This window comes from Sphaerodactylus townsendi, linkage group LG06, assembly GCF_021028975.2.
Source record: "Sphaerodactylus townsendi isolate TG3544 linkage group LG06, MPM_Stown_v2.3, whole genome shotgun sequence".
NCBI classification, from domain to species: domain Eukaryota; kingdom Metazoa; phylum Chordata; class Lepidosauria; order Squamata; family Sphaerodactylidae; genus Sphaerodactylus; species Sphaerodactylus townsendi.
The window spans coordinates 94,944,788-95,053,902 of record NC_059430.1 but is presented as its reverse complement, the minus strand read 5'-3'; the positions used below and the strand labels follow the sequence as shown (position 1 = coordinate 95,053,902).

The 109,115-nt window shown below is 43.3% G+C and overlaps 1 protein-coding gene and 1 pseudogene across 1 annotated transcript; both read left to right on the top strand.

Annotated features, from left to right (window-relative positions):
* The first annotated feature begins 11,328 nt into the window (after positions 1-11,328).
* On the top strand, positions 11,329-73,862 carry CLIC4 (chloride intracellular channel 4). Its single transcript, XM_048500283.1, has 6 exons — positions 11,329-11,597; positions 47,864-47,973; positions 59,315-59,440; positions 60,635-60,741; positions 67,694-67,875; positions 68,540-73,862. The coding sequence occupies exons 1-6, from the start codon at positions 11,523-11,525 to the stop codon at positions 68,702-68,704; spliced, it is 765 nt and encodes a 254-aa protein (XP_048356240.1). The 5' UTR covers positions 11,329-11,522; the 3' UTR covers positions 68,705-73,862.
* Positions 65,916-67,682, top strand: LOC125434703 (annotated as a pseudogene).
* Positions 73,863-109,115: the final 35,253 nt, after the last annotated feature.

Sequence of the window (109,115 nt, the reverse complement as noted above, 5' to 3'; positions counted from 1 at the left end):
CATCCAGAGATGGGTGTTTTTAGTAGGACAACTCCTCTATAGAATATGTCTTCCCTACCTTTCCTTTAGATACCAGGCCAAACCATTTTTTTGCCCAGGGTTTTAACCCAGGGGTCCCTCTTTTTTAGCTGTGTTTATGTTCTATTTCTAGGCTCTTACAGATATGATTTTTAGTTGCTGAATGTTGTTTAATGCTGTCTTTTTACCCCCATGGCTTGCTTTATTATTGACAGTTCTGATGTGCTTCTGCTATGTTGGGTGCCCAGGTTTCCAGGAGATGACATAAATAATTGATCTGGCCACAGGGCAAAAGTATCCTTAGGCAGGTTGTTGGGAGGAAAGGGGAGTGAATTTCAACCACACTGTCCTTTTGAAAGTCAAGAGCTTTTCTGTACAGGCCTTAATTGGAACCATTGGACATCACTGTGACTCAAAATTACTTGGATGGAAATTACACTACACTGACCCGTGGGGTTTTCCTTTGCCACCCAAAATATCCCAGGCTAGTGTTCAGGGATCTTCTTTTCACTCTGCTGCCACCATTAAAAGAGAAGGAACTAGGAATCCCAAAAACTGCTTCTGGCTGCCAAATATGATAAAGGATCCCACCTCACATTCACTCTTGGTCTGAGGGGAATGTCCTTCAGAGTCCCATATACAAAAATAGAGGGAAATAATATATATAGATATGGGTATATGGATGTATATGTATATGTGTGTGTGTGTGTATATATAAATAAATATATATAAAAGAACTCAGACTTTTATCCTCACAATAATCCTATGAGGTAGGTTCGGTTGAGAGGTATTATCAGTAACCCATAACCACCCAGTAAGCTTCAGGCCTGAGCAGGGATCAGGACCATAGTGTTCCCTAACCATTATACAGCTGCATATAAAATACGCTTGCAGAAGTATAGCTGGAGTAATTAACATGTAAGGGGAAGGGTATATTTTAGGGCTGGAAGAAAATGCCACTGGACTCCTATCTTGTTGTACTGTTGTGGACTGACATGGATACCCAACTGAAGTTATCTATCAGAAAACAGGGACTCAAGAGTGTAACTGCAATTACACTGATTTCTTGACACATAATGGAAATAGTAAAAATGAGTGAATGATAATGCCCAACTATGTAGAATATACAATTTGATTTTGATTTGAATTTGCATACCACCCTTCCCTGAAGGGCTCAGGGCGTTGAACAGCATCAAAATATAATACATCATAACATAACACAGTACATGACACTATAATGCAATAACAAAGCTAATTGTCCCAACAACAGTAAACAATTTCAGTAGACCCATTAACAGCATCAATAAAATTAGAAAAATCAAATTAACAGTACATAACATTCCCATCAAGTTAATTCAACATAACACCATTTGCATAGGAAAACACGATAACAGTTACATAATAACAGTATCAAAGGGAGCAGTATCACAGGGCAAAAATATCAACACCACAACATCTATAATGATAACAGCAGCGTAACATGTTAATCTAAGAGCAATCAAAATATAACAAAAACATAGTAACAATGATTCAACAGCTTAGCATAATTTCAAATGAATAACACAATAAACATAGATGGCAACTTAATGAACTGCCCCCATAACCTAGGATTAGCAATTTCCATTACAATTTCCATTAGCAATTTCTAATACATTATTATACTAAAGCTAGTAACTAATCAATCCCTTCCTGCCCTTACCTAACACTAATCACTAGCAATAAACAAATTTCCTGACTAACACTGACTAAATACCAACATTACCTAAAAACATCCAAAGCTATCTGCACTAACCAAGAAACAATGTCCATGACCTCTGGAGATGACTCTCTTCAAAAATTCCCTCGGGATCCGCTGCCATGTTCTCGCTGGGCACACCCAGCCTCAGCTGTTGAGGGAAAATCCCTTGGGCACTCCACTGTATGGGAATCCCTGCCACATGTCCCCATCATTATCCGGGAGTTTCTGGCTTCAGAGGAGGGACACCCCACATCAGCACTCTCACTGCCGACGACGAGGCCCCATCCATAAGCCTGCCTTTCTACTTGGGAAACAGAACCCGTCACTCGGATCCGCCCAGCTGGTCGTCATCCAAGAGTTTCGAAAGTCAGTTCAGCCAGGCATTGGTGTTGTGGGGGGGGGGGTCTCTGCCACTGACCTCCTATGCCCGAGCCCTCCATAACTCTCAATGCATTATATGAATCCTGTAGTGCAAGGGTGTCCAATTCTTGCCATGCTGGCAGGGGCTGATGGGAATTGTAGTCCACAAACATCTGGGGCGCCCAAGTTGGACACCCCTGCTGAAGTATAAAGATGAACCTGGAAATTATTAGGTGCGAGAAACACTCTGATCCACATACCAGAGATGCATCAAAATCTAGGGGAGCAGAAAACTTTATTGTCTTTCAGAGGAAGTAGCCAGGAATAAAAATTAGCTAAAATCAAGATGTGTCACAAAATCTGTCAAGAAGCCGAACCCTCTACATTTCACTATGATCCCAGCAACAGCTGATAATTGATTCAGTTCTGGCAATGTTTTGTTTTCATAGCACAGCAATGGTGCCCTTATTTCCTGCAGGGTGTCAGTAAGACTTCAGAACTAAAGAAAGAACTGGAAGGAATTGGAGTGGAAGAAAAATAAATTATCTGCAAAAGAAGAAAAGGGTGGGGGAAGGAGGAAACAAGTACAAAAGCCACCAGAGGAAAGGATTTTTGCTAGAATGGCATCAGAGGCTTTTTAGAGAGAGGGAATACTTAACGAACTTGGTCTGATTCTGAGGTGGGGCCGTGGTTCTGCTTGAGCCCTTCTAACTTTTTTTAAAGCAGAAGGTCATAAGTTGACCATACCTTGACAGCAGTTTCCACCACCAAGACTACAGTAAACTCTTATCTTCTCTCTGCTTGCTTCTGCAGCTGGGGAAACCGATTTAAGGAGCCGGTTAAGCCAGCAAAAACACCCACATGGGATTAGGGAGAATATATTGACTCAAGGCCATTGTTTTAATTGGAAGTGTTCTCTGCAGACAAATGTTGCTGGAAAATAGAAGCAGGGAAAATCATGTTTCCAGAATCTGGTTGCAAACAAGCAAGCCAACCCTGTGGATATGTTAATGTGTCAATGCGTGTCCGCATCTGTTGCTGTTAAAGGGACTATTGCAAAATGGAACAAATATTAAAGTCGACAGCTTTCTGTTTAGGTTTACAAGAGAGACAGTAGTTTGAGATGCTTAAGTTTCTCCTAGAATGACACATTTACATGTAGCTGCCACATTTGCATTTCGCACACAGGAAATGCAAATGTTGGGATCCAAAAGAATCAGGAATATTTGTGCAAAAGTGCACATTCATGGGTTTCCCCAGCAGGCCAAAATGCATGCTCAAACTGTTTCAAGATAGAAAAAATGGCCCTAGAGGAGACTAAATCCCCTTCTCTGTGTCACAGTAATGAGCTGAACTGGGCACCATGCATATGTGAACTGAAGAGAATCTTCAGACTCACATCTGAGTGTTACTCAGGTATAGACCATGAACACAATTATTTAACTCCATAAATGCATCACAAATAATTCCTTTCATCCTTTAGGGTTGCCAGTCTCCTGGTGGGGGGGTGGGAGATCCCTCACCCTCTCCAGCTCTGAGCATGGCAGGAGAAAATTTAAGTAAAAAAATACCACCAGGTATATGATGTGATATCACTTCTGGAAGGCTTTTTTTGATGTGATATTATGCCATCACTGCCAGTAGCCCCCCATTTTCCTACACCCCTTCCCAGTCTGCAGTCTTTCTTGCTTACACTAACTGTTTTGAGCTTCCACCCTTGTAAGTGGTTATGACTCATCTTCTCAATTCTTGGAACAACCAATCACTGACCAGGCTGAACCAAAGCCTAGAGGGAAAATCGCTTACAAAGAAGGATGACTTAGGAAGATTGGAAGTTGCCTTATATGGAGCCAAATGGTACACCTGGTTCACTATTACTGAAGCTCTTCAAGCTTTCAGGCTGAGGCATCTTTCCCTACACCTTCTGCCTGGGATACTTTTGATGCCAAGGATTGCACCTGGGCCTTTCTGCTTGCAGCGCAGATGCTCTACCTCTGAGGCAGAGCCCCTTCCCACATTAGACCACGCTAAGTGGTTTTTCTCTTAAACAGTTCTGTGTTTTAAAATGGTGGAACACAGCCAACTGTAGGGGCTGGTGATTTGGAAGTATTTGGAATTCCACAAATAATGCCATCTTAAAAATATTTCTAATGTTTCCAAATGTAAAAAATTAGAAATTTCCAGTTTTTAAAACATGCAGTTCTGGACCTTCAGAACAGGTCTGAATGTTCAAAATCATATTGACTCAATGTCCTACTCATCTCCATTGACAGCCTAGGCCTAGGGTGAGCTGACTGGGAATTGACAGTGAAACAAGTTCCTTACAGGGAGGGGAGCACAGAGCTGAGAGTTTTGCCGGGGCTTTTGTAGTACTGGTTTCAAGGCTCTGTATGTCCTGAGGGAGGGAGGAAATTGGTGGAAATCAGTGCAGCCTTATGTATTGAGTACTGGCATACTTTTAAACAAACAAAAAGAAGAAGCACAGGGTGTTCATATGATTTGAGGGTGGGAGTACAGTGGGACCAAAGCCTTTGATTTTTATTTAAATGTTTCTATCCTGCTGTTCTCTGTACTGAGGACTCAAAGTGGCTTGTGCAAAACATAAGAAACATAAAAATATAATTTAGACAAATAAGGGAGAGAAAGTATGCAGCCCAAGTCTGACTCTCGAGCTGGTGTTGCTCAGATAGCATCCTTGTGTCTGATACCAGACACCAAGGCTACTTTAAGACCCGAAACGGATGGTTTAAAAAAGCTGTGAGGGTCTGATGCTTTGTGCATCTAGCTTGTAGTTAAAGGTGAGTAATTATGACTATTTCTCATTTTTCTTTTTTATCAATTGTAAAATGCCCTGCTCTACTTAATTTATTAAGTAATATCTGTATATTGCTTTCCCAGGTTTTTTTGTTTGTTTCTGCTTTGCAAGTGAAGAACTGGCAAGTCTTTCCTTTTGCCCCAGTTTCTCTGCAAATTTGCTATAGCAGCAGCCAAGCCTGGACCAGCTGGTGGCCTTTGATGCAGGGGCTTGACCTAGACAAGCCTGCAAACAATGCTTTCTTTGTTTCTCCATCTTTCTGTGATCCTGCACAATTGGTTGCCTGGCCTTAAAGGTACAAGTTTCCTCCTGCCAGACTCTCCAAGGAAAGCAATGACTATATCAGAGCCTGTACAGAAACTAGAAAGCAGTGTGGCTTCAGAGGAACAGCATGAATTGTTTGGTGGCACCTCAACTACATTTACATTTTGCTTCTTCCTTAGTGCCTTGCCCTTGAAGTGCAGGAGCTTGAATGAATGTGCTTGGTGTTTGCCTTAGCATTCCTTTCAGATGTATGGTGCAGTGATGCTCTGAAGTAAGTTTGCTGATGCTGACTTTTTTCCTCCCATCTCTACATCTGAACTGCACATATTAACAGTGGAGCAGGCTTGTCTCTATTTCATTAAAATATTTGCCTGCTTTCTGCAGGCCAAAGCAGATGTCAAAAGTACAGAATGTTTTGTTCAAGATCAGTTGGCAACCCCTCCCCACCGTACCTGAAAATATGGAAATGTATCAGTTGAAGTGAATTTTGGATCATGTTTCCTGAAGAGAGATTCAGGGATGCCCCACTGTAGTAGCTAATGCGGTTGCCATCTTTATTTGTGACAGGAACATTGTAGAGAGTTCAGATTCAAACAGTAAAAGGAAATAGTGTTTGCAATGTTAAGTCCCTCTTTCATTTTGTTGCAAGGCCCCCAAGGTAAATTGAGACAAGTGCCACAAATATGCTTTTTACTGGAAGGGAGACCTTCCATGTGATTTTCATCTGGTCTAGCAATCCCCGACCATATTGAGTCTGTGAGTACTTTTAATATTTTGAGAGCATTGAGTGGGTGCCAGTGAGGTGCAAAAAAGCCAGGTTTGGCTTTTACTTTGGAAAAAAAAATAGGCTGAACTAGATTCTGGGACACCCATGTTAGAATTCCCACTCTGCCATGGATGCTCACTGTGTGATCTTGAGCCAGTCACCCACACTCAGCCTAACCTACAGGGTTGTTGTGGAGGATAAAATGGAGGAGTGGGGAATGATGTTAGCTGCTTTGGGCATTCATGGTGGGGAAGGTAGGGTATACATACCAAAATAGGTTGCAAGAAAACACATCTGTGGGTGCTATATTGCCCATGGGTATCATGTCTAGTCTGTGTTCAGCGGTCCTGAAATCTTGCTTAAGAATGTAACAAATGCATCTGCAGCGCAAACCTAAGGGCCATCTGGTTCAAAGTCCTTTGCAACAATTTCAGCAACCAGATAGAGGCAAGGTGACCAGCCAGAAATTTGCCAGTGGTTGTCTGTAGTCTGCCTTCTGGCCCAGATTTCATTTGAGAATCTCCCGAGGTTCCAGATCTTGCAAGTTTCACGTAGGCGGGTTTTTTTTTGGCTGCCATCTTCCTCTACTCAAGACTCTGCTATCAAGCGCGAGAGTTTCAGAAATAATCTTTTGAAACCAAAGAAAAGGTCAGCCCAACAACAAGTAAAAGAGCTTAACGGGTGTTGGAGGAAAGCAGAGGAGGCTTATGCAGGTACCCAGAAAGATCCTGGCGGGTAGCCACTCTACATGCAAACACAACACAGAGCTGGTTTTTTTTTTTTCCAAAAGAAGGAGAAAAGTTCAGTGGCACTCAATGAAAGTCCACTGGGGCCAGGCCTGCGATAAGAGATTGAGTTGTAAGGCACAAGAGGAGGAGAAATCCCATTCCCTTCTGCTACTTCCTAGCTGCCTCTGTCTTGTTGACCCTTTCTACTTATCCTGCTTTTCTTACCCCTTCCAGTCTTCCTGGGAGTGAGGAACTGGCCAAAAGCCACTTAGTGAGCGCTCCCATGGCAGAGCAGGAATTTGAACCCAGGTCTCCCAGATCTTAATTCGGAATTCCAACTAGAGCAGCCAATTGGTTTGGATAAAGCTGGTATGTCCCTTTAACAGAGACTCATTGTATAGGAAAGGGCTGGGCAACTGCAGCTTTTGGAGACATGGAGGACAATCACATCACCTGGTAAATAAAAATGCATTCAGCCTCTGCTAAAAAAACAGGACAGTTTTTTCCAGGCGTATTAGCAACATTCTGTCAGAAGCTCATGGGGAGTCCTGTCCCTTCCTGCCTTGGGACAGAGACCTATCTATTTTGTACATGCTGTCCTCGCATTGATGGTGCTATGTATATACTATACACAATAACTGGAAATGCTTGAGGCAAGCACTCAACAATGATCTTAAAAGCACCATCTTACAGACACCAGCCACACACAAGAAAATCAGCAAAGGCAGGTGATCTGCCGCGCTTCTGAAAACACATTGACTAAAATGCAAACACCAGCCAGAGCAAACTGTAAACTGATTTAATGAAGGTTGAGTTCATTAATCAGTTAAAAGGCAAGTGATTGATTTCATTAGATTTTATTAGCAAAGGATTAGGGACTTGTTGAAGTTACTAATTACAAAACAACCTGTGCTGCAAGCTGATGCATTTTTAATGAGGGAGCAATATCTGCCGGAGAGCCAGTGTGGTGTAGTGGTTAAGAGCAACAGATTCTAATCTGGAGAACTGGGTTCCCTGCTCCTCCACATGAAGCCTGCTGGGTGATCTTGGGCCAGTTGCCGTTCCCCTGAACTCTTTCAGTCCACACAAAGGAAGGTAATGGCAGACCACCTCTGAATGTCTCTTGCCTTGGAAACCCTAGGGGTCACCATAATTCAGCTGTAACTTGATCGCATTTTCCATCAATACAATGAGGCTTAACAATGAAGAAGAGTTTGGATTTATACCCCGCTTTTTTCAACAATAAGGAATCTCAAAACAGCTACTTCTTCCCTTCCTCTCCCCACAACAGACACTTTGTGAGGTAGGTGGGGCTTAGAGAGTTCTGAGAGAACTGTGACTAGCCTAAAGTCACCCAGCAGGCTTCATGTGTAGGAGTGGAGAAACAAATCCAGCTCATCAGATAAGAGTCCACATGCTCTTAACCACTACACCATACTGGCAGTGGCTCAGAAACTAAGGATGTGAGTAAGACCCACTGAATACATTGAGTCTTACTTTGAAGTGTACCTATTAGAATGGGTCCCTAATTCCCCTGTCTTGGCATGTTTACTTAGAAGAGCCAGTGTGGTGTAGTGGTTAGAGTTTCAAGCTAGGATCCGGGAGACCCAGGTTCAAATTTCCACCCTGTCTTGGAAGCTTGCTGGGTGACTATGAGTGAATCATACACTCAGCATAAACTACTTCACAGGATTGTTTTGAAGATAAAATGGAGGAAAGGATTATGATGAAAGCTACTTTGAGGTCCAGATTGAAAAAAAGTGGGGTATAATCAAGTAACTATATAAATATTGTATTCAATAAGGTTTACATCAAAACAACAGCATACAGGATTTCAAAATAACAGAGCAATTCTAAGTAATGACACTCTTCTAAGTCCACTAAAGTTAATGGTCTTAGAAAGATATAGGATTGCAGTGTTAATCTAATAAACACAAACTGTCCCTTTCTAAGAAGCAAAGTCTATCTTTAAATATATTCTTTGTAATTCTGTACTAGAAAAACAACAAAATCCCAGCAAAAATCATTTCAAATGTCAGTGACTGATCAGCCTCACAAACTGATAGAATGAAGCTTATATAGATCACAGCTACTATTCTGCTCCATTAAAGACAACTTCTTAGGACTTTTGCATTCTGTTTTTATGACTTTGTAGTTCTGGCTTGCATTTGCATTTTTATTTTCGGACTGCTAGCTGTCTGGGATGGTTTATATAAATCATTTGGTTGGGAACGATCCCCATGCAAAAACAAATGAAACTGGTCTTTTTTTTACTATTGAAAGTAGATTAGTTTGTGTTGAGAAAAGCTAGTTTGGCTTGTAGGTAGCGGAAGCCACTCTGGGAAACATATGTGACATCGAATGCTGCTGCGTGGAGGAAAAGCAGGGGGAAATTGCCAGGTTTGGCCTTATGCGTGGGACTGATCGGAGACATTAAGTCAATGGGCCTGGCTCTGCGGGCCCATTCGTGTCTCTTCCCCACACCAGAAAACTGGAAATTTTCCATGCAGAAAAACAGAACTCTACACAATCCCAAATTAGTACAGGGTGTGGTCTAAGTTTCACGTTTGTTTCTTGGAAGTTTAGTACCGAATTAATGATTGATGCAGTGGCAGAAGCAGAGGACTAAACACCAAAGATGGCAAAAGGACCCCGTGGTGGGTGGCAGCATGTTTTGTGTTGCTGGAATGTAATCCGATCCTTCTGGAGTCCCCTCAAAATGACATTTTTTGAGAAGGCATAAGTTACAGCTGTGCAAATGGATGCAATCAGAATTCCACCCGGCAGTCTAGCAGTATTTCAGAATGAAAGATGCAATATTTATTGAAGGCCTTTTTGTATCAAGTAACATTTGCAAAAGTTAACCTTTCTGTATCAAGAAAAGCTTTTGAAACAGGCAAAAATTCATATGTGGTAAAAGCTGTCATTCAGGGAGAGAAATGGGCCAGTTCAAGAGGCAATCAATCCCTGGACTGTCCAGGTCAGTGGTGGGCAAATGGAATCTCATAGCATTCAATACTGCTGTGGAAACAGTTTTGTTCAAATTTCAGTCAAACTGTTCTAAATAAATTTGCTTACTTTTTGAGTGAAAAAAGTTTTGTCGTCCCTCCCTCCCCCACCATAGGCTACCTGTATGAATGGGAGAGCTTTTTTCAGTGTTAACTCCTCTTGGTTGGGGTTTTGTACATGAGTCTTGTAGAAAGTGTTGCCAATCAGCCTGGAGAAAACCATCCTAATCCATTATTAAAGGCTTGATGTTGGAAAAGGACAATCTGAAGAGTTTCATGGCATGGAAATAATTAACATCCTATGAGATAAATATTTCATAAAGGTTGGATTAAATGACCATGACAGTTTTCTCTAGGCCTGATGGCAACCCTGCTTATATAGATAGCTCCAAGAGTGTTTTTTGTGTGTGTAGTGGTTAAGAGCGGTGGACTCTAAACTCGAGAACTGGATTTGTTTCCCTGTTCCTATACATGAAGCCTGCTGGGTGACCGTGACCTACTCACAGTTCTGTCAGGACTCTCTCATCCACCTACCTCACAAGGTGTCTGTTGTGGGGAGAGGAAGGAAAAGGAGTTTGTAAGCCGCCTTGAGCCTCCTTACAGGAGAGAAAGGCAGGGTATAAATCCAAACTCATCTTCTTTTTTTTTTTGGGGGGGGGGGATAATTTTACGAGGTTTAATTAGACCAAGCTCAAACTGGATTGCAGTGTGATGTAGGGGTTAAGAGTACCGGGACTCTAATACGGAGAACCAGGTTTGGTTCCCCACTCCTCCATATGAAGCCTGCTGGGTGCCCTGGTGCCAGTCACTGTTCTCTCAGAACTTTCTCAGCCACAGCAGAGGCAGGTACCTCAGAACATCTCTTGCCTTGAAAACCATACAAGGTCACCCTAAGTCAGCTGTGACTTGACAGCAGACACAAACACAAAAAAGGCATTTTAGCAATTTTTCTTCTGTCCCCTGCTGTGTCATGAAACTCACCTCCTGGCCTTATGCCAGTCACTCGCTCAACCCAACCTACTTTGCAGGGCTGGTGTGCAGATAAAAACAGGAAAGTGTTCCTTGCTGCACGAAGTTCCTTAGAGGGAGCAGTAAAAGTATCAGAATACCTACAACTGCACAGAGTTGTGGGGGCGATTGATAAACTGTGATCTGGGCTCATAGAGCAATGATGCTTGGGTACGTACGGCTTGCCAAATCACGACTGGTGAATCAAAACTGCAACCAGGAAGAGCCAGCCATCTAGTTTGCAGGAGCACCCTTGTTCCTTTACCCCAGGCCTCCTTCTCTTCCTTCACGCCCTCTCTCCTTCCCGTCCAGCTCCACTTTCCCAGATGGAGCCTTTTCTTGCATCAGCCTCCCCGTCATCCCACCCAGGCGTGCCAGGCGCTGCAGCTGCCAAGAGAAAAACTCCTCTTGGCACCGCGGTTCGCCCAGCTCAAGACAAGCCACGCCCCCGTGTTCCAAACCACGCCTTCTTTTCCAAACCACCCCTCTCTATAATATGAATAGCCGGTGCTTTTTTTCTTTCTTTCATGGAGGGACGTATGCCAATGTGCCGCGCCGCCTACACGGGACTAACCCCGCCCCTTCGTATAAATAGCCGGCGTCCCTGGCTTTTGCCGCTCAGTCGCCGCTCCGCCTCTTTTGCCGGCGCTGAAGGAGGCGAGGGCAGGCGCGTGCACGAGGGGGCCGTGAAGGCGGGACGGGGGGGAGAAGGCGCGGGTGCGCGCGGCAGCCGGGCGGCCAAACGACTCTGTTGTCGGGGCGGCGGCTTTTCCCTTCAGCACCACCACCCAGCCGAGGAAAGGCGGCGGAGCCGAGCATGGCGCTCTCGATGCCGGTGAACGGTGTGAAAGAGGAGGGCGACAAGGAGCCACTCATCGAGCTCTTCGTCAAGGTAACAATCAAATGAACATAATAAAGTTTCCTCGGGCAAATCTTCTCTATAGGCGCCTCTGCGACCTGCCCGCCTGCCATTCCCATTCACGGAGTCCATCTCTTTCATCCTCAATGAGGGAGTCGACTTTGGACGTCCCCTCTGGCTGATACCCGGGAAATCCTTTTTCCCCGCCGGCGGCCCTCCCACTCTCCTAGTTAAGGAGTGTTCCCCTCCTCCTCTATTTCCTTTCTCCCACTACCATTCCTGCTTAGGTTCCCTAAATTACCATTTAGTTTGTTCTGCTTTGCAAATCAGGTTGCGGAGGAGGCGAGTTAGGAATGGTGCAAATGTTTTAAAAACATTTCTTTTCTCTCCCATCCCTTTTAGAAATTGCGCGTCTCCCTTCCCACGCGGCTGCAATAAAGTTAAAAAGTTAAACGCTCTTCCCTCCTACTCAGATGCTCCAAGAAAATTACGTTTCTGTCTTTGGGACCGTGTCTCTTCCCCCTTCCCCTCACAATCTATAAACTAATAAGTTAACCCCTTTTTTCAAAGAATTGCATTTCTATGCTTGAGGATCTCTCCTCCCAAGACACCTAAAACGGATGGCTCCCAATCCCTCATTTGCAGATTCTGTTTTGTGTTCTGTGAGGTTCTTTCTTTCTTGTGTTCTTTCTTTCCCCTAAATAAATAGGCTTTGGGCCAGACTGAAGCATTTTGTCTCACCTTTTGTAAAGGGGCTTTAAAAAGTTTTTGTTTTGTCATTGTACTTTATAAAGTAATACACGTAATGCAATAGCAACACAGTCGTAAAGCAGCTTCATCTAGAATGTCATGTATATTGTAATATCTGATTGCTTTTTGATGATGGAAGAAAGATGTACGTCATACAGTTTACCCTTTGGGTAAGAAAAAGAAATTACAGGGATCCTAGGGAGCATGTTTCATGACTAACATATTGAGGCTAGTCACAGTTCCTCAGAATTCTCCCAGCCCCACCTACCTCCCAAAGTGTCTCTTGGGGGAGGAAGGGAAGGAGTTTGTGTGCTGCTTTGAGACTCCTTACAGGAGAGAAAGGTGGGGTATAAACTCCTCTTCCTCTTGTTCAAGCCCTAATCTCTAACCAGTCCCCCAACTCGTTCTTTAACCAAATTTGGTTCCTTTTCTCCCATTCTTAATTGATCTTTAAATTTCCGAGTGTGGTCATCTTAGGGAGCATTGCCCTTGCCTAAGGGTATAACTGTACTGGCTCAGGCAGTTGCACATCTCCTGGAAATGTGTTGTTCTAAACTCAAAACAAGCACATTGTTATGTTTTCTCTGATACCTTCACTTTATGTTCCAGTTCACTATCTTTTATTACCAAAGGATGCTCCCTTAGAACTTGTCTGGTGAAACCTCTTAGCCCCTGGTAATGTATGGAACCTACTTCAGGTTCCGTTAGTACGTAGCCTTTTTCTTGAGAGGTAATTTACCATATTGAGAAGTTCTTGGGCCTGGTTTTAGGGGGATATCAGACTCTGGTATTTTATGATTACTTTGCCCTGTGATTGTGTTCTTTTTATGTTCTCTTCGTCACTTTGTACACTTTTTGTGGAATAGTGAAAACCGTTTGAATGAGGTCCTAGTATTCTTTTGCCTTTCCTTGCCCCATATCCCACCTCTGGATTCTGGGAGAAATCAGATAGGAAGCATTTAACCAGATGCTGCTAATGAGTACATGGTAAATCATGATTGGGTTGAAGACATGCAGGGTTTTTTTTGGAAATGTTGACAATGCAATTCTAGCCCACTTTGTTTGAACCTGCAGCATTGCTGGAGTTACTCCTTTGCATTCATTTGAACCCCAAGATGAGTTTGCTTCCAGCTTCTGGAATAATACAGGCTTCCTTTGGATAATGTCTCTCAGGCAGCTGCGGGTTTCCTTCTTCAATTGCTACACTTTTAATCCTTCTCTGTTTCTCTAGGCTTGGCAGAGATTAACTTCTCTTTCAGTGATGTTTGGGGAAGAATGGTGGATCTTCCTTCTTCCCATTCTTTTTATTGTCTCTGTAGCTCTTGCGGTTACATACATGGAGTTTGTTGGTAATGTTGGATGTGATTTTGGAAGGGTTTGGAAGATGGCTCTGCAAAAGTTTATTTTTCCTGAAAATAGCTACATACTTCACTTCTTGCAGAATGAAACAGAACATCATATGCCTCACAAAATGCCCTTTTTAGGAGTCATTTCTCACTGTGTTGCCTCTAGCACAGGCATTTTGTTGTATGTCTTAGGTCCTACCAAATGCTTTGGTGTTAACACCCATTCATGACCATCTTGCTTTGAAAAACAACTTCCCAAAAGAAAGTCTGATCCTAGTTCTCTAACATTAATGAAGTTAATATTTCTGTTGCATTCTTCTCTGGCTGTGTAACACCATCACATAACCCATTCCTCTGGCATTTCAGGGCGCAGTTGAGAGCAGAGACTTTGAGCTGGAACTAAGGGGTGGGGCTTTGAGGAGTCTCGATGAAGTAATGTTCTCTTGCTGTCATTACTTCATACAGACTATGAATAATCCATTACTCACATACTCTTGGAGATAGTGAGAAGAACACTGAATGGCGTTATTCCTTCCTCTTCTGTGGTTGATTTTACGGACTATAAGGACTCATTTGGGCATTCAAATGTCCAACATATCTTTGAAGTGTTCTCATATGATCTGTCTCATCTCTTGTACCCTTGCCCAGTGTGCCAGGATCTTTGCAGTATAGACATGATATACCAACGTAAGATATAATTCCTAGCCTCTGCCACTGTGGAGAAGTGGCAAGAATTTGGCCTTTTGTTTTGCTGTTGACGTTGTGTATGTATTTTGGAGTGACTTTTGAGTGACTGAACAGATTTTTTTAAAAATTGGGAGAAATTGATTCAGAGACAGCTTTGGATGGATAACTTTTGAGTAGAATATACAGTGTTTGTGATCTCAGCTTGTTCTTCCAACAAGCTGGCGATTGTCAGAATCTTGTGCCGTATGAGATGTGGAGTGGTGCTTTTGGAGAGTTTTCATGTTGAGTAATGGAAAGGAGATAGATACCTAAAAGTGCCCCACAGTGGCTAAGTCCGGGTTGAAAAACCTCCTTTAGTGAAGGCAACAACATTTCAGTTGTTTTTGCACTACTCAGTAAAGTTGTATTTTTGTTTATGGATGGAAAGGGGAGCTAGGATTGCAGTTCATGTGAAAAAATCAGTTCTGTGTAAGCTGAAAATCTGCCCTGAGCAATTACCTATCCATGCAATCTCTGCCAACACCTGTGGCTAACAGGCGGTAGTTATGTGGTTTGCAAACACAGGAGGCATTGGGAGCTAAGATGGGTGGACCCATTTGGGAATTAATGTGTTAAGAAGCCCTTAAAAAGCTGGTTTTAAAAAATATTTTGTTTGCCATGGGTGACAACTCTGGGGAAGAAAAACAGCTGGATGTTTCTAGTTTCTCATGCAGAGGGATGAAGCGTACTCATGTGAGGGAGGGGAGAGTGTTGAGAAAATATTTACACATGGGGTTGCTATAATTCATGGCCTTTTCCTCCTCTAAAGCATATTTGCCAAGCAAGCCCTAGATGTATAGATGAAATACAGCAACTCTTTGTAGCACTTATGCTGGTGGTCTGTGGTAATGAATAACTTGAGTCTTTGTGCCTTGACTCTGGTGGTCTGCCTGCAGTCCATGTTAACATACAATGCAAATATTTGCTGCCTCTATGCTGATAAAGCAGAATTGGCTCAATAGAGCTCATTCCCTAAGAGCTTCCTAGTAGGTTCACATGTATAATTAATAAAGGAGGATGGATTCCAGTCTGCAGCTGCAATATTTAAAACATCCAAGCGGAATGTAATGAATGTATGGCATTTGTAGCCTGGTTTGAGTAGATTTTGAAGCAAGGAAAGCCAAAAGACATATTGTCCTTAACGCGTACAGCTATTCTCCTGACCCACAACCCTATGAGATAGGTCACTGTTTTAGGAAGGCAACAGCAGGTCTTATTCATGTCTAGGGGCAACAGTGATCCTACATTGGCAATGCTCTGGTTATGTATGTGTAAACTGTGAATGCATTAAACAAATTCAGTTTTGCACATCTGCTTAGCATCTTGATAACTTAGGCTTTAAATTAATGTATGGATGGTGTTTAGATAAAGATACAGGTGTTAAAGGTAAAGGAGGGAGCAACAGCTGAGCCAAGCCACAATGCATAGGGCATTTGAATTGTAGATTTTTCCGGTTCTTCTCTTGGTGCAAGTAGCTGTCTTCTGAATTTGTTTGTTTGTTTGTTTGTTAGGTAGGTAGGTAGATAGATAGGTAGACCGCTCTACCCCCGAAGGGCTCAGGGCAGTGTAAAAATGAGACAAACAATACGATGTAAATAAGAAGAAACAAACTGAATAATCCAAATTAAAACAATAAATACAATAAAAACAGTAGCAGCAATAATATCTCTTGCATTAGGGAAGGATCCTTGCACAAGGGAACACTACCACCCATTAGGAATGAAGATTCACCCTACTGTTTTTCATTACCTTTATCTAAAATTGTAGGACCAGCTTAGAATGCCTTTTAATTTCTGAGCTGTCCCCAGAGGTAGTGAATATACTTATGACTGTTTCTCTGCTTCCATGAAATCTAGAAATGTGTTAAGAAACTTTTCTTATTCCCAGGAAGCTAGATTGCTAGAGGCTTCCTGATATATATCCTGTCTGTAATAGCTTCAGTTCAGTTGCTCCTTTTGCCTGAGTCTTTACAGAAGGAAATAGAATTGAGGATGCCGACTACTATATCCCACTATATCCATTAACATGGGTTTGTAATGTTGGCTGCTTTTGGCAACCGATTGCTTTCTGGTTTGAAAGCTTTTATGAACTGGAAGAGTCAGTTCCTTGCCACTGCCCCTAAAATTCTTGATACGAAGTGGATAACTTTTGTACACTGACTTTAAAGTCTCTGTTAACTGAAGGGTTAAAGGTGATACCCCCTGTATTCCTGATTGCACAACTGTCAGCAGCCATCTCCCTGGACTAGTAACAATCCCCCCTCCTCAGAGCTGGCACTGACAAATATGAGGCATTTATCTCTCTGGGTGGTAGAAATAGCCCTGAATCAAGTAGAAACTCCAGGCCTGAGGAGTGCAGTGAAACTGTAAGTCTGGAATGCGAAAACTGAAATCTGTTCACAGACGGCTTCCCACATTCTGGAAACTGGCTTGGTACCAAGCCAATGTTTGTGGCACTTAGAAACACTGTGGTAGTGAAGTTTGACTCATCTCTGCAAACAGTACAATGTATGTATGTGTTTAGAGATACTTTGAGAAAAACTAGCTTTTAACGCAGGCCATGATAAATAACTCCAGGAGCCAGCCCTAAAATTTAAAAGCCAGACTCAATGTTCAAGGGTCAGTTTTTTTAAAGATTGTATTGTCACTATTGAGTGGTATAAGGTTGACATGTAAACAAAGAACTTAATGTATATACATGTCATACAACAAAACATATTCTAATGTGAAATGATAAATAATGTACGTCTGCTGAGGATCATTGAGACATAGTATAATAAAATCATTTCTGAAAATGTTATAGTCTATCTCAGAAAAAGATGTTGGTAGGGTTGTATATTCCTCCACTGTGTCGGACCTTCTTTGTTGTAGAATGCTTCACCCTAGTGCCTACTTAGCTCTGCTTTCCCCCATCCATTTGAAAGTAAAAATATGTTTTGGCATTCAGTCTAATTATACAAAGTACCATGTTCAATAATGCACAAAATAATGGTTTTGACAAAGGCAACATGTAAAAATGAATGATAATTCTCATATTCATTTGGAATTATATTCCAATTCGGGATTATATTCCAATGCATACAGTTTTCTCATCAGCTACACCATAACTGACCATACTAACATCTTTTTCTGAGTATAGGTGCCACAACCTGAAGCTGACTAGGTTCATATGGGAGTAGGTATTAAGGTATTCTGGGTCTAAGTTAAGTTGGGTTTTAAAGATCAGCATCAAGAATTGAACCTGGAAGGAAACTGGGTGCCAGTTCAGATGGGGCAAGATGAGTCTTATGATTCCTCCCCCCCCCCAACCCCCTCCATTCTGGTTTCAGTCTGGCTTCTGGCTGCAGCAGTTTGTACCAAGTGTGGCCTCTAGAGTATCTTCAAGGGCAGTTCCATGTGGGGTGTTCTGCAATATCATCAGGATGTTTCTAGGGAATGCACCACTGTGTCCAGGAAAAACCACATCTGGTGGAAGATGCTCCCCAGGCGCTGCTGCCATCGGCTTTTTCCAGCAGGAGGTCCTGGAAATGTCTACATGCTCTGGTGCTTGGGATTTGTGAAGGCCTGCTTTAAAAGTGGTACAAGATCACAAGAAACCCCCAGGCAGAAGAACCGTGCAGCTCTCCCTGATAACATCCTCCATGTACTCAGCTGAGTGCTTGCTATTCACTCATGTTGGATTGTATTCACTCATGTTGGATTGCATGAGGAAAGCGGCTCTATTCCAGAGACGGTGTTGGAGGCTTTCTAGTCAAATGTCTCCTGCAAGTGGGCCAATCTGGATCAGTGGGCAGTCTTAATCGGGGTGGGGGGGGATATTCTTAGTCCCAGTTACCTCAATCAACTTCTGTTGATTTTCACTTTTCATACCTAACGTTGACTATTTTAACAGCAAGCCGAATTTAGACTTGAGTTTCCTAAATTCAGAATGTGTAGGAACTGGTACAACGCAATAGAACCTATTTTGAATTATAGCCTCCTCTCGAACTGTGACATAATAACAAAACATTTAGCAAGGAATGTTAACCGAGTATACAGGCATGCCTCAGAGCCATGAAATAAAAACAAAAACAGGGCAGGAAAAAAAGCCGTGCCTGTTTGTTTCTAGTGCTGCTGTCAGGAGGTAATCTTGTTGGAGGTTTGGCTTGCCTTCAAAATAATCCCATTAGGCATCGTCCTTGTGTGAGGTGCTGCTGTCTCACTAAAGGATAATCCAGTGACAGCATCTTCGCCTGAATCTGAAATACAGCTGGACTGTTGCATTTTCAGAAGGTTTTTTTTTCCAGATCCTGGGGCATAAGCAATGATATTTAAATGTAGCCCTGGCGGGTGAGTTTTAGCCCAGCCTTAAAGTGTGGAAACTAAGGCCTGAAGTGCTTATTGCATAAATTGTTGTTTTGTTGACTCAGACTAAGTGCTTAGAGGTATTCCAGGTCTGGGCAATCCCAACATTTTATATTTTCTGCCAGTCTCAAGAATGCCCGCCCTTACTTAGTGATTTTTATTTAACAAAATGCCAGCAGGCTAAATGCTAAAAGAGATGACTGTATGAGCCTGGACTTCTTGCGCAGCTCCAACAAGCTGCATTGCCACTTGTTGCAAATAGAGGTCCTTTGGAAGAGAACTGTTGTGTGCAACCTCTCCCTAAAATGAAAAGTGAGGATGCCTTTTGAACTTCCTCTGGCAAACTGTTCCATAACAGTAGTCCAGTTCTCCAGAGTGCCTTGGAACAGGCAGAGGAGGAGTTTTTCGAGATGGGTGCAGGGCAAGAGAAATGACATGGGGAGTGAGTATAAGCTGCAAGTTGCTGGGTTCATGACTGAGTGGTACTCTTCTGCCAGCCAAGTAGGTATATTGGATGGTGTGATTCACTCACAGAAGCAAGTAGTACTTAGGAGAGGAAGTAAGTGTCATCAATTAAGCTGCATGAGTTCATGCCAGGAGAGATGGTCCTTCAGATGTGTGGGTCCTGCGTTATGAAAGGTTAAGAACTAACAGCTTAAATTGAAGTAACTGGGTATTCATATTTTCAAAATAGCTAGTTTCAAATGAAAGATGGGCAGTTGCCTTTTGTTCTAGTTGATACTCCAATCAGAGTGCACAAAATTGGGTTAAATTAAATCAGATGTTTAAATTTAAATAGGATTTTTAAAATTTAAATCAGATTTTTTATTTAAATTGGGTTTTTTTATGAAATACTTTTTTGAGGAAAATCTATTTGAAGATAGTTTTCTATTTAAGATGCATTGTAGTCCAAAAATTATTCATCATGAAATAACAATTAGTTTTTAATTATGTAGCATGAGAATATATATTCATGCAATATTTAAGTCTTTGGTAAATGAATCCATCCACAATGTCATGGTCTTCCAGAGGTTTCTGTAAATTTGTTTTGAGCAGTTTTTCTGTCTGTGTCTACATACATTTGTAACCCGCTCAGGGCCTTCCAGAAGATACAGTCACAGATGCTTGGTTTTGCAGTTCTCAAAAAACTGCATTTGTGACTGCAGAGACAGCATGCTTCACATCAAAAATGCTATAAAATAAACATACAGAGTTGAGAAAAAAGACCTTAGCCCAACTATTTCTTTGCAAATCCATGTACACAGAATTAACCCCTTACCTCTTAAATGTTCAGTTTATAATGCACAAGGAGCTCAGTAGGTGGAGGGAGGGACACACAGTACAAATGAAAGTAAAACCTTTTGAGCAGAATACTCCACAAGTCTGGAATCTTTTATAGCCTGAGGTTTATCATATTATTCTCACAGAGGAAAAACCTATAATGGCAGCAGGACATAAAGGAGACCCAGTTTGGGAATATTTTAATGAAGTTCCTCTAGCTGTGAGTGAGGCAGGCATGCAGGCGAAATGCAAATACTGCCAAAAAGAAATGTGTGGCCTTGTGGCCTAAACGAAACAACATCATGAGAAGCACTTTGATGAAGATAGCAAGAGGAAGACATTTGAAGAGGCATCATCTTCAGGTTGGTAAAAGTTTTGATTTCATCGTATTTCTTAAAGACTGCCTTGAGGAAGTGTCATATTTGAGCAAAATATATATTTGTTATTATTACTGCATGTTACTGTCATTTTGATACAGAGATAAGGAGCTGAAACAAGCAAGTATTCCTTTGTGGGGCTGTACTGAGTGGCAGTGAATGCAATGAATAATACTAAATAAGCAGAAATGGTATCAGAAATAAAATTATAGCACTGCCTTTTTTGTTTAGGGAAATCCATCATTAACCTAAAGGATTCTGGAAACTATCCACCTTCAAGATCACCATCCTATTGTTCTACAGTTTCAGAGTTATCTGTCCAGGATAGTGTTTCAGACACATCAAATATATCACATATCCACTGTATATCACCTAAAATAAAGAAAAAAATCCAACTATCCAGGAACCATTAGTTAGGATAAAATCCAGCAGGTTAGAAAAAGAGGTAATTGATGAAAAAATTGCCCAGTTTGTATATGCGACAAGCTGTTCTTTACTGTCTGATTGAAAACCCATACTTCATTAATACAGTTCAGTCACTGAGATCAGGATAGCCTACTCAGCAGAGCAGATGTTGCAGGGATAGTGCTGAATAAAGTATATGACAGAGAAATGAAGCCTTATGTAACAGGTCTAGAGGGTACCTAAGTCTTGGTGAGTGGAGTAATATCCACAATGATCCTGTTGTATGTGCTTGTGTAACAGAAGAAAAGAATGCCTTTCTTTCAAAAACAATTGATACATCAGGAAATGCACATACAGCAGAATACTTACAAGAAGTAGCAACGGAAGCTATAATAAAATATGAACAAAAATTTGAATGTCTAGTATGCAGTTTAATCAAACAATGCTGCAAATGTATCCAAGATGAGAAGAAATTTAGAAGAGCATGAAAAGAATACATATGGTTGCAAGCTCATTTGCTACACCTCCTAACCAAAGACTTCAGAGACTGAGAAATAAAGACGAATGTTGTTGAAATTTCTAAATACTTCTATAACAATCATTTTGCATCAGTTGCATTGAAAGGAATGGGTGGAACCAAGCTAATGGTCCCACAAAACCATAGATGGAACTGGCCTATTCTGATGACTGTTTGTGAGCAAAATTGAGAGAAAATAGTTGGCACTGTTATGGCCAAAATCTTCAACATTGGGCTCAACGTTTCTTGTGAATTCAGGGGAAACTCTCCCAGGTGGTTCAGTTCTTTGCAGAATTTTCAGTCTTCTGCACAGCACAGGGGAACACTTAGAGCAGTGGTGGCGAACCTTTGGCACTCCAGATATTATGGACTACAATTCCCATTAGCCCTTGCCAGCATGGCCACCATGGGGCTAGATGGACCACTAGTCTGATCCAACCGGGCTGCAGTCATGTTCTTATGGTATTTTGTGATATTTGGTAGTCCATAACATCTGGAGTGCCAAAGGTTCGCCACCACGGACTTAGAGTGACCATTGATTGGACTTAAGAGAAATGTTGAAGCTATGCAAGTCCTGAAACCCGTTTCTGAAGCTTTAAACAAAACACAGAAAAATACTTGTTTTATTGCTGATCCTGTTGAAATTTGGAAGGAGCTGAGTGAACATTTCAAAACAGACTTGCACAATGGACAAGTCTCCAGCATATTTTCTTGCAAATATTGTCAATATCTGGTGCCAGGGTCAAATCATAAGTGCTGAAGAAGAGGAGTTAGATATACTGTATCTTGGAATCATTCATCCATGATGCCAACTATACTAAACTTCAGAGTTAAAGGGGAACCATTCAAGAAATATGTTTGCTGATGATGTCTTTAAAAAAGTCACATCAGAGAACTGGTGAAGGCCACTTATTAACCATTTGGATTTAGAGGCTGTTGAAGTAACGATTTCACTTTTATCAGCAGTAGCTTCTGTTGGCGTGGAAGGAATATTTTCTTCCTCTGGACTCATCCATTCCAAATTGAGAAATCAATTGGGAACCAGTAAAGCAGGAAAACTTGTTTTTCTTTTCCAGATTACGAACAAACAAGAAGATGAAGATGAGTGAGATACAAAAGACATCATCGAGTATACCTTTTGCCAAGTTACACCACAGATTTCATTGATTGGTGTCCATATTACCGGTATCTACCAAGATTTGCAATGGCTTTCTAAGGTCTCAGGAAAGGTCTTTCACATCACTTGAACCTTTCAACATGATGCCAAGGACTTTCTGCATGCAGAACAGATGTTCCGCTGCTGATCTGTGACCCCTAATCTTAATCTTTAGAATAAGAAAACAAAAACGGCAGTCACGCTCATGCTTAAGAGGTAGAGAAGCTAGCCATCACCACGGGTTCTTTAAATAACAGTAGAAAAGTTTGGCTCACAATTTAAATCCAGCAATTGTCAATGCAAAGCACTTCAGAAAGAACTTCTCCAAACATCTTAACAATATTGATTTGAATCCCCTGGAATTGTTCTGCTTGTGGAAAAGATTTCTGTCCATGATATGCAGCTTCCCCCCTTTTTGTAGTTCAGAATGTCCCCCAAAATATTCCTGGGGAAAGGTGGACCCTTCTGCCCCTGCTTCTGGAGCAGCATGCGGGATCTACAGTCAGAGGTAGAAACTAGTGAAAACTATTAGTTTTATCCCGCATGGCCTCCAAGGATGTCAGGGTGCCTTACATTGTCCACGTGTGTGAGAATATGTGTCACCACACATGTGTCACCAAGTGAATTTGTGGCTGATTGGGAGTTTGAATCTGGGTCGTTCTGGCACTAGAATGTCTGTATAACCACTATACTTCATTGTGTAAGTTCTGCAAAAACAGTAAAAAGTGTGTGGAAGGTATTAAAAAGGCATGATACTAGAAGGACTTTAACATTGTCTGATTACACAACCTTCAACTGCGGGATCCTTAGCAATTCCACAAATTTTACAAAAAGGTGAAGCCACTCAATAGTTTGGGTTTTACTAATTAGTTTTGATAGGTCAGGGTTAGGTAAGCTTTCTCAGTGGATATGAGAGAGGTAGCACAAGACCTGGTTGGAAATCTGTTCAGCAGTTTTTATGTGAGTGGCGAAAGTGGAGCACTTATGCATATTCATTGGCTCCGCTTCAAAGGTGAATAAAAAGTCCTTGGCTCCAGGTAATCTTTCAGTGGGGAAGTCAAGGGGACAATGTTAGTATGTTAAAATCAGAGCTGAGAAGTGGCTCAAGATCAGTGGACTTAGTAATTTCTGGAGGACAGCCAGGCTTTTAAGGCTACCCTTGGAAGTTTCTTCACCTTTGACATCCATCCCTGAGGTGGTTAGAGAGGAAAAGCTCATTGAACTTTCTTTCCTGCCAACATCTTTGTTGGTCATAGTTAGGCCTAATCATTGTCTGAAACCTTTTGTTCAACCAATAACAATGAGATTTGCAAGTCTCATGTTTCACTTATATTTACTATTAAGTCACTGTTTCATGGCTTACTTGTAGACTCCTTCCAGTTAGCCTTCGTGTCCTCTGTTCTGTTTCTGACATGACCCCATGGCTTAGCAAAGCACTTAACTAGAAAAATTCAAATACTGGATTTGGTGTAAACTGTGCCAATTCAAGTTTTAGAAAGAATGTTCCTTTGCAAAAATGTACGGCTGTTCTACACTTTGATTCTCAAGGGGGAAAAAAGAACCTTGACTTTTTCCCTTGTCCCCACAGTATAAACATACCAAGACTCTTCCACGCTTGGCTGTTGGGAGGCTGCTTCATGTATTGCATAATAGTACCATTAAGTAGGGAAAAAACGTGTGCCAAATTTGTATTTTGTTGTTGCTGTAGTTGTCATCTTGCTTCAGCTTCTGCATGCTTGACCTAATGACTGAGCCAGGGAGGGCTAGGATCCAGACTTAATTTTCTGTTAACAGAAGAGAAAGTAAAATTTCCACCAATTTCCCCCTTATTCTGATTTGTCCCTCATGCTGTTCTTGAGAGTCCTCCATCCTTCAGGAGCAGTATTTTGGAGTGTTTGGTGACTGTGGTGGAAGGTAAAGAGGCAGGAAAATTTTGTTTCCTTCCATTAGGAGACTTGGTGTGGATCCACCCTGGTACTTTATCATTCATTAAATTACAGGGAGTATTTCCCTGAAAACCAAATGACATACAAATTCATCAGTAGACGTGGCCTTGGTGAGCTTTTACTACAATAGACTAGGCCACAGTTGCATTTCTGCAGAAACCGTTGGGCGTGCTAGAACATCAAAACTTGTGTTGCTCTGTCATTGGCAGGTTGCTTGTTTCAGTTGTTTGGTATGGCTTCTGTAGTAGCCTAGAGCCATATTTGCATGCTTTTTTTTTTATTAAGCTAATTTTTTTTGCAATAAATGTCTAGGGTTCCCTTTAGAAGTCACAGTTTTCAGGTCTGGATCTGTTTAATTTGAACTTGTAGTAGCATTTCAGGGTGTTTCAAACAGCTTGGAAAGCTGAGAGGGAGCACTTTGCTCTCTGTAGATCCTGCTTTAGTGTTCCTATTTATAGTGGTGCAGCTTTGTTAGTACACCTGATGACTCTGTCACATGCAATTTGTTTGTGCCATGCTTTGAAAATGGAGAGAACATCATAGAAAGAGATTGTGTTTACCTCTATTCATAATGGTCTTGTGCAGATATACCAATATAACTGTTCACGAACATGACTTAAAATAAGGGTAACGTGCATTTGAAGGAGCATATATGTGTTGCTTGCACAATGTCCCAAGTTCTACCTCTCTCATGTGTCGTTAAAGACATTCTCTGGCTAGAAGCTTGGATAGCTGCTGCCAGTCAGAGTCGGTAATGCTGAGTTTGATAGACTGAGTTTGATAATGCTGAGTTTAGTTTGGGTAATAAGGCAGCTGCAGCAACAACCAGTTCAGTGCTGAGGGCACATGTTGGAAATTTGTATTGAGCCATAGGACTCCAGTGAACTTTGCATAATAAAGGTGTTTATTTTTGGCTTTTACAGTGGTGGTGTGTCTCTGTTCATATTCCACTTTCCTGCCAAAACATGTGACCTCCTGAAGCAGATCAGTGGTAAAACATATGCCAAAACTATTGGAGAACCAAACAGAATCAAGCTAAAATAGATTAAATGACAACTTAGGGCTAAAATGCCAGTAGGGTAGTATCTGTTTAATTCATTAAGAGGAAGAAAGAACAAACTTTTGAATACCAGTGCAATACCAGGGGAAGACCTTTGGCCTGGTCTGATACAGCAAGGCTCTCTTCTTACAGAGGAAGGTTGAAACGACCCTCCTTCAGTTGAGGGTGGGTAGTGGTTAGGTGGTCCTCCCCAAACAAGGGATTCCATGGGGAGACTGCAGTTCTGAAGAAGACCATTAACTTGGCAGTCCTATGCTTTGGTGCCACAGTCTTTTCATCCAACACATGGATGAAACAGTGTTTGTCCATGATATGCAGCTTCCCCCCTTTTTGTAGTTCAGAATGTCCCCCAAAATATTCCTGGGGAAAGGTGGACCCTTCTGCCCCTGCTTCTGGAGCAGCATGCGGGATCTACAGTCAGAGGTAGAAACTAGTGAAAACTATTAGTTTTATCCTGCATGGCCTCCAAGGATGTCAGGGTGCCTTACATTGTCCAACAGTATTTGTCTAATGCTCTTGAAATGTAGCCCCATATAGTGGCTTATATCTGACTCTATAGTTAAGAAACATATGTGTCTTTAAGTTTTCTGAGCAAGCATGCTGACTAGGGCTCATTCCGCACATGCAGAATAATGCACTTTCAAACTGCTTTCAGCGCTCTTTGAAGCTGTGCGGAATAGCAAAATCCACTTGCAAACAGTTGTGAAAGTGGTTTGAAAACACATTATTTTGCGTGTGCGGAAGGGGCCTTTGTTTCTGTGAATGTAGTGGTATCCGTGGCCTGCGAGGAACAGTACAGTGGGGGTCTTCAGTGGAATTGCAAATCACTGCTGATTAAGAAAATGTAAATACCATTAAGCCTTCAGAGCACAGTTGCTGTGGTAGAGGAGGCTAATGAGATGCATTACTGTGTAGCCAGATGCTTTGTTCAACAGAGGTTGCAAGTAGTCTATTGTGCATCACAGGAAAAAGGTGATCCTGTTAGATACAATGCAGACTAATCATGATGGAGTCTAAAGGTGAACTTTGGTTTCCGATTTCAACATCTGAATGGAGTTTAAATATTCTTCACTTTGGATCATGCTTTTACTCTGTTAATGTTGTATCATCACTTCCTGAGAAACAGCATCAATTTAGATAAATTTGAATATGAGTTATAAAACAGTATATATGGCTCCACTTTAGCTGCTTCTCGGTCTTCAGCATGGCTGTCTTCATGTTCTCAAATTTCTTTAATGAATAGAGCTCTGAGGACATCAGCTTTGGTAATGTTCCAGTGGTATGTGATCGGAGTGCAGCTACCTCCCTGTGAACCTACTGACATATGAAGAACTCTCCTTTTCTCTGTGCTACTTCAAGTAGAAATGAGTTGACTGGCTTTATGGGTTGGGGCACTTTTCAGCTGTGGTACAAGGGCAGCAGATTCATTCTCTAAAGAAAACTGGCAATTCTCTTTTCTGTGAACTTTTTCCTGGATTTTACTATAAAACTGTTTTTTAGGATAGCAGATCTGCCTGTTGTTTCTGTGCCAACGTCTTAGCTAGGAGGATCTCCAGGGAACTCACCAGGAGTTACTAAAATAGTAACACTATTAATTAAAAGATTAAAATAGCAGTACAGAAACTTAGGATAGTAATAGTTAGGGTCAAGATGGTATAAAAAAACCCCAGCAACAAAATAGTGACTTACATGCAAAAATCTCCTCTCATGGGAGCAGGTCTCACAGTGAGACTTTCCTACTTGCTGCTGCTTGCCGAGTGTCCTTTGGATTTTTTTCTTGCAGTGGAGATAAGTAAATTCTCAGGATCAGCAAAAGGGACCAAGTGGACATCTGAACTGGAGGGTGGAATTTGGTGGAAATTTCTTCCTTGTGAAGTTGAAAGTGCCCTTAAGTCTTTGGAGCTGTGTCACTGGATGCAGGCCAGTGAATTTAAAGAATCAGATAGTAGATGAATACAGCAAGCTAAAAATATTATATTGCCTAATATACAGCTGTGGCAATCTAAATCAGTAAATGCCACTGCAACTCAGATGTTAAAAGGGGTGTTCAACAAGCCCTTAATAGCTGCTGTTTGATCCTTCTAACTTGCTGAATTTGGTGGGTGCTTTCAATTTGCTTTGTGTTTTCATGAATGCTTGGCTATGTTTTTTGTTGGTTTTTAATAACTTGTTTTAAGGATCTCTTAGCTTCTGTAGGGACCTCCTATAAGGCAAAAAAGTGGGATACACATTTTAAATAAAATAGTGCACAATGTTATGTTACAAATCTAATTGCCTGTTAACTGGAAAACCTATCCCTTTTTTAAATATTGAAAATTATTTCTATTGGTTTCTCACAAGTATGATGATGAGAGCCAGTTTTGTAAGTCAGTGACTTTATATTTACTTAAGTGTCCCATGTTAAATCTGTTTGCATTCAGGATTTCTGTCTCTGCCCAGACTCTGACCTAGAAATTAAATTTCCTTAACTACTTCCAAGGAGCCTGTAATGCTTCTGATTCCTGACCACTAATTCAGAGGAGTTGAATTAATATACAATTCTTAAAATATTTTGAACAGCTTCCAATTTCAGCACGTTCAAAGTTACTTATTTGGGCTAAAGATAAAACTCCCTGTTAATTGCACGTTTGTGCAGTCATTTTCTCTAAAGGCATCATTTAATCCTTGCATTGTTGGCTAAACAAAGGGCCAGGAGGTTTCTTTGCACAGAGAAAGGAAGTAACTGCTTGATCTGGACTTGACATCCATATTAGGCGTAAACTAAATATAGCACTGTAAGCGACCCAGGAGTGAAGTAACATCTGTGGATTTTCATGAGGGCATTGAGATCAGTCATTGCTACTGGATGGCCTTCAAGTTCTTCCCTCCTATACTTTTTTTTCTTGCCAACTTTATTAAGAGTTCTGTACTTTCTGATTTTTTTTAAGCAAGGTAGTTTTATAGGAAATGAATTTTGCCCAAAATACAAGTTTCAGGCAGAGCAATTAATACATTCTAGACCTATAAAATATCCACAGTTCTTACCCTCCAGGTTGCTGCCCGAGGAGGGGAGAATGAGCTTCAGGGTGCCAAAAGTCAACACAGACAACCACCTTGTGTAGAATAAAATTTGGCCACAGCCTTGGTATGCTGGCTGAAGGAAGCAGAGGAAACACAGGGAACGGATCCAGCACTGGGCAGCACGTCTGCTGTCCCCCAGTAATAGCTTTCCCCCAGCCCAGTGCATGGGGGGAAAACCAACACCCGAAACAGCAAGATAGTGGGAGCCGTCTGGGTGCTGGCCTCTGGATGAACTCTCCTTGCTGCCAGGGGCACGAGTCACCTGCAGCCCCCGCCTGGGCATGTAGTACACATGCTCCCTACCACCCCCCAGGCCTCTTATAGAGGCTTCCGCAAAAAGGGGAGGCCTGGCACACAGGTTCTTCTTCCCCTGAATGAATCAGTCCCCATGCGCAACCTTCCAGGCTGTGTTGGATGAATGTAAATAACAACAAAGTCCAACGAACAGTAGAGCAACACTACAAGGTCGAAAAACAAGGGTGGGTGGATGGGAGAAGCCTTTGTAGCTCAAGAAGCAGAGAGGCCCAGGAAGGCCTAGGTTGCCCTTATAAGTCCTGCCTCCGCCCCCTCCACCTACAACCTGTGCTCACGCTGGCAGCAGAATGGCCTCACCTGCTGGGCTGGACACTCAATAAAATGTGTGAGGTTGATAGGCTGACTTTAAGGCCACCTGGTGAGCTTCATGGCTGTTTACAGGGTTACAGTAAATCTGGGTTGAGTACTTTTAAAAAGACAGATTTATTTTTTTAACTTTATACTGCCCTTTCCCTCTGGGGACCCTAAGTGGCCTTTGTCCTTCCTCTCTCCTCCACTTTATCCTCACGACTCTCTGAAGTAAGTTAGACCGTGAGTGTCGACTGGCTAAGATCAGCCAGCAAGCCTCCATGGCAGATTGGGGATTTGAGCTTGGTGTATACTAGAATCTAGAACCCAGCAACTGTAGAGCTGGGATTCATCCAGCACTGTTAATCTAGTGACTTTACAAATGGAATGGGGTTGGGCTGAGGGATGAGCTTTGCTGAAAGGAGAACTTGCTCACTCAGTTTTCCTGACGGTTGCTGCTTACCAGTCCCTTGTAAAGTAAAATCAGTGCAGTAGATTGGACCAGATAGCAAGCAGCATCTGTGCCACGGCTCCTGAGCAAAACTTTCCTTTTCCCATTTCATACTGTTTTGCAAGTGCTCCCAGACTTTTATTTTCTCAACTTCTAAACTATTACAAGAGTTCTAGCTAGTGTGCATATACATCTGTTGCATAAGTCTGGTCACACATCCATGAGCTTTCTTTAGCTCTGGATATACTGTGAAGTATAAGAATCTTCAGAATTGATTTGACTTGCCACCAGTTCAGGACAGACAAAATGAGCATGTATTTTGCTGGGAAACTTCAAGCTTCTTGGAAAAAACTGAACCACATATTCCAAATTCCAAGGAACAGTCCACTACATCATGTTGTGTGTGTAAAGTGATTTGACTTCTTTGTTGTTCTTTGAACAACTATAGGCTAGTAATTACAATCTGGGTTAGCTAATATATATACATGACGCATATAACATGTGAGAATCTGTAGGCTGTGTTGAGATTCATACCTTATACCTTACTTGGAAGGCTGCTTTGAAGTAGTTCTCATTTTTTTCTTGGTTTCTTTAATTAAAAACTTAGAATAACATGACTAAGTCAGTCTGTATGTAATTGCTTTTCCTAAGAACTGTAAATTGACCCAATACTTTTCATGTGAAACCTGGTATATATGTTTCCATTAGAAAATTATCTTTGGAAGAACTGTGGTGCCATACGAATAAAGCCAAGTGCCAGGAGTATAGTTTGCTTAGCATTTCAATGTTTGAAGAAAACAGGAAGGAATATTTCCTGTTGTTTTAATATGGATTTAAAAGTTTGTCTTGTTTTTTTGCAGTGAGGCCAGGTGAAAGCTGTTTGTGTGTGTGTGTGGGGGGGTAGGGTATCTTGTTCTGCTGCCAAAGCACATACTGTACTGTGGTTACCAACACAGAAGAGCAAAGTACTTGTACAATAGTTCTTCAGCTCTGCTCCCCACTCCGTATGCAGCATTGAATCTGAAGCATGCTTTCAAAGTATAGAACAAACACGGCCACTGGCAACCATTTTCGTAATCGTCCCTCTTCAAATACCACAACAGTTTATTTATTTATTTATTTATTTATGTTTCAAATTTCTATCCCGCCCCGTCCCCGAAGGGCTCTGGGCGGCGCACAACATATAATGGATACAATCATAAAATATCATAAATAAACTAAAACTTATAAAAGCAGCGAAACTAACTACACATTAACATTTAAAATGTGAAATGAGTAAAAGCACAAGTATAGGTATAGGTGGTGCCCGATACCTAATATCAAATACTTCCCCCTAGAGATAAAAGGCGTCCGACCCCAATTTAAAACCTACCCGCATGGGGGGGGGATGGCAGGACCCCTCAATATGAGGGGACCCTGATGTAACTGCCCTAGGGGCAGGGCAGTAGGGGGGCACCATGTCAGCAGCTGGACACTCCAAAGGCCCGGTGGAACAACACAGTCTTACAGGCCCTGCGGAACTCACCCAAGGTCCTGCAGGGCCCGGACAGCTGGAGGAAGGGTGTTCCCACCAGGCCGAGGCCAGTGCCGTAAAAGGTCCCTGGCCAGAAGTGGAGGCTTAGCCGCATGTAGAGGGAGCCAGGGCCCACCAGTAGGATGGCCTCTGCAGAGCTTGAAGGCAGGGATTGGGACATATGGGGTGATGCGGTCCCGAGAAGATACGAGGGTCCCAGGCAGCATAAGCCTTAAAGGTCAAAACCCACACCTTGAAGATGATTCGGAGGTCAGCCGGGAGCCAATGCAGCTGTAGCAGCACAGGCTGGATGTGTTCTCCTGAAACACGCCTCCTGTGAGCAGGCGTGCTGCCGCATGTTGGACCAGTTTTAACTTCCGAGATCAAGCGCAAGGGGAGAGCCAGCGATACAGCGAGTTACAATAGTCCAGCCTGGAGGTGACGGCGTTGCATGGATCACCCGGTAGCCAGATCCGCCTGGGAGAGGAAGGGAGCCAACCGCCGGGCCTGGCCAAGATGGAAAAATGCAGTCCCGGTTGTATGGGCCACCTCGGTCCCCATTCAGAGAGACGAATCCAGGTCGACCCCCAGACAATGAACAGAGGGAGTCAGTGCCAATGAGACCCCCTCCCACACCAGCTGACTGGAAATCCCCTAACCTCACCCCTGCGGTGGTCTAGCCAGCAGAGGATATCAGTCTTCGCTAGATTCAGTTGCAGCCTGCTCTGCTCCAACCAACCAGCTACCGCCTCAAACCAATGCTGGAGACCCACAGGGGGGGCAACCGCTCCCCACTCCATCAGCAGAATGAGCTGAGTGCCATCGCCATATTGATGACAGATCGGCCCAAAGCTCCGCACCCACTCAGCAAGTGGTCGCATATACCTGTTAAACCATACCGGGGATAGCAGCGCTCCCTGCAGTGCACTCCGCCACTGCGGCGGGCACCTCCGGGGGGCTTCAGCCCCGCACCACACTGCCTGACTCCGGTCCCGGAGAAGCGAGGCAATCCACTGTGAAGGACAGATTACCCGGTACCCCGGAAGCTGACCAGGCGGTGGGTCAAGGGGTGGTAGTCGACCATTATCAAACGCATGCGGTAAAAGATCTAACAAAGGTAGCTGGCGCCGATCCATCCAGGTGGGTTTACATCACAGAGCTTAGCGACACACAGAGAGAGGTTGTCCGGCAGCAATTGTGCTGGAGTACCAGAAGCTATCTGTTGATAGCAAAATAAATACCGCCTCCTTAAGCGTTACAGCCCCAGATTGATTTTGAAGGGACTGTGGCATTTCTGGCATGGCTTATTTAGGTGGTGATATGTTTATACTTACTACCACCTTGAGATACAACCAAAGTCACCTGGGGAGCTTTAAGCCTGCGTGAAACTGAGTCAGATCTCCCAGATTAGAGACTATGAGTGGTGTTATGTCAGAAAATACAGCCTGGGTGTGTCCTGAGTGGGATGTGCCATCTCACCTGATTTGCAGGAAGACACCTGGTGGTTCATAGGTTTGACTGTGTGTTTGTTTGTTGCTGAGGATGTTATCCCCCTGTCTACCAAATAAATTTTTATATACTTACATTTAGTTCTTCAAATGTGTATCAAGTTAGAGTTAGCAGGCATGGTCTGTAGAGTTTAGATGACAACAGTGCCCAAAGGGTCAAATTTTAATTTCTACTTTATTGTACAGTGCTTTGTTTTGAAAGCACTTTAGAAATATGACAGTAATCCAGCCTTCCCCCTGAGGGGCTGGATACTGAAGGTATTACAGAGCCGTTTAATTTTGTTTTCTGGTACAGTTTTAATTATTAATAGATATTGTCATATTGAGATCTTCCCTTGGTTTCATGCCTTTCATTTGCAGGGAAATGAAGAAGAAGAAGAGTTGGATTTATACCCCCCTTTCTCTCCTGTAGGAGACTCAAAGGGGCTTACAAACTCCTTTCCCTTCCCCCCTCACAACAAACACCCTGTGAGGTAGGTGGGGCTGAGAGAGCTCCGAGAAGCTGTGACTAGGCCAAGGTCACCCTGCTGGCATGTGTGGGAGTGCACAGGCTAATCTGAATTCCCCAGGTAAGCCTCCACAGCTCAAGCGGCAGAGCAGGGAATCAAATGCAGTGCCTCCACCTGCTTTTAACCACCACGCCACTGCTGCTACTTTAAATGACTACTTTAAAATCCCCCTTTGCTTTGTTAAAAAAGGAAACAAATATTTTCATAATATTTTCCTTCTGGCTGATTGCATTCACAGGTTATGACAAATTGTGACTTGGTGGGTGGGAGTATGCTTCCCTGAAGACTTCCTGGGCTTATTTCTATATGTGAATACATCTACTGAACCAGTGTTTTGACAGAAAAATGCACTCTCTTCCCCCTGCCCCCCAGCCTTTCTAATACTATCAAGGATTGCTGTTCATGTTAGATAAATGAACATGGGTTGGTGCTGTGGCCTCACAACCCCCCTCCCCCGGCTTTGTTTTGTATCTTTTTTTAAAAGTCCTTTTTTTAATTAAAAAAGTCCTTTTAAAAAAATTTGAGAATTGTTACAGAGCTTCCTTGTGGTGTTGCTGAACTGTAGGAATCCTTTTGGAAGTGACTTGATGGCACTTTACACATACAGACGAAATAGCCAGCATTAAGAAGGCCCCCCCCCCCCCCCCCCGCGCTCTGGTGCTTCACAGATGTCCTCACTGCTGGGTTTTAAAAACATGATAACCAACCACTACAGGCACAAACTCTACAAAATAATACCATTCTTCAAAATCTCAGTGTGCATACATCTGACTACTTTTCTGGTTGCTTCCCCCTCCAAGCTTTTGAGCACAGGGCATGGATGATAAAAAATGAGCACGTGAAGCAATGCTTAAGGTGTGAAAGAAATCAGTCCTGGTTGTGCACCAGTGGTTGCACATTCTGGCATAGAAGCAGCTATTCATAGGAAGCATCTGTGATCAAGGATAAATGGTAGTGAATTCTGTATGCATTTGTATAGATTTAGACTTTTTTGTTTGTTTTGCTTTGCACAAAGTCCCTTTGTTCTTCATAACTGTGTGCTGTGGCAGTTTCTGTTACCTTGTCCAGCAAAATGTCGTCATTCTTGTATTGTCGAGGCTCATTTTGAGGTTGTATTTTTGTGCTAAATCTACCCTTAGCTTACAGATCGTGAAAGCAAGTCTTTGTTTAGTGTAGTTTGCCAGATATCAGGGAAATTAGGAGAGGGAGGACCAGAGGAGGTGTAGGCTGAAGTTTTTGAATAGAGCTGTATACAATCCCTACACGTATTGATGGAACTGGTTCCATATTTCTAATTAGCAATACATGCTTCTTTGTTCTGATTTAGAATAGAATAGAATAGAATAGAATCTTTATTGGCCAAGTGTGATTGGACACACAAGGAATTTGTCTCCGGTGCATATGCTCTCAGTGTACATAAAAGAAAAATACATTTGTCAAGAATCATAAGGTACAGCACTTAATGATTGTCATATAGGTCTAGTAAACATTCAGGAAACAATCCAGTAGTAAGCTGAGCATAAAATGTAAAAATCCTTAAAATAAAATAAAATAAAATGTCAGCTGAGGCTATAGTCATACAGTCATAAGTGGGAGGAGATGGGGTGGCCAGAACATTTTCTGAAAAAAGTAGTGCAGTAATTATATAATAAATTATATAATAAATGGTTTAACATTATCGAGGGAATTCCTTTTATTTAACAACAGGTGATGGCATTCGGGGAAAAAACTATTTCTTATGTCTAGTTGTCTTGGTGTGCAGTGCTCTGTAGCGAAGAAGCGTTTAGAGGGGTAGAGAGTTGAAACAGTTTATGTCCAGGATCACGAGGGGTCAGTAAATATTTTCACATGCCCTTTTTTTGACCAGGTGCGGTATACACGGGAGTCCTCAATGGAAGGCAGGTTAGCAACAATTATTTTTTCTGCAGTTCTGATTATTCTCTGAAGTCTGTGTCGATCTTGTTGGGTTGCAGAACCAAACCACACAGGATTATAGAGGTGCAGATGACAGACTCAATGATTCCTCTGTAGAACTGTATCAAGCAGCTCCTTGGGCAGTTTGAGCTTCCTGAGTTGGCGCCAGAAAAGACATTCTTTGTTGTGCTTTTTTGATGACATTTTTGATATTAGGTGACCATTTTAGGTCATGAGATATGATGGAGCCCTAGAAATTTAAAGATTTCTACTATTGATACTGTGTTGTCTAGTATTGTGAGAGGAGGTAGGATGGGAGGGTTTCTCCTGAAATCTACCACCATTTCTCTGGTTTTAAGTGTGTTCCAGTTCCTAGATTGTTCCGAGTAGCACCACGAGGGCTAGTTGTTCAACCTCCCGTCTGTATGCGGTTTTTTTCATACGTTGTCTCGAATGAGACCAATCACTATTATTATCATCTACCAAATTTCAATTATTTTAACAGATGGATCGTTTGAGATGCAGTCATTGGTATACAGAGAGAAGAGAAGTGGTGAAAGTACACAGCCTTGGGGGGCCCCTGTGCTCATTTTACAGGTGTCTGATGTAATTTTTCCTAGCTTCACCTGCTGTTTCCTATCTGTTAGGAAGCTTGTGATCCACTTACAAATATGCTCAGGTACTGCTAGCTGATTTAGTTTGGTTAGAAGAATGTCCGGTCTGATAGTATTGAATGCTGAACTAAAGAGTCAATAAAGAGGACGCTTGCATGGGTCTTTGGCGAAGCAAGATGCTGGAGGTTATCGTGCAAAGCCATGTGCTGTAGCATGCGTCTGTCGATCCTGTTTGCTTTCAGGTACAGAAATTGATTTTATCCTTTCATTAGGATGGCTATGTTTTGCAAAACACTGTGTTACTGGTTGCTTTGTTTTTAAAAAATAAAACATGTATATTGATTCTCACAGAAATGCATGTTATCTTCTGCTCTTAATTGGGCAAATGTGCAGACAAACTTTTTCAAACTTGTGGGCACTTTTGAAATCCTGACACAGAGTGGTGGGCGCTACCAGAGAATGGCTGTGGCAGGAGCTGAAGCAAACCAGGGAATGAGTTTATGTGTAGCTAATTTTAACTCTTCAACATTTCCAGAAGAATATCTGTTTGACAGGATGTCTTTTAAATATACACATGACATAGGAACATAGGAAGAGCCCTGCTAGATCAGACTAGTGGTCCATCTAGTAGTCCAGCATCCTGTCTCACTCAGTGGCCAATCAGTTCCTCTGGAAGTCCAACAGCAGGGCCTTTTGTCTGATGTCGCCTCCTTGCACTGGAATTCAGAGGTTGACTGCCTCTGAACATGGAGGTTCCCTTTAGTTACCATGGCTGGTAGCCCCTTGTAGCGCTATCCTCCTTGCATCTATCTGAACTTGTTTTGAACCTGTCTATATCTTTGGGATCCAGATTTTGTAGTCCATCATAAGAGCCAGGATTCCCAGTGGGTTGTCACTGGGTAACTTTACAGTCATTATGTACATGACTTGAGTTTAACGTATAACTTAATCTGAGTAAGATTCTCCCTAGTCTGTTTATCATTTAATCCTTTTATGAAAAGTTCCCTCAGTAAATGTTATGTCCTTCTGTTATTAACCTTTCTTTAAAAGTACCCAGGAATGCAGTTAAAAAATTAAACTCTGTACAATGCACTGAAAAGCAGTTTCTCAGAAGTTTTCAGAGACTGGCAAGTGCTGAAGTTGCTAGTACCTAATACTACCCAGATCTTTATAGCCAAGAGTCATAAAATTGAAAGCTTGTTGTTTTTCACTGAGCTTAGACTGTCTAGCAAACACTAGGCACCATGATAAAGAACATATTCTATACACTGTTGTAATTACACTTTTAAGAGGTTTCTTTGTACCTTCTTGTAACTGTAATCTGAGTATCAAGATGATGAAAGTCATGATTGCTGGGGAATTATACAAGTTGACAATGAAGAGACTGAAATTGTTGAAGTTTTTCTATTCTTTGGCTCCGTCAACCAAAAGGGAGACTGCAGTTAAGAATCAGAAAGAGACTGGGGAGGGCAGCCATGATGGAGCTAGAAAAGATTCTTATGGGAAAGAATGTGTTGCTGGTGACCAAGATCAAGGTAATTCGTACCATGAATTTCCCATTACTATGTATGGGGTTGAAAGTTGGACAATGAAGAAAACTGAGAGGAATAAGGTGGGTTAATTTGAAATATGGCTACAAATCAACTCTAAACTCTCTCTAGAAGCAAAATTGATTACGCTGAGACTATCATACTTTGGTCACATTACAAGAAGACAAGAGTCACTGGAAAAGCCAATAATGCTAGGAAAAGTTGAAAGCAGGAGGAAAAGAGGAAGACCCAACATGAGATGGATGGACAATCAAGGAAGTCACAGTCCTTGGTTTGCAAGACCCGAGCAAGGCTGTTAATGATTGGACGTTTTGGAAGTAATTATTTCATAGAGTCTGCATAAGTCAGAAACAAATTGCTGGTACTTAACTCACACATAATGAAGGAAAGGTAATGAAATAACAGGATTTAACTTCTGCATTTAATGTCAAGAGTATCTAAGGCCAGCTAGACTTAAATGGAAATGTGTAATATCACTGTGGTCTCCTTTAGGAAAATGTATTTCTTAAGGGGGCATTTGGGATTTGAGGAAAGGAAAGGGATCTGGGGTCTTTTTCCTGACGAGTTATTCATTTGATCCAAACTGACAGAGATCCAAAAAGTCACAGGGAAGGGGAGATATTTTCTGGGGAAAAGAAGTATGAGAGAAAAGGGTCCCTTTGCCATCTCTTGGATCTTGTTCATCCCTCTAGGAGTGGCTTTTCTTTCTGAAAACATTGATACACAAATCTGCATTCTTAAAGTCTAATTTGATCCTGATAGTGTTTGGCCTGAAAACAACCCATCATTCATTTGACATAAGCTTTAGAATGTGACTGAATTAACTGCCGCTTCTGGTACTGGGAGTTCTTATTTCAAATTTGGAACCTGATGAAGACAAGGAATAACTCAGGAGAAAGATGGATTTGCAAAGGCTGAAACTTGGCAGGCGATTTCTCTGGCATTCCAGTTAATTGTGTTGCTGTTCTGCAAGGGCTAGGCCCTGTGACCTTCAGTTTCCATCTTGTGTGTTTCTGCAGAGAAGAAGGGGCTTTTGAAAAGGCTTTTAGCAGGAGTGACCTCATCTTTCATGAACTTTTCACTCTTGCCCTTTTAAACATTTGCTGGACCAGTGCTTCAGCTGCTTGCACACCCGAACAAGTGAGATGGAAGCAGTTCATCTCTCTTGGAAGCTTGGCATAGAACATTGGCTGTAAAGCTGAAAACAGGAATATGGCGCTAGTCCCTCTTTAAGCGTCCCTCTTGTTAGTGTCAGTTGAGCCAAAAAGTATGCAGGGTATGTTAAACTGGACCAGTGCTCAGTTCTGAACAGAAAATGTTTAGGGGTAAAATTATGCAGCAGGGGTTTCTGGTCATGCTGATTTCCTACTTTGTTAGAACATAAGAACAATCCTGCTATATCAGATCAGTGGTCCATCAAGTCCTGTATCCTGTCTTACACCGTTGCTAACCAGTGACTCTGGAGGGCAAGCAAGGCATGGAGGCCAAGGCTTTCCTTTGATGCTGACTCTTGGCACTGGATATTCAGAGGCTGACTGATTTGTATTGGAGTAGAGGATGCGGCGGCAATTAGATTGATAAGCTGTTTCCTTTTCCGCATGACTCTTCCACCACTGCAACAGCAGCAGCATCCTACAGAAACAATCATTTTGTTTGCAAATGAAGGCAAATGACTTCAGTTGACATGAGACAAAAGATGCTTGCAGCGTAACTTTGGACATGCATGGAGCTGCCTTATGCTGAATCAGACCATTGTCCTATCAGGGTCAGTATTGTCTACTCAAGACTGGCAGTGACTGTCAAGGATCTCAGGTTGAGGTCTTTCATATCATCCTACTAAGCCAGAGGTGTTGGGAACTGAAACTAGAACCTTCTGTATGCCAAGCAGGTGCTCTGCCACTGAGCCATTACCCTTCCCTGTCAGGTGTGACAAATGCACTTATCCTGCATTCAGATTACAGGGTGGAACCGCCCCTGAAAGAGTTAAGCCCTGGCCAGCCCTGATTGGCCAGAGAAAAATTGGATGAGACTATATATACTGTCAGCGAGAGTGCTGAGGTGTGCTTCTTTTTGGAGTCTTTGGACTTTTTGGCTCTGTGTGAGCTTGTGTGCCCTCGGGTACTTTTTGGTGACAGAGTGAGGAGAATCCGACCAGATCTCTCACTGCTGTGGTAGCATTAGCTGAAGAAGCTATTAGGTCAACTAAAACCCTGAGTTTGGAGGAGAGTGTCCGCCCTCAGGTGTTTTGTTTTGTTTTTGAGGGAAACCTCTATCAGTCTAAAAGTCTGTCCCACAGTGAACATCAGTCTTGGGAGGCCCAGTCCCTTTGGCAGAGAGGCCAAATTTTGGGGAGTGTGGGAGAGGGAGGCTGTTATGCCTGAATCCCACTGGGCGTAGACTGGGTGTTTTATTTTTGTGGTGAGGTACAGCGGACTGATTTGTATTCTATGAGGGAGTGTAAAACCTCCACAGTAACATCTTGTATGAAACAGCTTTTTATGAAGTAAAATCCTAAGCAAAGTGACACTTGCGAGTGTTCATTGTGTAACTGAAGTAAAGTGCCTGAAACCGTTAAGCTTAAAAACAAATTTACTCTGTAACCGTTACGCTTAAGCAAACTCTCTCTGAAACCAATATGCTTATTTCCTCTCCAGTTTACCTGAGAAGCCTCTGTGTTAAAGCTAGCAATAAAAAGTTTGAGTTTTGTTCAACTTTAAACTCGTTCCAGTTATTTTTGTTTTCTGTCTGTGTCTGTGTGTTCCCCAGTCAGGGTGGTGACTGTGGGAAAAAAAATCAGTTTGAGTGGGCTATAAAAATAAAATTTATATTTTGGTGGCAGCGAAAAGCAGAACATCTAAGCGCCTTACGTTATATCAGGCGTCATATGGATCGTGCCTTCCATATTCTTTCATTTGTAATGAGACTGTTTGAAAACTGGGCTGCATTCTGTAACTGAAAACTCACACAGGAGAGAGATGTCTTACTCATTTCCCCTAGCACGTTTTCTCCTGAGAATTGGGGATTCCCAAGTAGTCTCTTCCCCTCACTCCCCAGGGTGAAGGAATTACATTTTTTAAAATTTTGTAAGGATGGGGGGTCACGAGGGGCCTCACAAGTGGAATAGGCTAGGACCTTTCTTCATCTAAACCTGGCACTGTGGATCCTTCTTTGAACATTACCTGATATTTAAAAGCAACAACAACCCTCCCTACATATGAATCAAGACCCCTTGCACTCAAACTGCCCAACTATTCCTCCATCGCTCAACAGTTCTAATCTACTCTGAGAACACTCATTAATGTATACATCCTTCCAGTATTGGACTCTACCTCACTACTGTATGGAATTACATTTTCTTCCAGTAGGTTATATTTTGGACAGATGTAGTGATTAAGGGGAAAACTGCAAAGGAGTTAAGAGCTAATTTCTGGGCTTCTATTGAAGAGCACACCCTTCAGTCATGTAAACGTCAGTCTTGAGAAATTCATTTATTTTGAAGAAATGTATTTCTTTGAAGAAATATATTTCTTATCAAGGAACTCTCGTGCCTTTTTATTGTATTACATTTCTACTTTCTAATTACATGAGTTCTTCCTTCTAGAATGAATTCTTCCTTCCTAAAGGAAAAAAAACTAATCCTTGTACTACTGTCTTCTCTGTAACATCCAGAAAAATACTATATTACACTCCACTATAATCTGTGGAGGAAACTGTACTATTTTAGGTGATGGTTTTAGGAGCAGGTAATATTCTTGTATATTATATGTGAGCCACCCCGAGCCTGGAAGGTCTATCTATGGCTACTAGTCAAAATGGATACTAGTCATGTTTCAAACCTATTCTCTCCAGTATCAGCGGAACATACCTGTTGTTGTTGTTGTTGTTGTTGTTGTTGTTGTTGTTGCTTATTCAATTTGATAGACCACTCTACCCCCAGAGGGCTCACAGATGTTTACATCACACAAAACAACAATAAAAAACAAAGTACAAAAAAGACAATAAGTTAAAATTCAATAAAATTCAATAAAATCAGTAGCAACAATAAAGGCACCAAACAATTTAATAGATGGCATCTGGTCCTACCCCTCCGGGAGGGGACCAAAAATGCCAGAATTGAAACAGATGATAAACTGGGCATCAAGAAGGGGCGGTAGCTCTGCGGCCAGCCCTCCCAAAAGCCCAGTGGAACAGTTTGGTTTTGCAGGCCCTGAGAAACTCACCAAGGTCCCGCAGGGCCCTAACAGCTGGAGAAAGAGCACTCCACCAGGCAGGGGCCAGGGGTGTAAAAGCCCTGACCTGGGTAGAGGCCAGCCACATCATGGAGGGGCGGGCGACCACCGGTAAATTCGGGTCGGGACATGTGGGGTAAGGCAGTCTGGAAGGTATGAGGGTACTGTGGAACACAGGCAGGATAATCTTGCAGCAGTCATCTTAGCGCGCCTGCTTAAAATTGCTTTCTTGGAACTTTATTTTCTGTTGACTTATTTTTCTGAACAGTTGCAATTAAATCTTAAGTGCTTATGTATTTATGTGGAGGTATTCTGATCCATGGTGGCCTTTGATTTTATTATCCACCCCGCAAAAGCTCATCTTTACTGTTCTGGTTGCAAGTCTGGTTTGGGAAAAGTGCAGAGAAGAAATAAAAACAATTGGAATTCTTTTCATTGAATTCACAGGGATGAAAACAAGCAACAAAAGCAATTTATGGTGTTGACTGTTCCAGACTGCATAATGTCGAGTTTTCACACACCTATAGCTTTAGGAGAAAGTAGAACTGGCTTCATTGAAGACATGTAGGCACTTAGCAGGCAATTTCAAAAACTGCTTGAAGAGTAGCTCCATCATGGAAAAGCAGCTGGCTTTGGGAGAATTCAGAGATTCAGTGGGATGTTATTTACTTTGTATTGATGAAGGTTTTCACAGCCGGATTCAACTGGTTATTGTGGGTTTTCCGGACTGTGTGGCCGTGGTCTGGTAGATCTTGTTCCTAACGTTTTGCCTGCATCTGTGGCTGGCATCTTCAGAGGTGTATCACAGGGGGAAGGAAGTCTGGATACAGTGTAACAGACTTCCCTCTGTGATACACCTCTGAAGATGCCAGCCACAGATGCAGGCGAAACGTTAGGAACAAGATCTACCAGACCATGGCCAAACAACCCAGAAAACCCACAGCAACCAATTATTTACTTTCTTTCCATGACAAGCTTCATATGCCCATTTCTGCGCATCAAGTCTCTGTTAAAGGGGCAGGACTTTCTCGCCGGGTTGTTGACAGTCCTTGTGGCTGTATTGTCTCAGAATTCCATAGGGCAGGGTATCTGTTTCTATTTGTCCCCATTTCTGGGTAACAGTACTTTGGGAAATGGAACTGGATGGAAAATACACAATTTCCTGTATACCAAAGTACATCTTGTGTAATTGCTTGCATGAACCAATTAGCAAAGATGCTCTAAACATGAAAATTGTGCCTTTTTATACAGGACTCTGTCATCTGTGACTAGCTTTGGCTGATCTGTGCTTTGATCAGCCAACTGATGAGTGTTAATTCTCAATCTGTTCAAGTCTGCTGTCGGTTTTAGTATGAGAGACTATCAGCATTTCAGAAGTATTTTCCGCCACCTTTTTTTCAGATGCCTTGGCACTCGCTTCCTGGCTTACTGAAAACGCTAAATATTTTGATCCCATAAACTCATCATTATGGAGATCCCAATGACAAAAATGTGTTTAAAATCAACTCAGACTTTCTGAATTTCTTAAGACTTCTGTTTCTTCTCTTCTCATTGAAGAAACTGGGAATACATGAGATTGTTTCTAGAATGTGGATTAAACTCCACCTTGTAGCTGCATCTTCTCAAAGCTTGCCTCACATTTCTGTTGTATGTTGAAGCTGTTGGTCCATGACTGAAACTCATATTTCTGTTGCTGGGCTACATTGTACCTGCCTCTGGCCATATTGTTTTCTGTTCTAATCATACTGGCAGGGATCCTGCTTTCTGCAGCTTTCCTTTGTCATTCTAAGGGATTAGATTTTAAAGCAATTGCTTCTGTTTGCTTAGGGCCCCTTCCGCACATGCAGAATAATGCACTTTCAATCCACTTTCAGTATACTTTGAAGCTGGATTATACTGTGCGGAATAGCAAAATCTGCTTTTAAATAATTGTGAAAGTGGATTGAATGTGCATTATTCTGCATGTGCGGAAGGGGCCACTGTGTCGTCCCTTCTTGAGACAGGTGGATTTCTTGAAGGATTTTATTAAAGCCAAGCAGCTGGAACAGTAAGCAGCTACCTTGGGAGGGTGCTCAGTTAAAACTCTTGCCAAACAATTTTGTTGCATGTCATCATATTTTTATTTTGGGTTTTCCTTCCCAAGTTCAGTCGTCCGGTGTGTGTATTTTAAAAAAAGGATTCCAAGCACTGTAAATGTGAATGACCTAATTTCTGTGAGAGAGTGTTTGTTGAGAGAGGGTGAGCCTGAACTTATGTGAACATAGGAAATTTCAGTGTATTTCCGAAGACTTTCATGGCCGGATTCAACTGGTTGTTGTGGGTTTTTCGGGCTGTGTGGCCATGATCTGGTAGATCTTGATCCTAATGTTTCGCCTGCATCTGTGGCTGGCATCTTCAGAGGTGTATCGCCTGTATCTGTTACTTATCCCCAAAAGTAGCAGTGCTGATAGACTAGTGTAGCCTGATCTTATCAGAGCTCAGAAGCTAAACAGGGTTAGTATTTGGCTGGAAAACCACAAAGGAAGACTGGGGCTTGCTATGCAGAGGAAGGCAATGGAAAATCACTTTGTCTCTTACCCTGAAAAGCCCATGAAATTTAACTTCATGGGGTCATCATAAGTCAGGTACAACTCAGTGGCACACTTTTATTTTATACCAAGTCAAACCTTTGGCCCACCTGACTCATATTGTCCATTTTGCCTCACAGCAACTCCCCAGGTTCTTGGGAACAAAAAGGCCTTTCCCGTCACTTTCCACCAGTGATCTATGGCTTCTCTATTAAGGGTATGATTCCTGGGACCTTCTGTATGCAAAGCAGACACTCTTGTCACTGAGTTGCAGCCTTCTGCTGAACATGTGAGAGCTTCATGAATAGGCAAGAACAAGAACTTTTCTCCAATATCCAAATTAATTTGCTGTCCACCATATAGTAACATCTTTAAAAAACACATACTTCAAACCATTGCCTACGGCTCTTGATTTTGTCCTGTTGGCCGTTCAGCTTTAAATGTCATTAAGGTGCCTTTGAGATGTTCTGCTAGTTACATGTTAGCTACTTATCTCTGCCTGTCTTCTGGATTGCCAGAAGACCATATGCTTAACTCAGACCTGTGTACATGGCCCAGTTGCTGGAATTTTCATAGAATCACATTTAAATTTGGGGGCAAGAAAAGCACAGAGATGGAAGGATCCCACTTTCAAGAAGTCTGTCGTCGTCTTAGTTATTGTGTGGGCATGCACGCTCGCACGTTCACCATCAAGTCACAGCTGCCATATGGTAACCCCACAGCGTTTTTGAGGCAAGAGATGTTCAGAGGTGGTTTGCCATTGCCTGCCTCAGACTGGGCTGAGAAAGTTCTGAGAGAACAATATCTTCACAGATTTGCAAAGTCTTTCATGAGCAATTCTAGGAAAAAATTATGTCAAAGGCCCAAGTGACATTTTCATTTGACAGACTAATAATCCAATTTTCTAAAACATTTTACACCTAAAAGGTAACATCTGTGCAGCTAGCAGGACATTTTAACAGTAAAGCGATTTCCTTATTTTGTATCTCAATACAGTATTACGATCAGGCAGAAATACACAACAAAAGTCTTTTCTACCATGCACCACACACAATAACTAAGAGCTATCATAGTTTAGTGGTTAAAAGCGGCAGGCTAATCTGGAGAACTGGGTTTGATTCCCCACTCCTTCACACAAAGCCTGCTTTGAGTGACCATGGCCCAGTCACAATTTTGACTGTTAAGCAAACTTTTGTGACACTTAGTTGAACTGTTTTGAGGACTTTGAAGTCTGGCACAACTCACTCACAGGGTGACCCTTGAGCTTCCAAGTCCCATCCCTTTATGTTAACACTCCTTTAATCGTACTCTAAAATCTGTCCCTTTTTCTTCCTTGCACTGCTGCTGTCCTTACAAACTAGCGTAGCGTTCAGTAGTTGCAGACTTTGGTATTCCATAACTGAATGTAGTAGGTCTAACAGCAGCTAAGGCTTGACAGAATCCTTTTGAGCAATGAAGCCAACATTTTCTTGGCATTCCTGTGATGTTCTTTTTGCTGTATGTGATTAGAATAATTGTGGATACTTTGTTGAGAAAGAAAAAAAAATGGAAAAGACTGCATAGGTACACAATGTCCCCCCCTCTTCCCCTCCCTTTCTTTTTGTTGGGAAACCTTCTATCTAAAACTAGTTCTGGATGATACTTTGTATCCAAGTTACTGTTTTGGTAAAAGATGGAATGTCTATGTATTTGGAAAGTTCCTTGTCTGTTAAACTGGAGGCAAACGATGATTTGGGTTTGTATTCTGTGAAGCTGCCATTTGGGTAGGACAAAACTGCTTTGGAAGTTTGCTGCTCAGAGCTGGCCTTCTTAACAAACGTTGAATTCCAGAAATGCTTCTGAATGCCTTACATCTGCAAGCAATTAGGGTTAAAATAATTTTCTCTCCTGCTTTCCTAGAACAGTACAGCTTCTCGCTCTTTCTTTTGAGGCTGAGTCCGCAGTAAATGCTTGTTTAAGGATCTCGGTGCTTGTTTAAGGGTGGTCAGCCATACCAAATGTTGTAAAATCATAGCACTATAGGGGGGCCAGAAGCATCACCTAATGTTGGCCTTGTTCAGGTAGAGATTTTTCTACCCAATCATCTGTAGCAGTAAACCTTCAGTTCATCAGGCTGGTGGCCACTGTTTACCAGTTAGTTCATTGGTGACTGGGAGAAGTCATAAGTTTAATAAGTAATACTGACTGTTGTCCTGTTGAATTGCTCTGTTTATCATATACATGTATCAGGTATAAAATAGCTGACTTATACCTGCTATATGTCTGATTGGGAGTGAAAATTGTAATTACCCTGTTTTCCTGAAAATAAGCCCTAGCATGATTTTTTTGGATTTTTGGAGGATGCTTGAAATATAAGCCCTACTCCAAAAATAAGCCCTAGTTACAGATTCCCCGGTGCAGCTGATCTGGTCACGTTGGGGGGGGGGGGGCACAAAATCATGGGAAAAAAAGACATCCCCTGAAAATAAGCCTTATCGCAACTTTTGGAGCAAAAATTAATATAAGACCCTGTCTTACTTTCGGGGAAACATGGTATATATTTAGAATATTATCCCACCTTCCATCCAAAAAGTGAACAGCAGAGTATAAGGTGCTTCCCCCCTCGACGGTATCCTTTGAGTAGTTCCCAAGGTTGGTTAGTCTGAGAAAGTGGCTGGCCAAAGATCATGTAATCAGCGCTTGGTAAAATGGAAATTTGAATTAGTCCAAAACTCTCTGCACTGAGCAGCGGTGACAGTAGCTGTCTCACCACTGGTATTTTATAGAACAATGTCCAGCTCTCTAAATGCACAGAGGGTTTGGATTAGATTTTTGCATCTTTTCTAGCCCTGTGGTCAGAATTGTTGGGAGTTACTGGATGTTTCTTAGTTACAGCCATAGTAACTTTTTCCAGTCCCTGCCCATTTCTGCTGAATTTGTTACTAGAATAGCTTTTATGTTTCTTTAAATTACTTTGAATGTCTCAGCTGGTAGCAACTGGCTTGCCCAAACAATACAGCTCCTTGTATGAGGCTGGGCTGAATTAATACAAAATGTCATAATTTCTTTCCAAAGAAAGGCAGCTTTGGTCCAAGTAACTGCATAGCTGAAGCCACCCTGCCCTGGTATGACACTGTATTGCCTGATAAGGCTATGCCCAGAAAGGGCAGTCGTCTCACTTCCAGGAATTAAACTAGTGGCATCAGGGAGGGCAGTGCCACTGCCACACAGTATAGGCACTTTGATTTGAAAGATGAATTACTTTTTGTGGCACAGACTTAGATAATGAAGTTTCTGAGTCTCATGCTGGATGCAATTCGATAGTTATTTGCCGATTTTTTGTTACTAAGTTGTTTGAGAGCAGGTCCTACAAAACCCAACCCCAGCCCCCTAGCCACATCTTGAGGGTAGGCAGGTGCTTGACAACCCCCTGCCACACTTTGTGCCACGCAGACCACTAAAACAATAGATTTGCTGAAACTTTGGTAGGCATTGATTTGCACCATATATTGTACAGGCCTTTGTTGAGTTGGTGTAGGTAACTCCTGTTGTTACCATTAAATAGCCTTCTTTGGCTGTCTTTGGCGAGCCAATGGTAGTTCATTTACTCAGTGTACCATAGCAAGATGGGAAGTTTAACCATCCTGTTTACTGATGTAACACTACTCAGGGTAATTCTTTTACTTTCCAGCGGAGTTCTAATTTCCTATGTCATTCCTTAGCAAAACTCTTTTTTTTTTTAGTAATGATCCTTCTTTTATACTTCTGGCGAGAATGGGTTAGAAGAATCACTTGCTCGTTTGGGAAGATTTGGGGAGGATTTCTAGTAATGTTAGAAGATAGATCTGCACACATGGTCTCCTCCTAATAATGGCTTTTTTCTCTTTTTCTGCAGGCTGGCAGTGATGGAGAAAGCATAGGAAACTGCCCCTTTTCTCAGAGACTCTTCATGATCCTTTGGCTCAAAGGTGTGGTGTTTAGTGTTACAACAGTTGACTTGAAAAGGTAGGAAAAGTACAGTTCCTTGAGACCTCTTCTTCCAAATCTGGTTGTCTCTACTCAAGTGCATAGAGTTTAATCACATTGCACAGGGGAATTGTCCCAGCACAATACTGCGGTAGGCGGTGGCCATATGATAGAAGACACACGAGAAGCAATTATGCTCGTCTGCCTTCTGACCTCCGACCTATCCCGAGAAACGATGGTGGTTGGGTTCAGGGACACTCTGCTTCGTCTTTGGTGTTAATTAATGCCAGGTCCATTAATAATAAGACCACGGTACTCCGGGATTTTCTCGGAGCCCAGCAGGTGGACCTGGCATGTATCACCGAAACCTGGGTGCGCGAAGGTGAGACCGTCGCCTTAGGCGAAGTCGCGTCCCCGGGTTTCGCGTGCCTTCACCGATCACGAACCCAGGGCTGGGGGGGCGGTGTAGCATTGTTCATCCGCGAATCTATTCCCTTCAGGGCAGCCCCCGTCCCAGAGGTCACCGGCATAGAATGTGTCGGCCTGGAGTGGTTGGCCTCGGAGAGGTTGGCTATTCTCCTGGTGTACCGGTCGCCTAGCGCACCAGGAGACAGCCTGCCGTGGCTGCTGGAGGTGGTGGCGGACTGGGCGTTGCAATTCCCCAGACTTATCGTCTTGGGGGACTTCAACGTCCATGCCGACGCTGCCTCATGTACGGCAGCCACGGACCTAGTGTCATCCATGGCGACGCTAGGCCTCTCCTTGATAAATTCTGGCCCCACCCATGAGGCTGGGCACACGCTGGATTTGGTCTTGGCGGGTGGGGATAAGTTTGGTCGGTATCCTCTACTGACAGAGTGCCATGGTCTGACCATTTTGCCCTGAAGGTCGGGTGGACTTGTTGCACCAACCCCGTCTAGGCGACGGTCTGATTTCTGCCCGCCCGCGGGGACGCATTGATCCACCTTGTTCCCTGAATGCTCTTCGGGACCCTGGACCGGGCGGCATGTTCGATGAGCAAGTGGAGGATTGGAATTCCCGACTCTCGATGCCATTGATGTTGTTGCTCCCCGGCGTCCTCTACGTCCCCGCTCTCGGCGCGCTCCATGGTATACAGAGGAGCTGCGCCGTATGAAGCGGGGGCTTAGACGTCTAGAGCGAGTGTGGAGGAAATCTCGTGACGAAGCTGCGCGAACATCTTATAGGACGCTTATGAAAGCCTACAAGATGGCGACGAAGGAGGCGAAGAGGACTTTCTTCTCCTCCCTCGCGTCCGCTAGCTCTCGCCCAGCACAATTATTTCGCATAATTCGGTCATTGACCTCCTTATCGGAGAGATCTTCAAACCCTCAATTGGATATTAGCTGTGAGGCATTTATGAGCTTTTTCGCGGATAAGATCGCGTTGCTCCGCCACGACCTTCCATCCACGTTAGCTACAATTAGCGAACTGGAGACTCCCTTGCCGTCTTCGGGTCCTTGTTTGACCCAGTTTTCCCTGCTCTCTGAAGCCGCTGTCGACAGAGCCTTAGCTGCTGTTAGACCTACTACCTGTCCTCTGGATCCGTGCCCGCCCTGGCTTGTAAAAACCTGCCGGGCGGAGTTACGACCCCATCTGTTGAGTATCATCAATGGTTCCCTTGAGCAAGGAACCTTCTTGGATGGGTTGAAGGAGGCAGTGGTCCACTCACTCTTAAAAAGACCATCGTTAGATCCAGGAGATCTGGCCAATTACCGCCCCGTTTCGAATCTTTCGTTTCTGGGGAAGGTAATTGAGAGAGTGGTGCTGGAGCAGCTTCAAGGCTTTCTGGATGACGCATCGGTTTTTGACCCCTTCCAGTCCGGCTTCCGTGCTGGGCATGGGACGGAGACTGTTATCGTCGCCGTCACGGATACACTCCGTATTCAGCTTGACCAAGGCGGATCGGCGCTGCTGGTGTTGCTAGATCTCACCGCAGCGTTTGATGTGGTCGACCACGACCTTTTGGCCCACCGCCTGGCCGCCTCCGGAGTGCGGGGTACTGTCCTTCAGTGGATAACCTTGTTTCTCCGGGGCCGGAATCAGCAAGTGAGGTGCGGGGACCAGGCCTCCCGGAAGTGCCCGCTTCAATGCGGTGTACCCCAGGGGGCATTATTGTCCCCGCTGTTATTTAACATCTACATGCGACCCCTTGCTCAGCTGGTACGGAGTTTTGGTCTGATTTGCCATCAGTACGCTGATGACACACAGCTCATTCTGTTGATGGAGGGGGGAGCAGCCGCCGCCCCTGCGGCTCTCCAGCACTGCTTGGAGGCGGTCGCTGGTTGGTTGCGACAGAGCAGGTTAAAACTGAATCCATTGAAGACGGAGATCCTCTGGCTTGGCCGTGGGGGGGGAGGGGCCTTCCAGCCGCTGGTGTGGGAGGGGGTCACATTGGCGCCGACCCCCTCCGTTCGCAGCCTGGGGGTCCACCTGGATTTGTCTCTTTCAATGGAGACCCAGGTGGCCCATACAACCCGGGCTGCCTTTTTCCACCTTCGTCAGGCCCGGCGACTGGCCCCCTTCCTCTCCAGAATGGACCTAGCCTCTGTGATCCATGCAACGGTCATCGCCCGAATAGACTCTTGTAACTTCGCTCTCGCGGGCCTTCCCTTGCGTTTGATCCGGCGATTAAAACTGGTCCACCATGCAGCAGCACGTCTGCTTACAGGCAGCACCTTTCGGGAACACATCCAGCCTGTGCTGCGGCAGCTGCACTGGCTTCCAGTAGAGTTCCGGATCATCTTCAAGGTGTTGGTGTTGACCTTTAAGGCCATTAAGCGGCCTGGGGCCATCGTATCTTCGAGACCGCATCACCTCATACGTCCCTACGCGGCCTCTCCGGTCGGCAGAGGCCAATTTACTGGTGGTCCCTGGCCCCTCGGCGATGCGGCTGGCCTCCACGCGGGCCATGACCTTCACGGCCTTGGCCCCGGCCTGGTGGAACGCTCTTCCTCCAGCTGTCCGGGCCCTGCGGGACCTTGGGGAGTTCCGCAGGGCCTGTAAGACGGAGCTGTTCCGCCGGGCCTTTGGAGGAACCAGCCGCCAATAGTGCCCCTCCCGTGGCCCTTAACATCTGGGCCACCAAACATCTAATGAGACTCGCCACGCCTCCCTCTACCGTGGGGAGGGAGGGATTTTATATTATTAGAATGCTGGACGCCACCTATATCTTGATCTTAACTCTAAATTTAAACCTTGAGTTTTATATTCGGTAAATGCACTGGGAATTTTATCGCTGCTTTTAAATGTTTATTTATTTATATTGTGTTTTAATTGTTGTACACCGCCCAGAGCCCTTCGGGGATGGGGCGGTATAAAAATCAAATAAATAAATAAATAAAATAAAATATATACAAGGGGTCTGAGCCCTGCGGCATGGGTGGGAGAAATAGTTTCATTGTATAATGAACCAGACAGTCACTGTTGCACAAAACTAGAATATAATAATCCATCAGTGGACCAGGGCACTGCATGGATCAAAATGCAATGCAGTTTGTTAAAAAAAAATTCCAGAGTTCAACACTGCTCAACTCCAGCATCCTGTGAACAAGGTAGTTCTGGCTGAGTATGGCACATCGTTTTGAGCCACACCATAAATCTAGAGGACGGAATCCTTCTGAATGAAAGTGTCTCATTCTGATATTCCACCCACTCAGCGCTTGTGGTATTTAATGAAAGGATTTTGCCTTTGGAACAAACTAGTTGTGTTCTGGCAGTTTGGGTGGGTGGTGGGGGAAACTAGCATGGCTGCTTATTCTGTTGCACGCTTTTGCTGTAGCTTGGCCTAAATATATATATTACACTGTGATAGGAATATATGTTATTTTGCTTTTTTGTTCTGCTGTGTGCTGTGATGGAGCTTGGTGGATGGGACTCGAGTAATCCCTTTTTCTGGCAAGGATCAGTTGTTGGGCTTCAGAACCTGCCAGGTTCCTAACAGTACAAAAATTCATAAGTGTTTGAGGAGTGCAGGACAAAGTTAATCTTGCAGATTTACAGCTCTGTTACACGAGCTTTCCTTTGCAAAGTCTTTTTAAATGTATTTATTTGCGAACAAGAGGCTATTTCCCGTCCAGTTTCTGCTAGTAGCTATGGACGCAGACAAAAATATGCATAGACTTAAGGGGGGAAATGCCAGCTCCCTCCCCTCACTGTGTGCTCATATGTTTTCTGCCTCTCTACAGTCACTAAAGACAGAGGCTTCATTCTTTTTCCTCTTCAGGAATGCAACTTGTGTGCAGGAATTAGACTTCTTTTGTTGACAGGAACAGGGCTGCAGAATTTAGTTTCTCTGAGAATTGAGGACAAGTTTGTGTTTTGATTTTTTTAAAAAAATCCTCTTTGGTAAAAGACTAATTCAGTGGTGTTCTTGGGTTCCTCAGAAGCTTATGGGGGTCCTCTAGGAGTGTTGTCTAACAAAGATTCCTTGAAAGACAGCTTGTCGACTCCTGCCAACCTTCCCCTGCAGTGTGCAGCTGCTGTTTGGAAGGCACCCTCAGTTCACACAGGGTGATGGTTAAGCCCTATGCTTTCATGTCCCGAGAGCACACTTGGATTCTCCTTTGATTGGCAGGAGGACACCCTGAGTGGGTGATTGCCAGCCTTGGATCAGGGAGGCAGGACTAATTCTTAATTCTGCTTCCTGTTGGCTTTCTGGGAGTCACCTGCTCCAGTTCTTTTCCTGCCTAGGCGAGGGAGGAAAGACTTGAGGGTAGGCGCTTCACTCTGTTTTCTGGTGTTTACTTTCCTTCGACCACTTCCCCTTTTTTTCCTTCCGGTTTGTCTCTGCCTCTTCTTCTCTCTCATCAGAGAAATTTTCCCCTTTCCCTTCTGATGAATAGCTGCCTTCCCACAAAAATGGTGGGAAAAGGCTATGGGAACAGCTGTCTCAGGAACTGAGCTAGCATCCTTGATGGTTCCAGTGACTGCATTCCTCACTCAGCGTCCCCCCCTCACATCCAGGGACCTCATAGGCTGACCCACTAGCAGAGAGCATTCAGGGCTCACACCCTAGAAGGAAGAGGCACCTTTTGGAGGATCAATAGTGCCAAGGAACCGCCATTGTAACTGTGCCTCAGAAGAGCTTGGGGATTGACTCAGAAGAGGGGAATCAGGGACACTCAGACGCCCATTGACCTCCAAGAACACAGCTTCATGGTAAACTTCCAAAAGAGTTCTCTTGCACCTGTGCAGTGACTTGAACACCTGGATGTCATTGTGGACATAACATGCAGCTCCTTTTCTTAACCAACTCCAAGGCCCAGAAGATCATACAGATGGCTTCATCAACCATTCAGAGCAAGCTGATGCAGAAGGCCAAGCTAATGGGTGCTCTCAACCATAGACTCCCTACAATGGGCACTCCTACACTCCAGAACACTGCAGAAATTCCTTCAACCATATCAAACAGACATCATGCTCTGCAGGGTCAGGTTCCTTCTAGTATCACTCAGACCCTCAACTACAAGGATCTACAATTCCAGCTGGTCTGCCTTCCAGAGATGGTGTCAGAGGAAGGAGGTATCACCCTTAAAGCCAAGTATCCAAGCATCCTAGAGTTCCTTCATGACGGCCACCTCTGGACTCAAAGGTACTATGCTTAGAAGACAGGTTGTGACTCTGGCCACTACTTCCCTTATACCATGGCAAAAGTGTAGCTAAACATCCTCATGTTCAGAGGTTCATAAAAGGAGTTATACAGATCAACACCCCCACCCCCCACCCTGGGGTCATTGCTTCGCAACCTGGAGCCTTCACTCAGTTCTTACAGCACCCCCAAGACTTCCATTTGAACCAGTTAAGGAGGTCAACCTTAAGTGGCTTCAAATGAAAACCTTGTTCTTTGTTGCAGCAGTGTTGGCCAGATGTCTGTTGGAAATTGGGGCATTCTCCGTTAGGACCGATTTATGCATCTTTCGCAAGGCAAGGTGGTCTTAAGAACAGACTCTACCTTTAAATCTAAAGCAGCTTCTAAATTCCATGTATCTCAGAAATTATGTCTACCCGCCTTTTCTCCCAATCCAGTGCACCCCAGGGAAAAGATATGGCACACCCTAAATGACAGGAGGGCACTGAGGACCTACATAAAGCACAGTCAGTACATACAACAGTCACACTGTTTATCTTTATTAGTCCACCTTACAAGGGCCAAACCATGTCTAAGGCCTCCAGTAGCTGACCCTAAAGGCATGCATAATTGAGGCTTATAAATCCCTTAATCTGCCCGTGCCACCCGTGCATCACAGCACTTTCTATTTGGAGTACAGCCACTAATGCGGCCTTATGCAAACAGGCGTCTCTAGAAGAGATCTGTAAGGCTGCAACTTGGTCCAGTGTGTTGACCTTTGTTAAACCTTATAAGCTAAACTCATATAGCTCCTCAGATGCAGCCTTCGGCCATAGGATACTTCAGCATATTTTGGAAGAAGAAGGGTTGGATTTATATCCCCCCTTTCTCTCCTGTAAGGAGACTCAAATGGGTTTACAATCTCCTTGCCCTTCCCCCCTCACAACAAACACCCTGTGAGGTAGGTGGGGCTGAGAGAGCTCAGAAAAGCTGTGACTAGCCCAGGGTCACCCAGCTGGTGTGTGTTGGAGTGCACAAGCTAATCTGGTTCCCCAGATAAGCCTCCACAGCTCAAGTGGCAGAGTGGGAAATCAAACCCAGTTGTCCAGATTAGAGTGCAGCTGCTCTTAACCACTACGCCACTGCTGCTCCTAGTAAGTGATTACCCACCCCTAAATTGGGGACACTGCTATGGGAGGTCCTCCTCAGGATGTCCTGACAATCAAAGGAGGCTGGTCCATTAGATACTTACCGAGAAGTGTCCTTCTCCTTTGGAGGCAAGAGGACCTTCTGATCCCTCACTCTGACATCACTTACTTGCTCTCTATTACCTAGCTGTTTTTCTCTGGTTCTAACCCTTTGTCTTTTTCTGCTTCCTGATGTACATTATATTATGTGATTAAAAGTCAACTATTCCAAGTTATTAAGTTTCTCAAGTTAGGTTAGCTAGTTCAACAGGATGGCTATCGGACGCACTCGAACTGGAGCAGGTGACTCCCAGAAAGGAAACAGGACGCGGAATTAAGAATTAGTCCTGCCTCCCTGATCCAAGGCTGGGAATCATCCACTCAGGATGTCCTCCTGCCTCCAAAGGAGAAGGACGCTTCTCATTAAGTATCCAATGGACTGTTCTCATATCCTTTCTAATGCACAATGTTGCTTCAGTGGTTAAATCAGTGGAGAGGAAATTCTCTGAAGGTAGGCAGTTTGAAAGTCTTTGGTCTAACCTGCTGACTTCTGTTTTAGTAATCTTCCACAATTCATAATTGGAGGGGTTAAGAAATGGAATCTTTCAGTTCAGGGCCCCAGAGCTCAAAACTCTCGCCTTCTGCACTTTTTGCTGGGATTGCTCCTTTCCCAGACAAGCATATGTGACAGCAGTGGGAAAGAACAGTGGTTCTGGTTTCCATTAAGTCGGTTACTGTGGGGCCTCCATTTTCTATGTTTTCCAGTGGTACTGGATGCTGCAAGCCAGCCCAACAGAAGCCATCCAAACAAACTTGGACAAGAGAGCATCAGAGGATTGTGGGTAAAGGTTAAGGCAGGTTAGTTCTCCTGGGCATAAAGTGGGCTAGGGCAAGTTTCAGTCAACTTAGTCCTGTTTAAATTGAGCCTGGAGAAGCTCGCCCTTCACCAGTTTCATTGTATGTTCCACAGGCAGTTTAAAAAAGGAAACACCTATGATTACGCTGTTCTCTGGGCATATGTCCAGGGAGCCTTACAAATCCAAGTGACACGCACCATAATGGCACGCAGCTAGTGCTGCTGCCCCCTTGCCAGCCTGGAAAAGATGGGTGTTCTTTTGACTGCCATATTTATAGCAATGTTCCATGATTCATTGCTGTAGCTGGTCTCCTTTAGGCAAATTGGCTTCCGCCCCAGACACTCAGTGCTTTCTGCTGTCCTTCATTTTGCCGTATCTCTGTTAGGCTAACTTTGATCAGGGTTGGAGGAGGGGAATCCCAGAGGCTTAATTGCCCATACATCTAACTATTTGATACCGGTGTCTGAGAAGTCCTCCTTCCCCTTCCCTAGAAATTGGAAATAATTTTCCTAGTTTGAATTTTTCACCTCGAGAGCCAGCGTAATGTAGCTGTGGGTGCAGCGTAGGCACTGGACATGGAGATCCAGGTTCAGATCACTGTAGCTCATTGGGTATCCTTGAATAAATCTGTCTCAGCTGAATCTACAACAGGATAACATGGTCTATTCTTCCCTGAACTTCTGGGAGGATGAGAAGGCCAGAAATGTAAGGTCCTATTGTTCATATTACATACAAGGAAAGAGGATGTAAATTTCCTCCTGCTCTTGGCACAGTAACTCAGGGAGTTCCCCGGTTGTGGTATTGTAGGAGTGGTTGTCACCATGCCCATGTTTTCTGAGATGCAGTTGAGCCATTTGCAATGTGGGTTGGTGTTCTGTTGAAACAGGTGTGTTACAGCCATGTGCTATCTGTAGTGAGTAAGACTGGTCTCTAGAGGAGCAGTCTTCTTTTTTTATTGGATGAAGGTGACTTTTTCAGTCGAGTGAGGTGTTGAGTGATGTGTCTGAAAGAGGCCATTCTCTAGGGAAGCAGAATGGCTGCATCTCTGTGGTGAATGCCATAAATGCTTGGCTTTGGAAAACTTAGCAGAAGACAAGTTTTAATTTTTGTATCAGAAGTTCTGCTTTGGGACTATACTGAAGTTGCTCTCAGACATTTCCTGATATAAAAAGAATCTCTATCTCAAGTTACACAATCCTTTATCATGTCTAAAAAGAAGCATCTGTTGTGTTTTCTGGAAACTTTTCTTGTGTATGTGTATTGGCGTGATTGCACCAGTTCAAAGTAGACACACCCTACAAGGTAAGAGTGAATAGAATAGAATACTTTATTTACGGTCAGTGACCAAATATAGGTAAGACTGAGGAATAGGGAGGCAGGGAAAAGGAAGCACAAATGGACCTGAGTGGCTCTACATTGATTCAACCTAGGAATGCTGTGCTAGCTAGCACTTAGTTTTTGAAGGTGTGTTTTTCTTCCTCCCCTCCCTTTGCTCTCAAATGAGGCCTGACTTGCTTTGCCCAGGTAGCAGGCCAACTTAAGTAACCCAGTGTGTGAGAGTAGTCCCGTGGGAGAGAGTGCTTGCCTTGCTGGCATCTTGTTTAAACCAAGCTGACATCTTTTTGGCAGCAGAGAGAACAGAATGCAACCTGATAAACATAGTGTGTTACATTTATCTTAAGCTATTTTCTTCTTTCGTCTCCCCATCAGTGGGAGAAATTGGAACAGAGCCATGCTAATAATTTCCTGTAATTATGGTGGGCGTCCACAGCGGTTTGTAATTGAAGCTTAAGCTACTGAAAGTACGCAGCTGACTCTCAACTCAGCAGCTTTTGGAGGAGAACAAATTAGGGATGCTTAATGTTTGTGTGCATCATTGGGTTCACAACGATTGAGTATTTTGCCTGCATTTTCTGCCTTTTGCCAAGACCAGAAGAGAGACTTAAGTACTAAGTACAATACATTTAAGTATAATATTTCATATAGCTCATCTGCCAAGAGATTGGGTGGCACAGTGCGATGTTTAAGGGAGAGGTGGTCCAATGGCTGGTGGTTTTGCACCTCCAAATGTATATTGTTCAGTCTGGTTTAGGAAGCCTTTCAGTATTCTTTCCCTAACTGAAAGTGCATCTTCAGCCTAGTGGTTTTCCATATGTTTCCTGCCAGAAGTGAACTTGACAAGAAGTGAGGTCATGCAGTTGCCTCAACTATTTATTTAGCATGTTTGTATTCCTTTGGTCCCTCCTGATAGGGGACCTGAAGTAGCTAACAATACACAGCAAGCCAAACAAGAAAGGGAGGGAATGCTCTTTGATGGGCTGGGCACACTCTTGAGTGGGCTGATCTAGCCATTTCTTGACCCAACCTTTAGGCTTAAAGCCAAAGGACAAAAGCCCTTTGGCTCTTCCCTTTCAGCTGCTGGGCTTGCCCAAGCCTTGTAACCTGTGTGCAGCGGGGAGACCAAACAGTGAGATGGTGTTCAACTGCTGCCGTCTAGCATGATCTCCTCCAATTTCTTCCCTGACAGGGTAATGATAGTAAGGGATTTTTGGGTACCTTCCCTCTTTACAGGTTAATGGTTCAGGGAGGAGAATGGTTTCTGTAGGGGAAACCATGCTAAGAGAATCTTTCTTCCGTTTCCACCAAAGCCCTGATTACAATTTGTGGGACCCTGAGTGGTGGCTGCATTTCAATAAAATTAAAGATGTGGAGAGCTCTGCTCAGATCTCCCACAATTCGAATTTCCCGCTGCTTCCAACTAAAAGATCTGGCAGCTTTCTGTGGTGCTGTTAAACAGCTCACGTGAACTCCTGAGTGAGGGCAGAGAATGGAGGCACAGCTGACCCCAGAAGGAAGGAAGCTTGATGCAAGATATGTCTTTACTGTCAGAATCCTGGATTGCTTCTTTATCCCCCCAACAAATCCATACCTGTCCTGATTAGAGAAATTATTCTGAGCCAGAGAGTGCCATTGACAATGTCAGTGAAAGTAAACTGGTGAAACACAATAATGGAATTTTTCCCCTTTACCTTTTTTCCCTGGGAGGCCATTGGAGGAAGAAATTATATTTTAAAATCTGCTTTTGCAGCCTAACCTTGAGTCTGTTTTAGTTTAACAGTATACTTCTCCTTGTGTGGGTTTCTAGACGCCTGAGAGACTGGGACAAGATTGCTGAGCCTTGTGCGTGCAGGTAGTGCCTGTGCTGTCAGGACATTAAAGTGGTTGTGACACAACATACCCAACAAGGACAAAAAGTCTCGGAGGCTAGTCAGTAAAGAACGGGCTCTGCACATAACACAATGATTATATGTGTGCCTCTGAAGTTGCAGGTCTTTAGATGCCCGTCCGCTAAATGGTCTATGAAGTGGCCCTTTCGTAATGAGCATACAGATAATCATGAAACTTTTCTTAGAACTGCAAGATAATCTAAGCACAACCAGCCAAGTTTTAGGAATTCAGACCTTTCATCTTAATTACAAGATTATTTGTAAGTCTTTGAAAAAAAGAATCCTCTGTGCAGCACCTCAATAATCTATCTGATCTTTTAGCAGATTCTCTTAAGTTCTAGGTTCTTCATGAGTTGTCCCCTGTCTTGGGTATTTTGCTTTGGGAGTCCTCAACTTGGCGAGCTGAGGTCCTCTTTGAAGGCAAAGTCTTTAGGGTGCACTCACCTCATGACAATGGCATTAATTGTAATTTGCTAAAAATTAAACATGTAGAATGTTTGTTGTTTGTGTTTAAACCCCCAGGAAGCCTGCAGATCTCCAGAACCTGGCTCCAGGGACTCACCCGCCTTTTATAACATTTAACAATGAAGTCAAAACAGATGTGAACAAGATTGAAGAGTTTCTTGAAGAGGTCCTCTGCCCACCCAAGTAAGTGTCGGTCAGGGTGTGATAGCGAAACGGGGGCTTATGTGGGAAGTTGTCAGTGCTTGTCCTCTGGGAGGTTCTGTGTTCCCTCTTCCTGTTGCCCCAGACAATGGTTAAGAGGTAGGTCATAGAAGCAACATGTATACTTACTGCAGTCTAAAACAAATGGGAATCTGCTGCACATTATAAAGGATGTATCTGTTAAGATTTTATATTGGTATATGCTTTTGTGGATTAAAGTTCAGTGTGTGTGTGGGGGCGGGAGTCCTCATTAGGCAGACATCTATATATGAGGTATGAAAAAACAGCAAGGTGAAGAACTTCATGGGGGAGATGCCAGTGTGAAACTACCATCTTAGAGTTCACAAGGTTTGATGCCATCTTTTGTGAATAAGAACTTTGGATTTTTTCCTGCCACTGATCTCCAACCTGGTCTGGCACCGCCCACACGGGCCAGCAGCAGCCTAGTAGTGGTGCAGAGCAATGCTTCTTTGGGTAGGGCTGGCCACGACACAAAGGCTGTTGCTGCTAGATCTGGGCCACTGAGCCAGTGTTCTGACCCAAGAACCTTTCCTCTGCCAGCTGGGCCTGAAATTCTCTGTCACCCCCTTTACTGTCCCCAAATTCCTCACTGCCCCCCCTCCCTTGATGCTTCCACTGTCCCTAGGGAGGTAGTAGCATCCACTTTTAAAACACAAAACATGGTCCTCAAGTTTAGCACAACAGTGTTGGTCCTCATGTTTAGCACAACAATGTTGGGGGGCTAATTTAAAATGCTGATGTCTAGATTACTGGATATGTCTTCACTTGGCAAAGCAAAGACACTCAGGACTGCTGTATGAGAGAACAAACCGAACCCAAGTGAGGTGTGGAGGAATTGCCAAAGGTGGGGGGCAGGCAGATTACAGGTTACAACAGTACCATTTGGGAAGGTAACGGTGTGATGCCTTTTAAAGTTCACATCATGGGGCCTAAAAATGTCTTAATCCATCCCTGGAAGGCCTTATATGACAATTGTGTTACCTATCAATAAGTAAATTCAAGAAGGTTTCCATCAGTAACAAAACATAAGTGATCCATCCTTTGAAACTGTGGTTTATTCTGTGTTGGAATTTATATTTACCCAATCCGAAAGAATTAGTGCTGGGTTGTAGTCTAAATCACACTGTAAACTTAGATATTTATCTTCTTCTTCAGGTATGCAAAGCTTTCTGCAAAACACCCAGAATCAAATACGGCTGGAATGGACATTTTTGCCAAATTTTCAGCATTTATCAAGAATTCCAGGCCAGAAGCTAATGAAGGTAGGGAATCCATTCTTGGTTTTTACACCTCACATGGAATTGATCTTATTCTCTGACTCTCTCCAGTTCTGTTATTGCCGTGGTGCTGGTTTCCCTCTTTCCTTGATGAAGTAGCAGTTGCCTTCAAGCAAGCAGTGTTCTTTAAGGTCTTTTACTGCACACATCTGACAGATGTAACAGGATCCTGTCTGCTCTACCCTACCCTTTTTGCCAGAGGGAGACAGATGCTGTTAATAGGAGGAGATAATCTGGAGGGGAGAAGTGAGGGAGGAGTATCTAAAATGTTCCTTGCCTGTTCCGTTTCAGTTTTCCACATCACAATTTGTCAGTGTCCCAGAAGGGAAATGATTGGGAGCAGAGAAGCAGTTGTCGCAGAAAGGATTAAGTGCCTGCATAGGCACTTCTCCCCCATTGTAAATCCCCCCCCCTCTTTCTCTCCCTTAGCCTCCATTGAGTTTTTGTTGCTCATTAATGATTTTAGACTTTGACCATTGCTGTGACGAGCAATTCTGTTCTGGGCACAAAATGATAGAATGACCTCTTGATCTCAAAGGCATCTAATGGGCCACTGCGAGTAGCAGAGTGCTGGACTAGGTAGACTCTGGTCTGATCTAGCAGGCTCTTTCTTATGTTCTTATCCCTTTGCTGAGAACATGCCCAGCGGTTTTTGTGTGACTTCAGCTGAAACTCAGGTGTTCTCCACAAGAGAAAGCTCTTCTGCCTGGTGACTGGATACTTGGGGGTGGGGAGCGGGCATAGGATGTAACTACTGCAGCATATCTTGGCTGCCCCCAGGGGCAGTGGAATAGAAGGTGCATCTGACACATGGTTCATGCCTTCCTGTCGAAGCTGTCCTACAGAAGCCCCTTTTGTCCAGATGGAAACAGACCCACGGATGGTCTGTTCTTGTACTTCCTTGAGTTCTTCTTTTGAAGTGGCATCCTTTCCTCAGATGTAGGGATTGTTTTATTTTGGAAAGTTCTCCTAATGCCTTTCTGGCCAAATAGGGATATTCAGGGAATGTTCCAGTACATACAACAACAAAAAAGAAATTGAACCGTGTTAACAAGAAAATTACCTCAAATTAGATGGCAATAAAAACTGCCAGTCTTAGTGCAAAGCATGTAAACCAAAACATACATATTTTAATCAACAAAGATGGTGATAAATTGTTTGTAGATTGTGCCTGGTCCCTCAACAGCGGTGCCAGGCGATTGTCAGTTGGGAAAGGTACTGGATCTGAAGGAGCCCTTCTTGTTCATTTGGTTACCTTTGGGACCCAGCTCCTAATCGTTAAAGGGTTGTTCTGCTCAGTTCTTGGGCATTAGCAGCCAGCTTGCTTACATTGTGTTTGCTTGTTCCCCAGCAAACAGAGGCTTCCTGCATCTTCGCTCTTTAAGAATAGTCCCTAAAGTGAGGCTTGCCCTCTGACCATCACCTGAAAAATGTATTGTAGTACACAGGAACAGAGACCAACTTCTTGTGCACCAAAGCACAGCTGTTTCCTCTGCATCCTTTGATTTGCACCTCTGGATGTTTAACGTACATGAAGGATGCAGGCCATAGAGGCATGTTTGCCTTGGTATGGGGGGCTGGAGACAATGCACAGAACAATGACCCATTGAATGGAAACAATTGCCCAACTGCCAAAGCTGCTTGAAAGAACAAAGCCCTTAACGTTTGTTAAAGTGCCCTGTGTGTTCATATCAGCCCTTATGCAGCCCTTATACATTCTCAGAGCACTTGCATTTGGAAACAGCCATATGTTCATTACTGTGGATTTTTGTGCTTCCATGAAGCAGGAGTGGCCATGCCTTGGGCTTCTTTTTGAGTTTGCAGGATAAGGAACTTATCGTGACCTGATGCAAGCTATTTTCTTAGTTACAAACTAGATCCCTGCTGGCTTCTTGCACTGAGATAACTGTCCACATGGATGATTTTTTAGTTCCGGTTTTGTAGGGTGGTGGCGAACCACAGAACAAAAGCTCAATAGTTGTGTGTAGAACAGATCCAAAGCAAATATCAGAGATGCAACTTTGTGGAATTGCATGCAACGTTAGTAAAGCTGGCGCACAGAGCTGGCGGTGCATGTTTTGCATAGCATGAGCAGTGTAAAGGGGTAGGGCAAACCTGCCTTTGCGAATGTAAAAGAATGGCTAATGCGACACATGTTAACTTTTCTTGAACCCTAACAATCTAACTGGAGTATTCTAGCTCTGACTCTGAAGTGTTGATGAGAAGGGAGGGAGAACAGGTGACCTTATATCAGTTAGTTCAACTAGCTGCGTGCCACACCATGATCTGGGTACAGCACCTCTCTTATAGCTTAGTACCTTCTAATAAGGAGTCCCTTATTCCTCTTCAACAGCATTTGGAGATGGGAGCTCGGACACTCGTGGAGACCCATCACATAAACCTCTGCTTAATACCCAAAGCTTAATATGTTACACCTTTCTCCTGGGAAGCTGTATATCCACTGTTTTTCAGTTTTTTTGAAAGCTCTGCATAACAGACCTCCCGCACTGAGAGGTCTGTGACCCTTGGCAATCTCAAAATGACCCTTAACTTCCCATACTTACAGAACTTGGGTTATGTTTCATCTTGGTAAATAAAGACATACCTGGTTGCCAGGCGACCTTTTGCACAGGGACTTGATACAGCAGCTTGGTGTATAAACTACAGTCTCTTTTCCAAGATACATTTCCCTGTGGCCTTTGTTGCTCTGACTCACAGCTAAGGTTTCCAACAGGGCTGGAGAAAAATCTACTGTCTCTTTAACAGAGGCTTAATGGAAAATTATTTACTAGGTGGTGTTTACCTCCCTGTCATGAAAAGCATCACCTGCCCATTTCCACACTTAAAGGAACAGGATGTTTTTCTCTAAGCCTATTGGCAACCCTACTCACAGAATAAAGGTGGAAAAATGCTTCCTGGATTTCTGTAGGCTGTGTAAAGGGCTGGTAAGGAATTGATTTCTTTTATGTGTATTATTTTAAAAATTATTTTTGTTACTTTATAGTTATAGGGTTTTTTATTTTATAGTACACCTTTCTCAAGTCAATGCATTCAATAGGGCAGGACATCTAATAAGCCATGTAATAGGGCTGAGATTATTTTCAACTCTACAAAGTAATCTGAGCTGCTGAGGGTCGAGTATAGCCCTGCCTAAATCACAGCCCCACTTCAAAGGTGTTTAAAGGAACAAAATCCTCAGTTCTTACATCTGTGTGAATATGTACATCTGCTTGATCTTTTTCACTAAGTATTACCCATAGACTTCACGTCTGACTTGACACTTTTATGAACTGGAATTGTGCTGCTTTGCTTTATTTATATGAATAAGGACAGCTTATAATGGCATAAAGCCTAAAACCATATATAAAAATTCATACAAAATCTATAAATAACAATCAATAAAAACAAATCATAAAACCATTTAAAACAATCCAGCTAAAAACCCCAGATGGCGAGACATATTGTTTCTCCCACGGGAGGCTCAGGGGAGATATCGTAATTGAGAAACATCTGACTGGTTTGATGGAAAGCCCTGACAGAACAGCTCAGTTTTATAGGCCCTGCAAAATTGGGTCAGGCTCCACACGCCCCTGATGTTGCTCGGCAGCATGTTCCACCAGCCGGATATCCCTTGGGCCTGGAACCACCAGTAGATTCCCCTCTGCCAAGTAGAGAGGTCTCTGAGGGCGATATTGGGAGATGCAGTCCCGCAAGTATGAAAAACTGGATTTTATTTTAAAAAGGAAGCTCAATCTTGTGGGCCAATTTCGTTTTTTTCTGTGCCTACATAAGAATGCAGCCTCAGAATCCTGATTAATGAGCAAGTGCTCTCTTAACTAGTGAATGTGTAATTGTGAATTCAAAACTGATGTATTCCTTGAGTATATACAATGTTGTGATGTCACTGGTGTAATAATTGACTTCCGCATTCAGATATTTGCATTTTTCTGCTGTCAAATGTGCATGCAAAAAGGACTCCCAGTTCTCTTCTGAACTGGGAAAAGTTTTTCTTAAAGCGATACTACATTGAGCTTGCCAGGCATTTCCTAAACACGACAGGAAAAGGTGTGCATGAGGACCTGTACATGTGAAACTGCTCAGTTGCAGCCACAGACTTGAAGCTTTGCTTTAGACAGTTTGGACAAACGCTGGGAATTGCATTGCTGTAACTAATTCAAAATGCGCACTAGAAATGAGAGCATGTCTGTGTAGATGTTCCCAGCATAGAATCATTCATAATTCCTATTCCAGGTTAGATGGTGCTGCTGATGTCCCATCATGAAGTTCCAATGCTGGGCATGCAGCATTGGGCATGATAGTGTGCAGGGTCCCTCTTTACTTGACTGCATGTTGTTTGCCCCTAGATCTCTTTAAAACACAGACTTTCTACATTGGGTCAAAGAGAACAAAGGCTCGCTGTGCATATCCGCTGCTGATGTGGGCAGGAGGCTGAGTTCCATTTCTAGAGCTATTGACAAGCTTGCAGGTATCATGAAGCTGGAGTTGAAGCTGTAAGACTTTGAACTGGCTTTGCAAATGGTTTGCTTGTAGGGTTGCCAATCTCTAGGTCAGGGGTAGGGAACCTGCGGCTCTCCAGATGTTCAGGAACTACAATTCCCATCAGCCCCTACCAGCATGGCCAATTGGCCATGCTGACAGCTTGACAAGGCTGAACCTGAAGTATCTGAACAGTTCTACAACTAAGAGTGGACCCTGGAGATCTCCCAGAATTATGGCTGATCTTCAACTAGAGAGACCATTTCTCCTGAAGGAAATGACTGCTTTGGAGCGTGGACTGTGTGGCATTATCCCCTGCTGAGGACCCTCTCCTTAAAACCCCGCCCTCCAGGCTGTGCCCCCAAATCTCCAGGAATTTCCAGGGCTGGCAATCCTGTTTGCCTAAAGAAGTCATAAATCCTTTGTGCTGCTTTTATTTTATTTAAATTAAAACTCCCTTTGAATATGCTAATTTTGGGCTCTTTATGCCACTTCAGAATCTTCAGCATAGCTACTTGAAATATCCTAGAGGAATGTATTGTTGAAGGCTTTCCTAGACATTGCTAGTATTTTGTTGTTTACAAAGGTCTGCAAGTGTTAAATTCTTCAGCATTCCAGACTGCAAGAGCAAAGGTCTCTCTTTCTCTGTCTGTACTTTGCCCTGGAAAGAGGCCCATGTTACATGCAAGACTGCCCTCTGCTGTTACATGCTGACCACTTTCAGAAGTTGATACGCAGCAATACATTTTTGAAGTGGAGAATTGTGTGCTTTAGCTCTTGATCTCAGTGAGGTTGAGAGGTCACCTATAGAGCAGATATTCCTTCTGGGTGAAATGTGATTGTCATCTTTTCTGACTGTCAACTTCCATTTTACAAGGGCTCAGGGCAAAAGTACTCCAAAGGAACTGTATGGGCATAGGTGACGAGAGAATCCTTAGTGACTTGGCTTAGAGATAAAGACAAAACTATTGTTTATGTGAATCAACCCCCAGGTTAAGGGGGATCAAGTTTATGCCCTTCTCCCACAACCTTTCACATGCGGTATGCTTTTGTTGCACCAAATCATAATTTATTAATGAGCATGAAACAAAAAGCTCTACTCTGTTTCTTGTAAATCAGGTTTCAAGTACATGATTAAATCAAGAATTGGAAATCCTGGTTTGTAGGGAAGAGAGTAAACTTTAGATGCAAAAGACAAACAATGACTTGTTGTGAAAGTTCAGTATTGTAAATAAAAAAGATACATATGGGGGTGTTCCATCAGGTTGCCTCCAACTTGTGGTGATTCTATGAAGTCACCTAAGACAACTTACAATAAAATTGTTACAAAGACGAATAAACTCCCCTGAACACTGCTAAAGAGACAAGCCTTGCAGTTTTTTGTAATGCCCACATGAAAGGGTTCTTTTGGTAGACCTCCGTTTGGAGCCTGTTCTGTAACCTCTGTGCCACCAGACCGACCCACTTTGGGTTGCCTTCTTGCTGCTGTTGCTTCAACAGTGCTTGAGTAGAACAGGGGCGTGGCCATCTCCTCCTCTCTTTGGCTGTCAGTCCAGCTCACCAGCCCACCTCCATCTGCACCATGAGCTCCCAGGTCCACCAGAACAACCACACCGAGAGCAAAGCTGGGGTGAACCGCTTGATCAGCTGGCTTCTCCACGCCAGCTATACCTATTTTGTCCATGGGTTGTTATTTTACCTGGGATGATGTGGCTCTCTCCAAGTTTGCCTCCTTTTTATGGCATGTTTCTGAGGAGAAACATGAACAAGCTGATATGCTCCTGACCTTCCAAAACCTTCATGAAGGGAGAGCCATTCTGTTGAATGTCAAAAAAGTAGAGCAGGATGAATGGGGGAATGGAGCCTCTGCAGTGGTCTTTCAGCTGCAGAAGAGCATGAAGATCTGCTCCAGATCGCTTCTCGCCATTCATATCCTCATATGTATGACTTCCTGGAGACTCACTGTCTTGACGAAGAGGTGGAGCTGATCAAGGAGTTGGGGGATCATGTGACCAACCTGAATTGTGTGTGTGCCAGCAAGGGTGGTCTGGTCAAGTCCATTGACTGACCGGCAGAGTGCTGGGTCCCTTCAGAATCATCTGGCCAATCTGTCCAGCTTTGTTGCTCTGATTTTGTGTGTTTTGTGTTAAAAAAAGAAATGCTAGCTGTCCAGTGAATGAGGCATGCCTCTGTATCCAGCACAACTTAGGGGAAGATAATATAACAGGCATTAAATAAAACTTGGCATTGAACCTCTGGATCACCTCCCCTCCTCCTCAAAAAGTTCTGTTGCTCTCTGAGGATTTTCTGCGAAGATCTCTTGCTTCATCTGCTACCCTTAAGGCGGGGTGGAGTGAGCAGACGTGATAGAGATTATCTTGAAGCAATGTGAGGCAGGTTTTTCTTTTCAACTTACACAACTGTGTTTTCTTTGCCCAAGCCTTGGAACGAAGCCTTCTGAAAACTCTGCAGAAGCTGGATGACTACCTGAACACTCCTCTCCCTGATGAGATTGACGAGAACAGCATGGAGGACGTCTTGGCTTCCAACCGCAAGTTTCTCGATGGTGATGAGATGACACTGGCAGATTGCAACTTGTTGCCCAAGCTACATATTGTCAAAGTAAGTGCAACTTGAAGAGGGAGGGCTGGTTCATGAAAGCCTGTTTGGCCTTTGACTCTCAACAAAACTGTGTGGTAGACATAGCAGCATGTCCAGGTCCTGCGGGACCTTGGCGCGTTCCGCAGGGCCTGTAAGACCGAGCTGTTCCACTGGGTTTTTTGGTGAGGCTGGCTGTGGATTGACTGCCCCCTTGTGAGGCCCTACCATGCTTTTGTCATCTCTGGCAGTGCCCCCGCTGGTTTCATCTTTGGGCACTACCAGCCCCTCCCAGCCTTAAGGCCGGCCTGAAGACTGGGTGCCACCAATATGGGTAGTCTGTTATTATTGGAATTGATGCTGCATATTGAACTTTAAATGTTTTTAGATGTTTTAAGTAATTTATTGGTTTTTATTGTATTGGGAACCGCCTAGAGCCCTTTGGGGATGAGGCGGTCTACAAAATCTAATAATAAATAAATAAATAAATAAATAAATGAGGTAGCATGTGTGGTAGCAACAGGCTGTGTTGCATAGTAACCCTTTCATTCCACTTGGGTTTGTGCAGGGCAGCTTCCTTGTGAGTTATGTCTCACATTAGAATATTTGGGGTGCTATTTGGATTTTCCAAGGCTGTTGAGTCAGCCCTGAATCACTCAAAACAATTTGTCCCTTTCCTTATTTCCAGGTTGTGGCCAAAAAGTATCGCAACTTCGACATTCCCAAGTCCATGACAGGGATATGGAGGTACCTGACCAACGCTTACGGCCGTGATGAATTCACCAACACTTGTCCTGGAGACAAAGAAATCGAAATTGCTTACAGCGATGTAGCCAAGAGACTCACTAAATAAGCAGCACTTCATCCACATTCATAACAAAATGCTTCTTTTAACAGACTGCTATTTGTTTTTGTCTTTTTAAGATAGTCATTTACTTTGCATGAACTTGCAGTTATTCAGTGTTATGTTTCAAAAGGCCAGGGGTACAGTGGTCTGTTTAAAACTTGCAAATGGAAGTTTTGACATTTTGCCTCCTGTAGCAGTAGGATTCTGCAGTGCACACGTTCTGGAATGTTGCCCAGGAGTGCCGAATCGCTCATTGCTTTTACTACCACGAGTTACAGATAAACTTACAGGTACTGGGCCCATATTAGATGAGGACCAGTTTGTTTAGTCAGCAGAACTGAGAGGTAAAGCTTTTCTGGACTGAACCACTTCAGACTATGGGGGTGAATTCCCCAGTGTGTGTACAGACTGATGGGTCTGCCTTTTCAGCCTTTTAAAAAGATGTTCAGGGAAGGTTTTTTCCTTTGGAGAGCGCGCAAAATACATGGCATCTCTCCCTCCCCTTACAATCTGCAGCCTGAAATGATTCACTAAAGGAAAAGCTTTACTGCTTTGATCCTATTGATTGTACATTGCTGGCCATTTGATCTCAAATTGCAGCCTCAAATTGGTCTAAGAGGTATTTCCTGATGTGGCTCAAGGATTATTTATATATATTTTGGGATGTTTTTGGACAGTTTTGAAACATTGTACCTGTCGGTCTGTCTTTACTGTGTCCCTGAGCTGTTTATTGCCTGCCCCCCGAAAAGAGCAACTTGCAGAATTACTGGGGAGAAACTGGGAGGCTGCCTTTGCTCCCAAGGAGAAGTCAGTTAGCAGGCTCAGGCACCAGGAGGCTGTACTTTTGGGAGGGGGAGTTAGTTGTAATCTGCACATATTTGCATGGGTCTGGGTTTTGTTTTTGTTTTTTGCTGTGGTCCTCTTGGACTTTCACACGGCTGCATCGAAATCCCCAGAAATCTTCATTGGAGGATGACTTTAAGCAGCAGTATCAGTGTAGAAGAATCTAGGCTTTGTGACAAAAAAAATCAAGCTTATTAAGAATAAGAAGATGCTTTTTTTTTTTAGGCACTAAGAGCTTTGTCAATATGCAGGACTTTCTTCTGAACGAATCTTCAAAACCCATGCTGTTAAATGCATTAGAGAAGTGCTACGTTTCTACTCGATGTAAAGCTACTCTTATATTGCTAGCTAGAAGTGTAGCAGTTGTTGCTGCCAATGTTTCCTGCTCACTGTTGCTAACATCAGAATTTTTGCTGAGAACAATTTTTTAAACAGTTTTTAAAAATATGTTCAAGTGACCTTCAAAAACCAACTCGGTTGCCTTAAAATGGACCATAATTCCAAAAAGATTATCTTTTCTTCTGAAGCCATGGAACGTGAGGATATTGTGTTAATTTCTCCTTTTCCTTTATTATCACTTCAGTTGACCGTTGCATAAATATCCCTGACCTCTAGTTTTTCATGCCACAATCATTAGTGGTCAGGATTTTTCTCTTTAGAATGGTATCAGATACTAGCACTGTAACTTTAATTTCTTCTTTAATAACAGGCAAGTGTTTGAGGCATGGAGTAATCTTTTCATTTTTCATAAGCCATCAAAGACTACTCCGAGGAACAGGTCTCACTAGTGTAATTTTTATAATTTTTACAACAAAATACATTTTTTTAAAGAGTAGAACCAATTTTTAGTTGTCTAGAAGTGCTATTGCTTTCCAGCCTGGAGTTACTCAATACAAATCATTTGCTCAGAAGAGGGATGTGAAATCTTTTAGGAGAATAGCTTAAGAGGTGGTAAAATTCTGGCTTTTTATATAGTAAACGTCATACTTTTACTATGTGATCTATGATGAAAATTAGTGGAAACAGGTGTCTTGTACACAGGCTTGTCTTTGTTACCCATGGCTTCGTGGTGCCTTCTTGCTGTCCCCTAGATTTAAAATGTTTAGTGTTACTGCAGAATCAGTTCTATGCCTGCCACTTTGCTAAAGGGCAGACACTTAAAGCATCCCCTGGTTTTGACACATCTTGGAAAGAAGGGGGGGGTGCTTTTGTAGCATTTTTTATTTGCTGATAAATTTTCATCTTTGGCTTCTCATGCCTGAAATCTGTTCCCAGTTCTTTCCATTTTGTCCACACTACCTCTCAATTTCTGATTTGTTGCAGTTTCCTCAGTTAGGTGCACACGCTCAATTTGGCTGTGGCACACTTTGTCTTGGTGAACTCTGGATGGTTCCTAATTATAGTTCCAAATTTTTGCCATCCTGGTTGCACTCCCCATCCCCCCCCCCCACAGTACTCATTGAAAATATAGTGGCAAAAACCTGATCCTTTCAGTAATTTGGTAGAAGGATGGGTAGGTTTAGCTGGGAAGGCTATGATCCAGCATGGACTATCTTTTCTAGTTGGAGCTGAGCAGCTGCTGCCATCCATCTGTTACCTAGCTGACATTTTTAGGGCTACTAAATCTAGCGTAAAGTAACGGGATGTGTTTGTTTTGTGGATTTTGGACAAAGTAGCCCTAACAGCTTTCCTTTCCAGAAAATCCATTAGTACTTCCCAAGTGCGCAAAACAGGAGAGAAGGGAGTTGCTCACCAGCTTGTTTTAAACAATACTGTAAAATAAAGTAACCTTTCATTGATCACTTGGTGCTGATATTATGCCTTAGCACAGTTGAAAGAGCATGTAATATAGGAAGTGGTTCAATCTTATGTTCTTGATCCTGTTGAGCTGGAACCAGCAAATCCTTTGGGAATATATTTTAGAGAGAAAAACATGCTTCCTTAGTATTGGTATACAAAATTATGATCCTACTTAATTTCTCTTGTATGACAGTCGTTTTGTCAAATTGTATATATGCCTTTATTGCCCATGTGGATGAAAGAATTCAGTTCTCCTCCCTGACAGTCAAGGGGTTGGGGACTTCTGGCTTCAGACCAGGCATAAAAACCCAGTATATTGTGTTCCATTTTCAGTAGTGATTTAAAAGATGTGACCATCAGATGGCTATCTACCCAGTAGTCACATTGATTTGGTTTTTTTAGTACTGCAATTTAACTGACTTCCTAGAAATATTGTGGTCACAAGTTCAGATGAAATTATGACTGTGCTTTTGTACCAGGGCATGGAGAGGAAGGAACATTGTGGGTCTATCCCAAGCCACGATATTGTGGGTCTGTCCCTCCATTGTGTGTCCAGTCAAGAGATTGTAATCAAGTTGCAAACATTCTGCTTTCAGCCCTGCCTATTTTTAAAAAAGCACTCTTGGTGGTGGACCTGTTCACACTTTCCTTCTACCTGAGAGCGTGAGGTGGCTGTCTCACATGAACTGAAAGTACAAGCGAGGACGACTATTCTGAGATGCAGCAATTCCTTATGCAATTCCTTATTCCTTATTCCTTATGAGATTGTTCCTTATGAGATTATTCCTTATTCCTTATGAGATTGTAATTGTCACAATCCTGTGGGATCTATGCCTGTATACTTCTGAACTGCTTGAAGTGGGAGACAATATTAGAATTGGAACCTAGCCATCTTGTCACGTGTGTGAAGTAGCCACTAGTGTACAAACAATGCCATATTGGCTTCACACCTAAAATTGATTGTATGTCTTTTGTGATGGAGTTGCCTCTCCATTGAAGATGATCCCAGTCCTTTCAGTTTAGGATATCATAAATGTTCAGATGGAGCATTCTTGTAATCTCTCCTTTGCTGAATCACAGGCAGGAGCAGATGTTTCTGAATTATAATCCTGGGGCTGGCTACATGAACCTGCAAGCATGAGTCTGAAGTCCATGTCATAGAGGTGACCCCTCTGTAAGGCACAGTGAGGCTATTTGATTGTCTTTCACTGAAAACCCAATTTTTCCTATGAGGTGCAGTCACTGGATAAGTTCTCTTGCATGAACACCATTGAAATCATCAAGTAGCTCTCTTGTGCCATTCCTGTTATTTTTGTAGAGCTTACAAAGAAATTCCCAGAAGTTGATTAGTGCGTGTCTGGAAGCACTAGTTGGATTTTCTGCCTAAAGCATCAAAAAGCCTTGCAAATAACTCTGTTCTGATGTTTTGAAAATACAGCTCGAAAGGAAGGCTTGGTGATTTCTCTTCACCCGCTTCATTTGTTTTTTTGGCATCCAAGTGTGTACTCTTGACAAGTGATCTAGTTTTGAGATACTTTGCTGTTCCTATAAATCTTCTTACTAACCACTTGTATGAAAGTTTGGAGGGTCTTAAAGCTGCAAGAGTTTTTGTTGGTGATGGGAGTGAGCCTCAAGTTCACTCTCTTCGCTCCGGTAGAAGAGAGGTGTGAACCAGTGCCTGCATATATTGGAACACAAATGATTGCTTCTGTCTCAAAGGAAAGTGAACTTACGAGCAGACTATACTGTTTCTACCTGGCCTAAGCTAAACCTTGTTATTTTTAAAGCAACTTGGTCTAAAAGCAGCTGCAAAGCAGCTTTATCTACAATCAATAAAGGCCTTGGTTATGACATTGGATTGAAAAATTAGCTGCTGTGAACACTTCCCATGTGCTGAAGTTTTGTGTGTGTAGGCATCATTATCACACTGGAAAGCTCTGTGTGCAGCAGGGGCCATTCATAGGGAACCCAGAAGTATCTCCCATGTTCTGATGCATGTGGACTGGAGTCATGTGGAATTATTAACGTGACAACTTTTGGGTCACAGAGGGTCATTCTTTGCCTTGCTTTTTCCATGAAACTGTTGCTTGATCTTAGAAGACAAGCTAAGCGATTAAGTGTTTATGCTAAAAACTAATGACAGTTTTGATTGGCTGTAACTAATGGAAGATGTTTTGCTCAAACCACAGTTGAGCAGAGCCTGTCAGATTCGTTCCTGTTCTTTTGGGCACATCTGTTAATGTTCCAGGTTTGTTTGTTTGTTTAAAAAATAGCATTTTTGCAATTTGTTTTGATCAACTGTTGCATGTGAACAGTTGGGGGTGGGTGGGAACAGGGGCATAAATTCCTAGAATGAGCAGCAATTAATGTGGCTTCAGTATAGATGGATACTCGGAGTCTCCATACAACTTATTGTAATATTGCTTATCTTTTCACTTTTCTGGAATATCTTTTATGGATATACCGGCAAACTGCTGGCAGCTATTGTTTAAAAATAAAATTATATTTTCACTTATGACCATCACTGTGTTGGATCTGTGACATGATACATCAGGTTTATGTATTTTTTTTAAAAAAAATTGCTTGCCAAATCAACTGTGGAAAGTAAGAGCCTCCTTCTTGGGTGATTTCCCGATTGGATCTCAGACCTGATGTGCTGGAGTAAGAAGAAGAAGAGTTTGGATTTATACCCCACCTTTCTCTCCTGTAAGGAGACTCAAGGTGGCTTACAAGCTCCTTTCCCTTCCTCTCCTCACAACAGACACCTTGTGAGGTAGGTGGGGCTGAGAGCTCTAAAGAACTGTGACTAGTCCAAGATCACTGTAGCAGGAATGTAGGAGTGCAGAAACACATCTGGTTCACCAGACAAGCCTTTGTCGCTCAGGTGGAGGAGTGGGGAATCAAACCCAGTTCTCCAGATTAGAATCCACCTGCTCTTAACCACTACATCATGCTGGAATGCTAAACTTTGAACTGATACTTTCTAAGCTGTCAACACAGACAGTCTAAGGTCTTTAGCATAAAAAGGGAGGCATCATGATATACGAAACCCCGACAGAAGACTCCAGATATGTGTTCTTTGGTAACCCATATTGAAACTCAAAATGAATATACAGTTAAAAACAATGCAGTTATAACAGTATAATATATACAAACAATGCTATAAATTGGATCACAAAATTAGATAACAAAGTGGAAAAACACCGCATAATATAGACATTAAAACAAGAATGGAGACCAATTTAGTAAACAATGTGATACATATAAACAAAACTCAAAAATGAAAATGATTGTAATTCTATTACTAGAAATACAGTTCAATAAGTGCCCCCTGTAAATACAAGATTTCCTAATTCCGTTGTTTATAAGATCTGTTAGTCAAGTGCTGGGGAAAGGGTCTTCTCCTGATTCAAGAGAGCCTGTTATGTAAATGGAAGAAGAAGAAGAGTTTGGATTTTTATCTCCCTTTCTCTCCTGCAGGAGACTCAAAGGGGCTTACAATCTCCTTGCCCTTCCCCCCTCACAACAAACACCCTGTGAGGTAGGTGGGGCTGAGAGAGCTCTGAGAAGCTGTGACTAGCCCAAGGTCACCCAGCTGGCATGTGTGGGAGTGTACAGGCTAATCTGAATTTCCCAGATAAGCCTCCACACCTCAGGCGGCAGAGCTGGGAATCAAACCCGGTTCCTCCAGATTAGATACACGAGCTCTTAACCTCTTACGCCACTGCTGGTACCGTAATTCTCAAAAAGATCTGCAGGATCCAACCCAAGGGCACTGTTCTGATGTTTGAGGAGGCTTCCTCTGCTTTGTGAAGGAAAGGGTGTGGAGTGTCTACTATTTTGGTTCTGCTGTGTTACTGTAATAGAATGAAAAGCAAAGTGCAGAGTGACCTTTTATTAATTCAGGAGATTTCTATACTTCTTCATTAGAGTTCTGCTTGGGGTGACTTGCATTTAGAATAATAAGTTGCCAGTATGAAACCACGAACCATTAAAACAAGCCATTTCCCTCCCTTCTAATACTGAGTGATGCATTTATATCTGCCAGTCCATAAATTAGCTAATGTTGTATAGGTATATATCCTTCCCAGTTGTGTGGGCTCAGTGTGAATTCAGCCCATGCCCCTGAAAAGCCCTTGTCCTCTTGGCTGCTTTACCTGGAACCTGCATTCCCATCTACCCCTAACCCACCACCCCTCGGAGATGGTTATAACCAGCGTTGCTTGGCAGCACACTTTCTGGAGCAGCTGTTTCCTGTCGGTTCACTATGGTCTCTTATTCGGGCAGCGGTAGGAAATGCTTTAACGTGTTATGTGTCTCTGTGTTGTGCCAGTGCCAGGAGCTCTGCTGTGCTCTTGTCTGAAGTCCATTTCCTGTACAGGGGCATAGGATTGTGTGATTATTCTCTTAGAGGACAAGAGTTTATTGTCAAGGGGTGTGGCAGAAGAAGGCCTGATACCTGGATTGGAGGCAGCAGCTGAGGCACTGAGGCTGCTCTGGCGGGCCCCCAGCAGAATCCAGCCCTGGTGAATGATCACTGGCATCCATTGTCTCAACAATGTTCTGGCACGGAACAACTCCTATGTGTGTTTGTCTGTGCATCCTGTCATTCTTCAATTAGTGGTAAGCAATCTCCATATAAGCCACCCCAGTTCCTGGATTGTTTCCTCTTGTTATGTCATGAATTGGAAAGTGGGGAAATGAACCTTTGAAATAAACTGACCAAGTAAACTTCCAAGGGCAAGTAGGTTTTTTTGGGGAAGGGTTTAAAGCAAAGGGTGCAGGAAGAAAACCACTGATGTTTTGGTGAGTGCAAGTTTGGTTAAATTGTATCAGTGAAATAAACTGATTAACAAGAAAAAAATGTTCAAATGGGTTCATAGTTTGTCTCGCTTGAAAGCCCTTTCAAAAAAAGGAGGGGGACTTCATCAATACACAAAATGCAGTTTGGGTTCTCAGTATATCAATATGAGAAGTAGAGGTGTTTTGGCTAAGCCCATGTAAGTGAGCTTCTTTTCTGTGACTTGGAGGAGCCAGCAGCATGGAAGGGTGTGTGTGCGAGCGGAAAGGTGTGAATGGCAGTGTGAGGGAGTGGGAAGGGTGGCCATGGGTGGAGGGAAGATGTTCGGGGCAAAGCTGTGCTTACTGGCAAAGCTGTCCTGCTCTGGTGGCAAAGCAAATTAAAATTGTGCTAGAAGTTATCTCATCTGCCGCAGAGAGAATGGAAAGTGAAAGTGCGGCTCAAAGAAATACGTCCATAGAAGAAATCTTGCTGCGATGGACATTCGCCCACTACCATGCTGCAGACACTTTGTGCATAATTGGCTTGTGTATCATTGTCTTGAGCTATCAATGGATCCAAAACTGACTCTCTCTGGTAAAATGGATGGATTGCAGATCCCACCAAGAAGAAATAATTGGTTTTGTCTTTAACAGGGGCAAGATCGACACAAGAAGGATCCGTCTGCACAGAAATAGCTTGATGCAATGAATGTAATAGATAAAGAGCACCCCTTGACAGATTTGGCTGTCAAAAAGCCACCATGGAATGGTCAAAAAGCTTATGGAATGACAGCTCCCTTTAATAACTCGATTTGAAAAACATTTTCAACACATTCTCCTCTGTTTTCCTTTTGCTACAAATGTTTGCTACTGTTCTGGGTTTTTTTGCCCTTAATGATATTCTTTCATCAGCCTAAATTAATTCATGTGTAAATGGGTTTTCTCTCCAAAGTTCTATTTGTTGTTCAACTGAAGAATACGTTTTTGAAAAAAGGAAAATACAAAAAACAGCACCACCCATTGTACTGCCCTCCTCCAGCATTCCAGCCCCTATTTTCTGTTTTCCACCTACATATCCTATTTCAATTAGACTTCTCTCTACAACAAGGCTGTGCCTTCGCCTCTAATTACACTTATGTAATTGAAATACTACCACTGGCAGCAGAAGGTGCCTCTGTGTGAAAATACACACAATTGTATTGTCAAAGACTTTCTTGGTTGGAATCAACTGGCTGTACGCAGAAACATGCTTCTAAAGATACCAGCGCTAGATTTGGGTGAAACCCTAGAAACCAAGGCCCTTTCCCCACTTACCTTAAGCCCCGCGCTACTCTCCTCAAGTAGTGCGGGGTCCAGCTGCCCTCCCCACTTCAGGGGCGGCGAGAACGCAGCCGCCCTGACGCTGCCTCTCTCGCACCCCCTCGATGCGCGTAATTCCTGGCGCCTTTTGACGACCCCACGCAGAGCGCGGGGTCGTGGGGAAGCCAGGGTGTGCGCCAGGAATTGCGGCGCCAGGAATTGCCCGCAGCAACCCTCGGGCAAAGGTGAGTGGGGAAAGGGCCTTTAACTACTAGATCAGGGCCACACAGCCCATAAAACCCACAACAGCCATACATAAAATTAATAAAATATATTGTTATAACTGGGAAGGGGACCATGGCTCAGTGGCAGAACATTTGCTGTGCTTGCAGAACATCCCAATTCAATCCCTGGCATCTCCAGTTAAAAGGATCAGGTAGTAAATGATATAAAAGACCTTTCTCTACTTGAGACCCCAGAGAGCTGCTCCAGTCTAAGTAGACAATACTGCCCTTGATGGGCCAAAAGGCAGCTTCATGTGTGTTACTAATTGCCATTGAAATACAGTGCAGAATGATTTATGTGACAATTTTGCCTGTGACAATATCGATCCCTTTAAAATCTGTAATAGTGCTGATATAGCACATGAGAATTCAAAGGATGGTCTCTAACCATTTATATGCAGGACTTCCAGTTTCCTGGTATAGGTGCTGGCGGGCAGTGTGGTACAGGAGTTAGTGTTAAACTAGAATCTACAATTGAGTTCCAAGCTGCTTTGGCATGAAGCTCACTGGGTGCTCTTTGGTCAAAGACAAATTTAGTGTTGTGAGGATGTAATGGAGGAGGGAAGACCCATATATTGGCCCCCTGAGCTCTTTGGAAGAGGTGTGGCGCAAATATGATAGACTGCAGGTATAAGGATTAAGAAACGGTTAAAGTTGCTTGTCTTTATTCATGGGTATTGCTTGAGAATACAGTATTGCCTGACACAATATGCATTGCTGAAAATGTACCTCAGAATTTATTTATATTTATATCCTTATCCTGCAGAGAAACCTAAACTTTAGTATAAGTGTCAGGTTTTGACAAAAGATCTTAAAAAAAACCCTTCAGGTTATTTATGCCTTCAGTTTTTGCCTCTAAAATCTAAGTTTCAAGGATATTTGCCATCATTCAGGTTTGATTTTCAGGTGTGAGATTAGACACACACACACAGCAAATGTTGATTCACTAATATGCAGAGTAAGAACGTTAAATGTGTTCAGATGGGAAAATTTCAAGTGTGAAAAGAGAAAATGGTTTAAGAGTAAAAGGAATGTAGGTTTAATTTACACGAGACAAAAACAAAATCACATTGACGATTTGGGGGGTTGAACCAGTAAAGATAACAAATTCAAATTTCTTTCTACTCAGAATACAGGCCAGGATTTGTGGCTGGAAAATCCAGGTTGGATTTGAACCATAGCATTGGTGAAGCTCTTCATCTAGCCACTGTTTGTACCTTTGTCCTCTAGGTGTCGCTGTTCTCCTGCTTTATTTCACGTCAGATTTGAGTACAGGAAGTGTCCCAAGGGGGTTGTGTGTGCGCTTAAATTTAGCAATTGAATCACACTTAATGTGCTGCTACTTCAATCTTAAGAATCCCTCAAGATGGCTCATAACAGACTAAAAATACATTCTTTTTTAAAAAAATAACCCTATGGAAAATAGAAAACTAGAAGTACAGAATGGTGTAGTAGTCAGTGTGCTGAAATAGGATACGGGAGAACCAAGTTTGAATCCCTCCTTCCCCTCCTGTGGAAGCTTGCTGGGTGATTTTAAGTTAGTTGTTCTTAGCTGAATCTACCTCACAAGATCGTGGTTGTGAGGATAAAAGGCGAACGATGCTGTAAGTCCCCTTTGAATCCCCATTGGGCAGAAGAGGGGAGTATACATGACCAAACAAATAACAATGACAGCCCCTGGAGCAACTTGGTTCGGCAAAGTAGCATTTTTGCTGTTTCCACCTTCTCCATGAGGATACAATCCACTCTGACCTGGTCATAGGGTTGCCAGCTCCAAGTTGGGAAACATCTGGAGATTTTTTTTGGGGGGGGGGAGCCTGGGGAGGATAAAGTTTGTGGAGGAGAGGGACTTCAATGGGGTAGAGTCTACTGCCCAAAATGGCCATTTTCTCTTGATGAATTGTTTCTTGGAGATCAGTTATAATAGTACGTGATCTTTAGCTACCACCTGGAGGTTGGCATCCCTATCTGGTCATGGTACTTTGACCTGGAAGAACTGAGGATGCAGCCCTGATGGAATTTCAGAAAAGCTGTCTTGGAGATGACTAAACCTTAATGGATTATGGACTGTTTGGGATTTTGTTGGACTGTGCTTTGCTAAATTGGCATTGTCAGCATATATTCTAACTATATTGATATTTTTGTTGGTTGGGTGGTGGTCATTTGCAGTTGCATTTGAATGTCTTTGGTTTTTGGGTTTGGTGTTTTTTAGTGCTGGTAGTCAGGTTTTGTTGATTTTCACATTCTTTTCCTTTTTAACTATCTGGAAGCCAGTGGATTTCAGTGGCTTCCTTGTGTGGTCTGACACAGTAGCTGTTGGAATGGTCAAGAATGTCTTTGTCTTCAAATAAAGTTCTGTGTCTGGCTTGGTTTACAGCATGTTCAGCTACTGCTGATTTCTCAGGTTGGATTAGTCAGCAATGCCTCTCATATTCTTTAATTCTTGTCGGAATGCTGCATTTTGTAGTTTCTATGTATACTTGTCCACAACTGCATGATATGCGATAGACTCCTGAGGAGAAAAGGTCTCCCTTGTCAGTTGCTGACTGTAGCATTTGTCGTGTTTTTCTGGTGGGTCTGAATACTATTTTAAGCTGATGTTTTTCCGTCAGGTTTCCCATTGGTGATCCCCTTGATATACAGTAGAAATATCTTACCTGTGGGGGAACTGTTTTTCCTCAGAACTGCGTTTTTCTCTTAGTTTTATAGCTGTATTGATTTTGGTTGGGGAGTAGGCACAGCCTTCGACAAGACATTTTGGGGGCTGTCCATCAATTATTTTCTAGGTAGTTTCTTCTTCCTTTATTTGCCTTGGATCCCAGCCGTCTTGGGAGAAAAGTGGGGTTTTAAATATTTTAGTCAAACTAAAAAAGCAAAATGTTAGCTTTGCTCCTCTTCCCATCCTGAAACCTCTCTGCACCAGAGCAGGTTCTGTCTTGCTCCATGATAAAAGAAGCCCACTGACCTTTCCTGAGGAGGAAATACTATAACCAGGGGGAAGCTCCTGAAAAGGCTCTCCTACAGCCAACTTTTACTTTACCTTTATTTAATTTCCACCCCACCCTATCCTAGTCAAAGGCTGGGCTCAGGGTGGCTTACAACCCATCAATACACATTCATAGATCAGATACAACCATAATTAATATAGTACAATAAATGATTAAAATGACCCAAGTTAATAAACACTTAAAATATAAATATACAAAAATTATCCCTTCATCGTTCTCTTTTCCGGTTTCCTTACAGGGATAGAATCCGATAACTCTCGCTACTTTAAATGCAGCTTGTCCCCCTACATCCAATTTTCTTACTAAAGGGAGGGAGAAGAGGGGAGGGGAAGGATAAACGGGAGGAGAGAACCAAATAGGGAAGAAAAAGATAGAAGAATAAGGGAAAAGAAGATACAGGAAGGGAGGGAAGGGAGATGGGAAGGGGAGGCCGGTAGGATGACAGAGGGCCAACTGCCTCAAACATAGGCCTGATTGAACATCTCTGCCTTGCAGACTCTGCAGATCTGTACTACATCCTGCAGAGTTCTGGCCTCACGTGGCAGAGGGTTCCATCAGGCAGAGGCCTGGACTAAAAAATGTAATGCCCTCTGGGGAAGATGCAGCCCTGTAGACTTAGCATCTGAGAGAGGTGGACTTTGAAGTAGAAGAAGAAGAGTTTGGATTTATACCCCACCTTTTTATCCTGTAAGGAGGCTCAAGGTTGACTTACAAGCTCCTTTTCCCTTCCTCTCCCATGGCTGGTAGGGTTTAGCTGGTGATTTGAGTATGGAAAAAGGGGCCCTTTAGATACCTTACTTTAGACAGTTGACTGGTGATACACAAGCAAGTTCATCTTCATACTATACCCCTATTTTTAAGGCTCTGGAAGACATACAGAATGTGATTGAGTGTTATTTTCCTTTGAAGTTCCAGTTATCCCAGGGAAACTGGGTGTGTACATTTTTTAAATCACACAATTGTGCATTTCAGAAGTTCATCCTGTACACCGCTTTTGGGGAAGATTGGGAAGCAATACAATGGCTTTTGTAACACAGTTTTTAAAGTGAGGCCTCTTGAACCTCTTGGTTCAATGAAGGAAGGGTGGGATAAAAATGTACTTAATAAAAACTTGTTTAATGCTATTTCAGCCAATACAATAATATCCAATTAAATTTGTGCTTTGTTCTCTCTAATCTAGCTCTGCAAGAGTTCCTCAGGGATTTATATTTGGGCCCTCTCACCCCACTCGCAGCATACTTTTATGCAACTCAGTCATCTTCATTTTACTATTTGGGTTTCTGAAAAACATGGTACGCAATCAACAATGATATCTCTTCTTCCCCTTTCCCAGCTCCTCTGCCTTTCATTCTTCTTCATTCGGCCAAATACATCCAAGTAAAGAAGCAAACAAGGGCTGCAGGGGGCGGGGGAACAAGAGATACCGGCAGGTCAATCACTAGAAATGTCCCAAACAGTTTTTCAGAAATCTGGAAAAGCATCTGGATGGTCTCTTCTGTTTTATGCAATATATTATTTCAAGGACTCAGCTCAGGGAGTGGGCTGCCCCTTTAACTACTGGGGTAGATGTTGCTGGCCTGCTGCTAAGTAATGTTCCCAGGCTGCTTTGCTTGATCCCAGCCAGTGGTGGTGCCTACAGTGGATGTAGGTTTGCCTTTCACCTCCTCCTGATTTGTGGTAGGGTCTCAAGATGGCACATGGGCCATTCTGTGTGTTTTGTTCAGTGGTAGGATTCAAATAATTTAACAACCGGTTCCGAAAGGACTCACTGGTGGGATTACAGCCAGTTCTCTGAACTAGACAAAAAAATTAGCTACCTGTTCTACCGAATAGGTGCGAATAGGCTGAATCCCACCACTGGTTTTGTTCCTGAAGCACTTTCTGCTCTGATCCATCCCTGGAGCCACAGAGGACTTTTCAATGGTGTGACTTAGCTGAGGCCCATCATGGGAACTAACCTGGCTGGTCTGATGGCTTTTCTGTAATGAATGACAGACTAAGGGTGCAAATGACAGACTAAGGACGTTGTGCTACGAGGGGCAAACTAGGGGCGTTGTGGTACCAGGGACAGACTAGGGATGTTGTGCTGAATGAAACAGAAGTACAATGGCATGTTACAGATTGTCCAAGTTTTATAATCACACAAGCTTTTGCGAATCAGGTTTTCCCCCCTTCCTATGCTATATTTTGAAGTGTATGGCTTTCTGGGTGTCTTTGTGGCAGTTCCTTGTACCAGTTACATGAGAATCTTATTGGATACCCTTTCAAAGACCAGAAACCATGACCTGATACCAGGGCCATATCCAATCTTCCTTGCTAGGTGGGGCTGCTTCACCCAGATGGTGCTTTAGATAACTGAAGGGAAGAATCTATGATTTCCAGGTTAACCAACAGAAACTCCTACACCCCTTTTGCCCAGCCCAGCTGCCTCTTTGTTGGTATCTGTGAATTATTTGCTTCCCAAATATAAACTGAATGGTTATTTGTTTTTACATTATCAATTCAAATGTTCAGAACTCTTTGCCTGCTCTTTATAATGCTGTCTTAAAATTAAAAATCCCTTCCTTAAGTTATCCTACACATACAAATGCGCATACTTGTGACTGTGTTTTTGATAGTTTGATTTTGTAATCTGCTTTAAGCAGGCTTTCGAAGAGGGGGCATATAGGCATTATAAATAAGCATTAAATCACAGTCCTAGGAACTAAAGGGGGATTTTCCATGCCTCCCCATAGCACTTGAACATAACAGTGACAGCGGCAGTGATAGAACTTGAGCAGGGGGAAATCTTGCATGAGTACACCAGGGCAGATGAGATGAAGAGAGTTTGGGATTGAGGTAACATCCACAAATTATTCACTTTTAAACCATAACTATTACCAAAAATACTGAGCTTTCGTTATTTCAATGGAAGGTGTGATGTCACAAATTTAACTGCCTGTTTTTTTGAAAAATCTTTTGATGGGATAGTGCAGCCAATGCTCCCATCCTAACCTTGGCCCTGCCTGGTACATTTAGGGTGGTGAGCTCTGCATCAGTAAATGCCAAGAGATGTTTTTTGGGTAGTACCTGGGAAGGATGGAGTTACAGGGGATGTTAAATCACTTCCTCTGTGAGGCTCTATGAAATCACTCCCATCTCCACGGTAAAGACCACAGAAAGGGGAGATTCCTAGAGCATCACAGAAAATACACCATCACTTGGGGGGATGTGACTTTGCTTCCAGGTCTTCCTCTATGAATCCCTATAATGTTAAGGATATTTACTATAGAGCATTGGTGGTGAACCTGTGGCATGGGTGCCAGAGGTGGCACTCAGAGCCCTCTCTATGGGCACGCACAAATAGAGTCCCCCCACACATCTAGGCTGGCCTGGGCCGCTGGGCTCAATTATTAGCATTAAACCTAAGACCTGGTTTTGGGGAAGCAGTGTAGGCAACCCTATTAAGCGCTGTTAAACCCCACTGATTTTCATGCGAAGAACTAAAGTGTGATCCTTTACCTAGGAGTAAGCTCGGTTGCTGGCTATGGGGCTTGCTTCTGAGTAAACCCTCTTAGGGTCGTGATTCACCCATTGGAAGAGTTGCACGGTTGCTTCAAAGCAATGCCACCGACTACCACCGAGCTTACTACCCAAGTAACGCACGCCTCGGAGCCAACCGTTTTTTCTAAACTAAAACCTCAGTATTCAGGTTAAATTGCCGCGTTGGCACTTTGCAATAAATAAATGGGTTTTGGGTTGCAATTTGGGCACTCGGTCTCGAAAAGGTTTGCTATCACTGCTATAGGGATTGAGGAAATTCCTAGAATGTCACCATTAACACTATCCCTCTCCCCATTTTCTGTTACGCCTCAAACCATTAACAGCAGGTAAGCAGCAAGCTTAAATACTTACCTTTATATCTTCCCTTGGCTTTTAAAAACAATTTATCTATATGAAAGCCAGTTGCCATTATTTCGTCATGCTTTAGTGTTACTAAGAGATGCAACCCAGAGTAGGGCTATGAAGGCAAGGACTGGTTTGGTAGCTTTGCCATCAGGGTTCAGGTGCAGGTTTCATGGAAGGAATGGTTTCTCATGGAAGGGAATGGTTACTGTGCTCTCCTCTGGAATAATAAAGCAATGCATTTGGGAATACCGTTGGTATTCACTGCTGATGGTAGTGATGCAGCTCTTCCTGGTGGGGCTCTTGCGGTCTGTGTCTGTGACCTTCATCCCTTTTATTTCCTTGCAATATATAAGCACTCTTTTCATGTGTTTCCCATGTATCCTGCTTGCTAGTATCTGTATAAAGTTCCTAACATTATGACATGCTGTGGTGTGACAAGGAAGGATTCAAAGTCGGTCTGTACCACCGTGGAGCAAGCTGGACTCTCAGGGACTGTGGTTATCAGATTCTGGGAGCAGGCACAGAACTCTCCCTAATGGTATCCATTCACACATTGGTTTTCCCAGGAGGCCAAATAGAAACTTCTTGGATGATTGCTGGTTGAGAAAATGATGTTGATGTGGAGGCTGAAGCCCTTTCTTCATGTTTGTCATGGTTCCACTCCATGCATTATGGGCTATTCTCCGTTCCGATGTATGTGATATTCAATTTGGATTGGAACCAAGGCAAACATGGCATCATGGCTTACTCATGGTGGAGACCCCAGACTTTGTACCCTGAAATGTGTGAATCAGTGGAGTGTTGGAAGCACTGGTGGTAGCTGAAAGTTATCTCCAATGGGTCTGTGAAGCTGGAAGAGAGATGTGCAAATGTTTGATGCTTGCTGGGTGGTTTGTGTGTGGATGGTGACATTGTTCAGGTAAGGAGAGCTTATTGCCAGTCTTTGGGCCTACCACATGTGCCAGCCCCTGAAGATGTGTGAGTTGTCCACCATCTGACGTGCTCCTTCACAGGCCCTTTGCCAGCATGTTGCTTGTTGGATCTCAACCCACAACAGCCTGTATCTACAATGCTAGATTGGAAGGAAACTCTGGAACAAGTGCCAAAGTTCTCATGCTTTTTATAAGATCGCCTTTTTTTTTCCTTGGGCCAGTGCCTCCCAGATGATGCTGGAGATGTTCCAGAGATGGAGGGGGGGGGGGGGGGCAAACTCATAATCCTTTTGATGGGAGCCTTGTGTTATTACCACTGGACCCACAGATGAATAAACGGGTTTGAAGACAAAGATCAAGCATGCAAACTTCAAAAAGGAGGATGCCAAGTGACATCTCTGCATCTACGAGGCCCCGGGCAGAGGGCTTGGCAGGGCACCGTTGGAAAACGATTTTTGTCAGGGTTTTTTTTAATAAGGCTTCCGCCTAGCAGAGGCTCTGATTGAAGCCAGATTGCTGCTTTAAGCAAGAGCTGTGGCTGCTGGCGCAACTTAAAGAACTGAAGTAGCTCTGCTGCTCTGCACTGGGGGGGAATCTTTATTCAGTGAACTAAGTTGGAGCTTCCAAATCTTTTGGCCACCGTAATTTTTTTTTTGGGGGGGGAAGGGGGAACTAGCTCCTTCTGCTGTTTTAAAAATAAATAAATAAAGGAGAAAGAGAGAGAGAAACATTTATCTGTCAAACATCCTCCGGAATGGCATGAATTGAATTTAAAAGACTGCCAGGTCTCCTGAACGTCTGAGCTTGAGTTGGCTAAGGCAGAGCTTGTGGGTATAGGGGTGGAGTCAAGGACAGAGTATGGCAGAGCTAGAACATTAAATGGATGAGTAAGGGGAGGGGGTATCCAGCCCTTCCTGTTTTTCTAGCAGCCAATCTGACACTAACAAATGGTGTCTTATTCCTGATGAATTGGCAATCCTAAATCAACACACACACACCCATTACCCATTCGTGGAGGTCTAGAAACTTGCTACATTTTGAAAATGAAATAGGTGAATAGTTTGATTTGCTCTTGCAGAAACTTCTAACCTTGCCTTCCTCCTTGAGGGCTTGACAGCTTTTCTTTTGGAGTTTGTTCTCTGCGACTGTGCTTATACATGTACTTATTCAGTTCGTTTTTACCCCGCTTCTCACCCCAATAGGGACCTGAAGTGACTTCTCCACGCCTGCGTTTTGTCCTCTCAACTACTGACCTGTGAGGTAGCTGATGCTGAGAGTGTGGGACTGGTCCAAGGTCACCCAGCAAGCTTCTATGGCAGATTAGTGATTCGAACCTGGGTCTCCCAGATTCCAGTCCTAACCCTTTCACCAGTATACCACACTGGATCAACTGGACTTCTAGTTACTTCTCAACTGAGAGGCACAACTTCTCCTGGAAGCTTTTCACTTTGGTGTGTAGGAGCCAATGTTCATACAAATCCTGCGCATGGAAAGCAGAGGTGATGTTGCAGTCAGGAGAAAAGTAAAGGTGCCCCATCCATGCAAGTGCTCTCATTTTCATGACAACAGCCAGAGCACCCATAGCTGTTTGGTCCATTGGAAGGCAAAGGATTCTGGGAAGATGGCTGCTTATGATATGTGGGGAAACCCTTATTTTGTCATGCTCGGGCAAAACAGAAAAGTGAATTTGTGGAATGGGTTTGTTTTTGTGCAGACTCTCAAGGTCTCTCATGAATGCTTGCCCAACCCTGGTCTGGCTTTATAACCAAGAGATGGGTGTTCAGCTGCATGTCAGAATGAGTGCAGCTTGCCAGTCTATTTGAGCCTCACACTGCTCTTCTGAACAGGTGCAGGAGAATGATTCCAGGCTTCATAATACACCTGTCATAGCAAGTTTCTTTGATGTTTTCTTAACCTGACACCCACCTTACCGTAAACATATTTCATCCCTTGCCATTGCTTTGCCAGGGAAAACTATTAATGGGAGATATCTTATGTACTTGATGTGTTTTTAATGCAGCTGGTAACATCTCCCTGTGGTCACGATTTCATCACCCGACCAAGCCACTACAACAAGATATGCTTTGAGGGGGCGGGGGGAGGCATGCCCTGGCTGGTTGGCATGAGGGTTGGACTAGAGGAAGAGAACAGAATTGCCCCAAACCCTGCAGATGAAGGCAGAGGTTCTATAGGTACAGCTACAAAAAGACTCAAGAAAAAGAAGAATTGGATTTATATCCCCCCTTTCTCTCCTGTTAGGAGACTCAAAGGGACTTACAAACTCCTTTCCCTTCCCCCTCACAACAAACACCCTGTGAAGTAGGTGGGGCTGAGAGATCTCTGAAGAACTGTGACTAGTCCATGGTCACTCAGCTAGCATGTATTGGAGTGCACAAGCTAAACTGGTTCACCAGATAAGCCTCCACAGCTCAAGCAGCAGAGCGGGGAATCAAACCTGGTTCTCCAGATTAGAGTGCACCTGCACTTAACCACTACACCATGCTGGCTCTCCTGTATGGCGGGGCACCTGTATGGCAAGAGACTGCAGTGTTGAGGGCAGGGGGCTCAATACTCCCCCCTCAATGGCATTTTCTCAATTGTAAGTGCACCTCCCCCACTCCCCTGGCTGCTTTAATCCTCAGGAGGTGGAAGAAGACTGGTCCCTGAATAGTGACTGTCTTTTTCCATTCCTGGGATTTAAAACATTGGGATAGATTTCCGTTCAGTGCTACAAGTGGGATAGGAAGTGGAAACAGGGCACATTGAACATCCATGCCCATCCATGCCCTATGAGGAGAGACTTAGGGAGCTGGGTATGTTTAGTTTGTTCTTATCTGTTTGCCCCCCACCCCAATGCAAAAAATATCAGTGGTGACATCAGGCAAAAGGGTTTTGTGAAAAAGGAAGCCTTCCTTTCAGTGTTTCTGGGAATTCCAGCTGGTAAGGCTGTATTGATTGACCCCATAAGAAATGTGGATAATCATAGCATTGTGTAGTGGCTAGCTGCACATTTGACTAAGATCCGGGAGACCCAGGTTCGATTCCCCCACTCTACTGTGGAGATGCATTGGGTGACTTTACGCCAGACCCCCACCCTCTCAGCATCACTTGTCTTTATGGGCTAGGTGGTTGTGCGAATAAAATGGAGACAGGAAAAATGACATTGTAAGCTGTTTGGGCCCCTGCTTGGTATAAATATTTCCACAAATAGATGAGTAGGGGTGGCATATATACTTCTCCCCAGCTTCATTTTATCCTCACAACAACTCTGTCAGGTAAATTAGACTGAGAGACTGAAATATATGGTCAAGGTTATCTAGTAAGTCAATACAAGAAGTGATTTGAATCTAGGGCAGCTGTTCCAACTCTCCAGCCTCTGCAAGGATATTTGTGTCCCCCAATTATCATTGTCTTCTGCCAGTAGGTAAAACCTTTTTTTTTTTTTTTTGGTCTGGCATTTCTACAAGGAGTCCAATGACCTTTCTGCCCTATGTTTTATTTACTGGGTTTTTTTGTGCTTTAACATACAATTTGTACTTTGGGTTGTAATTGAATTTATTATGTGTTTTGACAATGTTTTGTTTTTAATTGTTACCTGGCTTGGTGGCTCTGACCGGTGGCAGGACCTAATTTTGTAAATTAAAAAAAGAAACTAAAATGAAATGCACTGACTTTCTCTATAGCCAGAGTCAGAGCTGTGATCAAACGAGTATTCACAGATTATATCCAATCTCTTAACAATGGAAGAGCATCAAAGGGCGCCTCAGGGCGAGGGTGATTCTAGGATGACTGCGCCAAATGCTTGTCAACACAGTGGTGCCATCTACCCAGACTGGTAAACACATTGCAGCAGCTATGACATTGTTCAGTGACTTTTGTAACGAATAATTTTGAGAGCACCTTATGACTATTATGCTCATTAATCCTCACAACAACCCTGTGGGCAGACTATTAATGTTGCCATTGTATAGAAGAAGAGGAGTTTGAGTGGCCTGTGCTCATTGTGACTGGAGGCTGCCGGGCAAAAAGTCAGCTGTCCTCAAATGCTGCGTAAAGCTACAGAGCAACTGCTGAGTCTGGCCACCACAAACTACCCAAACCTACCTGTTACGCTCCATTCCACTTTTTCCTCCAATGATCTCAAGTGCACCTACTGTTCTTTACGCTTCCATCTAATGTTCACAACAAACTTGGAAGATATGTCAAGCCGAGGGGCAGTGCCCAACTGGTCATCCAGTGAACTTTGGTGACTAAGTGGGAATTTAAATCTGGTGTTGGTTTTAAGACAACAGCTGACAAAACGGTGGTAAGTCAAAACCTGTGTGCAGAGTCAGGCCTTGTCTAACTGCCTCAGGTGTGTGTCTCCAGCTCTGTTTACCTGCTTTGACCGAGATCATATTCAGATGTTGTTTTATGCCATTGTCATCTCCAACTGCAACTTGACTTTCCCAGAATCGACTGCAATGTTATGCTCAGTTCATTCAGGGAACTGGCCACTGTAAGGACAGAAAAATGGGAAATAAATTTTGTAAATACATGAATAAATCAGCTGTCCTGTACTCTGCAAACTGGCTAGTTAGGTCTCCTCTAGAGCAGTGCCTTCAGGTCTAGGTAGCAAAGCTTGGTAGTGTTACTGGCAGCCAAGAGCTGGAATAGAAAGCAGGGAATTGGTACTTGCTCCTAGTGCTATGGTAGAGTTCTTGACTGTCACTTTCCATCAAACTGTTGCCCTCAGATATTTGTGATATGTCATTGGAAACATGCAGCTCTGCTTTGGAAAGATGCCTCCTTATATGGTGGATATGGTGGTGTAGTGGTTAAGAGCAGTTGGATCTGGAGAACTGAGTTTGATTCCCCACTCCTCCATGTGAGTGGCCGACTCTTATCAGGTGAACCAGATTTGTTTCTGCACTCTTACATTCCTACTGGGTGACCTTAGGCTAGTCACAGTTTGTTCAGAACTCTCTCAATCCCACCTACCTCACAAGGTGTCTGTTGTGGGGAGAGGAAGGGAAAGGAGTTTGTAGGCCACCTATAAGGAGAGAAAGGTGGGGTATAAATTCTTATAGTCTGAAAATGAAAAGTACACATATTTATTTCATTCTTGTATAAGTTCGAGAATGGAAACCAACAGTGGACAGTGCTGGGTTAGTTCAATCCATACAAAGTCCTGTAAAGACGCATTCAGATCTTCATGGTATCTCTTGATTCTCACACTATGATCACATTTTGAGAGGCGTGGCAGAGAGGGTGAATGCATGGGAATCTTTCCTGTCTTGAAAGGGGACATTGTTAGCTGAGGGTGGGAACTGACATTCTGTTCGCAGTCTCATAACACACCAGTTGGCATTTGAAGTATTTCCCAAAGCAACCGTATGTGTTCCTGTTGTTGCAAAACACACTTCTGAACAGCTTGAATAACTTTATGGGCTGGGGGAGGCCAGAGCTGCCCAATCTTGTGACATCTAGTACAATCACAGTCAAGGCCCTGATGTAAAGTAATCATGAGTGGGTTTGTATTGACGAGGAAGCAAGCTCTGGTGAACCAAAGTGGACTCACTCCTAGTAAGGGTCTAAATCCAACTGAAGTTTGTTGTTCTTAAGTATGATTGAAGGCAGCAGGACAAGAAGACCCAACATAAAATGGATTGACTCTGTAAAGGAAGCTATTGCCCACAGGAGCAGCAGTGGCGTAGGAGGTTAAGAGCTCGTGTATCTAATCTGGAGGAACTGGGTTTGATTCCCAGCTCTGCTGCCTGAGCTGTGGAGGCTTATCTGGGGAATTCAGATTAGCCTGTGCACTCCCACACACGCCAGCTGGGTGACCTTGGGCTAGTCACAGTTCTTCGGAGCTCTCTCAGCCCCACCCACCTCACAGGGTGTTTGTTGTGAGGGGGGAAGGGAAAGGAGATTGTAAGCCCCTTTGAGTCTCCTACAGGAGAGAAAGGGGGGATATAAATCCAAACTCTTCTTCTTGTAAGACCTGAGCTGTTAACAATAGGACATTTTGGAAGATATTGATTCATAGGGTCTCCATGAGTTGGAAGGGACTTGACAACACTTAGCACTTATCACCCGCACACACTTAAGTATGAGATCCATGGGACAAGCTGGTGGCAATATGCTTTTGCTCCATTGTGATGAAATGACTGGTGTGTCTTGTGGACCTGGACTGATTGTGTTCCAGTTTGCCTTTCTAAAGTGGTATCAAATTGAATTTCCCTTGCAGTTCCAGAACAGGATAGTCACCATTTTTGAAAAGGCAGTTGTGTCACATGATCATTTTGCCACTTCATCTGGACCAGGTTGAAGGTTTTCATGGCTGGGATCATTGGGCTGTTGTGTGGTTTCCGGGCTGTATGGCCGTGTTCTAGTAGCATTTTCTCCTGATGTTTTGCCTGCATCTGTGTCTGGCATCTTCAGAGGATCTAATGGTAGTAAAGCAAGTGGAGTATATATACCTGTGGAATGTCCAGGGTGGGAGGAAGAACCTCTTACCTTACACTTAGGCAGAAAAAATGAAATGCATAGATATAGGATGGGTGACACCTGGTTTGACAACAATACATGTGAAAGGAATCTGGGAGTCTTAGTAGACCACAGACTAAATATGAGTCAGTAGTGTGATATGGCAACCAAGAAAGCCAATGCAATTCTGGGATGCATCAATAAGAGTATAGTGTCTAGATCAAGGGAAGTAACTGTACCACTGCATTGGTAGAGTACTGTGTTCAGTTTTGGGCACCACAGTTTAAGAAGGATATTGACAAGCTGGAATGTGTCCAGAGAAGGGTAACCAAAATGGTAAAAGATCTGGAATCCATGCCCTATGGAGAGAGACTTAAGGAGCTGGGGATGTTTAGTCTGGAGAAGTGAAGGTTAAGGAGGGATGTGATAGTTATGTTTAAATATTTGAAGGGATGTCATGTTGAAGAGGGAGCAAGCTTGTTTTCTGCAGCCTCAGAGACTAAGACATGGAGCAGGATTCAAGATGCAGGAAAAGAGATTCCACCTAAACATTAGGAAGAACTTTCTGACTGTCACGGCTGTTTGACAGTGGAATTCACTGCCTTGGAGAGTGGTGGAGTCTCCTTCTTTGGTGGTTTTTTAAAAGAGTCTGGATGGCCATCTGTCAGAAGTGCTTTGATTGTGTGTCCTGCATGGCACGGGGTTGGACTAGATGGCCCTTGTGGTCTCTTCCAACTCTATGATTCTATGATTCCAAGATCATTTGGATAGACTGGGGTTTTCTCCACAGACCCAACTGGAACTAAACTGTGACCATGGAAAAATGGATACTCAAACAGAGGATGGAAGATACTAAGTGGCAATGTGATTTTGCAAAATCGACTAATTTCATCTTCCATTTAACAATCATATATATTGGCCCTGACTTCTTGTCTTTTGTTGCTGATTGTTAATAAGCTCAGAAGAGCTATCACTTTAGCCAGATGTGATGTTTTGCTGTAAGCAGTTTGTGAAGTTAGATGCAATTAGATTTCACATTCAGAGAGAATTTTTCTATGTGGTTTAGAAGAGTCTTTGGTGCATGTTTTTTCCCCTATTCCCCTCTCTACAACAAGTTGTGGTCTAAGATTATTTACCCATTACTAGCTAATTTTCTAGGTGGTTCGGGCAAAGCACGCCTTGAAAAATTACTGGCAGATGAAAATTCTCCAACCTCAAGGCAAGTGGCCAAGTTTAGTGCTGTTGTAGACAAAGTATGCAGTGGGTTAAATGCCAACCGAGATAAAGACACTTGGTTCACTCGATAAAAATACAGATTCATCATGGTTCTGGCGCTCCCCCCCCAATCCCATGTTTTCCCCAATCCTGCATGAATGTGAACCTTTTAAAAAACACGTCTTCAATCCAGATCGGTGGGGAGGTTCGGGAGTCTAATGTGGTTTAATTTCTCACCGTAGAGAGTGACATAAATGCTTTCCAGCCAATTAGAGTGTGGCGGGCTGTGTGTGATGCGCGTGCAGCCATTCTTTTTGTTTTGCTTGGCTTTTCCTGTTTTGCTCGGCTGAGGCTGTTGTTGAAAAGTGCGCACGAGGGAGCGAGAACCGCTCTAACGTGGGCACAAGAGAACGGGAACTGGTCAAATGTGGACACAAGGAGTCAATCAGAAAAAAGCTGCATATCGTGCGTATGCGTTTACGTGCTCATGTTGCCAAGTACTGTCGCAACAAAAAAAGTTCCCGCCCCTACATTGCACAACAGCCAATCAGGATAGACCCTCCAAGCCGACCATGTGTAAGTGGGGATTGTCACATTCTTTGTAACCAAGATAGGGATAGATGCCTTCACTAGAAACATGCTACAGTGGGGAGGTTGAAACCTTGATGAAAAGGTGCAGTTTGTTTTGAAACTTGGTTGTATCTGTATTTAATTTTCAGTGGGGATTTGACCTGAGATTACCCTGGGCCAGGACTAGTTCACTCAGCAACAGAATACCATAAAGTGGAAAGTGTTTGTGTGTGCGTGCGCTGTTACAGCTGACTTACAGTGACTGTGTAGGGTTTTCAAGTCAAGAGACATTCAGAGGTGGTTTGCTTTTGCCTGCCTCCCCATCATGACCCTAGCAATCCTTGGAGGTCACCCATCCAAATTCAAATCAGGAGTAACTGATCATGGGGGTAGGTGCCCTGGACAGAGGGCAGAAAGGGGGCAGTGGCGGGAGGCTCAATTGCCCAGAAGAGATGGCTCATTCTCCTGTTAGGCTGCTGCCAGGAGGTGGGGGATGTGGAGGGAGACCCTGGGCCTCAGAGGGGCGTCGCAGCCCTTGCTAAGGCAGAAGTTGCAGCTGTTAATTGGGTAAAAGGACTGTAGGGGAATGAATAGGAGGGGGAACTAAGGAGATGTTCAAATATATCAAGTTTTATGTTGGCAGAGACATAAAGCCTTAGGTACCTTCTTTGCCTAGGTACCTTCTTTAGCAAACTTTCTCCTTTTCCCAGCTGAGGGACCCTCCACTCTTCCACCTACGGGGCTTTCCAATCCCTTGTCTTCCCAACCCCACCCCCCTTTTTAAGGGCCATGCGTTGACGGTGACTGTAGTAGGCTTTGGGCATGCAAGACTTCTGCGAAGGAGTTAGGGAGGGTGCCTTCTAAACACTCACAAAAGAAAAGAGTTTGGAGGACTTGTGACAGTTAAGAACAGTGGACACTAATCTGGAAAACCAGATTATTTAATCACTCCTACACACAAAGCCTGCTGGGTGACCATGGGTTACCCACATTTCTCTCAGCCCCACCTATTTCACAAGATGTGGGAAGGAGGAGGGAAGGCCGTTGTCAGGCAGTTGAGACTTCTTAAAGGTAAACCAAAGTGGGATATAAAAACCAACTCATCTTTTTCTACTTCTAGCATTATTGTCTTTTCCAGTGACTAAAGTACAGCTGCTTAGTCATCGTCACTTCGAGCAACATAATTACCAGATAAAGCTTTTCTTGGGTAGTACATTATCAGGCTGCGAAGCAGTGAGAGGTGTGTTTGGTGTTTCCCATATCAAAATTATGGGTGCTGTAGTTTAAAAAAATGTCCAAGAAAAGGCTAGGCTGAAAAATTTTCTCCTTGGTTTTGGCTTTTATATGTGCAGAGGGGTTGAGAGACTATTCAAATATTATAGATTATAGATGGACACGATAATGTAAAAGTGTAATTATTCATTATAAGTTCATGGAGGTCAATATGATTTATTCTATCATTTAAAAGAATTGTGGATTACGTATGTTGATTATGTACATATATATAAAGAAAAATGTGTATGTATACAATATATGGGGGTGTCATTTTGTAGTTTGCCCCCCTTCAAAAATATGTTGATCCAGCCCTACTAATCTGGGCTGGCCCTATCTAACTTTTGAGATCTGATGAGATCAGACTTGCCTCAGGCTATCTAGGTCAGGACATAAAGTGGAATAGACTTTGTTATCAAGAAAAAAGATTTTAAAACAATATTGTTTCAGCGAAAGTTCAAAGTAATTAGAAACAAGAAAGTTATCTTTCTAAATGCACTTACTGAAGCTCCTAATGGCAAAGGTTCTTGAAGCCTTGGCAAATTCAGTTCAAAGTTGAACATGATCCAAAATAGATGCAATGACAAAGTAACACCCCCCCCCCACCCCAAGGAAAACATAGAAGGTAAAGGTAAGAAGTAAAGTTTGGGATAAGGTGATACCCAGCAAAATAGTCTGCATTTATAGGACACTTAAGCCACTGGTCTTCTGACCTTCTTCAGCCAATCAACCTGTCCCAAGAATGCTTTCTGGAAGATGAGCAAAGTTTCCCCCTCCCCAGTGTAACAGCTGAAATCAGTAAATTAATAGGATTGTTAGATGCCAGCAAAGTGGTCTTGAGCTGGTAATGCTCAGTGCTGTGGGGGGCAGCGCTCACCAATTGCTGACACCTGGTATTCAATGAGCTCAGATTTAAAAACATTCTTTTAGATGGAATTTTATTGGGAGATATCTCATTCCCTTGCAATCAGGGCTCTCTCTCCCCCAAATATCTTAATATCTGGCTCCTTTTCAGCCACTCAGTTATGAGGAACAGGGATATCTATCTTGCTAGCATTAAGTATAGTCAGCACAGAAAAGTATGGATCTTTAAATGTATACCAGAGAAGATTCTTAAGTCCTGTGGGAGAAAAAAAAACTTTGCAAAAGCATAAAGAATTCCTGCAGAGGTCACTCTATACTAGCAATGTTGAAAGGGGGGGTTTCAGAGCAGTGTGGGATGGAATGATGCTTGTTGAAGCTTTCAAACATTCAAAGGTCTACTCTACAATTTATTACTTTAAAAAATATGCCAAAGTAAGAGGGTTCATTTTTTAACATAAAATTTTAATTTGTACTTCAAAATCTTTCCAATACACATAAAAGTAAAAGTCCCTCAGGTTACAAAGTACTTATTCCATAAGGACTTCCAGTTCCTTCTGCACTGAATATTAACCCTTAAAAACATTTTTTGAAGCACTTGATCGTTAAGCATCGAGATAAAACTAAATCTTTAGTGTCATTACTAATAAAAAGTCTCATTTTTTTTTCTACTGGTTCTTATTTTTAACAGTCCTTACTCTTCAAAACCACTAGGCATCATTTTTTCTGTTTTGTCTAAATACTCTAGCAAGGGTTTCCAATTGTCTTGAGTGGCAAAGTTGACTTGACCCTCTGTGCCATCTCTAATACCCTCACCCACCATTCTTCAGTTGCAGGCCCAGCTGGAGTTTTTCATGCAAGAGGGTTCACATTTATCTAACAAGTAAAGTTTTTATTTTTTCATCCTGGATTTTTAGAGTTATTTTTACCAGTAGCTCTTAAAGGTATATCAACAGGGCTACTTCATACTCATATTATGTATGTCATGGATTTCTCCCCCCAAAAATTGAGAATTGTAATTTGATGGCTGAGAATTCCTTGCTAAATTCCTGTCCCTTACCCTCACAGAACTACAATTCCAGGGGTCCCCAGGTAGAGAGAATGATTCTAAAATAATAAGAGTGTGGCATGGGGACACCTGGTGGGTTAAAAAAAACACCTGTGGGTTTTTTTTAAAAAAAATAGGAGTCAATTGGTAATTATGGCTCATAAGAACTTTGTGCTGCACTTTTGGGGTTATCCAATTTTCCCAGCCCTTCAAACCGCACCATTGTGTTCCTGGGAAAATGATTTTTTTTTTACTAACCTTTGTGTTTATTGCAATTGTGAGTGCTGTGTAATTAAAGCCCTATTATTCACAAGCCAGTGTCTCCTGAGGCAGCAGCGAAAAGGTACTACTCTGCTAGGTAAGGGCAAAAAGCCAGGCCTCTGAGTATTTATAACCAGACTTGGTTGGCGGGATGCAGAAGAGTCAAACCTCCTCATATTTATGCATCTCTGAATTTATGGGTGAAGCCACCTTGGCTCTGAGCCGTGAGCCATCATATACGCAGTATTCAGACTCCTCCTTGCCAAGCCTGCGTGATCCTTGAAGAAGGTTTGCCACTTCCTATACCCCGAGTTGCATGGTCTAAGGACATCACTCAAGGGCTCCCTGTCTGTGATCAATGAAGGCACCAAGGACCCAGGCCTGGTCTAAGGGTTAACCCTTCATGATCCAAATGATGCCCCAAGGTTCTCACCTAAGCTTTACTGTGTACCATTCAATCAACTTGGACCACACTTCCACTGCCACAAGGAGGACCAGCTTGCTGCTTGGTCAACCAAGCCTCTGATAGAGGCAATGCTGTGGATAGCCCAGAAAGCATCATGGCTCACATCCATTAAATACCCTGCCAACCCAAGGCAGCAAGGGAGCTATATCACACCCCTGATCCTGGTGTGACCCGGCAGGTACTCCAAGCCTTTTCCATTGCCTATGACAAGCTCCATGACAAGACTTGCCAGTCAAATCAGCAAGGTTAAAAAGGGGCTTGGACAGATTTATGGAGGAAAAGTCGATCAATGGCTACCAATCTTGATCCTCCTTGATCTCAGATTGCAAATGCCTTAGCAATGGCCTTTTGCTGCTGCTGCTCCCAAAGGCATTTGGTGGGTCACTACGAGTAGCAGAGTGCTGGACTAGATGGACTCTGGTCTGATCCAGCAGGCTCTTTCTTATGTTCTTATCTTAAGGTGACCACAACAGGCACAAATCCAGCATGACTACACCACAGCCTGTCCATGCCTCCAGCAAGTGCATCTGCCATGATCTCTGCTTTGTGCATCCCTGATCCTATGGGTAAGGACACCCTGTCTCCAAGCATTGAGCTGCCATGTGGGCATGGCTCATGCTCCTCCTTGCCAAGTCTTCTTTAGTGTTTGAGGGAGGTGTGCCACATCCAATCCCCCAAGGTGCAAAGTCTATGGGTCAAGGATAATGGCACAATTCAAGGGGTTCCTGTACCAGATCCATGACTGCACTGAGCCCCAGGCTTCCGATCTGACGGTTATAACTTCATCTTCCAATGTTGCCTCAGGGTGCTTTCCTGAGTTGTACTATGTGCCAATGAATGTCAGCAGTCAAACTAACGGGGAATCTAGCAGGACGCCACACCAAAAGCCAGAGTGGCCACCAAATGAATTGTTCACCCACATCTCTCTCTGTGGCTGGCCTGCATGTCATAAATTGAGCTGTGGCACACACACTTGTGGTGGACTCCCATTTAGCCAAACCTGCAAAGATACATTTTTTTAAACTGGACCTTGACATAATCCCACTTAGCCAAACCTGAAAGGACAAAAGGTTTCACAGGTTTTTGGCACAATTGGTCCATCTACGGGCGGGGGGGGGGGGGGGGGGTCCTGCTTGGCTTTCCAGAGAATGGAAAAGTTAATAATTACAGAATGACACTCAGTGATTGATGCCGGCCACCCATCCAGCTCCCCTGCAGAACGAAGGGTAATTGATCATATCAGCCAATAAACTCTACTCAGAATTAAGATTGACACATGGATCAGCCCCCCCTCCCCTTGTGAGGACTGCATTTTGCAGGCAGCCCCGCCAAGTTGATGTTTGGTAGCTCCCTCTGAGCTGCACCTCAACGATCTTGGTTAGCAATCAAGGGAAGCAAGAAAAAGTTGAGGACCCATCATCCCCTTACCATAACACCACTTGCTGAGGATATGTACTCGGAGTGACTCTGTACTGTATAATGACCTGCTTGTCTCACACCATGCAAAGGAAAAAGAAGAGCAGTTTGGATTTATTCCTCACTTTTCTTAACTATAAGGAGACTCAAAGGGGCTTACAAACTCCCTTTCCTTCCTCTGCCCACAACAGACACCTTGTGAGGTAGGTGGGGCTGAGAGAGTTCAGAGAGAACTGTGACTGGCCCAAGGCCACCCAGCTGGAATATAGGAGTGTGGAAGCAAATCTGGTTCACCAGTTAAGAGTCCACCACTCATGTGAAGGAGAGGGGGAATCAAACCCTGTTCTCCAGATTGAAGTCCACCTGCTCTTAACCACTACACCATGCTGTTTCTCCAGAGGGTCTGAGATGTGTGTGTGTGTGTGTGGGGGGGAATAAAATGATTGGCCAATTATTCACTGGTGCCTTGCCCCTCCCCACTCCCCCCGTTTCTCCTCCCATTACTCGCAGCCAGCATTTACCCAAAAAGCAAAAACAATGATAGCCTGTACAATATCGATATAAGGAATATCAATATTACATTTAAAGGGCTAAAAAAAGACACAAATCTTCAATCTTACTTTGGACAGGGGAGCAATCTGGAAGTGGGGGCAGGAAAGCTCCAAAAAGGTTGTGGAGTACCTCCTCATGTGCAAACAAGGAAATGTGAAGGAACCCCACTGCAAAGGCACTGCGGGGCGAGGAGCGTCACAGGAAGTTCTCCAAGCGTAATGGGCCTTCATGTGAAGACATAAGGCTACTTCCACATAGATGCTTTGCTCTGCTTTGGCATACCAACTAGTGTTATTATTGGGTTTTTGGAGCATCCTTACCTTAATTGTCTACATCCTGAGTATTCTTCTGCTTTGCTGAGGTCTAAACCTTCCTTGGCCAAGGCCAGCCTGATCTCATCCAGATCTTGGAAGCTAAACAGTGTCAGCCCTTTTTAGCATTTGGTTGGGAGGCCACCAGGAAATCTCTCTCCTTGGCAAGGTTGTTAGCATGGCCTTCATCCCCTGCCTTATGAACTATTGGATTTTCATATTATTCCTTACACTGTGTGCTGCAAAATGCCAGTTTTCATGTTTGTATGGGTGGATAGCAGAGTGTCCAAGCTGAAAGCAAGCCTAAGGCAAAATAAGCTGTTTGCAGAGATTAAATTTCTGAGTTACTCCAGGCAATATTATCTGGACGCCTCATAACAAGGACATGTATCTTTGATTATCCCACCCTGCCAGTGTACTCTGTTAACATAATGGAATCTGTAGAACTCCTGAACACCACACCTAGCTAAGCTGTTTTTGGAAGCCCCTGATACTGTGCTCTTGAGAAAACATTTCTCCAAAACAATTGCCTCTTCCCTGCATTTCCCCCACCTCTCAGATAGTGCTAGTCCTCCCTAACAACCAAAGGATCCCTTCCTGAAACAAGTTCTATCAAGGCCTCAGCCCAAAGCTTGAATATATAGGGCCAGAAACTTTAGGAAGCACCTCTGCACTCAAACCATTCCAAGGTATCACTAATATAATCCTAGGACCAAATGTTGCCCCATTGTCCTGGGAGAGTAGAGACCAAATAGATAGAGCTGCTAATTAGGCTCCAGCCCCGCCAAGACCCCAGCCAAAGGGAAACCCCAAAACCCGCAGTTGCAAGAGAGAATGGGGGAGCCCTAAGTTTTAGATTTCCCGCCTTCAAGCTCACATAAAAGAAGGGGTATAAGGAGGAAATTCCTGCTCCACGGGAGCCTCAGGTGCTCCATTTCCTAACCCTAAGACTTGCAGCTTGGTCAAGAGTTAGAGGTGCGCTAGAACTCACCCGATATATTGTCCTTCCAGCTTGGGTCCCTATGCTGGCATAGAGATCCTTGCCTTCTTCTGGAGACTTCTCTGCAGATTTTTTTAGGTAACGTACTCAGTCCTAGCTTCTAGCTCTCCCCATTCTATCATCCAACCCTATCTTTTCCTCCCTGTTTATATTCACTTAGGAAGCGGTGTGTATGTGCCTTATGAAGTCTCACTGTGTGATTGTTTGCAGCACAAAACTTATATAAAAGATATTTAAACTGCAGATTTGGTCTTTTGTGGAGATTTCTCTCTGTGGATCAGTTTCAAGCTGTTTCTGGTACTTAGTTGTCTAAAAAGATCCCTCCCAGCCTACCTCTTGCATTTTACCAAGCTAGGAGTGGAATTTCCCCATTGCTCTATAAAATAGGATTAGAGTACACTGTATTAGAACTGGGTAACAAGGTGCAATACGCTTCCTTCAGCTGTGAGAATAGGAAGATGTCTAAAAATTCCCCACCAGGACAGAATCTGTGATTGCTGCATGAAGCAGACTGAATCTGTAATTCATATGCTTCTACAATGGCCATTTTACAAAACCATTAGGTCCAACTTGTTAACACCTCTACTCGTTAATAAAGAAGATCTATCAGACCAAAAAAAAATCTTATCTATTAAACAACGATTCTTGTGCTATCTCTGAAATGGTGGCTAAGTACCTGTGTTATGTTACTAAATTGCGATCATGATTGTATTACACTGCAATCACTATTAATCTGTACTGTTTATTATCCCAATAAAAGGTTTTGATTTGGTTTGAATGGCAAACTACCTCTGTTAGTCCCTTGCCCTGAAAACCCTACAGGGTCACCACAAGTCAGCTGCAACTTGATGGCACTTTACATACAAAAACCTTGCATGAAATGACCTTCTTAAGAAAGAAGATCTCCGTCAAAATGCATTTGTTCATCTCATGGAGGAGAAGGTGCCCATTTTTAAAATCCCAGCCCACATTGGTGCCATTTTCCTCACCTCATCCCGTATTTGGTCATTGATCATAAATAAAGACTTTACCTCATCCCCATGTCGTCACCTTTTGCCCCCTCTACTAATGCTCTGGAGACAGTTTCAAGTTATTCTGTGCAGGATGTACAACTGCAAGGAATATTTGAAAATGGTTTTTTATTAATATACAGACTGTGACTACTCTCCAGTTGCAGTAAGGATGCTGAAGGGGGCTGATCTTCATAGGACAGAGCTCATGCTAGCTAACAGCTATGTGGGAATGTTGACACACATTCAGAGGTTTGGAGGTGGGGTAGACTTTTGTCACACTTCTTTGCCAGGAGGAAGAAAGAGAGCATGGGAGTGTGCTTGGAGTCTTTGTGAGGCAATCCGGATATGTGGAGGCTTCACATTTAACTAACCAAATAAGTAGATCCATCTATCATTGCTATCATTGCATCGTGCAAGATAACGCAGTAGGTGTGGGTAACAAGATGAGGCCTCAGCGTGTTGTGGTCAGAATGAACATGTCTGATGCTCACTTCTTCCCTGGTTCCTGTAATGGAAAAAGTTTGTGCAGGTAGTGTTCCCAAAGGTTAAAAAGCATACCTTCACCAAAGGATTTGAGTATGCTCTAGGACAGTGGTGGCGAACCTTTGGCACTCCAGATGTTATGGACTACAATTCCCATCAGCCCCTGCCAGCAAGGCCAATTGGCCATGTTGGCAGAGGCTGATGGGAATTGTAGTCCATAACATCTGGAGTGCCAAAGGTTCACCACCATGGCTCTAGGACATACCTCTAATATAGACAGCAGTTTATCCAGTGCTAATTTTCTGTGGGGAATACACCTGGGTAACTCAGTTGCCAATATATTGCTAGTGGTCCAGAGAATCTTATCACTCAAAGAGCAAATTAAATGACACAGCATCCCCAGGGTCATCCTGACATTTTGAAGGAGTGAATTCACCATTGGAGGAACTGCTTTCAGCTGTACCATGTGGCCCAATTCTGGTTGGGATCACTGTGGCTTAGGAAGAAGAGGGGCTCCTGTTTTCCCTCATGTCATTTTTTGGACCAGAAGTGGCTCCAGAGTGTGTGTGAACAGGCAACTATTGCCACTCAGCACTATTTTGGGTTGAAGAAATGGCATGGAAGGGGAGGCAGGAGCCCCTCCTCTCCCCATGCCGTGGTGGTCCAGACCAGAATCAGGCCTTGGTGTTCAGTTAAGAGTAGTTCTCCAATGGGAGCTTGCTGTTCAGAACGGTGGGGCATCCCTGGTGATTCCTGTGTCATCCAGTTTTGTCCTGAATGATAAGACTAGTGTGGCATGATGGTTAAAATGTTGGGCAAAGAAATTGGGATGCTTGGATCCAAATCCCCACCCAACCTTGAACCCTCAGTAAATGCCTACCCTTGTTCCTCAATCCTCCCTTCAAATAAATGTGAATCTTGTGATCCCTGTGAATCACATCCAAACCCCACTCTGGGCACTGTTTTTTAATCTCTGTTGTAATTATTTTAATTTGCCAGCAAAAAAAGCAAAGAACTAAAGTAGAGACAATAAAGTAGAAAGATAAATTAGATTTGAGAATACTTCATTGTACTGTTATGCCTGTCATGTTCAACAAGTTACACAGAGGTCCACCGAACTGGGGGATTCCAGAAAGTATGCCATTTAAAAAGATAGGCTGAGACTAGATAGTCCACAGAAAATCTCCATGCTCTGAGTGTGGGGCGGCAGCGGTGGTGGGATATAGAAAAGATGAAATCCAGAGGTTAAAATAATTAGTGATTAATACAACTTCAAACTATTATAATTTGGGTGGGCAAGGGGAGATCGTGAGGGGTAGAAGTGACCCCGTGCACTCTCTGCCTGTGGTCCCCCAAAACCTAAGTTTGGCCTTTATCCTAGACTTTCTCATCTGCACAGGAAAATCCAGGATGAACTATTATACTATGTAAACAACATGTGGATTGTACCATTCTGACATTTCATTCCCTAGCCAGTGGAAAGAGGCTGGCTGTTCATCATCATCATCATCATCATCATCATCATCATCATCATCATCATCATCATCATCATCATCATCATCATCATCATCATCATCATCATCATCATCATCATCATCATCATCATCATCAATTCAATTTAATAAACCGCCCACCCCAAAGGGCTCTGGGTGGTGTACAGTAATAAAACACAATAAAATAGCTAGTAATTAAAACAACTCAGTTAAATAACCTCAACAACAGGGAGGTCAACAGTAATGGCAGCCCAGAAAAATCAACCCGCATCCCCTTGGGAGAGGACAAGGCACAGCACATTATGGAAGGCATTGTATAGCCCAATTTCATCAGAGATCAGAAGCTATGCAGTGTTAGTACTTGGATGGGAGACTGCCAAGGAAGACTCTGCAGATGGCATGCAAGGGAAGGGGAGGGAGGGGAGGGAGGGATGGCATGCAAGGGAGGGGAGGGGGGGCCTGGCATCTGGGGGCCTGGCACACCCTAGCAGTCAGAGGTTAAAGGGGAGGGAGGGGTGGCATGCAAGGGTGGAGTGGAAGGGGAGAAAGTGGCATGCAAAGGGAAGGGAGGGGAGGGGTTGGATGCAAGGGAAGGGGAGTGAGGAAGGGGAGTGAGTGAGGGGTGGCATGCAAGGGAGGGGACCCGGCATCTGGACATTGTCCACCCACCCTAGGGGAGGGGTGGCATGCAAGGGAAGGGAAAGGAGGGAGGGAGGGGCGGCATGCAAGGGAGGGAAGGGAAGGGGCCGTCATCTGGACATGGCCCACCCACCCTAGGAGAGGGAGGGGGAGGGAGTGGCATGCAAGGGGAGGGAGGGAGGGGTGGTATGCAAGGGAAGGAAGCCCTTGCCTTGAAAGACCCTTTCTAGGGCTGCCATAAGTTGCTTGTGACTTCACAGCTGTTACATTTGTACATTTATTGTGGTACACAGCATGGCTCTCTGTGGAGAGATATCTGGTAATATGCTAAGTGTGAAAAATTACAGTTTGGTTGGTGTCTGTTTTGTGTTCACAGAGAAAAGCTGAAGACGTACCATAAGAAGAAATTGATGAACTATCCAGTCATCTACCACTTTGGACCAATTCCCAAAAGATACTACTTCTTGTGCAAAGAAGAATCCACTTAGTACTTTTAAAGCTCCAGACAGGATCTTTACTGACTTCAGATTTTACGCTTACAACAAATGTTGAAAATAAATTCTACATAAAATGTGTGAAAGACAGGAAGGGGCGATACCTTGAATCAGGTTGAATTTTGGTTTGAAAGGTTAGATCGGAATGCAGCCACACCGTAAAGATAAACAGGATTTCGAGGGTATAGAAGCTTTCAGGAATCAAAGCTCTCTTCTTTAGATGTTTGCAAGGCTGTCTTTCTAGATGCCTGTGGTTAAACCAACAAACCAAATCTGTTTTTAAAAATTGTCTTAAGCCTTGATGTATTGTTTTTAGATGGACAAATTAAACCTGTTTGGAAACAGATATCAGTCTGAAAGGCATTATGTCCGCCCATACAGGCTCCTGTGGCCTTTGTATCTCTTCAGTACCATGTACTGGAGTGTGGGGGTACAAGGGCTATTTACAAAGATAAACCTTGTCTCCGCCTTCAAAAATGATTTTTTTCTGGGCACACCTTGCCCGGCATTCTATTCTTAGCTTGCTCTCCCATCTGTGATGCTGGAGACAAACATTTATTTCCCAAAGTGGGTGACCAGCAGAAAGAGCACCATTTGGGCAGGACTGACGTTCTATGTGCTGCCCCACCCTCTGGAGTGAAAAGACAACCATATTTTTGGTAGGAGGTGAAAAAGGATATGCAGAGATAGAATCAGGGCATGGATTCATTCTTGGTGATCCTTATCTGCCATTATCAGGAATTTTTGCATTTGGATCATATGTTCAGGAGGGAGGAGTCTTTTCTAATGGTTTAGAAGAGACCAAAGCCAGTTAAGGTTTCCGAGTCTGTACTTCCAGGCATTGCTACTGCTTCCGATCCTTATCCTCCTTGGATCCTTTCACGTGGGCCATAAGCGGCCCCAACAATTGGGCTTTTTTATGTTGTAATGGCCCTCCTCCACCTTTTGTTTCTTAAATTTCCATTCCGCTTCCCTAACAAAGTTCAGGGAACAATCGAATAGAACAATTGAATATAACACAACTAGTGCTACCAACCTCCAAGTGAGCCTTAAAAATGGGGGGAGAGCAACCAAATGTGTATATGCTATATTAGTAAGGTTGTGCAAGTTTGGCACATGTTTTAACACTCACTTTATTCACCAAAGCAGCTGATATAATGAAATTTACCCCAGAAAAACACATTTTTACAGTAGACATACTGTACTTACAGATGCAGGCGAAACGTTAGGAACAAGATCCACCAGGCCACGGCCACACAGCCCAGAAAACCCACCAGAACCAGTATTGTACTTAGATCAACTGTGACCTCCATTTGAAAATGTAAGAGGAAAATGAGCAGTGATTACAAGCAAAGAAGTAGGATTCATTTCTGTAAAAAAAATTTGTAAAATTAATTTAGTACTGAATATGCTATGTATGTATTAACTTGGTAGTATGTTTTTACACATGCAAGGCCCCTTGAATAAACCATTGGGTGAAACAAGAAATTCGCTCCTTTTGGCACAGCAAACAAGCTGAAAGATATAGTATTTAAAGTGACAACATATGGCATATTGAGACTTATGTTTAGATGTATGTCTGTTCTGAAAAAAAAACTGTGAAAATGTGTTACTCACTGTGGTAAACTTCATTCTATCAATTGCTTTGATGAATATAAATTGGGTTTTAAAACATGTGCCGAACTTGCACAACATCCGGGGGGTGGGAGGGGGGGCGGCTGGAGTTCTCCCAGAATTACAATGGAACTGCTGGCTACAAAATCAGCTCCTCTAGAGGAAATGGCCACTTCTGATGGTGGACTGGACTGTATGGCATCACATTCCCAGTGAAATCCCTCTTCTCCCCAAACTCCACCCTCCACAGGCTCCACCCCCAAATCTCCAGGAATTTTCCAACCCATAGCTGGGAACCCTAAAAAATCTACAAAAATGCCCAAGAAATAATTTTATAGATAAGGCTTGTCATGGATTAAGCTTTAAAACCGCCCAGAGCCCTCCGGGGATGGGGCGGTATAAAAGTTTAATAAATAAATAAATAAATAAATAAATAAATAAATAAAATAAAAAGCCCTTAACCATAACAGACTGTTAGAAATAATTAAATCTGTCTACAACAGCCTTTCCATGATCTAGCAAAGACTATTCTATTTATTGTCGAAGACTTTCACGGCCAGAATCACTGGGGTGCTGTGTGGTTTCCGGGCTGTATGGCCGTGTTCTAGCAGCATTCTCTCCTGACGTTTCACCTGCATCTGTGGCTGGCATCTTCAGAGGACCTGATAGTTGGAAAGGAAAGGAAAGGTATATATAATCCACTTGCTTTCCTTTCCAACTATCAGATCCTCTGAAGATTTTGGCTCATAGAATCTGGCTGCTAGCGTCAGGAGAGAATACTACTAGAATTCTGTTAATACAGAACTCCACAGCACCCCAACTATTCTATTTTCTTCTCAAGGTCAAAGTGAGCGTTCTTGGTGATCAGATGTGAGGATGAAGTACACGAGAGTGCCACCACAGAGGAGGCCCTCAACTTGTCCTGATTCTGTGAAGATATGCTTGGAACATGCTATAAGACACCTCTTGTTATTTGTTTATTCATGGTGGGGGGAGACATCTGAAAATTTACAGATTTCAGTGTGGAGAAGAATGTAACCCAGACCTCCAACTTTCCAAGGGAGTCCTGTCATACTTCAAAGAAAGGGAAAGAGATGAATTAATTATTTCAATCTCCACAGAAACCCAACCCACGCAAGATTCTACTAAGAAGTTTACTTCACAGAAACCTCCTCACCCACACAGCCTCAGAAGCTGCCGATTGGACCCTGAAGGCAGGATACTGTTGCACAGCAACTTCCGGAAGCTGTCAGCTCAACTGATTGATTACTGTTCATTGTATGGGTCTCTGGCACACCTGCAGACTCACAGCTGCTCCAGAGAAGTTAGGCAGCAACTAGAGCACCTGTCTTCCTTGTGAGTGAACTTCCCTTTGAGGAGAGAAGAGCAGCTAAGGAAATTGGTACATCTGGCACTTGGTCACATCATGCGATGGAACAGGTTGATGAGTTCCCATGGCCTTTTCATCATGTTACAAACACCTTATCTGTCAACGAATGATAAACAGACAGAGTCAGTCAAGTGGAGGAGTGTTCTTAGAATTTTCAGAAGGCAAGATCCAGCCAATAATACCTTCTAACAACTCATAGATGATGGTGCTTGGAACATCCTGTTTTCTAACACCAAGGGCCACTTTTGCCGAAGGCTTTGCTCTTCCTGTTACATATTTACACTGTGGTAGTGGTGGAAGTCACAGCCAAACTATGGCAACCTCTTTAGGGTTTTCAAGGCAAGAGATCTTTCAGAGGTGGTTTGCCATTGCCTGCCTCTATAGTGACCCTAGATTTCCTTGGTGGTCTCCCATTCAAGTACTAACCAGGGCTGACCCTTCTTAGCTTCTTAGATCTGATGAGATTAGGTTATATTTGTTGTTAGGCTCCGTTTCAAAAGTTATCATTCTAGTAATTGGCTTACTGTTTGATCAAATAGTTCTATCCTGTGATGGGTAGTCTCAGCAAGATAGGCAGACTACAAGTGAAAATAAATAAATACATAATAAACTCCAGCTGTTGCAGTGGATGAAGTAACAGACCAAGCACTGCATGGTGTCTTAATGTTCACATGCATGTATACACAGGCAAGTGTCCTAGAGAGAAGATGTATCTGTCTCAGGGATTCATTTAAATATATGGGGAAGTGAAGGGAACATCAAAAAGGACTCGACCAACTCATCCTGGTAAAGTTTTTAACAAAGTAACAATTGGCTCATTTTAAAGACAGTGATTGACAGACATTCCAATGATCATAACTTAAGACTCCACCCCATTCACTGGTGAATATATTACTCTACTATACTGCATTAATTAACTTGGCAACAGCTCTATTTTTCACAGATAGAAAAAAGGTATTTGCTCATTCAATAAAGATATGTGGAGGTTATAATACCGTAAAGTATTACCAGTTCA

Excerpts from the sequence above, each read along its gene's own strand:
- CLIC4 (XM_048500283.1), top strand. The coding sequence starts at position 11,523 with ATGGCGCTCTCGATGCCGGTGAACGGTGTGAAAGAGGAGGGCGACAAG. Across the intron at positions 11,598-47,863 it reads TCATCGAGCTCTTCGTCAAG|GCTGGCAGTGATGGAGAAAG; the intron begins GTAACAATCAAA and ends CTTTTTCTGCAG. Across the intron at positions 60,742-67,693 it reads CAGGCCAGAAGCTAATGAAG|CCTTGGAACGAAGCCTTCTG; the intron begins GTAGGGAATCCA and ends TCTTTGCCCAAG.